General features: G+C 40.6%; 2 protein-coding genes across 4 annotated transcripts; both read right to left on the reverse strand.

Annotated features, from left to right (window-relative positions):
- Positions 1 to 30,743: 30,743 nt before the first annotated feature.
- On the reverse strand, positions 30,744 to 90,025 carry zmp:0000000846 (tenascin). Of its 3 annotated transcripts, XM_040007284.1 has the most exons (30): positions 89,758 to 90,025; positions 65,596 to 65,798; positions 58,666 to 59,229; positions 56,848 to 58,161; positions 56,226 to 56,489; positions 56,019 to 56,134; positions 55,356 to 55,509; positions 53,538 to 53,807; positions 53,156 to 53,341; positions 52,955 to 53,044; positions 52,549 to 52,812; positions 51,657 to 52,055; positions 50,429 to 50,878; positions 48,629 to 48,904; positions 46,340 to 46,612; positions 45,912 to 46,187; positions 45,534 to 45,806; positions 42,375 to 42,683; positions 41,039 to 41,311; positions 40,659 to 40,781; positions 37,992 to 38,135; positions 37,767 to 37,886; positions 37,537 to 37,680; positions 36,188 to 36,318; positions 35,256 to 35,388; positions 34,712 to 34,863; positions 34,420 to 34,516; positions 34,171 to 34,332; positions 31,684 to 31,847; positions 30,744 to 31,487 (listed from the first exon to the last, which is right to left on the reverse strand). In XM_040007284.1, exons 3-30 carry the CDS (start codon positions 59,141 to 59,143, stop codon positions 31,377 to 31,379), a joined length of 7,146 nt encoding a protein of 2,381 aa, XP_039863218.1. In that variant the 5' UTR covers positions 59,144 to 59,229; positions 65,596 to 65,798; positions 89,758 to 90,025; the 3' UTR covers positions 30,744 to 31,376. The 3 variants fall into 3 exon arrangements, with proteins under 3 accessions (XP_039863218.1, XP_039863217.1, XP_039863216.1); XM_040007283.1 differs by lacking the exon at positions 89,758 to 90,025 and having other exon boundaries at positions 58,666 to 59,230; positions 65,599 to 65,977; XM_040007282.1 differs by lacking the exon at positions 89,758 to 90,025 and having other exon boundaries at positions 58,666 to 59,227; positions 65,593 to 65,977.
- A 42,158-nt stretch (positions 90,026 to 132,183) lies between these two features.
- LOC120718685 (TNF receptor-associated factor 2-like) lies at positions 132,184 to 142,499 on the reverse strand. Its single transcript, XM_040007310.1, has 11 exons — positions 142,125 to 142,499; positions 140,357 to 140,566; positions 139,450 to 139,528; positions 138,961 to 139,059; positions 137,867 to 138,028; positions 137,680 to 137,754; positions 137,215 to 137,289; positions 136,280 to 136,855; positions 135,673 to 135,850; positions 135,302 to 135,450; positions 132,184 to 135,137 (listed from the first exon to the last, which is right to left on the reverse strand). The coding sequence occupies exons 2-11, from the start codon at positions 140,542 to 140,544 to the stop codon at positions 134,919 to 134,921; spliced, it is 1,800 nt and encodes a 599-aa protein (XP_039863244.1). The 5' UTR covers positions 140,545 to 140,566; positions 142,125 to 142,499; the 3' UTR covers positions 132,184 to 134,918.
- Positions 142,500 to 144,179: the final 1,680 nt, after the last annotated feature.

Consider the following 144,179-nt stretch of genomic DNA (forward strand, 5'->3'; position numbering starts at 1 on the left):
AACCACCTGGCAAACACAAAGACAATCCAGTTATTATAAAGGACACTTTACTTATTTGATAAGTGGTCATAAATGTATTTCTCTACATTACTGCTGGGACTTGGGGGGTGAAAGCCAGTTTCTTGTAATGTAGGCAGTTTGAGCAGTAGCAAGCTTTAGGCAGGTCACAAAGCAGTCATCGGTAACTGTGCTTTTACAGATTTCTGTGAGAGAAAGCAGACATATAAATAGGTTCATCTGTAAAGGGCTGCCAAGTTCAGTGCAATCTTGGTTAAGTTACTTCTGTTCCAGCAGTAGATTCCACAGCTCTCAAATCCAGCCAAAGTGTTGCCCTGGATTTGAGCTTAATGTCACTTTGAAGAGTAAGAATCTCATTCTCAGCAGCAGAGCTATCCAGGTGGAACATTAAAACTACTGAAGCGGTGCAATCCACATCGATACTTTCACCAAATTGAAAACACAGATAGGCAACACAAGGCTCAGTGAAGCACTTCTCAGATACTGACAAGATGTTCTGAATTTGATCCTCACGCTGTGTACTTTTAGGCTACGCACAGTGCTGCAGTCATGTGAGTAAAGTTACGCAGGTCACAGTGCTGCAGCCTACGTGACAGTTGTTGTAGCTCGCTGTTAAATGTGTTCACTGTTCACTGAACTGATTATGTGGATTACATTATTTATCCTGACCCTGCAGCTCTAAATTAGAGTCATGGAGCAGGTCACTGAGATCTGTCGGGAACACTAAATCCAAAAGCCACTGGTAGCTGTGCACATACTGCACGTTTTGAGAAAATCTTTCAGTTCAGGCAACTCCTCATAAACTCGACTAAGTCATAAAACATCTGTAGCCAGCTGCAGGACTGTGTGCTCTTTGTCAACCACTGGCTTGAAAGCAGTAAAACATACTCGCTGCTAATTTAAACAGTGATAATTCAGGATAATCCAAGAGATTACACTTGCATGATTTACTATTGCTGGAGCACCATGGGTTGTGGTGGAGATGAGCTTTAACAGGGGCAATTTTTGCAAAAAGGTGTGAAAAATGTTTTCACCTTGTGTAAACCTTTAACTGACCCGTAGAACTTCTTTTGTGCTAATTTTTCTAAAAAACATTCTGAAGACATGATGTGACTACCACTCACATAAGCACATTCCTTTCGGTTGCAAACCCCTGGCATTGCCAGTTATTAATATTTGAAAATTACATTTAGCTCATCAACAAAATCTTCTTCAAAAGTTTACTCTCAAAATTCTGACTTTAATGTCAGAATTTTGAAAAGAAGAGGTTCCAAGTTTGTGGCCCCAATCCTCTTCCATACTCACAGTATTCTAATTTGGAAAGCTTTGTAGCTTTTGTGAATCATTGTGCAATGCTGCTTTAAAATGTCCATCTGTATTAAGGCAACACTTGGAGGTAAGAGAAATGCAGTTTAAATGTTGAGAAAACAAAATAACAGTCATTCTTTTTGTTTGAGTAACAGTAAGTTTAGGATTTTGACTTCTGCAGTAGCAACCTAGCTAGCTAAGTGCTGTATTAACTTAGCTGGCTAACTGGCGAATTAGCCAGCTAACTTAGCTAGCTAACTATGATCAATTAGAGCAGGCCACTGATCATAGTTGGCTGTGACTTGCCCTTGCAACAACTTGTCATTATACTGCCTAGCGTGTTAGCTCAAGTATTTCCAAGCATTATTTATAGCACATATGGAAACCACACACTGGAAATTGCTAATACACCTTGCTACTTTACAATTCTGTTACATATTACCTACATTTTAAGGAAATTTTCAACTCTGCGATAAATAAAGGACATCTTATCTTTTCTTATTTTGCCTTATCTTACTTTTTGCAATACATTGGGTGATTCCCACCAGTTGGACACCCTTGTTGTGACTGCTTATGGATCATCACATCTAAAATATAACGTTGATTGTTTCTGTAGCGTTTAAATCTGTACAAGTGAAAGACTTAATTTGGACTTGGTATATTTTTAAAACCATAAACAGTAGTATCACATCCATATGGAGACTTGGAAATCAGTGAAACTACGGAAACTGTAGATTATAAAAGCCGTAGAGTGGTTAGCGCAGGTGCTTGGGTTAAGGTTATGAGTATGAATCTGCAACCTAGAGCCTTTCCATGTGGAGTTTTCCTTTCACATTCTAAAGCCATAAATGTTAGGTTAATTGGTGATTCTGAATTGGCTTTAGGTGTGAACATGAATGGTTGCCTGTCTCTTTTAGTCCTGTGATGGACTGGTGATCTGTACACTGGGTGTACTGTATCTCTTGCCCTAATAGATGGAATAGGCTTCTGCAGCCCCACACTGTATAAGTGGTTAATAAAATGGATGTAGGATGTAGTTTGAAAACTGATTCATTTTTTGCAAGGAGTGCATGAAACAGGAAATATATTTTTATGTTTGTCAAAAAAAGCTGACAGGTGACACAACACCCAATCTGGATGAAGCAGATCCAGAGGCAGTTTTACATAGCACTTAGTTTCTAAATATGATGAATATTTTAAGATTCGAAGCTATGCTTTCAGCAGTGTTTAAACGCAGGGAGGTTGCGGCCCGAGTGCAATGCAAATCCATAATGCTGTCTCCACACTATGTTCAAAGATAATGCTTGGGGCAGTTATCTAATTGCTAATGCAATGTGAGTGTTTCAATAATTAACGAGGCAGGGTTCACCCAGCTGCGATGACATCAGCTCTGATTAGTAAATGTGTGCGGATGGAAGTACTGCTATATCAGAGCAGACAACACCATAAATCACAATTCTATTAGTGCTGAATTTATTCATTTCACAGCAAGTCTGTCATGACAAACTAGAAACAGCAAATGCAACAGAATCACTGATGACTCTGAAGCAGGGAGCATAGACTTGACTTTAGTAGGAGTAACAAGTCTGCCTGAGTCAATGGCATTTTCTATTTACTACTTTGCTGCTGGAGTCATTTCCTCATTCAAAGCTTCATGTAAAGTTATGAAAAGTCAAATATTTTCAGTTTCTGTTGTTATTTATATATGTGTGAGAAGTTGGTAGAAACAGTATGTACTTTCAGATATCACAACACCAATGTTGAGCATCCTTACATGACCACACAAACCCAGCACATATTTCAACATTGCATAACCATTGGCTGGCGGTCTTTTCTCAGCGGCTAGTCATAGTTGAAAACTAGTTTCAAAATTTGATTTAAACCAACGTTAAGGACGATACCATAAAGTCGGTTCACGGTGCTTCTTAAATGTTGCCTGGACTTCCTTTTTAAACTTTCTAAGAAGATAACATTTGTATGAAATAATTTTTATACACTGGTTCCCAAAGTGAGGGCCTGGGCCCCCTGGTGGGAAGTTAGATATTTATTAAAAAAATATATAAAAAGAGAATTCAAATTGGAAATATGAGGTTTATGATATTACTCCTTATTCTGACCTAAATTTACTGCTCTTGCATTGAATTTTGTGTTCCAGTGGTGGGTGGGTCACAAATTGGCCTTAATCCTTTGCATATGACTGGGTTTATATGGCGTTAGCAATTTAAAGACAACAGCCTCTGCTGTTTATGATTTTTGAATAGGAATTTCAAGGAAATAATTATTTTTCTTGTATTGTGATTAGAGTAAATATTTAAGATGTATGGGACCCATGGCATTTTTTGGGCTTTTAAGTGGCAGCAGCAGCCTATCTCTTGACTTTGGGAATTTAAAAACAATTCTTGACAGAAAGAACAGGGGAGAAACTTATCCAGCTAAATAACAGTATGCTTGGGTTTATGATGCTAACATAATGAACAGAGACGGGATAATTCTAAGACTGAGATGCAATAGAATTTATGTGTCCAAACCTGTAAACAGCTTAAAGGCATTGTTATTTAAAATACAAACAAACAAAACAAAACAGGCGCCAGTAGTGCTAAACTATATGTACAGAAGTTATTTGTTCACAGTGATGTACCCACTATATTAGTTGTCAATGTTTGAACAACGACATTTAATCATGCACTTAGTTAATAATTATGTTTTTTTTTCCCCGTCTTTGACTTTCGACATAAATATAATTCCATCTGTAATCCATCTGATTCACTGAGTTTTATACAATATGACCACTAATTTTTTTTATTGAGGTCACATAGCAGGAGTACGGTGTACATTTTAGGACATCGTCAGGTCTCAAGAAAAAAGTTGTCAGGTATCAGACAAAAAATTGTCAGGTTTCAGTTCTCAAGAAAAAAGTTGTCAGGTATCAGAACACAAGGTACCAGAGAGAAAATCTTCCTGCAGGTGGCGGTGTTGTCATGTCCCACCCAGTGTTGCCAACTTAGCAACTTTGTCGCTATATTTAGCGAGTTTTCAGACCACCTTAGCGACTTTTTTTCTTAAACGCGACTAGCGACAAATCTGGCATTATTAGAGACTTATTCATGACGACTTTTTGACGTGAAAGCGCGTATCGCTCTTACTCCCAATAAGCAGCGGGTGCTGCGGTGGGCACCTCGCCCGTGCCAAAGCGCTCACAGGCGGAGGATAGTCCTCCCCCAGCTGCTATCAGGGCAGGGCTCCCGCACTGACTGTAACGCAGTCAGTTCTTCTTTTACTGTTATGTTGTTTTGTGGACCACAAAGTTTAAAACTACACACACACACACACACACACACACAATAACTCCACCAGAGTGCCTGTTTCGGGTCACTTTTGCCGGTCCAAGCCCAGATAAAGGAGCAGGGTTGGAATTGTGACATTAAAAAAACAATAATTGCTAAAAGAAATTTAATTTGTAGTTCTAAATAAACTCTAAATGCATTTAAGACGTTTTTTACTGACTTTATGTCTCTTCCACGATGTTATTTCTCTCTCCAACAGCGTAGGTTACAATTACATTAGCATGACCAATTATGCAAATTAGGCGATGACATCATTTAGCGACTTCTAGCGACTTTTAGGACAACCAATAGCGATTTTCCTTACTGAGGAGTTGGCAACACTGGTCCCACCCGAATTGATTTCCAAATACGTCATCAACGTGTGACAGTGGGAGAGCGTAAGGTCATTGACCTCACTGGAGTTTTACTGTGGTTCAGGCTCCTAAGGACACAAGGGCTGTATCTAGGGGTGCAACGATATTCGTATCGATATTGAACCGTTCGATACAGTGCTTTCGGTTCGGTACGCATATGTATCGAACAATACAAAATTTGTAATTTATTTTATCAACTTTCCTTCTGACGATGCTGTCTGTGTTGAGCGCTCAGTGAATCTGCGTTCGACTACTCCGCCTAGGCTGCACTGTCGAGCGCAGATCCACTGAGCGCTCAACACAGACAGCATCGTCAGAAGGAAGAGAGCAGGGCAAGCTAGCAAGACAGAAGTTAAGCTCTCCTTGCAACATGGACCTCCCCCACCCTCATTCAGATCTGGTGTTTGGAATTATTTTGGTTGACTGCACATTTACGCCGACATCATCCTAGTGCAAAGACAAGTGGAAGCAGACAAAAACAAGCAAGCATGCTACTAACTTTAGCCGAGTCATTTAGACAGCTGTTTAATATGCTGCTGAGAATATAGCCCAGAAGAAGCGGATAGTATAGCTTTTATTTTGGAAAGAGACATTTCTCTGTAATAAACTCTCTTTTCCAAAGATGAGTGATTCCTCAATCAGATACAGGGCTCGCAATATCGCTAGCCCGACGTACCGGGGCTAGCGATTTTTTCAGTCGGGCTACCAAAATCTATCTCTGCCCTGCCCGTCGGGCTATTGTAGGAAGGAAAAATATATGTCAATGCTTTTGCATTCTTTCAGAAATGTAGCTGGGTAATTATGTCATTGGCATCGGTGAGCCACTGTCAATATGTGACATATTGAAATCGCGTTTGAAATTGCGCTTGTTTTTTTGCTTTCACTTTGCAATCGTGCGAACTGTGTATAGAGAGCGACAGCACTGATCTGTGAGTGATGATAATTTGTGCACCAATTCCTCTGACATCGTCTTATTAATCGTTAGCTTACTATGCAAACATGACAAGTGAAATCTCCCGCAGCAAGCTTAAACATGTGAGAGGTTGATCGCGCAGAGAATCGCTGAGCTTATGTGAGTCCGTGTGTAAAAGCAGCAGGATATATATTTTAGTTCTGCTGAGCCAAATAGGACAGGTCAGGGTGAAGAAGTGACAGCCAAAGAAAAGCTTACCACAAAACGGAGAAGTTATGACAAATCAGACTATAAGGCAAAAAGAAAGTGCAGCTTTATGGTTTCATGGACAAAAGAATTTCTGTGGCTGCAATATGACGAGCTAAATAACCAGGGCTGCACATAAGTGGTCCGCAGGTGCGCATTCGCTGTCAAAATAAAAAACATGCACAAGGGTTAGGGTTAAATTTAAAAACTGTACTTTTGAGTTAAAATATATATTTATAATTTTAATAAATGACAAATTAAAAAGGCATGAACATTTTTTTGTATCGAAAAAATATCGAACCGTGACACCAAAGTATCGAACCGAACCGAACCGTGAATTTTGTGTATCGTTGCACCCCTAGCTGTATCCCAATTCAGGGTCTGCAACCTTAAAGTGCGCAGCCTTAACGGTCCACAAGGGCCGCGTACTTAAAGGCTGGAAGTGAGAGGCTTGTGAAATGGGACAGTCTAGCCTCTGTCGCGCTACCCAGGTTGCCTAGCAACCATGACACTAACAGCTGGAAACGTTTCATACAGCTTTGTTTGACAGAAATGAAGGAGAAAATCTTTTGTTCATTTGTTTGTTTGTTTGTACATGAGCTTTGATTTGATAAGTATCTGAGGCTGACTGTGAAATCATGATTATTGGGCTTCACTTCTGTACTGAACAGTCATTTAAGATTACCTAGTAAATAACAATTAGCTAATGTTGTTCATGACACTAAAGTCATCTCACTTTGGTAATGTACATATAATATGGCCAATATTAAAGTTATAATTTCAATCATTATTAGTTATTACAGCAGTGAATGAACTCTATTTCAAATACTGAGCTTCAGTAAAGATTCAAGCTGCATTTATTTATATTATTTATATTTCCTGTCACCTTAAATCTTCACTCAAAGACAGGTTTCTTTGACACAGTATATATAACTGTGTTATATATATGAGAGACAAATATTGTTCTTTTATTATGTTGGCATTACTAAATTTGTCTCAGTGCTTAATTTAAATATCCATAAAATCATCACATTCTCTGTAAGATTAAGGTCAACTATTGAACGATGTATATTTTAAAGTAAAGGCTTTAAAACCAAGTTAGTACATAACTTTGCCGACATGTGGCCAACAGTAATGTTTTAATGTTCCTCATTATTAAACATTTGCACATAAATAAGTGACATAATATTCAGTACTTACTTTTAAAAGTTTACTCTTCGGCCGCCCCTCTTCCGCCGTTTTTTTTCCCGGCAAAATTATCCACACCCACCGCCGCGCTATGCATTCTGGGATATGTTGGGCCACGAAGTCTACACCGCCACATCCTTAAAATTCAATGAAATGAAGGACGCATTTGAGGACCGCATTTCGAGCAGCCTTTGAATTGGGACAGCCTTCGTCGTGTCGCTGTGACGTAATTGGCCTTAAAATGCGGCCTTTAAAGCTGCAGACGCTGAATTGGGATACAGCCAAGGTAAGTTTAACTTTGGTCGTGTCCAAATTCATGGGCTGCATCCTCCTGAGGCCGCATTTGTAGACCGATTACGTCACAGCGACGCGCCGAAGGCTGTCCAAATTCGTAGACTCCTCCGAATGCAGCCAACAAATGCGGCCTCCTTTTCCCCGAATTTGAAGGATGGGTCGGGTGTGTCCTTCGTGGCCCACCATATCCCAGAATTCATAGCGCGGCCCAGCCAAACTCCAGTTTCCAACAATGGCGGCCACTACTAAGTTTTAAAATTACTCATACTAATCTTTCTGGGTCACAAAATAAACTTTTAACATATTTTCAGGCGAGAAAGTAGCTGTGTAAACATCAAATATCTGCTCGGTTTATCAAGATATCGCATATTTGCAAAAGTGCTTCGACGTTTTCAGAGACGTCTGCTACCCACCAGCTCGATAGCTAGCCGGGAGCTCGAGGGTTACTGATGGGGCCGAGAACGGCACAACTCCCGGCACATCATGTTCAGATCACCGCGGACTTTCCCTGCTTGGGTTAAACGTAATATATAAGTCACTTAGACAACCTAAAAATGTTATTGTTGGGCTTTTTTCAGTGTTTTGTTTGTTCGTGAGTAAATCGGTTTGGCTGAGATTAAAGTTATTAGATTAGATAAAATAAAACTTTATTAATCCCCCGGGTGGGTTCCTCCTTGGTTTTTACACAGCTGACTAAACATCAAACAGAAAACTGATTAAACAGAAGTATGAGACAGTCGAGAATTTACGCCAGTGTCCTGTTATATTTTAGATAGCAAGGAGCAGACGGACGAGTTTATTAAACTCCACTGAGACAGCGGGCCGGGTCCTCAGGAGGATGCAGCCCATGAATTTGGACACGTCAATATGACATGTCCAAATTCATGGGCTGCCACAGTTGTGTTATATTAAGTTGCGGTTATGTTGTGAAAGTTACATATCAGAGAAGGAAAGCTAGTTTTGTACGAAACCAAATCAGTACTATTTTTGTCTGGCTAATTCATTCTAGCTAGCGACAGTGGTGAAATGTGATTTTTTTGTTTTTTATTCGGAGATGTTTCTGTTTTATTAGGAGACTGTCTCACCCCAACATCGTCAGACTCATGGCAGTTGCCCGCACTGAGTCCTTCTTTTTGTTGGCAGCTGAATACATTCATGGTTTATTTGAAGAGTTTCAGTCAGGTTTCAGAGCTCATCACAGCACAGAAACAGCTTTAGTGAAGGTTACAAATGATCTTCTTATGGCCTCTGACAGTGGACTCATCTCTGTGCTTATCCTGCTAGACCTTAGTGCAGCATTCGATACTGTCGACCATAATATCCTATTAGAGCGATTAGAACATGCTGTAGGTATTACAGGTACTGCACTGCAGTGGTTTGTATCATATCTATCTAATAGACTCCAATTTGTGCATGTAAATGGAGAGTCCTCTTCACACACTGAGGTTAATTATGGAGTTCCACAGGGTTCAGTGCTAGGACCAATTCTGTTTACATTATACATGCTTCCCTTAGGCAGTATCATTAGAAGACATAGCATACATTTTCACTGCTATGCAGATGACACCCAGCTCTATCTGTCCATGAAGCCAGATAACACACACCAATTAGTTAAACTGCAGGAATGTCTTAAAGACATAAAGACCTGGATGGCCGCTAACTTTCTGCTTCTTAATTCAGATCAAACTGAGGTTATTGTACTCGGCCCTGAAAAGCTTAGAAATATGGTATCTAACCAGATTCTTACTCTGGATGGCATTACCTTGGCCTCCAGTAACGCTGTGAGGAACCTTGGAGTCATTTTTGACCAGGACATGTCCTTCAATGCACATATTAAACAAATATGTAAGACTGCGTTCTTCCATTTGCGCAATATCTCTAAAATTAGAAATATCCTGTCTCAGAGTGACGCTGAAAAACTAGTTCATGCATTTATTACTTCCAGGCTGGACTACTGTAATTCATTATTATCAGGATGTCCAAAAAACTCCCTGAAAAGCCTTCAGCTAATCCAAAATGCTGCAGCAAGAGTACTGACAGGGACTAGAAAGAGAGAGCATATTTCTCCTGTTTTGGCTTCCCTTCATTGGCTTCCTGTTAAATCCAGAATTGAATTCAAAATCCTGCTCCTCACATACAAGGTCTTAAATAATCAGGCCCCATCTTATCTTAATGACCTTGTAGTACCATATCACCCTATTAGAGCACTTCGCTCTCGCTCTGCAGGCCTACTTGTTGTTCCTAGAGTATTTAAAAGTAGAATGGGAGGGAGAGCCTTCAGTTTTCAGGCCCCTCTTCTGTGGAACCAACTTCCAGTTTGGATTCGGGAGACAGACACTATCTCTACTTTTAAGATTAGGCTTAAAACTTTCCTTTTTGCTAAAGCATATAGTTAGGGCTGGACCGGGTGACCCTGAATCCTCCCTTAGTTATGCTGCAATAGACGTAGGCTGCCGGGGATTCCCATGATGCATTGAGTTTTTCCTTTCCAGTCACCTTTCTCACTCACTATGTGTTAATAGACCTCTCTGCATTGAATCATATCTGTTATTAATCTCTGTCTCTCTTCCACAGCATGTCTTTTATCCTGTCTTCCTTCTCTCACCCCAACCGGTCGCAGCAGATGGCCGCCCCTCCCTGAGCCTGGTTCTGCCGGAGGTTTCTTCCTGTTAAAAGGGAGTTTTTCCTTCCCACTGTTGCCAAAGTGCTTGCTCATAGGGGGTCATATGATTGTTGGGTTTTTCTCTGTATCTATGAAGCGCCTTGAGGCGACTTGTGTTGTGATTTGGCGCTATATAAATAAAATTGAATTGAATTGAATTGAATTGAATTGGCGCAACCCTGCAGCAAGTGCTTCACACAGACAGCTGCTACTCTAATAGTCTGTGTTATTGAAGGATTCGGCACTTCTTTTGGTTTTTTTTATCCATTTTTAGACAGCGATGAGATCGGCTACACACTCCACAGAAGCCCAGAGTTACTGTTAATATCAAAAATATAATGCTGTCCTTTGAGATTTTAACATTTAAGACTGTGAGTGTAATGGATCTAAAACTGTTTAAATCTCTACAGCCTGGTAACATGGAAACTTTAAAAACAGCAGCAGAAGGTTTCAGTAGTGTAGTCTAATTTGTTCTTTTCATTTAATAATAATCCATATCATGTATAACAGCTACATTCACCCTGGAGAGAAACTAGTGAGGGAGACCATCAGGACCAAGCTGGGTTTCCTGGGTCCAGAGGTTTGGAGAAACTTCTTCCCTTTCTTTCATCACAGCTGTCCTGTGCCAGAAGTTCTGTTGACCCACTGAAAGAGGCATCATTTAAGAAACACCAGGAACACTGAAGCTCATCGCATTGATCAAGCAGGACTCATGATCTTCGCCAGCAGCTCCCTCACAGGGAAATCTTCAGAGCTCCTCCGTAGGCCCGCCCCAGGAGATGGATAAACCCAGCATTTCATCAACACTGTGATGGAGACCTTTGGTTTGTGTAATGTTATAAATACTCGGATACTCCCCAGAGGCTCCGGACTTTTACATAAAGATATTATATTCAGTCCTGTAGAAAGTTATATATTTAAAAATATATGATCCTCTCTGGTTACTCTGGTATAAATAACTCTGAATCACTTTATGGTAAATAACACACCAGCTGCAAAAAACTGTGAAAACTGTGACCTTTGACCTTCATCAGGTTTTATTTAACCCTTTAAGACCTACCATAGAACCAAGTCCGCCAGAGCTTATAGTATATTTTTACATGCTGTGGAGCCATTTTTTGGAGCATTTCAAGTTGCTATACATCAATACAACCATTATAGCCCAAATTTTAATAATATGTCTGCATTAAGTGCATAGTAATTACATAAATTGCAAAAAAGTGCAATAAACTACAAAAAAATTGAAAATCGTTTTCGTTTTTTTAACATATATTTCTAGTTAGAGAAATTTAAGAGGCTTATCCCTCAAAACTGTAAATACAAAAAAGTTGCACAAACTAGTTTCCCACCACAGGAAATTTATTTTAAGTGTCTTCATAGTTTTATTTTTGAGATACACCAATTTTCATATACTGCAGGAAAAACGAAAAAATATATTATAGTGCAAATTTGCAAAATAACAGCATATGCATCAAAATAAAATATTTCCAGCAGTGCAATATGAGTCCTCAGCATCCCAGAAACAACACAGAAAGTCATAAAGTCAAACATAACTTTTAAAAACACAAGTATAGGCTCATAAGGCCACGATGGTAAAAAAAAAACTACATTTCCACAAAATGACGTCACTTCCGGTTTCGGGCAGGTCATGCGGTCATGTGATAGTTCACGCTGATGGACGTAGGAAGTGTTACAAACAGCTGATCGGATCGGCAAAGCGTGTTTCTGGAATATTATGTTTTTGTTGCTGCAAGTGCTTTTTATGCAGTTTTTGCAAAGCTATATGTGGAAGGAAACTGTGACCTAGGACAAGCTGGTGGCATAAGATGTAAGTACAACTCCTCCGGTTTCATATGCAAAAAAAATTATTGCGCTAGCTTACGTGGTTGCAGTGCTACCGGGATTTAAAAATAGTTACGCAAAATGGAGCGTGTCCGCTCCGACCGGCTTTAAAGGGTTAATTGTGTTAGAGAAACTCATTTATCATTGAAGTGTCTTGCAACAGGGCTGGTTAAATCATTCCTCTTGATTGAACTTCTGTGTTCATTAATTCGATCTTTAAGAGGGCGAGATGTTTCTCCTATATATATTTTATTGCATGGGCACTGTATCATGTAGATTACATTTTTAGTTCTGCATGTAATAAAGCCCTTTATGGCAATGGTTTTGTCACCTATAGGGTCTTCGAATGATTTAACATTTTTGGTATATTGACAATTAATGCATGCCCCACACTTGAAATTACCATGTAGGTTATGAGTTATCAGGGTTTTATCTGGAGTGATAGGGTCCTGGCAGGGTCTAACAAGCCTATCTACCTATTAAGACGCACTTAAAGAAATACGAAAGCACAAAAAGGAAGCTAAAGAGCTCCTCAAACACAAAGTGAAACTGGCCAAACAGCAGCTGAAAGAAAAATTTAAAGATGCCGAGGAGCAGCTCAACAAAACCTTAAAAGAACTGAAGGCAAAAGAAAAGCAAGCCGAGGACAGGAGGGGATTCTGGAGCAGACTGCTGAGAAAGAACTGACCCAGCAGCATCGAGTTTGAGGACATCAATAGTTTCTTCCCCCTCTCTCCACCTTTCTTTCACCCCATCCTTCTTCTTGGGACGTTTGTTTGTTTTTTTAAAACTCTAATCTAAATACATGTACTGAAATATACAAATAAAATTGCCATAACTTGACCTCATGTTGCCTGCTTCTTTTCTTGTGTGTCTGTGGATGTAAAACAGTAACACACCTCCTGCTCTGTGTGTCTTTAATTGTAAGTAAATGCAATATGTTTTCATTTTAAAATGCAGTGCAAAAAACTTCTGCTCTAAATCTTTTTTTTTTAGCAAAAAGCTTTTTTTTGCCTGTTGTGGAAGTTTTCCATTTAAATAAAGCCTGCAGACGAGCGGTGAGCGGTAGCTAACATTCTTTAATCAAACACACAAAGAACAGACAACCAAGCTTGATGAAGTCCCTGCATGACCGCGGGACAGACGGTCAGCAGAGTCTCCCTGAGCCTAGCATGGCTCTCAGTTAAATACCTTCTCCAGGAACAAAAGGCAGTACACAGCTGTTTCACACCTTAACACTAGAATCACTGAGCCTTTTTTTCCCTAGTGCGAGTCCCTACTACTAGATTTACTAGCCCTGCGCAAATTTGCATAAATTCCACTGGCACTGCGTTGTCTTTACAGTCCCTGGCACAGCAGCTGCAGCAGCTTCAGCAGCCTGCGTCTGTGTTAATATTTCCTTGTGCTACATGAATCGGCAACGAAGTTCCTGAGCTAGAAGACTCAGAAACAATCTTATTTTGCCTGTCCACCCTGTACATGCCTTGTACAAAATGTAGGCATTCACCGCCGCCAGGTCCATCATATTGTAGAAAACCGCTACTGACCACCTGTGTGTTGCTGCTCTTACGGAATACATCCGCGCAAGTTGAGGAAGTTCACGCCAGACTTTATTCACCGTGCCCCGTAACGGCGTTTTGCGCTGCAGCAGTCTGTGCGACAGTGACAGTGAAGTAAAGAAATTGTCTGTTGTGACGTTTCTCCCATCATCCAAAAACGGCTCCATCAGTTTCATGACCACGTTCTCTGCCAGCCTCTCTCCCTTCTGACGACTGGGGTCTTTTCCCAAGTAAGGAGATGCACTGCAGACATATTTGGTGTCCAAGTCCGTGGCCATCCAGAACTTGATCCCAAATTTGTCTGGCTTGGTTGCGATATACTGTGTGAATGGACAACGAACCTTGGTAGGGAACAGCTGTTCATCTATGGTCATGTGTTCTCCTGGAGTGAAACTCTTAGCACAGTTCTTGTTGAAGCGTGTCCAGATGTCGGAGATCACTGCAAATTTATCTGTTTTCACCTGTTCTGCCTGCGTGTCCTTGTCATCAAATCGAAGGTGTTGCATAATTGAAATGAATCTATCTCGGGGCATTGTCTCTTTGATTACTGGCACCAGAAATCTTTCTGACCAGCAATCCACAATGGCACCAACAGGACACATGATTGCTCTCACAAACAGGATTGAAATGAATGCCATCAGTTCATGAACTGACAAATTCCAGTCCGGCTCTATTCTGTGGGCTTGATGGACCGTACACTCCCTGATGGTCTGCAGCATTCCCACGTCTAACAGGCAAAGGAAGCGTTGGAGCACACTTGTAATCTTACGCTGTCAGAAGATAAACAAATAGAGAATGGTAAATTTACATGGACCTCACTCTAAATGGGTTTATATAAATATCATATGTAATGTGGCAGTGACAAACCTTAGCAGACTCTGTGGGTCCAGCTTGTGCAGTGAAGCACGAGCGATTTGCTACTGCACTGGGCATTCCAATGTCCAATGTTTTTTCTTGAGAACTGAGACCTGACAATTTTTTGTCTGATACCTGACAACTTTTTTCCTGACAACTGATACCTGACAAATTTTTTCTTGAGACCTGACGATGTCCTAAAATGTACACCGTACAGGAGAGTCAAGGACTGTTTTCACACAGACCTCATTAGAAGTAAAAGTTGTATTTTAATCATAAGAGTCGCCCTCTGCAGGCCATTAGAAAGAATGCACGTTTACACGGATTACGTTTTTCAAACCTGCAAGCTACATACATCTTATAAACGATATTCCAAATTGTCTGTGAAGGTTCTCAGTCATCCAGGTCATCGTAGTCAAAGGAGCTTGCAAAGAAAAGCATCTGGACTTCTTTAAGTTACTTGAAGACGTTTCACCTCTCATCCGAGAAGCTTCTTCAGTTCTAAGGTCAAATGGTGGAGAGTCCCAGATATAAACCTAGTGGGAGTATCCCCTCACAGAGGGACAAAAGGACCCCCTGATGATCCTCTAATCGCCTGAGCCAAGGTGTGAAACTGGGTGTGGGTCCCAATCAGCCAGAGTTTCGGGTGAGTTCATTGTGAAACCTGGCCCCACCTTATCATGCGAATTCCTGAAATCAGATGGCCCAGGATGTGAGTGGGCGTTAAGGCGTCTGGGAAGGGATCTCAAAACTGGATTATAGATGGCAGAGAGTTGGTGTCGTAAACCACCGCCTCTGTTCAAAGATGGTCGCTCACAGTGGACATAGATGGCTTCTTTCACTCCTCTTTCAAACCATCTGTCCTCTCTGTCCAAAATGTGAATTTCCTTGATTCCCTTTCATACTCCCTCACCAGTTGAAGGGTGTTCCTCCCAAAATGTACGGCAATATGTCTGTGAAGGTTCTCAGTCATCCAGGTCATTGATATTCCAAATTATTATACAAATGATATTTGTCGCTGACTTTCCTACATAGTCCATGCGAATGAAAGTTAATATACTTTTCAAGTCATCAACTGTTAGAGCACAACTAAAACGTTATTGAACAAACCTCCCAATGTTTTTGCAAAAATAAAAAAAATGAAAATGCATTGTACCAAATTAACATTTTATTGGTTGTAAAGAACTGAAAATGGTCATTTGTTGGATTTGGAGCATTAGCAGGTCACAAGCCAAGTTATAGGTTAACATTGGATCCCTTCTTTGATATAACCTTTACAATTCTTCCATCCATTGAACTTGTGAGTTTTTGGAGAGTTTCTGGTTGAATGCCTTTAGAAGATGTCAGAATAGCCTTCCACAGCTGCTGTTTTGATGTAAACTGCCTCCCACCCTCATAGATCGTTTGCTTGAGGACGCTCCAAAGGTTCTCAATAGGGTTGAAGTCAGGGGTGGATAGGATGAGTTTCTCTCCTTTTATGCCCATAGCAGTCAATGCCACAGAGGTGTTCCTTTCAGCATGAGATGCATTGTATGACATAACTGAAAGAGGTCAACTACTCCACTACTGTTACCACTCAAAATCAAAGTTATAGTTTTCTTAAACTCTCAAAAGATATTCTATAGTGCAACGATGCATAAAACTTGCTCATAGTGCAGCAGCAAATTCCTCTATATGTGCCATACAGCCCAAGGCCCAGGAAGAGAAAAAATACAAAAGAAAAAAACCCAAACCCGGGTTATTTAAAAAAGTGGAAACTCTCCCTCTGCTTACATGCCTATACCAACATACCCACTTCATTGAGTTTAACAGTGGGCGATTTTAACACTCAACCCAGTAACCAGGTTAGGCTATGAGTAAGCTGGTTGCACACTTGACAGCTCTGGAAGTGTTTGAGCCAAATGTCAGACCGCACACCCCACCAAAGTTTAAATAAAACAAACTAACAAAAACAAAACAGATGGAGACTCCACAGAAACCAAGACTTACCACACTAGAGAACCATGTAGTCACAGCTAACAGCTCATGTCTGTCCAGGTGTCACCACACACCAGCTGCAGGTTCAAACTGAGACAAACGATTCAAATTAACCGAGCAAATTCAAATGACTTAATTCCAGCTTCTCCTAGAAAAAGGATGCAGCAAACAGAATTGAATCCTGCCAACACGCCACAACAAAACGGTCACAAACTAATCAAATTTAGATGGATGAGCCCCCAGTCTTCACAGACAGAGCTGCAGGGCCATGACAAAAAGAGATGCACACAGGGAAAGAACTTAATTTCAGTGGTGTAAAGCCATCCAGTGCATGGATGAAGAAATGGCACAAAAAATATTGTTTAGTACGGAAGCCAAAATCCAAGAGGTATCTTGGGGAGAAGACCCTGAGATAAATAACTTTTATAGCGCACTAGCACACTGGGCCAAGGGATTGCAATGTCACTGATGGGAAACAAACCACCCCACCTCTCTAATACCTGCAGATGAGACCTGCCACATAAACAGGCCAAAAGGAAAGCAGGGTGAAGTGAGTTGTTACAGGTACTATACTGAAACAAATTGCAAATGACTCGAGGGCTTGCATGCAGTACATGTTAGGTAATAACCAATTGTCTCACCTGCACTCCATCTTTGTTTGAAGAGCTTCACGTCTTTGAGTGCAACAGTCCTCACTCTTGGCAAACAGAATGATGCATTTCTTTAATGAGAGCAAGGCGATAGAAATTGTGTTGTAACCTTGCTGATAATCTGACCTGGGGTGGAATGAGAACTGCTCCTCTGAGGCCAGCATTAGAGAGACAGTGTTTCCTGTAGCTTCGGAGCAAGAATATGTGAAAATAGGAGCAGATGCTGAAAGATAGAAAGCTTCTCTGCCAACAATAACGCTTCCCTTTTTTTCCTCAAGATTTATCACGTTCAGTTTATTATTATGAGTCACATTAACAAGTATTTGTTTGCCATGTCTACTTTTACAAAGCAAACGCTCTCCAGTGTTAAACATGACATACATGGTGGCTCTATCACATGCACATCAGTAATTACAGATTGCAAATCTTTCAATCGGCTTAGCAAATACCGGATGGATTAACATGGAACGGTGTACAAACATTCATGATTCCCAGAGGGTGAATCTTACTAACTACTATGATCTCTGCTCCTAGCAGATCAAAATATGCAGTGATGCATCCCAAGACCTATGCTATTTAAAGTTTTGCACATTCACATTACCCAGAAGATTCATCGTAGCATTATTCTTCCGACTTCTGACTTTGGCATAGATGTCGGAAACGGCTATAATAAACTATTCAACTACTTAGAGAGCCGCCAGTGTGGCTGCAGACTTCAGAGGTAAAAGGTCATCACCACCCAGAACAATACATATAAAAACGACTGCATGGACCAATAGCTGCTTTACATTAAAGCTTTGTCATGGAGAAAATATGCTGGCAAATAAAAAGCTGTCAGCACTGCCGCAACTCTAAAAAAGACGAGCACTTATCAAAAATGGGCTCCTCGCTGGAATGACAGCTGATCAAATCTATGTTTAACTATCACAACACAGATGGGGATTTACAAGCATTTCAAATGTCAAAGGCCACGAAGGAGCCGGCCTCTGAGTTTGAATGCTTGTAGATTCATTGTGATGCTAATCCTGTTTTATCCAGTCAGACCCTAAAATAAACCGAGCGCTCTAAAGAATGAGCCGTAATCCCCATCACCGAGCTCTGTGCGCTCCCGTTCTTAGCCGGGATGTTATGTCACTGCAGTCAGAGCCGCAGAGTTAAAACCTTCATCAAATGAGCGCAACGGAGGGGAATACGAGCAGGTAAAGCAAATATCATCCCTGGGATTTTCAGAGATGATTTGAAAAGTATAAATGAAACAAAGTCAAGGCGTGGATTTAGGACCGTACACTGGTACACAATCGCACAAGCAGGAGATTTATTATAAGGTACAAAATAATGTAGAGGATCGACTTCTTTCAATGTATTTTTTATCATGCATTAAGTTGTTCACATTTATACGTTTAGCTGTGGTTGACATTATGTCTTTTGTTGCTCTCTTATTTTAGGGCAGGACTTCCGTTGGGTGCTACTAGTTTAGCTGGTTAGTACAGACTAGAATTTGACCTTTCACTGGACTGTCGAGCAGTAAAATAAATTGGTTTTCATTTATTTTATTTATTTATTGTTTTTTGATCATGTTAAAGTACCCTGTAAAGTATCCTGTATGGAGAAAATATGTTAGATTTACACCCTGTGTTAGATTTGTGTTCTCATGAGTAAATATATTGATTTATTTTATGTTGGGAGAGACGTTTTTCTGATTGTCGTTTTCTGATTGTCATTTTATTTTGAAAGAGATTTTACTTTGGTGATTGTTTTTCATTTCCTCTTCCTGTTCTGGGTGTGTGTTCAGTTGGCGCGAACTGCAGCAATGATTTATCTCATTCCCTTCCTGTGTTGCTAACAATAAAAGAAACGGGCAAAGTAATCAACCAAGTGTGTGCATTATTAAGAGAACATGGCCGAAGAAGAAGAAAACTCTTCAAGCTCAACAGGTTATGGGCCCAGGCGTGACACAACAGGAGGAAGATGGCAGAGGTTAGTGTTCAACGGAGACGAAAACAGTTACGAACTTTGGGAGGCGAAGTTTCTCGGCCACATGCGGATCATTGGCCTAAAGGACACTATATTATCAGTCACTAACCCAGATGCAGAGAAGAATGCTGAATGCTACGCTGAACTGATACAGTTTCTCGATGATAAAAGTCTGTCACTGGTAATGAGAGATGCGGCTGACGACGGAAGAAAAGCTTTAAAAATACTACGTGACCACTACGATAGTAAAGGCAAGCCCAGAATCATCGCACTGTACACAGAGCTGACGTCTTTACAGAAGAAACCAGATGAGACAGTGACAGATTATATTATCCGAGCTGAAAAAGCAGTGACCTCTCTAAGAAATGCAAAAGAAGTCATCAGTGATGGACTTATTATCACAATGATCTTAAAGGGGCTTCCTGAAACTTACAAGCCATTTGCTATCCACACAACTCAAAGCAGTGAAGATTTAACATTCACACAGTTCAAAAGCAACCTACGAAGTTACGAGGAAACAGAAAAATTTGACAACAAAGTAAAAGTGGATAATGTGATGAAGGTTGATTTAACATCAATCACCTGTCATGGATGTGGAAACAAAGGACATTTTGTAAAAGATTGTCGCCAAAAGGGAACACCTAAGTGGTGTAGCTACCATAGAAGCTCGACACACAGTGATGAGACATGTAGAAGAAAAACCAAGTACAGAGATGACGCAAAACTAACTGTAGTAAAACTAGAGGGCAAGAAAGAAGAGCAGACTTTTGTATTTAAGGGAAAAAGGCATAAAGCATGAAACATCTGCACCATATTCTCCTCATCAAAATGGCACAGCTGAGAAGCAATGGAGAACTCTCTTTGAAATGGGGAGGTGTCTCTTACTAGAAAAAGAGCTGCCAAAAGAATTATGGCCTTACGCCATTCAAAATGCAGCTCACACCCGCAACAGATGCTACAGTAACAGGACTAAAAGTACACCATATCAAATGTTAACAGGGAAAAGACGAGATCTCTCAAAACTGTGGATATTTGGATCAGACTGTTATGCATACACACATAACCACAAGAAACTTGATCCCAGATGTGAAAAAGGAATATTTGTGGGTTATAGTAAAAATAGCCCAGCATACCTGGTCTATAACCCTCGCACAGGAACAGTGTCAAAACACAGGCTTGTGAGATTTATCAAGAAGAACACTGTTGAACAACAAACACAGACTGATGAATATGACTCAGAAATTCAGACTTATGAGTATGTAGTACCCTCAAAAGAAAGTACAGGACAACAAAACGAAAATGCAACAGAGAACAGACCCCCTAGAGATGAGGAAACCACCACAAACGAACCAAACCCTGACATAGAAAGACATGAGGATGATGAGCAAAAACAAACTGAGCGCTATCCTAACAGAGAAAGGAAACCTCCAAAATATCTAGAGGATTACACATCTAACTGCAAAGATTTAACAAATGTAACCTCTGTGAGTGTTGATTACTGTTACAGAGCAACCTGTGGAATCCCCCAAACCTATAAAGAGGCGCTGAAATCACCAGAAGCACCAAGGAGGAAACAGGCAATGACAGAAGAAATCAACCCTCTGAAAGAGAATGACACATTCGAACTGACTACTTTACCTACCGGTAGAAATACCATTGGAGGAAAATGGGTCTACGCCCTCAAAGAAAATGAACAAGGACAAATATTCAAAACCAGGTTTGTAGCAAAAGGTTACAACCAGACACAAGGGATAGACTACCAAGAGACATTTGCACCAACAGCAAACATGACATCTGAATGCAAACCCAGATCCACACCGTATGAACTAAAAACGGATACTACCACATGTGGAGAAAATGATGGAAATGAGACTGTTAACTCAAGAGAGTACAGAGAAATAGTGAGCAGTTTGATATATGCCATGACGTGTACGAGACCAGATATAAGCTGGGTTGTTAGCAGACAATCTCAAACACTAGCTCAACCCATGAGAGAGGACCTAGTAACGGCAAAACAAGTCCTCAGGTATCTGAAAGGTACAAATGACTTTGAACTGATCTTTAAGAAAAGCAGTGAGGATCTAGATCTAATTGCTTACAGTGACTCTGACTGGGCATCCTCTGTAAAAGACAGACGCAGTACAACAGGCTACTGTTTTGCACTTACTAAAGAGGGACCAGTAATATTTTTGGAAAACAAAGAAACAGCCTACAGTGGCACTCTCAACATGTGAAGCTGAATACATTGGTCTTGCAACCACTACTCAGGAGAGCATGTATTTAACCCAACTGTTAAACGGCATGGACAAGAAAAGATACACATGCACGAAACTGTTTGGGGACAACCAAGGGGCCATCGCTTTGAGTAAAAACCCTGTGAAGAGACAGAGGTCCAAACACATTGATGTGAAATATCACTTCATTCATGAGGCGGTAAATGAAGGGAAAATCTGTATTGAATACTGTCCATCAGAAGAAATGACTGCAGACATACTAACAAAACCAGTCACAAGAGTGAGACTCAGAAAGTTTCAAAAATGGTTCTTTGGAAATGCATAAGATGCTATGGGTTGATAGCATGAGAACAAGGGGGGGTGTTAGATTTGTGTTCTCATGAGTAAATATATTGATTTATTTTATGTTGGGAGAGACGTTTTTCTGATTGTCGTTTTCTGATTGTCATTTTATTTTGAAAGAGATTTTACTTTGGTGATTGTTTTTCATTTCCTCTTCCTGTTCTGTGTGTGTGTTCAGTTGGCGCGAACTGCAGCAATGATTTATCTCATTCCCTTCCTGTGTTGCTAACAATAAAAGAAACGGGCAAAGTAATCAACCAAGTGTGTGCATTATTAAGAGAACATGGCCGAAGAAGAAGAAAACTCTTCAAGCTCAACACCCTGGTTCTTCATAACATGTTTCCATCTTCATAACAACCATCTAACTTATCTGTTTAATTTTGGGGGGGAATTTAAAATTTACTGTGGTAACCCCTCGCAGTCTCCTAGGCTGGACCTCTCAAAATATTTATGGTTTTGTAACTTTGGAGCATTTTCAATGCAATTATCTGACAATAACTAATTAGTTAGCAGTCCACCTTCTCATCAAATTACGGAGCCCCGCAGGGGACATGGGAGAAAAAAAAAATTAAAACGGACTTTTGCGAGATCTCGCAAAACTAACTCGGGATCTCGCAAAAGTTTTGCGAGATCTCGCAAAACAAACTCGGGATCTCGCAAAAGTTTTGCGAGATCTCGCAAAACAAACTCGGGATCTCGCAAAAGTTTTGCGAGATCTCGCAAAAGTTTTGCGAGATCTCGCAAAACTTTTAGCCGCATTCTTCGGACGCCGGCTCGAAGCCGACCGGGAGGTCGAGGCACGATGTGCCGGGAAAGCGGTGTTCCTCCCGGCTGTAGTAGGTCTCGAGCTAACGGGAAGAATGCGGCTAAAACTTTTGCGAGATCTCGCAAAACTTTTGCGAGATCCCGAGTTTGTTTTGCGAGATCTCGCAAAAGTTTTGCGAGATCCCGAGATAGTTCTGCGAGATCTCGCAAAAGTCCGTCTTAATTTTTTTTTCTCCCATGTCCCCTGCGGGGCTCCGTATCAAATATAGAAACTTCAGGCATAAAACAAGTAAGGTGGTGATGGCAGCCATAAAGCTGTCCACAAATCAGTAAGTAAAAAATCATCTTTTACAGTCTTTGCAACCAACCATTATTCCAGTTTTAGGTTTATATATTAAAAAAACAACAAAAAAGCCAATATTTAGGTTTATGTAGTGGTTAGCACTGTTGCCTCACAGCAAAAAGGTCCTGAGTTCAAATCCACCATCAGGTGGAACATAAGGAGTTTGCATGTTCTCCCTGTGCTTGCGTGGGTTCTCTCTGGGTACTATGGTTTCCTCCCCCAGTCCAAAAGCATGCATTTAGTGGGGATAGGTTAATTGGTAACCCTAAATTGCCCGTAGGTGTGAATGTGAGTGTGAATAGTTGTCTGTGTCTATCTGTTAGCCCTGTGACAGACTGGCGACCTGTTCAGGGTCCAGGGCACCCTGCCTCTTGCCCTAAGACAGCTGGGATAGGCTCCAGCCCACCCGTGACGTTGAAAAGGATAAGCGGGAGAGAATGGATGGATGGTTTATGTATTACGATGCAGCTCACATACATCAGTAAGTACATTTTGTTAACTTTGCACAAACATGTTCTAGAGTGATACCCCTGCTTTCAGTCTCTGTGTATGTAAAGTGCATACTAACTGGCTGTAGTGTTCAGCAATACTATAGATAAAAGCAGCAATTAATTACTTTCATCTATCTCTTTGTAAGGATGGAAACAATCAGGTTTGTTTTTATGCTTATTACATTTTTTGACTCCTTCGAGGTTGTGTTTAAGGTGCAAAAACACAAACATAATTTTTCTCATATTCTACATGCCTCATGTTGCAGCACCTTTAGACCCTTGGTCTAAAAAAAAAATCCACGCAGCAAGCAGGTCCAGGATTCAAATCACTTTTAAAAAGTTTGCATCCTTGCCTTGGGTTTCAGTGGGTTCTCTCAGTCGTCCAGAATCCTCCCCAAATCCCAGTGCCACCAGATTTGGTTAACTGGTGGATCTAATTTGGCCATAGAATGTGAGTGTGAATGGCTGTCTGTCTGTGTGTTAGCCATATAACAGGTTGGTAGCATGATATAAACATTTCACTTATATGTATATGCCACCATTATATGTAAGTACAGTAAAGTAAAACATCTCTTTGGCCTTTTAAATCAGGTTTATAGCTTCTATTAAAATTCTGTGTGCATACATGACACATACTTTATATTTCACCAGTGCATTTGTTGCCTAAAAGTCCAGATGGCAACTTGATGAGGTAAAGCAGCACTATATGGGACTGCATTGAAACCACTTGAGTAGGTTATATGTGCGGTTCAATATGCACGGCTAAAATCCTCTTAGGCTCAGGTCCAAGTTGACATACATCTGGAGCAATCTAATGAAATGTGTTTCGTCTTTAATGCTCTCATTGTAAAATGAAGGAGGGATGACTTTGCACTAGCATCCATACTAACAAGGATTAACAGATCCCTTAATTTGGAGCAAGAAAGAAATGAAGGAAGGAAATGAAAGCCACTGTCTACAGGACGGAAGAGACTAAAACTAAAATGACTGCATCCGTGCAGTCAAATAATTCAGTTTAATGTAACTGTCAGCTCTGATTTCTTGGCTTTTAATCAGAGGTCAGACATCTGGCCTCGAGGCTTTCATGTAATTACTCTGCTTATGTAAAATGGACAATAGCATCAAATCTATAAATTTGATCAAATCCACAGTGATTAACTAAACAGGCTCTGTTGTTAATCTGTGAAACAGGGATCCATTCGAGCAGATCATGCTCCACGTTGATAGGCAGAAACCCCCCCGAAGCATGATCTCATGTACATCGGAGGTCATTCAGCCAGCCACGGCGTATTAAGCTCTGTCTTATTTTCTACATTCTAATTTGAGTAACGCATCAGATGGTTGTGTGCGCTGTTGTGCCAACAGACATCAGGGTATAGTCAGAATGATTAATGACTATAATGTCATTATTTTTCCACAATGTTATGTATTGCTTGGATTATCCTGCACATAAATAGCTGTGAATTAATTCATCTCAATTCGCACCATTATTCTCAAAGCACTTTAATGAATGAGACTTAGATGGATTTGTTCCATGTTCCATGGAATGATATTGAAAGAACAATAACAATAATAATACCACTACCACTACTACTGCTATTAATAATAATAATTATAGTAATAACAGTATCTGGCATATGCCTTTCTGGCAGACAGATATATTGTATTATATATGAATGCATTGCTGGTTAAGTTTAAAGGGATATGCAGCTCAACAGAGCTCTCACTCTTTGTCAGCCTGACGACAGTGCAGAAAAAAAACCTGGGCTTTGTTTCTTTTTATCAATCAGTGATGAATAGTAAGATGTCCTAGCTTTATGGAGGAATTAAAAAAATAAAAAATAAATAAATAAATTGAACTGAATTGAAATTCGCTCATGCTAAAAGGCAGTAGGTTTCAAAAGACTCAATTCAATTCAGTTCAATTCAATTTTATTTATATAAATCACAACAACAGTTGTCTCAAGGCACTTTATATTATAAGGTAGACCCTACAATACTACATACAGAGAAAAACCCAACAATCATATGAACCCCTATGAGCAAGCACTTTGGCGACAGTGGGAAGGAAAAACTCCCTTTTAACAGGAAGAAACCTCCGGCAGAACCAGGCTCAGGGAGGGGCGGGGCCATCTGCTGCGACCGGTTGGGGTGAGGGAAGGAAGACAGGATAAAAGACATGCTGTGGACGAGAGCCACAGATTAATAAGTAGTGTGATTCAGCATTAAAAACCCCAAGAGCGACGGCTCGTTTTCCACATGCCTCAGTTAGTGTGTTAAATGTTAAACGTCATGACAGTACAAGCAGAAAAAAGACTAAAACACTTGTTTGAAAGAGTTGGTGAAAGACTCTTCTCTCTAAAAAGAACACGTCAGCAGGTTTGCAAAGTTGCATCTGAACAAATTGTAATCGTCGTTCTGGAACAATGTTCTTTGGACAGGCAAGACCAAAATGCAGTGATGAATTGGACATCTTGCAGTCACTGAGTCGACCATGAACCAAATCAATCCCAAAGTATTCTAGAGTATTCTAGACTGCTGAGGCTCGGCTGAAATAGTGTGTTGCAACAAGACAGCACAGCAGCAAATCTACAACAGAATGGCTGAAAGAAAAGAAGCAAGATGTTGCAATGGTCCAGTCAAAGTCCAGACCTCCACCTGATTGAAACGGCATGACCTTAACAGAGCTGTCAATGAATGTCCACAAACCTCAATGAACTGAAGCAATGTTGTAAATAAGAGGAGGCCAAACTTCCTTCACAACAGTGTAGGAGACTTGTAAAGTTTTTGCTGTTAAATGTGCTTCTACAAGCTACAGAGTCATGGGGTGTACTGAGCTTTTCACACACTGCGTCTGCCTTTTGGCTTCATTTTTATGTTGTTGTTCATCTCAAGTTGCACTTACCTAATTTGAAAACCTTGTAAGGACAGATGCTTTACTTTTTACCCGATCTGTGCATTTCCTTGTTATTTATCATCATTTGATAAACTAAAATTTCTGTTAGGTTTGAAGTTTATTGATCAATGTTAGCACTCTTACATTTCAGGTAAATAGTATAACTCATAAAACTGTCAAAACACATTTCATAAACCTTTTAAATTAGGTCAGTAACAAACCAGCACACTACCATTATTGAGACAATAGTCTAAAGGCTCTGCAGTGTTGCTGTGTCGTGCTGCTTGAATTCAGCAACACGGCATTAATCACTGTCCAGTAATGTTTGCCCTGTAGTGTGCAGGAATGTGTGAATTGTCTCCTGTGTAAAATTTGTTTGTGGACACCTCCAGGTGCAGTCTGTCATGTCCATTTGCTCTACAATGAGCTTTAGGTCAAACTTCCTGTGTATGCGCTTTCTTATTTTTAGTGCTGTGCCACCATCATCTTTAGCTTTAGGAGTTCCATCAGCATGTAGAAGAATCAGACAGAGCATAAAATTACCTATTTTTCAATTACATATGTCCAGAGAAGGAGTGGAAAGTAGTGCGTTGAGCACTGAAAGGACTGTGGCCGATGATTTAGATACATGTTCGCACAGTGCCAGGGACTCTGCACTGAAAGCAGAGCCAATTCAAATATAGCACACACTCTTGGGGAAAAGTTTCCTTGAAAAACTTGATTTATGACAGTCCAGAGTGATTCAGTGAGGCCGCATGGCGTGATTAATGCAAACAGATTTTCTTAGGCAACACAGTAACCTTTGCTCAGTTGGCACATGCAGAAATCCTTTTTTTTTTTTTTTTTTTTTTTAAATTTTGGCTCCCATTTGACCTCATGAAGTAAAAGCTCTGTCTTCATGTTGCTTGCAGAAAATATTTCACATAGGGCACACTATGAAAATAGAATCAAATTATACAGTCAACATTACATAAAACAGAACATCATGTGCTCATTTCTGTTTACTGAATAGAAACCAGTTATTTTTTAGGTCATTGCATCAGCAGGAGAGAGCTGGCTGTGTAAATCTGAGACAGCTCTTTGAACAAACAGTGATATAACACTGTTCAAATACTGAGAGTATCACAATGTGCTACAACTGCATGACAGTTCTGAGAACTCTTGGCTAATTTTGGTTCACATGTACTGAGGCAAGTCTCTGTTGAAGGGGTGTATGCATTACCCTGTGGGATGTGGAGTCATGTGAAAAAGAAAGTTTTTACAGGAATCTGTGCAGTCCTGTGAAAAATGCCCCACCATTTAGCAGCAATAACTTGAATTTATCATTAGTTCATTTTCTCACTTTATCAGTCTTGTCACTTTGTGGAATTTTGGCATGCTTTTGTTTGCAGCGTTGCTTCATTTCAGAGGTTTGAGAACAGCTCTCTTAAAGTTACACGGCAGCATTTCAATCAGGTTGAGGTCTGAACTCTAACTGGCCTGTTGCAATATCGGGTTTCTTTTCTTTTTCAGCCATTCTTTTGTAGTTGTCCTGCTGTGCTGGGAATTGTTGTCCTGTTGCATAACTCAATTTGAGCCAAACTTTAGCTCTCATACATTTGACTGTAGAATATTTTGGTATACAGAGGAGTTCATGCTTAACTAAATGAATGCAAGGTGCCAAGATCGTCACCCGTATGATGTGTTTGTGCTGATATGCTGTGTTTGGTTTTCACCAACAATGCTCAGCAGTGTTGGTTTTCACATAGTTACAGTTATCTTGTGGTTTGCACAGATGCAACTTTGCAAAGCTAAGACATGCTGACCTGTTCTTTTTAAGAAGATGAAGGTTTCTGCAGGCAACACTTCCAAACAAGGGTTAGGAAAGGTTGCCTTCCAAACTCTTACACCCAGTACAATTAGAAAGACTGACCTGGTCATACTATTGTCTGATCAAGGGATGAATTTGTTGTAATGTACACTCCTAAGTGTACATTAGTGTCCTTAGACTTCTTTAGACAAACATGAAAAAGAGGCCTCAGATGAAATCCTCAGTGGAGGAACCAGGCCGCATTCTGATACTGATATGCTGGAAGCTAAAGAGACCCTTACAGGTAACAAAAGCTTTCCTAGAAATACTCTTATTGGCATGAAGTACTATGGATATAGTGGGTTGAGCCCCCATTTTGCTCTTAGATCTGCTTTAATTCTTCATGGCATAGACTCAATAAAGTGAAACGTTCTTTAGAGAGCATGGTCCATATCGCCACGATAGTATCATGCAGTTGTTGCAGACTTGTTGACTGCATTTCCCAAAGATGCTGGGTCTTTTGGATTGAAATCTGGTGACTGGGACTGCAGGTGCTATTTGAGTAAAGTGAACTACGGATACTGGATGCCTGTGCTGGCATTTCTCCTGCGGTGTTGCTACCAGTGTGTGAAGAGTGGGAGAAGAGGGTTGCATTGACAATCCAACACAATGGGCAGCACATTGAACACATTTTATAAGTGTTCAGAAACTTGTAAATAACTCATGAAAGAATAAAGTTACGTTGAAGCCAAGCACACCATTGTTTTTCTTGTGACATTACCAATAAGTTTGATGTGTCACATGGCCCTCTTCCTATTGAAAAAACAAAAGTTGTATCCAAGATGGCCGACTTCTAAATGGCCACCATGGTCACCACCCATCTTGAGTAGTTTGCCCCCTCACATATACTAATGTGCCACAAACAGGACTTTAATATCACCAACCATGTTATTACGGTGTATCCATATAAATGGCCCACCCTGTATTATTTAATTAGTTCAGTCTTATTACCTTATTGTCTTGGAGCAACTGTAACCCACATAATTTCCTTAGGGATTATTAAAGTATTCTGATTCTGAATAATGTTATTTATCTTCCTGGGACCACAAATTTCAAACCAATCCATCTTCTGACTGTCTCAAGTATCTCAGTCTGGAACAAAGTGGCGAACTTCCTGCCATCTCTTTCGTCAGAGCCTGAAGAACTCAGAACATCAGTAGAAAGCTAAACCTGTTCTGGGATAGCTTTCTATAAAATCTGACAGATTTCAGGCAGAGATGTAAACACTTAAACTATCTGAGAAAATATCTGCATTATTGTGTCTGCAATCAGCCCTTCTGCCATGGGAAATGTTAGCCTGTTATTGACAAACACAAGTTCCTAAAGAGTGAAGACTAGGATCCCTGGAAAGGTTTTACTTGAGCACTGTAGTCTGTCTGGAGATAGATTACAAGGACGTCCAACTTGTGGAGCCCTTATTTAGAAACACCTCAGGATGAAATGAGATATTAGCAGCATGCATTAGTAGAAATTCAGGTCAGAAGTTATTTCTAAATCTTGAACTTAATATGGAAAACTCCCAGCTCTGTGCCAGCCGACATCTCGTGTCCTGGGGTTTGTATGCTTAATTGTAATATTCAAACATATAGTTCCAACATCCTAAACTTCCAACAACTGAAAGCGTCAGTCTTCAGTGAGCACACACAAAGGCTGACATGGACACCAGTACTCAGAAACTGTTTCTTCGATCATTCCCTTGTAGGATCAGATGCAAGAGGCCAAAATGTCCCCATTCAATTGGACTGCAAAACAAACAAACTGTGCCAGAGGGTGCAGAGAGGACATAGAAGTGGCTGCAGATTGCGAGGAAGGGTCGGATCGTTCGGCCACGTGCTAATGTTGAAAAAAAGATATCTAGCCTTGACAGGAAGTAGAGCATGTGGCTCAATTATCTTTAACTGGATTTTCTCATTAAAGTCAAATCTTTCAACTCCAAAGTCTTTTTTTTTCTTTTTTCTTTTTCTTTTTTAAAGAGGCGATCAAATTTGGATTTGATGACAACTGCAGAAAAGGTATTGACTTTGCAAACCTTGTGTGGCTTGGAGCTGGGGGGGGGGGGGGGTTCCAAAGGCCTTGAATTGCAAAAGAGAAAAGATAAACCACATTTTAAACTTTGGCATGTTGAACAGATGCAGTCACCGAAAGCAAAACGCCCCTTCTGCAAAGATTTAAAAAAGATTTATAACAGCATCAAACAGGTAATAACCTAAAATTAAGATCTTTTAGTAACACATTGAATCAAACTAAGACCACACCCAAGTCATGTCTTTAAACCCCCCCCCCTTTTTTTTATTAACAATGAAACACTTTTTATCAGACCTTCTGAGCTGTGTTTAACAGTAATTGCTACTACACCTGATAAATGAATGTTGCTGTTATTTTCCAAGCTACTCTACCTAAGAATAAATGCAATTTAAGACCTTTAAAATTTGGTGCTTTTTACTGTTTTAAGACCCACGGCCACTGTGAATAATCTTTAACACTTACCATCAGCTGCCTGGTAATATTAGTCCTTCAGCTGCACTTAGCAGCAACACACAGGGCGCTCCTGTGCAGTACTGCACAGAGCAAACACTGCCATCTGCTGGGGTGGACGTGGTTCAGCTGGTCTGCCATAAGAAGAGCCACCACACGCTTGTATCAAACTAACATCTTCTTTTATTTGTATTGAAGGTTACAGAGCATCAGGTCTTTTTTTTTTCCTATCAAAATAAGTAAATCAAAATTCAAGCAAGAGTTCAATAGCTTCTTGGGGGGTGGGATAAGTGGGTTTGTACAGTAAACATATGACAATATTTAAGTTTTTAAGCTTTAAAGTTTTCATGTGATGCATCTAACCTGGTCAGTGTTTCCGTTTGAGATGGATGAGGCGAACGCTCTGATGCATGACTTCAGGGGATGTGCCTTTTGACATGTTACTGATTCAGTGAATCGTTTCAGATCCATTTTTAATTTTTTAAATTAATTTACTTAAATTTTTCTACAGGCTTTTGGTCCCAACAACACACATATGTCCGTTCGTGAATCAAACTTAGCATCTACTCTCTTTGGGAATGCAAAAATATACAATCACACACGGGAGAACTACACAAAAAACAACAAAAAACCCCCAGTTAATGATTCTCCAGGGTCTTTCCCCACATTGAAAACTCAGTCACAGTGTGGTGTGACTGCCTGTATGTGTGTTCGTGTGTTCGAGAGTGTCTTAAAGATGGGGGAGCACAGATGCTGATGCCTGGAGATGAGGTGTGAAGGAGAGAGGGCTTGATGAGTCTATGATCGCTTTTTTCTGCTCTCAAAATTTCTGAAGTTGGCCGGCCTTATCTTCATCTCTGCAAACTGGATCGAGTGTTCGTGGCCCTTCCAGTGGAACCAGTTGATCCCCTGTGGAAAAAACAACAACAACCCCCCCCCAAACAATACAAATCATCAGCTTTTCCTAAACTGCACATCCAGCAGTGAGCAGGGAGCAAGTTTCACTGGGAAAAATCTGATTTTCTCATTAGATAATTCAACTGCTTATGGCTCGTGTTATGGTTTACCACTTCATTTTCTGCGATGCGTGTGAAAGCGTTCGTACCTTACTGTGACTTTTGTCGCCATATTTCCCCATGAGGTTGACACGGTGACAGTTTTTATACCAAAAGGCGCCTTTGTAGGACAAGGCGCAGTTGGTCACAGCGATATCGTTATCATTGTCGTAAGTGGAGAAGGGCCGACCCTGGTGGTAGGTCATGGAGTCACCTGGTGGACAAATGAGTATTATTCAGTTAAGGCAGTCTGATGAGCTTAACTGGATTTGTCAAAGTGACTTTTCTTAGAAATAATTTGACATTCTAGGAAATACGTTCAGTTTATTGCCAAGAGTTTAATGAGAACATTCGTCACTGTCGAAACTGCACGATTTAAAATGCAGGATTAAATTATGTCTTTAAGGAAACAGCTGTGAGCTCGTTTGTACTTCAAAAGTCTGGAAAGATAAACCTAAGGTTTTAAGACAGAAAACTTCTTTTGAAAAAAAAATAATTCCCCCAAAAATTCTTTTGAATTATTTGTTGTTGTTTTCTAATAAACTGTGCAGACAAAATGTGATCAAAACGGGGATAGTGTCACATTTTCTAGTATTTCCAGATTTTGTCTTTTTTCTTCTTCTCCAGTGCATTCAATACCTTTGTACCCACAATCCTGAGGGACAAGCAGGAGTACACAGGTGTCAACCAACACCACGTGGATCCTGGACTACCTGGCAAGGTAGTCCATACTGCCATCAGTATGTAAGGATCCAGAAGTGTGTGTCTGATAGGGTCTTCTACAGGCGCCCCTCGGGGAACAGTTCTATTCTATTCTCCGTATACACCACAAGACTTCACCTGCAGCTCTGATCACTGCTTCCTGCAAAATTTCTTGGATGACTCAGCAGTTGTTGGTCTGATAACAGGGAGTACAGAGAAATTACTTTGTTGACGGGTGCCAGGAGAACCGCCTACAGATCAGGTACAAACATCCTCGACTTACATCCGTGAACATCCAGGTAATGGATGCTGAGCGCATCGACTTATATAAGTACCTAACACCCTAACTAGACTGGATTAACAATACAAAGGCCATCTGCAGGAAAGGACAGAACAGGCTGCATCTGCTATGGAGACTCGGTTCTTTTGGAGAGCAGGGGCATCTCTTGAGGACCTCCTATGACTCTGTGGTTGCATCGACCCTCACTTATGGTTTGCTCTGCAGGGCAGCAGTATCTGCTCTGGAGACAGGAAGAAAATGAACTGGCTGATCAAGAAGGCCAGCTCTGTTCTGGGATGCTAGCGGAGGTGGTGGGTGACAGCAGAATGGTGGCTAAGCTGTCATCCCTGCTAGAGAACACCTCCAACCCCCAGGCAGGTCACCCTGACAGCACCGAGCAGCTCCTTCAGTGACAGGCTGCTGCACCCACGGTGTGCAAAGGAGAAATATCTGAGGTCTTCCTTTCCAGCTGCTGTCAGATTGTACACGTGAAAATGCACCACACACTGTACATATTTCTGAAATGCCAAGTGTATCACTGTATCACATCTACATCTACATATCCATATATATATATACGTAAATAATATTTCTTCTGCCTTGTATAGTTTACATTTTTCTTCCGTTGTTGTTTCATCTATTTATTCCTGGTCTCTTCGTTCTGCTGCTCTAGCAATCTGAATTTCCCAACAATGGGACTAATAAAGCCTCTTATCTTATCTGGTTTTATCTTATCTTTCGTGGTGCCTACGTCTGAATCACTGAGTGTCTCAGGATCATAAGATTTTATGTCCCTATATTCACTTTATTAAACTTTAAAGAGGGCGATATAGCTGCTGAGACAGTTGTGTTCAGTGCAGTGCCCTCGTGTCTTGGCTCAGACTCAGATAACTGATCCGGATCAGTGGATGTGATCCAGACCTCTGTGTGTTCATATTTGAATCAAACTATCAGCCAAACTTTTACAAAGAACTTGTGAGCACCAGTGGTGTTTCTCCATTTCACAGCCAAAAGCTACGTTCACGAGTGTTAATATATGACGAGAATGGAACATTATTTTGACACAGGAGGAGTTACGAGCAGAAGACGCGCTGCGAACAATAAAACCTTTTATGAAGTTTCCATTTGTTTTGACGAGCCAGCTATTTCACGTGGTTATTAAATCCTTTGAAGGTGATCAAAATGCTCTTTTCAGGGATTTCTCCTGTGTCATCAGAACAGATCGACCAACCAACAAAAGTGCTAAACAAAAAGAAAAATTTATATTGTGACACTCAGAGTGAGTGTTTTTTTCCAACATGGATTAGTGTAAACTTTCAAGCAAATACTCTGTAATTAATTGGCTGTGAGTCAAAAAAATATTGACAGTATAAACATAAAATTTGGTTTCATTAAATAAACTAGACAAAAAAAATCTGCTTATTCTGAGAGGTTCAACTGAACTGAGCCTTTATTACACTTACTGGAAGGAAACAAGAGTGAATACCATTCTCTTGTCTAACGTTAAAGTACAAAGTAAATACTTGTCAGGCTATTTCATTAAAGTGATACCAACCTGCTGTTCCACTATATGTTCCTATGTAGATTTTATAGCGTGTCCTTGGCTCTGCAATTGTGAACTTGTCATATTGCGCGTAGGCGGTCTCCCCGTTGTCCCTCAAGTCCACTCGCAGCTCATAATGGCCTGAAGATGTGATTTTATGGAGGTTGGAGAGACCTACAACCCAAGTTTAATATGTGTGAGTAAGGAGGGCAGTGAGCGAGGGAAAGAAAGCAAATACGGCTCCAGAATGAGCGAGCTTACCCAGCCAGAACTCATCGTTCATGTTACCAAAGCCAGCCGTGTAGTTCTTCCAGTTCCTGAAGAATTCCAGGTTTCCATTCTGGCGTCTGAGGAAAACCTGAAGAGTACCGACTCTCATGAGTGTCAAAACAGCTTCACGACAATCATAATAAGCTAGGCTAAGGCCACTGTGGTGCTGTCTATCATTTGTCATCAGAAAAACAGGTGCCACATAAGCAGAATCATCAGGATTCAGCTTGAATAATGGTGTGAAACGGGCTTTATTTGGATTCCAGAAGGCTGATTTCCTCACCAGCCATCCTCCGCCATCTGTGGTCATGTCACAGTAAACCTGGATGGGCTGGCTCTCCTCTCCTCCAATATAGATGGTGTACAGACCAGAGGTCGTCTCTCCGTTCAGTAATATCTGAGCACAGTCCCGTGGGCGTCTGTACAACTGTCCGACTGAAAAGCACATATTAAAAAGGCATCGCGTTAGAGACCCTGAAGGATGCGCTCACTTATTTTTCGTCCCTGTTAAATAAACAAGGCATGAGGCTGTATATAGCATCCTGAGAGAGGACTACGGAACGGGGGAGGGCCAAACAAAGGAGAAAGAAGGTTATTTCATCTGGAGCTCAGACAGAAAGAAAAACAAGCACAGGTGATCTGGCTCCAATATCAGTGCAAATGAAAGGAATGCACATTAGAAGGTCTCTTTCTAATGTGCATCTGGACTGTTGCATAACAGCCAAACCCTTCACTTCTGAGAAAGCAGCGACAAGTCCAGTGCTCCCAATTTTCAGCTATACGTACACATTAATTAAGAAGAGGTTTGTGTGTGTTTTAATGCTTACGGGTAGTGAAGACGGTGGCCACGTGGCGACTCCTCTGGGCTCCAGCAGCAGCCTGCAGTCTCACATTGTACTCCGTGGAGCCAGTGAGCTGCGACATACTGTAAGATGATGCTGTTGGGCTTAGCATCACCTCCTGAATTCATGCAAGACACACACATTATTTACACCAATGGCATTTCTTAACTGATTACTATAGCGGCTCGAAGTGCAGGACACAGAAACATTTCAGAAAACATGACAACACCATGAACTTTGGAATGGATTGAACCCAAGAGCATTATGATGGGTTGATGTCATTTCCTTGTTCTATACTATTCCCTCAAACTGAAAGAAAGAAGACGAGATTGCAATCGTAAGGCAATATTTTAACAAAGAACACTGATAAGCTGGATTTCATAAACTACAGATGGTGAAAAAAAGGAGAAGGAATGCTGCACTGTGTCTGTTTCTGTTTCTGGGCATGCAGCTCTTGGAAATCATCCAGAACTCATCATGATATCATTTCTTATTGTTTGTGTTTTTTTTCTGTTTTCTGAAATGTTGTGCAAAATGCACATTAGGACCTAACAATCTATCAGTGCTCCAGATTTTACTTTTTAAATTTTACAAATAAAGGTTTTCTCAGCAAAGAAGCCTTGCAACAGCGATAAGAAAAAAAAAACCTTTTAACAGGAAGACATTGGCAGACTTTGTCTCAGGCAAGGCAAGGAAACAGGACAAAAATTCACTGTGGAGAAGAGTAACTAAATGCAAAATGGAGAGTGAAAAGAGAAATTCTCAGAGCATTATGGGAAGCCCCCTGCAGCCCAGGCCTATTGCAGCATAACTAAATGATCAGAAATTTGCGCTTTCAACGACAGTTAGAAAAACTGGAGAAACACGGCGAAACATATCTGTTGTCAAACGATGAAATGACACGGGCATGTACGTACCCTGATTGTTCCATCAGCAGAGGAGAAGCTGAGCATGTATCCAGTGACAGCAGCATGAGGTGGTCTCCACTTCAGAGTGGCGCTGTCAGTTTGAATATTCATAGCTATCAGATCGCGAGGAGGGTCCACATCTGCAAATACAGCATCACATTAATCATTCGGTACAGCTGATGTGGTTAAGAAATCAGCGCATGTTGCTTAAGGTTATATTGACGCTGATATACTACATATAAAAGATAGACAGAGACGTGGGAAAACCAGATGTTTCTATGGCAGGATTTTTTCAATCACAGGCAGATTCACCTCGAAGAATAAGCTACTTTTAATCTTTTTTTTACTCTAATGAGGCCCCTAAATTACAAAAACAAGACTTTAAATTAGCAAATGAGACCATAAACACATCAGGAAACTGTTCATAATATGGCTCAGAAATATGGGTGTAATTAAATTGAAGTTTGCTGTATTTTGTTTGAAATTACAATGTAATTATATATACAAATTCTTAAAGCTAGGTACACCAGAATAATGTGGTAACAAGTCAGTCTTTAACAAGAAACAAAGAAATAATTTTAATTTGTGGAAATTGAAGTAATGTGTAAGTAATGTTAAGAACTGCTACAGTTACAGAAAACGACATTGAACAAATTATGGTTTCGGGGCTGGAGTCGGCACCAGTAATGGACAGACAGCCAATTGGATCCTCCGGCTCAGTGCTGGTGAAATTGTTTTGGGTCTTGCACTTGACTTTTTTGTTCCATAATCCTCAGGATCATTTAAGAAATTCCAAATAACTGTCCTACTGTGTCCCACCTCAGCAGTGATGGCGCACTGCGAGAGATCCTGGTTATGCAGTTTAACAACCCAACTATGTCCAAAAAAGGAAAATTTTTTTGTCTTTGCCATGAGAAGGTCATCACAGTGTGACTACCTGCCAGAAAATGACAATGAATCCACATTTTTGCACAGATTTGGCCTTTTAAAGGCGTGTGGTCCTAAACTTTTGATCAGCTGTAAATCAGCCTGCTTCAGTTTAAGTGTTGTTGTCAATAAATTGCATGCTCAAAAACATGTTTTGTCTCACTCCCATTTCTTGTTGTTGCATATTGAAGTTCTTCTTGGAACCTTGTTAAGATCCAACCATGCAAAATAGGATTTTCTGCCATTTTTCCAGTGGTCTTAAACTTTTGACCGGGACTGTATAATTAAATTAGAATTTCAAATAAAATACAGTGAAATTCCATTTAATTCCAGGGAATTACATCTTTAGTAACAGGCCATATTATAGAGTGTTCCCCATCTTTTATATTAAGCAATACTTTTATACAATCTGGACATCTTTCTGTGTTTACCTGTGGTGAATTCGGTAACAGCAGAAGCACTCCTCTGAGCTTCTTTCATAGCATGAACTCCCACGGTGTAGTGGGTTGCTGGAACCAAGGAGTTCATCTCAAACTCCACAATGTTCCCAGAAACGTGCTCCACTGTTGGGGACACTATAGGGCAGGAATTAAATTATGTAATCAATATAAAGTCAGTTAAAATGAACAGAAAGCAAGCTCGTTTAAACTCAGAGACACACCAGAATCAGCACTGTAGGTAATGATGTAGCCATCAACAGTGGCGACAGATGGTTGCCACAGCAACAGGGCCGAAGTGTCCGTGACATTGATAACAGTAAGACCACGAGGTCTGTCCAAACCTGCGGGGCACGAGGAAGATCACAGAGAAAACGTGTGGGGTCAGTACATTTTTAACTGACTCCAGTGTTGCCGGAGTCAAGGCTGCATAAGAGAAAAAAGCCAACCTGTGGTCACAGTGTCTGTGCTGGGGTCACTTTCCTCCAGACCCTTCAGAGCACTGACGGTTACTTGGTACGTCTTTCCGGGAATCATATTGGGAAGCAAAGCCTCGAACATGCTGCCATCTACAGTCAATGTCATTGGGCTTCCTGTGGGGGAGAGAGAACAAACACATGTACTATTGATTCAAAGACAAGCTTGTCAAGAGGTGTCAGATTTTATCTATTGGTGTATTTCCACTGTACTGAACAAGATGTACTAAAGCTCTTCACGTACTTTGTGGTGGGTGGTGATAAATGTTTGAGTACTGGAGATTGAGGCCAAGAGAAGCCTTTGTAAGGCTGAGATAAATGCTTACGTCAACTAAAAAATGACAAACTGATTGCAATCACAGTGCGCCGTATTGCTAATGATAGTGTATTACTTTCATTACTCAAGAGCATGGTCCTATAATTTATGATTTATGATGATGAAGTGAGCTTCCTCAAAACTAGCAGCTAAAAACAAATTTGCTCTTGCTCCAAACTGCATGTCTGTACTCTGTAGATCAGGCGTGCGTAGATTTCCTGTGTTCAGCTTCTCATCCATGCTCATGTACTCACAAATCATCTTTGTGTGCTATGAATCGTGACACAAGAGCTAAATACATACAAACAAAAATATTTTTCTTTTTTCTTCGTTTTGTCATTGTTACACTATGTGTTTTATTCTATTGTTAAGTGTCCTTGGGTGTCTTGAAAGGCGCTCTTAAATAAAATTGATTAATATTATTATTAATAATACCTTGTTTGGCATTTCCTTTCTATCTGTTATTATCTAATAAAAGCAACAATCATTAAAGAGGATTTATTGCATATTTCATTAGTGGGCTCCATTGATGGATATTAAATATGGCTAAAGTTTCTAATAATGTGGTCAGTAGATTTGTAAATGATCCCCGTGAGTCAAAGGCTCAGACTTCAGACTGCACAAAACGCTGTGTGTCTGCTCTTGAGTCTCACTGATTGCATAGCGAGTGGATCGATTAGCAGGTTGTGACAGTTTAAACAGTAACCTTACCCACCTGCTGAAAGAAAGTTGGCTTAAAGGGAAGGGACCTTCTTTCACAGACTGGGTGAACTGAGGGGCTGCATCAAGTAAATAACTATTATATTGAACTGAATCATGCACAACTACTCTGGCAGAGTGGATAAAAAAATATTGAGCTGGAAATTGGTCTTCTTAAAAAAATATTTTTATAAGATGAAAAATCTCCAAGTAGTGCAGTGCCAATAGTATCAAATGATGTTGACAGTGAGACGTTCCCAGTTAGCCTGAGCAGGTATTTTACCTTTAAAAGGGTTTATATTTCCTTTCTTTCTGAACTTTGATATATAGCTCCCTCTTGTACAGATTTTGCATTGACAATAAACATATTGCACCATTTTTAGAATAGCTCGACAACTATGTGACTCTGTCACTGAACTATGGTAAAAGGTTGACCAGTAATTGAACCAAGGACATACTGTTAAAGGCCTTAATTTCATCTGGTGAGCCCACTAACCAATCAGCTGTCAGAAAGAAAGGCAGGATGAAGGGCTATAGCAGAAGCACAGGAACTCTGTACAAGCAGCACATGACAGGCATGTGACTTGAGTGCAGACGTGCAGCTTTGAGCAAGAGCAGAACAAATCTGCATACAGGGAGGGATCATTTCAGTTCTGGGAAGATCATTGAGTAGCTAAAGATGAAAATGAAAGCACACGTTTTCAAACAAAAGAACCATCCTCTTGAATAAAGAAAAAGAATTTTCCTCAAGATATTTACAATGTTTGCAATCTTAGATTAGCATGTTAGAAGTTTTGCTCCTAAGCCTGATGGGGAATGTCACTGACATGGATTTAAAAAAATCATGGAAAATTTAAGTTTTCCAGAGACTAGAAAAGCATCAGTATCACTGATGTCAGAGGAGTTGATACATTTTTTCAGATTTATTGAAAAGTGATATCTATAGACTTTTTGATATTTTATACATTTAAATGTATAAAATTCATTGTTTCCTGGACCAAATGTTTGCCAGTGTGACACCATTAGCATGGTAACACACCAGAAGTACCAACAGAACATCAAAAAGATTTTAATTCACTATTATCTTGAACGGTGCAATAATAAATAAATAAAAAACCTCGACCAAATAAGCATTAATAAATGTCACTGATCTGTACAGAATTCAGAATTCATCACACCTGTGAGTCAATGTGCATTGCACAGCAGTATTTTAACAGAATGTCAGCCATTACTGTAGTTCGAACAGTATGGAAACACGAGAGCAAACAACAAATGACATGCAAATAAAGTCCTCAGCGGTCCGCCTGTTTCCAGTGCTTAGCAGCGTTACACTGAGCCTAGTTTAGCGGGTTTGCCACCTGGAAGAGAGTCGCTCTTCTTCACATTCTGACTGTGTGAGAGCTGCACAGAGAAGTGAACGCTGTTACTGAAAGTCTGTTTCTGAAATTAGAAAGTGAAACTGAACTGATAAGTGGATTATTTTTGATATTATCACATGCATGTTTCTGACATGTCAACATCAGTATATCTGATGAACACGGACACAACAACGAAGCTAAAATTAAAACTGTTTAATTAAATTCAACCTTAAATGTAACTTGTATAAACAATGATTGACCTCTTACCTCCTTCAAATGGCACATAGGTGATGCGGTAGTTATCCACCGGAGAGCGAGGCATGGACCAGTGAACTACGGCTGAAGAGTCAGTCACTTCAGAGAAGTGAAGTCCTCTGGGAGTGCTGAGGCCTAGCAAAAAGCAAATGGATATGCGCAGAGAGCAAAAAAGCAAAGTAAAAACTGTAAGTATTGTAAGTAAGTATGTGAAAACACAGTTTTTCCCAAAAGGACGTTTTTCGACGGACGTGAAGTTTCAAAGAAACCAGAGGAATAAAGATGATTAGTGGGACACTGGGTTGAGTTCTCTGAAGTCGAATGTCGCACTGAAAACTCAGAAAGTTTGGTAGTTAACATGAGACTGCACACTCTACAGTTTTTCAGTATACCTGTCTGAACAACCCCTGTAATAGGTTGGGAGCGTCGATCCAGTGTGGCACCGTAAAGCTCGATTTCATACTCGGAGCCACCCATAAGTCCGGTTATGACCTTGGTTCGTTCATCGCCACGGACGCTGTGCTCTTGAGGATGGGCTAACCTTTTGCTGTCTCTTATTTTGATCACAAATCGGTCAAACAGATCTTCATTGGCAGTCCACGTCAGACGGAAACTGTCAGCTGTGACGTCTGAGACAAAGAGATGCTCCACTTCTGGCTCAGCCTCTGGTTAAACAGGGAAACATTAACGTTGCAGCGCGTCTGGTGATTTCCCAGCAATATTCATCACGTTCTGAGAAACACCCACAGGGATCAGTTTGGAAGAGGTCAGAAATCGGGCAAGACAGGATTAGGTTCCAGCCTGAGGGCCTTCTTGTCCACCGCCACCAATCTGCCATGCTTAGGCATCCATTAGTGTTAATCAGTAAAAAATACAGCGCATGGACTACAGAGGCATACGCTTGAATGAAAAGACAAGATGCTTTTTGTAGATGTCAGTCAACAGAAGGATTCTTTCGGAAGGATTTCAGCATACACTTGTTGAAATGCGTCCTCAAGGCCAGCCTGGATGCATTCAGTGCATTTAAAAGTAATGGCAGGTGACAAACGAGATTAGAAGCTAAATCAACAGACACTTCATGCTCAGAATATCTGCTGATTTATCCGTGTTTTCCTGCATATGAAAATGTCATTTTCGATTGAGTGGTTCATATCCATCCAGGGAGTTTGAACCTGATCTACAAACCAGCCTCACTAGGGAGTAACATGGTGCAATAATTGGATTTTGTCCATAGATATCTGTCTGACTATCAGCGATTAAAAATGCGAAGGAAAACACATTTTAAAATATGAAGACAAACAAATGTGCTTGCTCATATTTTGGAGGTAAGAAGAAACAGACGGGAGCTCAACACCTCTTCCTCTCGGTGACACAGCTGCATACCAAGGAGATGCTTAAAACCAAGGAAAAGTGAGGTCATACTGGAAAAAAAGTTTATCTGAGTTAGGGTTAGGTAAGAGTACTGAACTGAAGTCTCACCATCAAAACGTGGCACTGAGTTAGATGTATCCGTCCTCAGGCTAATTTTGTTACACAATGTCTTTTGTTGCGTGAAATGAATATCAGTGATTAGTAAATATCACAGAACTGCACCAGGTTGTGATAGTGAAACTGCAGAGCTGAAATGGTTATAATAGTTATACACGTATACACCCATGGTAGCTTCAACAAAGTCAGACACTGGACTTTGTAGTAAGACAGGAGGGCTTACAGTGCACTGAGTTGTACCTGTCACAGCCACTGCAGTCAGAGGCCGAGAGAGAAGCCCTGACTCTGACACCCCTGTCAGTCGGACCTCATAGCCTATGCCGGTAATGAGGCCCCCGATGTCCAGGTGACTTTGGTTTCCTGGCACAGTGAACTCCTGAGCCTTCAGCAGCCAGCCAGAGTCTGTCACCACTATGTGGAAATGGCTGAAGCCACCACTAGAGGGGGTTAGATTATCCTGCGGTAGCTGATGCTTCACCCCCCACGACACACGGAAGCCATAGGGGGTTATGTTGGAAATGGTCAAGTTTTCCACTTTAGGCAAAGGAGCTGAGAGGAATGTGGGTTTAATTGAATGGGAGGAAGGAGTGTGTGTGGGGGGAGGGGGAAGGGCAGGAGGGGGACGAGACTTCATTAGGAGGATAACGTGTGCAATGGTTGCAAAAGCAAATACAGACACAGTTCTTTTACAAGGTAATAGTTATAGGCCAAAACACACTAAGGGCAAATCTAGCATGCATCATAATTTAGTACTTTGTCCTCACACTATCTAAAGTGGCAAACACAGAAGTGCTAAAAAATGCAGTTCCTTGAATGGCCACTTAAGTCTGAGTTAGAGCACGAAACAAATGCAATTTTGGTGTTTTTGTGTATTGGTTTTCTTCATGACAATTGCACGTACGTTGCTCACTTTGACTGGCAGATATGCTGACACAGACGGTTGTAGCCAGCAGCCACTTAAGGCCCCAGTAACACAGTCCTAGAGACTTCTACTGGCAACCAATAGTTGCTGAGGAAAAAAATAAGTATTCCAGTGCTGTTGGAAGTTGAAGCCCAAATTACATGGGTCTTAGAGAAAAATGCAAATTACCTAACTGGTTTTCAGTTGGTTGTGGGAGGTGTTATTCCCTATTCCTCAATGCTTAATTGAAAGCCCCCAGTAGCCAAAGCTTCCTTAACTTGACCTGACCCAAACTATAAGGTTTTAAGCCTAATAAAAGTAGAGTAAGTGTCTATATACTGAATCCAAACTGAGAGCTGGTTCCATAGTAAAGTCTGATAGCTGAAGGCTCTGGTTCCGATTTTACTTTTGAAAGCTGTGGGGACAATTTTGAGAGCAAAGTGCTCTGTTAGGGTTAAAATATGTCAGGGCCTGAATATTCATTATTGTTATTTTGCGCATGACGGGAAGGATTTTAAATTCAGCTCTGAACAGACAGCCAACAAAGAGAAGCTATTATGGGAGAAATATCCTCTCTCCTTCTCGTCCTAATGGGTACTCTCACTGCAGTGGTCAACTGAAGGTTTTTGAAGGAGCTTTTAGAGTGACCTGATTATAATGAACTACAAAAGTCCAGCCTGGAAGTAATAAATGCATGAACTAGCTTTATCACTCTGAGACAGGATGATTCAGAATTTAGCAATATTGTGAAAATGAATGTAGGTAGTCCTCTACATTTGTTTAATGTGCATGCTGAAGATGCCTCACAGTGTTACTGGAGGCCAAGGTAACGTCATCTAACGCAAATATCTGTTTTAGGAATGACTACAATAACCTCATTTTTATCTGAATTTAAAAGTAGGAAATTAGAGGTCATCCATACCTTTATGTCTGTAGTTTATATTTAGATAAACCTGGGTGTCATCTGCATAGAAATTAAAATGTATGCAGTGTTTCCTAATAATAGGTATGTAAATGTAATTGGTCCTAGCAAAAAATCCTTTGTGAATAACGTCTTTGTGGGAAGAAGACTAGCCATTTAGTTGAATAAATTGGAGTCTATTTGAGAGATACGAGCTAAATCACTGCAGCATTGTAACTTTAATACCTGCACCATGTTTTAAAATATTGCTGGACTGAGGTCTGACAGGACAAGCACAGAGATGAGCCCACTGTCAAAGGCCATAAAAAGATCATTCAAAACCTTTAGTAGCTCTGTTTCTGTGCTATGATGCACTCTAAATCCTGAATGAAACTCTTGAAATAAACCATTGTTTTGCAAATGACCAGTTAACTGTTTGTCAGCTACTCTTACAAGAACTATTTTGAGGCCAAACAAAGATCTTCTAAATTAGTAAGATAATATTTCCTCTCTAACATTAAAGTGGCGCGTGGGAGGGCTCCACTTTGAGAGAAGCCACTAAAACCTAAAAAAAAAATAATTGAGGCTGTCATTTTGAACAACTACATGGATGTTAAACTTGCCTGAAATAATTGTTTTATCTGAACTGAGAAATAAATCAGATAAAAAGTCAAAGAAATCAACTTCAAATTCTGAGGACAAGCCAGGTGGATGATTATTAACACATAAAAATGGTTTATAACTTCTCCGGTTAGGGTGGAAAAGGTTAAGAGTCGGGTTTCTAAATTCTGTCTAGCTCTTTGGTTGATTAATAAGTTGGAGTGAAAGATGGTTAAAAGGTGCATGTATTACAAGATGTTAGCGTATCCTAAACGATTATCCTTCTTTCTCACTATTTGAATGACCATAATTTTCAAAATGGGCGTAGAATTTTCAGAATGGCTTGAAGCCCAAGAAGTTTTAAGTAAAAAGGTTTATTGCACTCGTACAGGAAGAGGGCATTGTGCCATTTTCCTATTGAGTCTTGAGGCTTTTTGAAACGTGATGGTTTGCCCTCTGGTGGCCATTAAATAGAATGCAGGTTTAAAGCACTTCCATACTGGTTTCTCTAGTCAGGGGTGTTGAACTCCAGGCCACGAGGGCCGGTGTCCTGCAGGTTTTAGATCTCACCCTGGGTCAACACACCTGAATCAAATGAACAGCTCATTACCAGGCCTCTGGAGAACTACAAGACATGTTGAGGAGGTCGTTTGGCATTTAAATCGGCTGTGTTGGATCAAGGACACATCTAAAACCTGCAGGACACCGCCCCTCGAGGCCTGGAGTTCGACACCACATCTGTTTTAAACTGACTATGAATGTTTCAAGCATCAACAAATGCTTGCTGATTATGAGCGTCAGAAAAAAAACAAAAGCTGCTTGTGATGCATGTCAGCTTTGCTCTTAAGGTGTTTCGGGATTTTGACCTGCATATTGAATTCATTTAATTATCCTGCTAAGTTAAACTGATAAAAGGAGCTAAATTCCTTTTTAGTTTTGATGGAAAAAAGTATACTTGAAATATTAGAATAAAAGATATGAGTAAAATACGTAGTACCTGTGACAGCGTGGGCTAACACTGTGGGGGTGTGACGCCCATGAGAAATACCGTATAGTTCAATATCATAGCCTGTAGCATCCATCAGGTTAGTGACTGTAATGTTACGGACATCACCAGGCAATCTGAACTCCAGTGTCTCAGACTGCTGCTCAGAATCACTGACTCGGATAACAAAGCCATCAAAATGACCTGACACAGTGCTCCAGGACAAGCTGAGGTTATGTGGACTCGCAGATGAAGCAGCTATGGGCCCCAACTGTGGGATGTCCTCTGAATAAAAAAAGAACACGGCTTTTCAGTTATGTCGTCCTGCATACATGTACATAACAATGTAGGCGGCATGTCCAGTGTCAGGAAATGTAAGTCATGTGATACCTGTTGAAGCTACAGCAAATAGGGGTTGTGTGTTCTGGCCATCAACACCAGTGGCATACAGCTTTATGTTGTAGCCCGTGCTCGCTTTGAGCCCCGTCATTACTGTGGAGCGCACGTCTCCAGGCAGAGCGCGCCCCATTGCCTGCGAGGGCAAAGCAGACTCTCTGACTTCTACTATAAACTTATCAAAAGCCTTCTCTCTTGTCCGCCAAGACAGAGAGAATCTGTCTGAGGTAATGTTAGAAACAACTAGCTTGGACAAATCAGGCTCTTCAGCTACAGGGGAGAGAAAATATAAAATATATGCATTTATTAAAAAAAAAGGATAACACATGTATTTGTCACTTTAAAACCCAAGTCAACTTTAGAGTGAAGGTAACAACAATTCTCTTGGAGACTAATGATTTGATACACATAAAACCGATTACCTGTCGATGCAACAATACTGACTGCACTCGTTCTGGATCCCTTGTACGTTCCATAGAGGTAGGCTATGTAATCAGTGCTGGGCCTGAGCCCTGTGACATCATAGGACTTTACATCATGGGATATGTTATACTCCTTTGGCTCCATCAGCCAATCAGAATCAATTATCTCCAGGACAAAACCATCAAACTCTCCTTCAGTGCCATTCCAGAGGATTGAAAAGCTCTCTGACGTTAAGTTCATGATATATATTTTGCCAACCACTGGTTGATTCACTAAAGAAAGAAACCATGATTAGATTGTCACCAAGGCATTTATGCAGAAAATGTTATTATTAAATGACAAGTAAATGATTAGAAATTGATCTTTTTCTAGAAAGGAATACGTTTAGCGTTACGGGACGCTCACCACCACCAACAGTAACTGTTGACAGTCTGAGAAGCTGTGATTAAATACATGCATGTATTTTTTTTGCATTAAACGCAAAGCAAAAATCCTGCACCACAGTTATTTAAACACAATTAGATTCAGGATTTTTTAAACAGAAACACAATCTTCACAATTCTAACTGTGGCTGCCACCGCAATAGGTTTGCAATACACAACCATGAGGCAACTGAAGCACAGACTTTTCAAATTTAATTCAAGGGGAACAAGAATGATGAGGTAAATATTAAAAATCCGCCCGTATCCTGGATTCCAAAAAAAGCTGGACCACTTCTAAAACTGAAAGCGTATGGAGATACCCGATGATTTCAAACATATAGAAACACCGTAAAACACAGTGAAGAGAGTATGTACAGCCATGCATGGTTTCTAAAGCTACCAGGCCAGACGTGTTTATTGCTAATGTGACCGAACACAGAAGCAGCTGGACAATTTCTGAAGTATGCAGAGCTTTATTGTCTCTGGTGATTCAGCCAAATGCAGCAAAGCTGATTGGATAGCATTTTACGGAGAATACTATGAAAGCAATTCAACTCAACATTTAAAAAGCACTGCGCATTAAAATGGCTGTGATTTCTCAGCTGTGGCAATGCAGCATTCTTGTTTCACCTTGTAAATTAAAGTTGAAAGTCTGTGTTTGAATTGTATCTCAGTGTGTCCCTTAATATTGCTTGTAGAGCCGTGTTCAAAATTAAGAGAATTGTGTCACTGTAAAAATATTGGAAACCAAATATACTCTTTTCTTTACCTTGAATATAAGCAACATGTAAAGCCAAGGAGAGGAACTCAAAAGGCCTTCAAAATTACCTGCAAGTTTGAGTTGTTAATCACTGACTTAAATTTCAAAATGTGATTAAGCAGATTTCATGCACATGTAGCATGGTTTGGGCATGTTAATGCTGATCAATTCAATGCATAATGCTGCATCAAAGCAATTCAAAGCAGATGAGTTAGAGAGCTAGTTAAACTTCATTTACATGTTGCAGGAAATATAGTCCTTACATGCAAGCATGCACTAAAAACAAAATTCAGATGTAAATCGAGGTGATGCTACTGTTAGCTTCGTTTTATGTTATTAGCTTTTTACCTTGATAGTAACAAGAAGATTTAATCATTTGCCACCTAGCAGTCCAAAAGGAAATGACCTGTGTTTACTTTGACGTTCCGTGAAAATAAACTTCATCAGAATCCACAAAACCACCCCAGCGTCATTCACACAAACTGAAAGATGACATGGATACTCACGCATACTGTGAGCGCTTGCACATCGACGGGGAAATGATGGGTCATGGTTAATCAATTATACGCTGAATGAGGGCTGATGAGATGAAATGAGATTATCGCACTGTTGCTGTAGGACTGGCGGGGGAGGCTGAGAGTTATTGGTTTGCTTTTGCAATCATTGCAGCACATCAGCGCCAGACCGGACCACGATGCAGGGATGGCGGGGGGGGGGCTTCATGCACTTTGGGATAAGGGGAGCAGTCGGAGGTAAGTCAAGGGGTTTGGGTCAGTGATGAGGCACATGTACGCATCACCCTGCCCTCTCTCAGCTAGACAGAATCAGTGGCTGGAGGGTGAGGAATGGTAAACGGCATGTTGGTTAAGATGAAGCAGTAAAGTGCACTGTGTCCAGGGTGTTGGACATTGAGGCCATAAACAACAATTGGGTTATTATCATGATGTTCTTGTTTCATGCTGCGAGGTGAAGATGCTCCACTGAGAGTGAGACAACAGAGCTATTTATGTGTATGCTTCACAGATGTTGACTTTAGTAGAAATTATTCATGGAAAAGAAGGACAGTTTAGAGGACAAAAGGCTGCAACGCTGCAAGTTGCAGGTACCTGTGGTGGCTTCACTGTACACAGGTTCAAGGAAGGAGCCCTGATACATCCCATACAGGCCAACCATGTAGCTGGTGTTGGGATTCAGCCCAGAGATACCCAGGCTCAAAGCGTCTCCGGACAGAGTGAGGTTCTGGCTCTCTGCAAAATTCTCCAGGTTTGTTACCTCAATCACAAAGCTGTCAAAGTCCCCACTCGTGGGGCTCCAGGACGCAGTGAAGCCATCCCATGTTATGTCAGAGATGGTGAGGTTCACCACCATTGGCGTCAGCATCTCTGGTAGATAGACATATCAGACTGGGGTCAGCTGGACAGGAAGATGGATTATGCATTTCATTTTAAGGCGAAAAAAAAAAAAAGGACATCAGGAGTATGAGGAGCACAGTGGGGGAAAAATCTCAGATTTTGAGATAAAATTGCAAACACTTGAACACATAAAAGTGATGATCACCTCTTTCATTGAATTTTGAGTGTTTTAATCATCCTTGTTACATCTGTGGTGTTAGCGGTCAAGAGTGACCGCCGTAGCAAATGAATGGGAATCCACTCAACCTCTCCCCCATTGGCTGAATGACCTACTGAACAACCCACTGAACGGCCCACTCAACTGAATTTCGTGGTGAAAAATGTTTGTGTTAATTTAAAACAGACCGCTCAATTTTGACCAGGAACACTAAAGTAAGGGGGGTGGGGTGCACAAAACTGGAGGGTTAAATTCTCCCCATCTTTTTGTCCCACCGAAGGGCAGAAAATGTGTAATTGGTTCTGTTTGCTTGTCTTTTGTCTGTCTGCCTGTTTGTTAGTTAGCAGTCTAACATCAACAGTTATCAAGATATTATTTTGAAATTTTGTCAAATGGTGGATACCAATAATAGCTTAAGCACATTTTTGGTGAAGGTCAAGGTCATGCCAAATATAAAAAAATCAGTAAAAACTTAATATTATGCAGAATTTTTTAAGGATTGACTTAAAACTAGTACCTAGATTGGCTAAGCATTTGACCTTGACCTTTACTATTAGCGCCCAAGGACAAAGTTAAAATATTTCAAGAAGCCATATCAAGTGATATATCATATGAACATCACAGGCTGACATCATCATGTTGTAATAAAAACATAATAAAGCATCAAACGTTTAGTATCGTAAGAGTCCTTTGAGGGACTTGTGAAATAAAATAAAAAAATAAAATAAAATTCCTAAATATTGAACAATATTAAACTCTAATCATTTTAATCACAAAATAATTTTTCAAAAAAGTTTTACACTCTTAATTAAAATGTTTGATATTAAAGTATTGAATGTTGTATATTTGATATATTGCAGTATATTGTATATTTACAATATATTTGACATTAGAGTCAAAATTGAATACTAATATTTAATTTTGAGTTCATTATCAGAATTAAATAATATATTCTTAATATAATTTGAAGTATTCTAACTTTTAACAAATTCTACCAACAACAGGTTAGAACTTTCCTTCATTTGACATCACTTTTATATTGTTCGTTTAAGTTCAACTACAAACAACTTTCAAAATTAGAAGTCTCTTTGTTAAATGCACATTAAATCTCAAAATCTCAGATTTTTTGTGGACCTAATACTTTGTTGTGAGGATTTAAAAGTTCAGCAAAAGACAAGATTAGATCAATGAGGATTATCTTTTACAATAAAACATGAAGTATCTGTGGAAAAAGAAATGATTGAACCATTCTGAAATGTTCAGACATAGGAGATAAAAGATATGATGATGATGGATTGAGATGAAGGGCTACAATAAGAAATATTTGTTCCATGTACCTGTAGTAGCAAAAACTCTGAGAGGTAAAGATCGCTCCCCTTCCACCAGCCCTTGCAATGTAATATCATAGTGTGTAGCAGGGGACAACCCTTCTATTTCAGCCTTCCTCATATTTCCTGGTACCGTGGTCACACGAGGTTGCGTTGTTGCTGACGGAGCAGTAAGCTCCACCAAAAAGCTATCGAACGCCTCATCGGGCGCGGACCATGCCAGCTTTACACTAGTGGCGGTAACACTGACTGTGAGATCCCCGAGTAGGTCCAAGCCTGAGCTGTCAGGCTCGGCACCGGAGCTTATCCCGCCAGAATCAGAAGTGGAAGTTACTTCATTATTTAGAGTATCGAGGATGTCTGGGTTTTGAACAGCTTCATTATCCGGAACAGACTGTGGGAGCGTTGAGGCATCTTTGATACTCAGCGTAAGCACATCTGGAGATGTGGGCTTGGGTGCTAAGTGAATAAAAGAAGGTTAAAGAATGAATTTCTTATTGGCTCTGCTGGAAACTGTAAAAAGATCATGTGAAGAAAAACAATGGGTTAACATAAAAATATAATAATTCTGCTCAAAATGCTGTCCTTATTCTACCTGAATCATGGATATATTATGACGGCTAAATCATCAAGCCATTGCTAAGGCATTAATGACACCTGAAGCAGGGTCATTAACTTTCTGAAGACTCTGCATAGTCCACTGGTGTGAAAGTATACAGTTGTCTTCAAATTAAGTTGAAGCCATGCACAGCCACGTTCTTTCGGCTTTTGTAAAACACAACTGAGGAGTCTTAGTCATGAGACATGCAGGCGACCTGGTTTAATTTGCTATTAGAGAATCACTCATCTCTCTAAACGGGGTTAATGATGGGACAAGGCTTTAATTTAAAAGCTCAGGTACAAGAAGAAACTGGGACAACCAGCTCAGTAGAAAACCAGTGTGCTTGATAGCTTTAATAATCCAGGCTAGACACTGATGCCACTGTGGATTTCTTCTTGCATTTGAACTTTGGGAACCAAAGAATCAAACGAGATGGGTTTTTGTAAAAACAGAGACATTTGTTAGGTTCAAATGGACTCATGCCAAAGGTTATGCAGATGATGGTTTCAGTGAAAAAAAAAGTCTTGTGAAATCTGGGAAGAAAGAATCCAGCATGCAAGCCATATCAGTCTGGCCTCTAATCAAAAGCTTCCACTGAAGGGAGAAGCTGAAAAACCCTAAGAGAGAGACTTATACCTGTGATTGCAACAGCTTCAAGTAGCGCAGCTCGTTGGCTACCTGTTATTCCATAAAGTTTTATTAGATATTCTGTCGATGCCGTCAGGCCATGGATTCTAGAGCCATGGGCATCTCCAGGAAGTTGAACCTCTCTCATGTCCCACAATCGCTGAGTGTCTTTATATTCTAGTGCAAAACTATCATAGACACCACGAGCCTTTAGTTTCCATGACAGATCAAATCCATCAGACGTGACACTTGAGACAGTCAGCACTCCAGGCTCATCCTCAGGCTCGGTCCCAGAAAACTGGGACTCGGAGGGGTCTAGATACACAAAGCTAATGACATTGTCCTCCAAGCCTGTAGGAGTCGCTAGCTCACGGTCATCTGAGTCAGCTAAATAAAATGTGAAAGAGGCTACAAGGAAAACAAGAAAATCAAGAAAGCATCGTTTAGTAACAGATGAAATAATAGTTTCTTGGTGCTGGTCGGCAGCAGATTTATTTCCAGCCAGCAAATCTCTACTTGTATTTCTAAACATGTACACAAATGATCATTTTCAAGCTTTCAGTCCTGGTTGCCTTGGTCACAAAGCTGCGATTAGCATTATATATGCAAAAAACGCAGCTGTTACTATAAACCAATCTTAATTAATTTAAAAAAAAGAATAGGAGATGGATCTTTTTACAGTGGAGGGCAACAATCTCAGGTTGTCCGATGAACAGTAAGATAAAAGAGAATTAATGATGCTGACACCCCTGAACTCCAACAGCTGAACCTGTCTGTAGATCCTTTTAACTTTAGCTCCTCGAAGAAATCCTGAAGAACGTAACAGAGCCTTTAACTAAAAATGCATGCGTTCTTATTCATTCTATTCATTTAAACTGTGGAAAAATGGTTCCCTACCCACCTGTGGATGTAGACAGGGAGACGGGTGTGCTCCTTTTGTGCCCCCTCTCTGCAGTCAAGGTAAGGGTGTAGCTCATCCCAGGAGTCAGATTGGGCAAATGATAGGTAGTCGTTGCAGCTGGGAACCCCACCTCCCCAACCTGACCGTCTCTGGAGATGTACACCAGTCTGTATCCACTGATTTTGGCCTGAGGTTTCTGCCACTTGACGCTGAGAGACGTCTCTGTGGATTCAATTTCCTCAAAATCTCTGGGAGGATCGAGGTCTGACAGAAAAATGAGGTAGATAAACAGCTCATTAGTGTCATTTCACCACTCAATTTGTATCAACACATCCTATCTGTCTGTGTGTTTATGAAGCGGTGTGAAGGAGGAGTGTTTGGACAGCTGTTCAGCAGTGTCTCTCACCAGTTGCTGCGTTTGTGGTAGCTGGGAGGCTTTCTCTCTCATTCTTCACAGCAGTCACTCCAATCCCGTACTCTGTACCTGGCTTTAGCCCTGCGGTGCAGAAAGACGGAAGCTAAATATCCATGTTGGGTGACAAATGCAATTCTGGATATTGCATGTGTGTGGTCAAGCTTAATTTGTATTAATCCATGTGATACTTACTGGTGATGGTAGCCTGTGTGCTATCGCCTGGTCCTCGCTTGAACACTTCCTCACCATGAATTTCCCCAGAGATGGGACTGTATTTTACCCGATAGCTGCTAATATCAGCTTCACTGTTGGTCCACTCCAGGGTGATGCTGTTGTCTGTCTGGGACACAGTCTGAAGGTTCGTGGGGGCATCCAGTGCTTACATAAACAGAGTTTCTTTCATTAATTATGTAATGACTTGACACTTGTTGACCTACAATCATACAATAAGCTTAAATACATACGAATACAACATTAGACTGCTCTAGTTTGTAGTGTACAAATGCATAGAAGTCTCAAAATATAACAATACAGTGAACCAAAACAGAAAATACAGTTATTATCACAAGACAACCTGTAGTGAATGTGGCAGTGACAGGGTCACTGGTGATGTCTCCACTCCTGGAAACGAGCGACACTGTGTACTCGGTGTCTGGCCTCAGACCATCAATGCTATACTGCTTGTCTGGGGGGGATATATCCACACGATTTTCATCTGAAGGGTCAGAGCTGGGCATGTAAAACATGGTGATTCCATCCATGGGAGCCACTGGCTGAGACCAGCTGATCAGAGCCGAGGAGTCCGTAATATCCTTCACCTCCACCTGCTGAGGGCTATCAATCTCTAGATTGGGTAATTTGGTAAGAGAAGGAAAGTTGGATGAGATATAGAGGGAAGAAAAGATGCATGAAGAAACATGATGTCATCTAACCACAACAGAGGTACTGATTCACTGAAAGACAAAAAATGTGAAGAGTGGTAATTGTCCTAGAAACTGATGCATCCAGGGGTTATTTTTTTCTAGCTTAATATTCAAACATAATAACTTATTTGTAATCAATGTAAGCTGTATATTTGGCTCTATTTAGCTAATTTTGCTAATCATGCTAACCTAAGACGTTGAGTATGGTGAACACTTTTGCTAAAAATCAGCAAGTTAGCACTGTCAGTGCAAAAATATTAAGTATCACTGCTGGTTTCCACTTTGGTTATCCTGAAGATTAAAGGTATTTCGGCATCATAAAGTAGTAGAAGATGCTAATACATGTAGCTTGCTAACCAAGCAACTGCTTAGGGTTTCAAATATGTTCATGTTTGGCTAAAAAAACAGCACCAAAACAGTAACATCAAAACCAATTCATGGCACCGCAAGCTATGTCCATCTCTTCTAGTGTCATCTTGCAAGCTAAAAAGTACCTTTCCAAAAAACTATGTCTACCTTTGGTGTCAATAAGAAGAGAAATGTCTCTAACAAAGATTTAATCAGTCTCTGTATGTGTAATTCATTATCTAAAAATACAGAATTCACAATACAAATTCACAAAGAAAACCTGGATAAAGAGATGTTAATCGTTGTTTTGTTTGTACGTGTTTAAACATAAAATACATCTTGCATAACTCAACTTGGATACCACCACCACAACAGGAAAAGTCATTATGAAACATAATGTGATTCCCTTTAAGTCTGACGTCATGTCACTACCTGACAAATCTCCTGTGTTAACATGTGGAGGAGACATTTTTCCTCCATATTTTGGATCCATGCTAAAAAAGAACCACTGGGGGTACAAGGGTATGAAAAGTTTAACCTCGCTTCTATCATTTCTCTGTGTCGACTTTCAGCCTATACAAATAAATGACATCAGAAACAAAACGGTGTGATACCCAGAGAGTCCATCAACACAGTCCTGTTAACTAAATGATTTTTCCATGCTCAAAGGAAGTTGTCTGGCTTGACGTGCCATATTGATGGCGTAAGGAACTGGAACCATTTCATAACTTAATGTATGGAGTAACTCGGCAATAAAAGTTTCAACGAGACAAGGACGAGAGCTAAGAGCAAAAGATTTATTGGAAGAGGAGAAAAAAAACAACTATGACATGGATATGCTATGCTTAGCTTCAATTAGTTTGAGTTATTACTCTTTACCCTGAATCTGTTAGGTGGAACTATGGAGAGCCACCTGGGATTTCTTCTTGTAGTTCTTCTTTTCTTTCTTCACTCTAGCTCACATTGCAGACACAGTCAAAGTGCAAAAGTACTAATAGCTGCCACATAGTGCAGGAAAATTAAAATCTTCTCTGACTCTAATGTGATGATTATGGTCGAGAGTTGATGATAGGCAGCCATAAACTGCATGACTGTAAATATTCTGTGTGCAGGAAACTCACTGGTAGTGAATGTTTGGGTTGTTTGGGGTCCTCTGGTGTTGTTCTTGATGATGTTGATGGAGACTTCATACTCCTGTCCTGGTCCAAGCCCTGATTGGAAGAATTGGTTCTGAGAGGGTGGAAGGGTGCTTGAAACTTTTCCATTTTCTTCTTTCTGTAAAAGTTACATAATATGCAAATCAAGTTAAAGTAGAAAATTTACATTAAACTTGACTGCTGTGAGAAAATCAGCTTTTGGCATTAAAACATGGTGTCTCTGCTTTAGCATTTTCATTACCGTTTAGGTTATGCTATGTTTAGTGTACCGCAGGCAGTATATTTCTTCATGCAAGGCACAAAAAGGCAGGAGCGGGAACTTGAAGGTCAGAAAAGGACAACACATTTTAAGGCTACGGAATATTAAAAGGACTTATCAGCTGGCACATTCATTCCTTTTCGAAGAGTTGGTTGGATTTTGCCTTGGTATCTCAGCAGCAGTTTTAGCCACAGTTCTATAACATCCCTCACTTTTCCATATGTCAAAGCAAATTTAATGGTTACCACTAAAATAAATCCTTGTATTGCTGAGACTTTCAATAAGCTGTCATAGCTTATCACCTCTGACCTTTCCCCTGATGGTTAATAAAATGCAGGCAAGTCCTCAGCAGAGATGGGGAGACTCACCATGTTGCGGAAATAGATCTCCCAGCCATCAAAGGGGATGTCCAGCTCGTCCCAAATGACCTCGACTGAGGTCTCTCTTACTGATTTGAATCTTAGCCCTTCTGGCTGTGGAAGGTCTAGGGGGGACAGAGAGAGAATTAATAAATGTCTAGTATCTTTTTCTAACCATATTCACAGCAAATGAACACAGAAACAAATATGGCATACCTGTGGCCACCCGTGCACTCACAGGGATGCTCCTTTTGTTACTCAGAACAGCGTAGACATTAATCAGATACTCAAGACCAGGCTCAAGCTCTTTAACAGTTGCAGCAGTTTTGTCTCCAGACACAGTGAACTCTTGGAGAAGACCGCCAGGAATTGTGGGGACATATGTGACGAGGTACTCTGTGACCAGCATCTCATTGTTCCAGGACAGGCCGACAGTCTCACTGGTGACCTCCCCAACAGTTAGGTCCTTTGGAGGAGATACTGGAAAAAATCAAGAAAAAAACCAGCTGAGGGTGTTGTATTAGACATTTTCTCAGGCCCTCAAGTCAGTGAATATCAACCACGTAGAGCTAATGCAAACTCCAGACACACATCTGGTTGTGGTGTGAAGAACTGCCAAAAAAGCACAAACCGAGTACAGACAAGGGCAGCACAAAAACCGAAACCCTCTTTTATATTCACCAGAATAGTTTCTTTCAAGAAGAGTGGTGAGTGAATTTTGAGAACAGAAGGAAATTACATCACTCTGCATTTGCTTTTATGGTGCACTTAGTTAACACATGGAAACTTTCTAAAATTGTGAACTGTCAAATCCTTTTTTTTGTTTAGAGACTCTTACCTTGTGAGCAGTCTTCTCCGATGTATCCCTCATCGCAGACACACTGACCGTTCACGCAGTGCCCTTTGTCCTGGCAGTTGTTGATGCAGCTCATCATTGCACAGCTTTCTCCTTCATATCCGATCTCACACATGCATCTTCCGTCGACACAACGCCCCCTGTTGTTGCAGTTATCTGGACAGGTGAGCACGGAGCAATCGTCTCCCGAATAGCCTTCATGACAAATGCACTCTCCGTCAACACAGTAACCGCGGGTCAGGCAGTCGTTGGGACAAGCTTTCTGACTGCAGTCTTCTCCTGCAAACCCTTCGTCACAGACACACTGACCATTGATGCACCGGCCATGGTTCCTACAGTTGTTGGGGCAGCTCAATTCACTGCAGTCCTCACCAGTGAAGCCTGCGTGGCATAAACAACGCCCCTCGGAGCACTCTCCACGGCCATAGCAGTTTGAAGGGCATGTGCGGATGCTGCAGTCCTCACCAGCGAAGCCTTCCTCGCATACGCATTGACCATTGAGACAGCGCCCCCTGTGCAAGCAGCTGTTTGGACAGGACAGCTCGGAGCAATCGTCTCCCTGGAAGCCAACATCACACGCACACTGTCCATTTATGCACTGGCCTCTGTTGTTACAGTTGTTCAGACATGCCAACTGGCTACAATCTTCACCCTGATACCCTGTGTCACAGATGCACATCCCACTGAAGCAGGTTCCTCTACCGTTACAGTCATTCAGGCAGGTGAGCTGACTGCAGTCTTCTCCACTGTAGCCAGCTGTGCAGACGCACTGGCCATCGACACAGAAACCATTACCACGGCAGTTGTTGGGACAGATGCGCTCTCCACAGTCTTCCCCGGCGAATCCTTCATCGCAGTAGCAAGTTCCATTCAGACAGCGTCCACGGTCGTAGCAGTCTTTGGGGCAGATAAGCTCAGAGCAGTCAAAGCCAGTCCACGGTTCATCACACACACAGTCTCCGTCATCACAGCGCCCACGGCCTAGGCAGTTATTGAGGCACTTGCTCTGAGAACAATCTTCGCCAAAGAAACCATCCGTACAGACGCAAACGCCACCCACGCACTGGCCGTGCACGCTGCAGTCCACAGAGCAGGCCTCAAATGAGCAGTCTTCTCCAGCGAAGCCTTTAAAGCACTTGCACTTTCCATCCACACAGTGGCCTCGGTCCCGGCAATTCTTTGGGCACTCGGGTTCGGTGCAGTTGGGTCCCTTCCAGCCAGGCTCACATATGCAGCCACAGGTTTCAGCGCTGAAGTTTCCATGACCATTACAGTAAGGTTTTGTTCCCACTTCACCTTTTAAAAAAAATGCAGCATAACAATGACAAATGCAGTCAGCTTGACATTTGGAGAAAGCATGCTTTTTTGACTTTCTTGTTGAGAGTTGGCAGTGAAGAAAGACTTTTCTGTATGCTATGAAGAGCCAACAGATGCATAAGCGAATGTGTATTTCCTAAAATGCCAAACTATTCCGGCTTATTTTAGCAGCTACTGTTTTCTTGCTTTCATTGGTACTGACAAAACTTTATGTAATCCCTTACTGATCCAAAAAATAACAAAAAAACATGCAAAGTTAATAGATGAGCTGGTGTCCTCTACTGTACAGCTAAAATTACACCCCCACGTTAAATTCTAAAGAACTCTCAGCAGATGAAGGGAACAGATGTGACTCATGAACGAGCCTTGTGGGGTTACAAACCACTTTTTATTGCAGGGTCTGATAAATAAAGGATTGTTTTACTTTGCTGGCTCTAACAGGCAAATGTGACTGACACAGCGTGATGGAAAAATTACACCTACCTTTGACCTGAGCACTGCAGCAGGCCCCTTCACTGTGGCACTGATCCCTCAAAGCTGAAACTTCTCCCTCAAGCATCTCAAGCCGGCTCATGAGGGCTTTTAGACCGGGCAAGTGGTCGGTGCAACCGCAGGCCTGCCGAGGTATGTTGATGCGGTGAGTGAAGACAATCTGGTTCTCCCCGTCGAGCGTGTGCTCGGTCATGTGATGGCCTGAGGAGACTGGTGCATCTTTGGGATGAAGGTGCGTACTTTCTGTAGCGTCTAGGTCCACTGAGCACAAGGAACTTCCAGGAACATTAATGTTATAGACGTGGTTGAAAACCAAAGGATGATCTGCTCTCGGGAGGGTTATGTTTTGATCTTCAGGGGATGCCAAAGTCTGTCGTCGATGCCGTAGGATTTTTTTCACAAGCCCAGCATTTGATAAGGTGAGGCAAGTGATTAGGAGAACGCAGCCCAGAAGGCCTTGTGTACCCATGTTAGATGTGTAGCGCTTTATTAGTGAAATAAATATCCGTGCAAACCTCAGACAAAAGCTCAATCCTGGTTAACGGTGAATGTTCTGGAAAGACAGACAGATACATTGTTACAGCAATTTAGTATTTAATGCTTTGTAGCACAATTAATAAATATATGAGAAAACATCTGAAGAACTGTGTTATACCTGCTCTAATTACAACAAACCAGCAATTGAGATGAAATGTTAACGAATTGAAAGCCATCCACAACATTCAATGCCTCACAAAGTCTTTTAAAACAGTTTTTCATAATGCCTGTCTTTCAGAACTATCAACTGTACATGCGAATAGGGTTTGGTGATTTGGTGTAAGTTCACTACATGTGACTAGTTTTGTCTTGTTTAGAGAAAGACAGAAGCTTGAGAGATGGAAATCAGTGCAACATGAACATTTAGGATATGACACAGTTATTTTTTGGACTGTTTTTTCATCGTTTTTGCTTTGCTGGTGTTAAACAGTCAAAATAAATATCCAATAAATGTAGTTTTTGATCATTTTTGATAATCTTGTACATAGTTTGCATAATATTTTATTAAAGCTCTGCTTTTAAAAAAAACCTATTATCAAATAATCCGCAGGTGTCCTGGTAAATCAACTTGCTTCACGGTGTTTGTGTAAATGTAAAAAATCTGCTGTTTTACTCAAAAAATTATAATCCGAATTCTCTAGTGTCCACATAAAATTAGGTAAAAATGTGTGAAAACTCCTTGCCCAACTTCATTATCTGGACACCAACAGCACTATAATTTATGGGAGTAAAATGACAAGCTTCTTCCTCAGCGTGGGAAAGCCCTCTTGGATTACTCAGTGATGAGTTTCCAAATGATCTAAGTTCGCACGAGATACTGAAAATCAATAGTAAGGCCCACAGTGGCCGACTCTTCCTCATTACTGGAAAAAATTCTTCCTTGATGGAGTTTTATGATATATCAAAGCTGTGTTATTGTTGCTTAACTGCATTTGCAGGCTTTAGATTTTAAATTCCTTCACTCATCAGTCAATAATCACTGCATCCACAAATAGCCAGCAAATCAAGTCATCCAGATAGGCCCTCAGGTTCACACGCTTGTCTGCTGGCACACCTGGGAGGCAGCAAACAATACCTCTATAAAGAAGCTGCATTTCTGGCAGCACAGGAGGATTTTGTCCAGACTCTTTCATTGGTAGCAAACCTGCACATGCAAACCAGTGAAAAATTACTTCCAAAAATGCAGTTATGGACTTAAAAAGACATGTGGTGCACCTGGATTTATGTTCTCCCGAGAGTTTCTGGAAACTGTTTATTGACACAATGATCAGCTATCGCATAACGGAAAGTATCTTCAGAAAAGCTTCAGCTGAGCTTTTGCTGGATCTCAGGGTTGCCATGACTGCACATTCATATATTTATGACCAAGAAGTATTTTATCCTCTGAGACACAAAATCAAAACACCTGTGGCTGATCCTCATCCTCTTAAAGCAACACAAGAAAGCCTAGATATACATAAAACTACTTGCAGTAACACACACAAAAAAAAATAGTGAGACCTATACCAAGAACAAAATCTGCCTCACAATTTTGTAGAAAAATCTAAAGGTGGGTAACAGTAAAATATATAACCACCGGATTACCTTGACTCAAGATGTCATCTGAGCTCAGAAAAATTATAGTTCCTTGTTATTGCACATCAAGCGGTTCACTGTTAATGTGCGTGTTAACTTTGAGAGTAAAATATGAATATATTTCTTTTAAAATATGATGGACTCTCTACAGGTTGTGCTGAACCTTCCTGTGAGGAAGCACAAAGATTTTATATTTGGGAAGAACCAATAAAATAGAATAAGCTGGTAAAGGAATCAAGAGTTGTTGGCTTTCGTCAAGGACTTTTTGAAACAGTGAAAACAGTTTGAAAAAGTTTGCAGTGATAGCTGAATGTTTCCCTTGTTTTTTATTGTTATACTTAGATGACAGGCAGCATGGCTATCTTTAAATCGCAATGGTCGCTCGCAATACAAAGGCTGTAAAAATGTTGCTACTTCAGAGATATAGGTTTGAAGGTAGGGCTTTTTCATCGGTCCTCTTTCCTTTCCTTTATCATGACCACCTTTGACCTGACCTGGCTTCTGTCCCACACCCCCTGCCAGCATTTTCACTGTTCTTCATCTTACCTGTTTAAACGCCCATATAAAATCCCAGCTTAAGTTTCACGAGGCTCTCACACATCTGGTGAGCGGCAGGATAAAGGTAGGTTACGATTAAGGTTGTAAATCTGAACTCTTGGTCTTACAATGTGTTTGTGATCTACTTCTTGAAACCTTTACAACACATATCACTTGTAATTTACAGTCAGTCTGGCAAAAAAAAAAAAAAAATCTTCTTGATAATGCCCACAGGTAGCTCACTGTCACTAACATAACTGTACAATATGGACTTTTTGAAATAATAAGCAGAGGAATTCAACATATTTTTAAGAAACTACTGGCTGGTAACCCTTTTTCATTGTAAGACTAATTGAAGTTAATTAGTAATTAAGTGAATTAATAAATTGTTTTGATTAATTTCTTCTAACTGGGTGCACTTTTCCATGTTGCACAGAGCAGAAAAAACATTCTTAAAATAAGAGGTTCAAGCAAGGCACGCAGTGCTTGCGTAGCGAGATCTCAAAACAGACATCAATTAAAATGTCAAAGTTAAAGTGATCCTTCTCCTTTCATCTCATACAACATTCTGTCGTTAAAGCTTCTGGCCTGTTTGCATTCATCCATCATATAGCTACAGTTGGCAATAGTCTCTGGAAGCAGGATTAACTCCGCTTGTGTCCAATTCCACAGGAATCTGTAGTGCACCTCAGTTTTTGCAAAGGTCTTCTTTCCATTATCAATCGCTTGAGCTTGTCAAGTTGGGAAATAACACCTTTTTCTGGTTGATGTGCGTTCATAGTCCTCCATCTGTCTCTAATGGGAGATTGATGGGAGCATAGTAGACAAGCTCTGAGATCAGCTAGCATCAGTGGGTTATGCGGTAATAGAAGTAGCATTAGAAATGACTTAGTGACTGCTTGGCCAATATGTATATATAATATATAGAAGAGTTAGAATACAGTGTGAAAATGTTTTTAATAACTCCATCAACACGTTAACAAGAAACGCCTTGTTTTTGCTCCACTAGCATTTTAAAATTAGCATCTATGAGAAAAGTTTAACGAACAGTGTTCCTCATACACCACCTTTATTTTTCATTAATATTCTCAATTATTAATTAAATTAATTAAAATAATTGTTAATTGTTAATTAATTTTGACCAACCTGTTTGTTTGTTTCTTTTTACATTAAAAAAAAAATTTTTTTAATATACTTTTTTCAAAATCAAGCTGTAAATCTGTGTTTGAGCTCATTAGCAGGTGTTTATTTACAAATACATGATCCTCCCAGGATCCTTTTGATTGCTGATTAAACAAAATATAAATTATTAACATAAGCTCAACCTAAAGCTTCTAAAGCAGTTACATTAATCCATATAACATTGCTAAAAAAACCACAATTTTCTGCAAAGTATTTTATTTTTAAAAAATATATGTACCGTTTTCCACTAATAGAGTTTTACATGTTGTGAGGTGTTTTCATTGTGTTTTATTGTTACTTGTACTGAAGGAATGGTTCTAAAAAATTCTACTGCACTAATAGTAAATAGTTCTTTAGCCAGGAAGGATTGCAGAAAACGTGCAGCAAGCTGCATGAGGCAGCTGTGAAAGTGCAAAAGGCTCTGAAATGTCACTCATATATCAGTAATTGTAAATTATGTACACATTACACATCACACTAACTTAAATTTTACATTTTAAATTTCAGACTTGAAATAACTTCAAAGGCTTTTTAAAAAGATAACTGCCAGCACATTTTTTCTTTTTGTAACTTTTCAAAACCAGCGGAAACTTTGTTTATATAAATGTGACCTGATGTTTTTGTTAAACTACTGAGAACGGTAGTGCTTACAGTACAAAGCCAAGAACACATCATTCAGAGAAGCCTTGGGGTTGACCAAGGACATCTCCTTTGACTATGGGACATGGGAAGACAATTTAGAGAGAAAATTGAAATAAATATAACCTGTTCACTAAGCTATAATCCAGTTCCCGTAGCTTTAGTATCCTTTCCCCATGCTGGCAGCTAAAAGGGAACTTTCCCACGTGGAAAAGAGAAACTGGGAATGTTGGCCCTGGGCTGATCACATCTGTTTTGCCTAGTCAAACTGAAATAAAGGCACTGAGGTTCTCGTCTTATGTCCATATAATAGCTCAACCTTTGGCGAGCCAAAAGTGCTACTGCATGCAGATTTAATGCTAAACACAAGCAACCATTAACAGATTGTATGTGTAGCAAGTCTGGACACAGTCCGTATGGAAAACATTTGTGGCTGACAGCTTTGTGTCAGGATTCAGTCAGTGGTCAACAAGAAACGAGTGCATCCAGTTGTTCATCTGTGATATATTAACATTTCTATTTTTTCCATACATTACAAAGTACAAAGCCCGATTCTCGACAGCATCAGAAACAGCTGGAAATCATCTCAGGAAAGGTAATTAGAGTAGTTAATGTAGCTGATACAGTAAGAGAAATAGCAGCACCTCATTAGCAGATTACAAAGTTTCCCACTGCAGCATGGCAGATATTATCCTGTGGGACCAAAAAGCAGTTTCACTGTGTCTGCAGGTGAGCCTGACTAGAATGCAGACTTTCAGCAATTTCAGTAGCAGTTACTCTGTCTCTGCAAAAATAAACATTTTTTAAAAAGTAATTTTTTTGATTTTGCATGCTCTTAAATGCAGATATGTGCTATGTTATATATGTTAATAAATGGAGGAAATACTATGCAAGTGTCTAAATGTGTCATTTTAAATTAGTTAATCTGCTGTGAGTGAGTGAAGCGTGGGCATTTTACTGTTGTGCATGTTACCAGCAGATATTTCCTCCATGAACAGGCACGAACAGAAACAACCATCTGTGTCGGTCCCGCTTATTAGCAACATACCTGATTTTAGACAGTGTGGGAGATTTACAGTGTTAAAGTCTCACACTCTGACACAGTCACAGGCCTGAAACAGAGCCTGCAGTTATGTGATAGAAAACATAGATTTATTGATGTGTTGTATAAATTAACTTGTTGACTTTTAACCTAAAAGAAGGAAAGACTTTCATTAAACCCAGTTCACTACTCTAGCTAACCTTCAGCTGCTCGAATGAATCCTGAAACTTGAAAAAGAAAGAAAGAAAAAGAAACGGGAACCAAAATATAATTTACATAAACTAAAGAGGCATGAGTTATGACCCCTGACTCTGTGTGTCAAGGTCATGTAGAGGGAAACAGTGTCGTATGAGCCCTCTGGGAGCTCCGGCTATTAAACCAGCTGTCCCTTTGACACGGACACCTTTCTCACTCGGCTGCACACAATCATCCCAGGACACACGGCACATAGCAGAGAAAATACAAAAAAATACTCTCCTAAATAGCTATAGCTGTATATGATGGAAAACAATGTGCCTTCTAGGTATGAGCTGAAGTAGCGTGGGTGAGGGGGATAAAACTGCACATCAGAGGAACTGAATGATTATAATCTCATTCAGCTGAAATATTCCTTTCTGCTGAATGTGGACTGGAACTGGTGATTCAAACCACACAAAGGATGAAACAGAAGTTAAAACCACTGACTTTGACTTAAATTTCAATTAAGCATAGCTAATGGACTGAGTGGTTGAAGGATGTAATTTTTTGATTTCTCTTTACCCATGCTGGCAACGTCACTAGCATCGCCTATTTTTCCTTTCATTTAATCTCAGTGGTGGAAAAATGATGCACGATGAAGTCTGAACTGCATTGCCCAGAGTAATATGATGAATCATCAGGCTGCAAACCTCACCAGACACAGGGATATTTGTGCATTTTTTTGGCCCCGTGCAGAAACACACACACACACACACACACACACACACACACACACACACACACACACACACACACACACACACACACACACACACACACAGATGGACAGCTGTTATTTTTATATTTTCTCCCAGTACTGATCTACAACCTGACAACATTTTTTGCAAGGGTCTCTTTTTGGCATAAAGTGCGCTGGCCATTCTACGGAGGCGATCAAAGCCTGGGATAACTCTTCCACATGTTCACTCCCACAGCAGTCAGTCATCACCGCTGCTCCCAGCACTGGCTGCTGTGTGAGTCTGACAGAGGAAGAAGTTGCAGTATACACCAAGAATGCACTTCCAATAAATAATAATTGTGCCTTTTGGTTCTGTAGTATGCGTCACTCGTGCAAGTTGACTACTTTCACTTAAAAACAAAAGGAAATGAGAAAACTGACCTTTCAAATAACTGTTTACTCAGAGAAATTCATAAATAGATCTTCTTACCTGGTTTTTTTTTTTTGTCACAAGCCCCCACAGGTAGCATGAGGTGCTCCTCCGGGTCTTCACAAATTTTGTGAAGCCAAGAAAAAAGATGATGCTTCGCTCTGTTGTGTCACTGCTCCGTCATACAGCCTCTCCAGCAAGGTGGCAGCTCTGTCAGTCCAGCTCTTTATCCTCCCTCACAGTTCACAGCTCAGGCTGGGGTTCAGCTGAAAGAGGGAGTAAGTGAAAAGCGGGAGACAGGGAGTGAGAAAGAGAGAGAGAGAGAGAGAGAGAGAGAGAAAGAGTGGGAGGAAATGTCTTTTAAAGTGTGAGGAGTGTTTAGGTCAGACTCCCATTGCTTTAAACCCGAGCCCTTAAATAGTCGTTTTCTCCCTCCCTTCACAGCCCCGTCTTCCCTCCCTCTGCTGTAACTGATGGATACAAGGGCTGGTCTGCTTCCTTTAAATGAGATGCCACTGTAGCCGGGAGTCATGACAGAGTGAGCGGTGCTTGTGGTTGTGTAGGGAAATTAGAGGGGAAAGCCAGGCAATAAGAAGAAAGTGAAGGAAGACCGTAGACAGCAGACAGACAGTAGCTTTCAACTAGACTCACTTTGCAATAATGATTTATGATTTTCTCATACATCATTAAGGCTGCAAAAATAAATCCCAATCTTTGCTCAGCATGCTCAAACTGTCATTTCATGTTACCCCTCCATCGTCAGTCTCCACTTATTTCCATGCTTCACTCTAATCCTCCTTGAAATACAAGTCTTTCTCCAGCTCTGTTAGAGTATTAAACCAAAGATGAGAAAAATCAACAAAATACATGATTTCTGATTAAATACTTTCGGTATCTATCCAATTATATAATAAAGGTGATGGATAAAAGTCAAAATGAAACAGTGGAGGAAATCTCTTAAAGGAAATGTTTTGCTACCATACACATATATTTCATATGAAGTCATTCATTTAACACATTTAACTGAATAGGTGAGAAACAAACATGTGTTAATGGAATTCATCTTGTATCTTGCAGTCACCACAGACAGGAATGCAATAACTGCAAGACTATAAATATATAAATATAATATAAACTATATAAAGACTAAATAACTGAAGCCCAGGGAGAGAAAAAGCAATGTGCCAGCATATGGAAGCAGCTTCCACAGTTTAATCTTAATATGATTAGATGAGGATAAGGGAAGAATCAGCTTAAATCTTTTAAGTGAGTCCGTGGGACTGTTAAGATATACAGTTTGCAGTCTGTTGTGAGTGGAACCTTTGAATGATAATTTTCTGAGTTTCTACTTGGACACATTCTGTGAAGACATGACAGAAATGGGTTACATCATACAAAGACTAAATTATTTAAAGGTTTTATTAGCAGCATGGCTGTAGGGATAGCTCACTGATACATTAGTCATGTCAGTCCAAAACAAAATATTGTATCTCAGTGATTATTGCTACTGCTGTTATTCCGACTCTAAACACCTCCACTATTGAGATTGGAGATTCTTTGACTTTCTATCAAACAGTTATGCTTTGGCAGCATCATTGTTTCACTATATGCCTAAATACGAACCCGTACCAGTCCATGAGTCGTTTGGTAACGGGCTGTGAGAGTTGAGGCACGGGTGTGAAATTTGTATGTTTTTAATGATTTGTATCATTTTAAAAAAAAAATCATTTTTCATTTACTCGGTTTCCCTGGGTTTCCCCCCTGTGTTATGTATAAATCTTCTTTTTTTTTGGGTACTGGTACTGGTTTTATTTTGTTGTATTTATCTGCGACACTTTAAAGGCCAGAGAATATTGTCGGACAGAAACCAGTCCGTGGCGCAAAAAAGTTTGGTGACCGCTGGTCTACACAACACTAAGCAGCACTTGAGGTCAGTGAGCTTTGAAATATATCTGTGCACAGTCAAGATCACACATCTTTTAAATCCTACAAAGTGTATAAGAAAATGGTACTTAGGCTTGACTTTTGTAAACACTTTCCTAATGTCTTCACTCAGTAGCACCCATTATAGAATTTCTTTTTATGTTTCATTCTGAGTTTCAGAAAGACGTATCCGTAGGCTGCACAATTCATTTAAAATTTTAGCCACAATCACAGTTTTGCATTCCCACAATGAAAAGGCGATTTCCAAACAATATCTGAAATAGCCAGTGCAATCATATTCCACTTGTCCAGTAAACACAGTGAGTGATAAGTACTCACTGGCAAAGCCTGTGCTGTAGGAAACACATTGCGGCGCAAATAAAGAGGCATCTCACAGGTGTTGAGTGCTTTGCTACGATTTTTTATTCACATCCATCATATAGGCACAATTAATAGAGTGAAAGACTCTATTTTCCTGTAAGAAGACACACTTAAACTAGGTGAATGAACATGAAGACTCCTTTACAGGGACGTAGCACACTATAAAAATGAAAGCACTGTTTTCATGAGAACATGCAAAACTGTCAGAATCACCACAAAGACAGTGTCGTCTGCATATTTGAGAAGTGTCATGTTCTCCATGTTACAGGTTATATCGTTTGTGTTAATTGAGAATTTTAAAAAAAACACAAAACAGTTAGTGTGGATGAATGATAAATGGACTGATTCTTATGTAGCTCTTTCTACTCTCCCAGAGTACTCAAAGCACTCTATACAACATGTCACATTCACCCAATCACACAAGCACTTTCTTCTAAGATTTCTAACATTCATACACAGATGGATGCATCAGAGAGCAACTTAGGGTTAGTACCATGCCCAAGGGTACTTGGCATGCAGACTGGAGGAGCCAGGATCAAACCACAAACCTTCCGATCAGTAAATGACCTGCTCCACCGCCTGAGCTACAGCCAAGGAAGTAAATGGTTGATTGAGGCTCAATATCTGAGCAGTGGAGATTAACATCACTGTCTGCTACCTTTTTTCCTTCTTTTGTTTTTGTCTCTTGCCTGTCTTGACATAGACATTGTCATACTATTTCACATATAATGCAATAGCTGAAGTAACACAAAAAGAAAGGAATAAATAAACATAGTAAAGAGTCCCAAGAACAAGAGGAGCCTGTAGAGATTCTATGCAGGAGTTCTTGTGAAAGCAAAATGTGTTTGGCACCACCGTGCATTCAGATCGCAATTCTGATTGCAAACCTGCCAGACGGCACGGGATTCAAAAAAGGGGAAGAAAGGAAAAACACTTTCTGTCTGCTCATAGGATACCAGTTCTTTGCGAGTCTCTGCATGCTAGCAAGAAGCTAGTCATTAATAACTGAGAGTTGTGTTAAAGCCGAGTGTCTGCCAATCCCAGACCAGCAGTCAGTGTGATATTCAACGGGTAGCAAATGAGTTTGAAGGTTTGAAGCATTGTAGCCTCAATTTTACCCACAATTCAGTCCCCAAAGTCATCTTTGAGTCATAGAGTCACCTCAAGACGTTTTACTGTGTAAGTTAAATATCCTACAAATAAAAAAATGAAAAATCTAAATTTTGCAGATAAATTTTATATAAATTATATTTAAAAAATATGAAGGATGTTAGAGTCTGAGGCTTTTTTTGCTTTTCTTACAACAGTGCAATACTATTACAGCTCCATATGGTGTTTACATTTCTGAACAAAATGTTAAATGTGATTTGAAACAGACATCTGCATTCTCCAAGCAAAACAAAACAAAATCCAGTCGATAAAGGTAGGTCTGGCTTTGTTGCTGAGAAGAAAAGGGAACCTCAGAGGGTTCAGTTAATGGACTAAAACCATAAACCCGGATTATTACAATGGCACAAAGTAGATTTGTCACTTTTCATTGCAGGACAGTCTGACAAGGAACAAAAAAACATGTCTGGACTTCAAGATCCTGTGATGCAAGGAAATATTTACATGTTCAACAGGAAGTTTAAATATATGCTGAAGAGAGTCCACTCACAGCCTGAGGAGAAACTCAATAAATCTATCAGCATTCATAAAATTAAATCTTCTCCCAAGCATAAGAAGGCCCCAGGGATTTGGTCTGAAGGGGAACCGTGCAGATGGACAAAATGTCTGTGGAATGAAGTAAATAGTTGACACTGTGGTCCCCTTTAATTTAAGACTGCACATGTGTTTCACATGTTCTACACACTGCAATATGGCTCATTTGGATCTGGCACAAACCATTTAACGTTTGGTAGCCGCTGCTACGGAAACTATAAACAAATGTCCATTGTGATTGCAACTGAAGAATGTCTGCCACCAATGGATCAAAACAGTTAAACAACCATGTCTCCGACTTCCAAGACGCCAACACAGCAGCTCTGTGAGGCTGTACTTAGGACCAGCTGTGCTTTGACTTAATGTTAATGTCAGCAGGCCAACACGTAATAACAATAATGCTCGTAATAACAATGCAAGGATGCTAATGTTTAGCAGGCACATAAAGTTCATCATTTCAGGTTATCATGTTAACAGTTGCTTACTCAAAGCATATTTGGCTTCTTTTTACTAGCTTAGCCTAAATCAATTAAAAATAAGCCAAGAGATCATCAAATGAATTTGTCCTCACAGTAACAATTATGGTTTATCAGTACCAAATTTCATATTTGTTCTCCCAGAACCACAAATGGGAATCTCATGGTGGCACAAAGAGAAAGGTCAGGAACCACAGTCACTAAATCACCCACTGAGGTCCAACCACAGCTGTTTATTGCAGTGCTTCCAAAGGTTTTTCAGTCTGGACTAACCAACTGACGGACAAGAGAACTGTCACCACAACAGCCACACCTACACAGCTTTAAATTATGCACGGCCATAACAACTCACAACATCATCACTTTGGTCAAATTATAGTATAGACGACACTAAGAACATGCTCTGAGCTTTAAGTAAATGTTCAGAATTCAGCTTAAAATTAAGGTTAAAAAAACAAATGAACAGCAGCTTACATGCACAGAAAGCATCCTGTGATTACTGGCTGAAGTACATAAAAACACTGGTTCCATGACAGAACAATAATCTGGTGTGATTTTGATTAATGATATCATTTCTTTATTCAAAAAAGCCAAAACTATACAAGCTTCAGCTTCTCGGTTCAACTCATAAGATTAAATAAGTTTTGTTTTGGCATTGGTGGATTTTTACATTTTTATGAGCTCTTCTGATTAACAAAAGCCGTCAGTCCTTAAGTGCCACATTTGCTGTGTGACAATAACATATTATCATTGTGTGCTTTGTGTGTGGCCTCCGACAAAACACACATCTAACTTTCTTTAGTATTATCAGCCGAAGAGTTAATTATAAAGATAATATTAACAATTACTATCTGGCTTTAGCTCATTAAATTTATGGTTCCTTTATTTCTCCTAGCATTACAAGATATGACTGGATGGGAGTTTTTTTTTTTATGTATTATTATCTCTTCTTCAAATGACATGTTCTTTTCCTGCTTTAAGAAGTCACCAAAGACTGAACATTCATACTGACACGCTGCTCGGTCCAGTTCTCTATAATCTAAACAATGAAACTGGCATAAAGAGAAGCAAAATGTTTCCTGTCCCACCTTAAGACAGCGATGTAATCATGGAGCTCCGTCTTACCTAAAAGGAATCAGTTCATAAGTCTTAACTTGGAAACTGTAAAGATAAAACTACCATTAGCATTAAATTGGATCATATCGTAAAACGAACAACAAAGCAAATAAATGGTTACAGAGTCACAATTTAAAACTGAAAGTGGACTACAGTGTGTCAAAAATAATGCCATGATTAATTAAGTACTTTTTATTTATGCAGTTATGCAGTGCAGTCGAAGAGCAGCATTTTCCTGATTTTACTAGCTAGCCTTAAACTCAGGCCAGTCACGCTACCAGTAAAGTTCAGCCTGAACCCCTACAGTCAGGGTCTGATTCACCACTGACTAAGATTAATGAGCTGTCCTCATTAGTGGTTCTTTCTAATTGCCTTGTTCCACTTTTGGAATATAGTTTATGCTGGATACCTTTGCTAATAAGGACACTATAATTTCAAAGTATAGACCAACCAAGAACAGACTTAGTCTGTTGACCTGACAAAGCCCCACATGTATATTTACACCTCACATGAATCCCTAAGTTTAATAGAAGTTGAAAAAACACCAAAAATAGATTCAACTATTCCAGAATTATTGCACTCAACATTTAAAGCCCTCTATCACTTTGTATCTATTCTAAACATTCTTATCAAAAAATTCTCTGATTCACTGAGACAAAAAACTAAACAAAACAATGTAACACGTTTTTAGTAATGGTTTGTGAGATGATTGAGAGGCTATAAAATGTTGAAATTGAGATACTGTGGGCCTACAAGTGGAATAATAAACAGCAAACACTGAAATAGTGCAATAAACAGCTCAGGCTGACACTGACTCTGAGCATCCCGTGGCTCTGTGGGCTGGAGATGTCTGTGGTCTCATCTTTTGGTCTTCCACAGTCTTGTTTTTTTTTTTCTATTTTAGCTGCGATGTTAGGAAGTCTTCTTGTTTAAGGCCTCTTTACGGAACAAAATAATCTAGAACATTTTATACTCTTTGTGATTCAGATTGTTGCCAGTTTCAGTGTTTATGCTCTGTTACCAAGTTAAAGTCTAATATTCTGCTGAGCTGTATCTGTTTATCTAGACATCGAATTGTAAGGTTTTTTTCCAGAGGGGGTTTCCCGGATTTATAATCAACAAACTGTCAGTAACTTGTAAACATAGTGACATAGGGAAGCTTACTCTTTGATGACCTCATTAGTTTTATGATCCGTTATAACTCTTGCAGCCCAGTGACATTTGCAGGAAACGTTTAATAAGCTCCATCTGCCATCAATTTATTTCATGACAACAGCTGGTTCATTCATGGCTAATATCGGAAGAATGATTTGGGAATTTCTAAGGTGAAATAATTGCAGTTAGGTGCTTGTAACAGCAGATGAACTGCAGGAAAAGGTAAATGCTGTTGGTTTGCAGCTCTAAAATTAAGCATCTAAAGACATAAAAACACTGTTTAATATTGTATCCTGTATTTATTATTATTATTATTATTATTATTATTATTATTATTATTATTATTATTATTATTATTATTATTATTAACACTGATGACAAGAGTGACAAGCCTCTATAAAAGATCCGTCCTCATGTGGCCACTGGATTCTCTACCGGCCATGTGCAGACAGTAAGCAGACCAGAGGTGTCAAAGCTCACATAAACATGAACTAATATGGCTCTGAAGGCATTACTAACCTCTTTTAGGTCACTCCTGAGGCTTGCCACAACATCTGCTGAGAGCAGCTTTAACTGACACTAAACTGACAGGCTGGATGGAGATCACCTCCCTTTGTTGTCTCATTGTAATAGCTCTAATGAGCTTCTGCTCCTCACAGATTAGAGGATCTGCAGGCCCAGACATTAGCGTAGTTGAAGGATTAATGACACAAGTCATTGATATGTACTGAATGTACCAGCTGTGTTTGTCTGTGTGGAGCTGGTGCTTAATCAACCTCAGGGTCTGAAAGGCTTACTGAGATCGGTGACCAGTCAGTCATCACTGCCGTTGTTGCAGTTATGATGAAAAGGGATTGATTAGTAATTTCATCATAAGCAGTATTATTAAGTCAGATCACAGTGATACACAGTATCGATCCTCGGGCTGAGCTACAGGAGACTACAAGAAAAAATGAATTTCATAAAACAGTGAATACATATGTACATGTATGTAGCATTTGTTACACTGTCAAAAGAAATTAACTGTCAGCATCCCATATATTGTTATGTACAAAGATTATATTACACCACATCACACATAATTAGATCGCCTGGCAACTGCTTAGCAACCCAAAAATTATCATCTTCTTTTAATATTTACTACTTTGATGGCTGACATGGTTTTTGTTGGGTTTTGTTGGCTATCTTAACTTAATCATTATTCTTTCTTGTGGTTTTCATGTTCATATTTTCCTTGATACTACATCTCTCCTTCATTTACGACAGGGTAGATGTTGCTCAGCAGGTAGCGCATGTCATCTCCTCATTGGAAGGTTGGTGGTTTGAGTCCTGGCATGCCAACTAACTCTTGGGCAAGATACCAAACCCCGAAGTGCTTATTGAAGTGAAACAAAGTGCTCTGAATGAATCAAGTAGTGCTTCCCACTTTTCTTTGTCTCCGTGCTGTGATTAAGGTTTCGGTCTTTCTCGTCCCTCTGATTCCATAATTGTTTCCACTGGTGTCTGTTTTCTGTCCCTTTCTGACTGTTTGATCTGCCCTGTGTTTGATTGTACTTACCGAAGGCCCCTAAAACCCGGTCCCCGTGTGTGTGTGTCTGTGTGTGTGTTTATAAGTTTGTGTGTGGTCTTGTCCCTTATCAGTTGTCAGATTAGCTGTTTGTTCTCCGTGTGTCTACCTCTCATGCCTCTTTGTTTACTTTGTGGATTCCATTATCAGTCAATAATTGATCACTTTTTGTTGTTTAACCTGCCTCTACATCCTGCACTTGGGTCCACTAACAAGATGTTTCAGCCCAAGTAAATGTAAATATACTTATGTGTGCTTAGATGTATGTACTGTATTTATTCTTACTGTCTAAAAATAGTAGCACATAATAGCACGTGTGGTGCATATGTTCTCTGGTTGCTGCTGTAAAAATGGCATCCATGTAGTGCCCAAAATGTCTCACCAGCTGTCTGCACTTGTTCTCTATTAAGCCCACTGTGAAGATCACAAGCGAACAGGTCCAAACACAGCCTAAGAGTCCAGCCCGGTGTGCTGAGCTAAACCGCAGCATGCCATCATGTTCACAATGCTACAAAACTACTCTGACTTTAGGAATAGCATGCTTAGCAGCTACATGTCTGAACAAAATTTCATGGCAATCCATCCAATAGCTCACAGTCCCAGGAGTCATGGCATGACTAATAAAACACGTCTAATCATACCAAATAATAAGTCTCAATTCAAATAGTCTCTTATGACATCTACTCCAATAAAACTACAGAGAAATACACATCTGCCGTTGTAGTCGACATCACCCGATTTCACTTCACTTTCATGTTTTGATCAGTTTAGCTTCCTGAGTTAATGGTTTTACTGAGTTATCGTTATTAAGGGAAAGAAAATATCTGCCAATTAAAACAGACAAAGAAGTACATGACATGCACCGACTGCATTAGGAATGTCTATTGTCACTGCTGCATGCCTCAGTGATCTCGGTGCTGTAAAGTTGAGATGTTCGGGGTTTATTAACCACAAAAAGAGATTTCTGAAAGCCACGGAGAAAATTGAGCAGCAGATATCATCAACCTCTGAGAAATTTAAAATGAAGTCATTACCGTAGGCTGCGGCTGCCATGATTGCTTTACTATAAATAACTTAATAATTCAAACAGTGACAAAGCACTGAATATCATTGCTTCTCTTTGATGTATTTTTCTGAAAATCACGAGCATGGATTATTCCAAACATTTGCACAGCATTATTGTCATATTAACAGCAAAGCCTGCCAACTCCAGAAGACAGTGGAAATGTGATTTTTCTTTCCATTAATAAATCTTCTTCGGATTTGAGAACAAGCAATACACATTGTCCCAAAACATCAGCCAAAGTCCCAGCTGACAAATATCATCCAGAATGAAGCTGTAAATGTGTGAACTCTGATATCATGTTACGCACTTATGCCAAGACTGTTGGCATAATCTATTGGTGTTTATGTTAGTGTACTAAACTGTAATCCTCTCCAGAGTGTCGATGACATTCATGCCAGCTGCAGTCCTGCTAAGACTCTGTTTTCTGTTTAAAATACTTGTTTGGCACAGCAGAGCTTCCAACTTTTAAACAACCTACTGGACCAAAGTAATGTCCGCTTGCCCCCCCTTATCACAGCCTTTATTTATCTTTGAGTTGGAGGAGGTAAATTAATTTGAAAAGCTTATCAGGACGAGCTGTGCAGATGTTTTCTTTAACACTTACCTTTTCCTAATTTGTCTAAAGCTCATACTTTCTGAAACCATCTTTCTACCACTGCTTTAAAATAAGTGAACTACAGCCAGCTGCTCCTGAATTCATAGGGGTTTTCCACAGTGCGTAGTTCTGCATGTTTGACATATCACTTTTTTTTTTTAACGTCGGATGCAACCGAATTCCTAATGCAACCCCAAAGACATTTGCGTGTAAAATCAGATATTCACTTTATCTTAAAGAGAACAGAAGCATGGAGACTCCACAGGCCATGCCAAAAAATGTTCAGATAGGATGCTTAGACACAACGTTTGTGATTTCTTATTCATACAATATTATATCTCCAAAAAAAAAAAAAAAAAAAAATACAGATGCAGTAACTTGTGTAAGGCAAAGAGAAACTTTCAAGGCAAAAAAAGTGAAGAATTAAGAAAGAATTGTTTAGCTAAAGTTTCTAAGGATTCTGAACTAAGACACTTAATGTGTTTATTACAATTTGAAATATTAATTACTGTCATTGTATTTTTGTGGGGAAAGGTAACAAACAAAACCACCTAGGTAACCACCTAAGTTTTTTAGATATATATGGTGTAGACTGAGACAAAACGGGGAGAAAGAGGAAGACATGCAGCAAAGGGCCACGGGTCAGACTCAAAGACTGGTCGCCTGCTCATCAAACTTGCCTTTTTTTCCTCCCTGCTTTAGGTCTTTGCTGATCAAGAGTGCTGATCAAGCAACACCACAAATTCAAACCAAATATTTTGAAAAATGAAACCAATATGAAGTGGCAGCAACTGCAGTTCCTCTAATAGCCACTTAAAGTTGGCTCCAAAACCATGGACAGTGTAAAAGATGGATGTAGCTATCATGACATCACCCACTGGTTTACAAAGTCCCTTTTTGCCTGCAGAAAATAGTGGTTGGGGATATTGCTGTGAAGCTTCTTGCTCAACAGCTTGTGACTGACCAGTCATTATCCAAAGAGCATAGATAATCCTCCATAGCATGACCAAGATTTGCAACCCGGTATCACCATATGATCTTCAGATAGAATTCAGGTTTAAGACACTTCCACATTGGCTTCATTTTTCTGACCTGGAAGATATAAGCACGTGTTATATGCTGTATGTGCTCCACATACAAGTCACATCCGTAGCCTGTCATGGTATAATGTCCAAATCTGCAGAATTAAGGAAAATGTCCACACTTGAGAGACAGGTGGCTCCCATTTCAGCTTCAGTGTTCATTGCACAAAAAAATCCTAAATAAATGATCCAGTAGTCTTTTTAGACATATGAATCAACCATTTAGGGTTTTTTTTGTTTGTTTTAGCTCATATTTGAAACATAAAAACAACCACAAACAGATGGGTGATATCAAACTGGTTATGTCTATCTGAAATAATGATCTAAGGTATCAGGGAGCGATCAGTGTCTTAGTGAAAAATGAAAATTATAGTGCTTTTGATACCTAAAAGGAAATATAGTTCCCCTTCTTTCTAATGTCTCCACAGAAAAAAACTGGAATCACATTTGCCTAAAAAAATTGCTCAACACATATTTGTCAAGTTTGAACAAAGGACGTTCAAATTTAAATCTTAGAATGCTTAATTTCAGTCACTTATTAATGACCTGTAGAGTTAATATTATAGTTCAGAAGAAGCTATGGGCCTATTGTGTATAGAAGTTACAGCACACAGCTGAAAACAGGCCTGGATGAGTTATAGCACTGGTAGTCTCTTCTGAACCAGCAGGGCCTCCCTGGTTTGCAGGCCTGCCTCATTCCTTTTAGCTGACATCTCCCCACTGTGGGAGATGGCTGGTCTTCACAGAGGCTATTCAGTCTGGCCTTAGTTAGCAGCTACTCAGCTCTTTTATGCACACAGCTGCAGGAACTCTGCGGTCTCCACTTGGACAGGGACATACGGAAAATGTGTGGGAGCACGAATTTGATTGTTCTCACTCCCGTGACGTCTTCTACAGCTCAGGCTGCAGTTGTTACAATTCTTTAAATTGTTATTATTATATGAGAAGTAGTCTAATAAAAATTAATGAGCTAAGTCTACGAGAAATTTTCTAAACTTTGAAAATGCTTCAATATGAAGATTAATGACACCAAATATGATTCTAGCAGGGACATATAAACAGTAACTAAATCTTCTAACCCTGGATATGATTTAAGATCCTTTGTTCAAACAATAAATTTACCCGGTCAGGATAAAATACTGGAGCACTAACATGACAGCCACCCCACAGTCAGTCTGCCTGTTGTTATAATGATGTGCTGATGAGCCAGCTAGCCATCACTTGCTGTCAACAGTGGCTCTGCTGTACAGATGCCTTAAAGTATACAGCCAGGTTAAAGTAAATACATCATGTAGATACAGTGGGCTACATTTCAAACTTGCTCTCACGCCATATTGAGGCAGCACAGCACCCCATTTGTCTCTGCATTGGACAGGAAGGACAGATATGTCTGGGCATAACCCTTACAGGATCATTTTATGCCTGGTAAACAGCATGAAGGTCAACATAAAGGAGATATTCTGTTAGCTTAGAAAATAAAAATCATGCCTGTTGTTGAGTCATGTTGTAGTTTCTTTCAGACCGCACTTTGCTGTTTTGTATAATACTGTGGGTACAGATTGTTTTAAGGGTTTATGACTCTTTAAGTCTTTTTACTGTGTCCAGGAGGCAGTCTCCAACATGTTCTGTATATTTCCAGCTGTGAGCTGTTAGCATTCATCCTTTTCATTTATGTGCTAGTTTGTTATGAAGTGTGATGTTGTCCTGCAGGGTTGACAAAGTACCCACAAAACACCCATTACACTGATCCCACTCACTGTGGTTGCAGTTGGAGATCCTACCTATGTAAATTTATGAAGAAAACCCCCCCAAAACAAACAAAACTGGTGATTACGAATACATTTTAGGAGGTATTTGTGCTAAACACAGGTAAGAAGTAGGAGGCACCACTTTGTGCAACATTTACAAATCAATTATTTATTAAGTCTGATTTTTAAGGAGGCAGATCACTGATGCAGTGTCAGCACAGTTTGAGAGACACAAAATAGCATTGTTGAACCTGCCTTTGATTTCCAAATAGCTATTAGATGAAAACTTGTCATATCTCTGTATGGTGTGCAGGGTGCCTGCAGATCACACAGAAAGGATTCCAGTAAAGACCTAAGACAGGAAACAGATAAGACATGCAACTGGCCCAGTTGATTCATCTACTGTTTGCCGAGGCCTCAACAGAAAAGGTCTCAGTGGAAAGGTGGCTGTCAAGAAGCCCTTAATGAGGAAGTGAAACAGAGATAAAAGGCAGAGGTACGCCAAGTTACACAGGAACTGGACTGAAAAGCATTTCAGTCTTATGAAGTGATGAATATAAATTTGAAATATTTTGTTCAGAATCAGCATCAGTATGTACAGAAAAGGTCAGGAGAGAGGCAACATGGAGAGTCTGCAGCCATCTATAACATACAGTGAAGGCTGTGCTGTGGTTTGGAGCTGCATATCAACCAGTGACGTTGGGGATTTTCTCCAAATTGATGGAATTATGAACACAGGTTTTGATTCACCATGCAATAAATCTTTCAGATTGGCAGTGGTTTCAAACTGATCTCAGTTTGTGCAGTAGACGCATTACTGAAGCAGTGTGGGATCGTGTTGACAGCGAAGGGAACAAAAGGAGCCAATATCCCAAAAAAGAGCTTTGAATGTTCTTCATGATAATCAAGGTAAAAGTAATACAAGTAATAAATACTTTCCCAATCAGTGTTTGGTGGTAAATCTCACAGGTACGTGCATCATTGTCTAAGTATAAAAAGGAAAAAAAATGTCAGCTGTCAATCCAAACAGGCCCAGAAGTGATGAAATAGCTACCAGAGGCAGAATCACTGAAGGTATCATAGTCATTAGTTTATAAATGTACACATGCCACACTGACACCCACCCAGGAAAGATAAAAAACCCTGAAAATCTTTAGACTTGACTGACCAAAGCTGATTATCTGGCAGGGCCACTTATCCAGGGCAGACTAGCAGCCTAAGCAAAGAAGGAGATCCAAATGCTAACCTCTACTCTGAGTCTCTCGAATGACTCAACTCCTCGTTTCCACCATATCCCCAGCTGGCCAATTAGATCCTTTAAGTATAATTTCTATTTTTCTACACAAGGTATGTCTGCCTAAATAAATCAAAGGTACTGCAGGAAGCAACTTCAGCACAGTAGTTCCTTGAAAAGTTATTTACTTTTTGGCTCCTGATTCTATTTGTATAAAGTGTTGCCAGAAATGCTGCATGAGCTCCTGCACAAGGACAACTTCATGCAGCTGCTGCACGTGCAGCTCCACGTGTTGTGTTTTCAGCAAACATTTGCAATCAAACTGAGGTCAAGAGGAAGGAGTATTTACACATCACACACAAATATTAAGCTCACAGTTTATAAACAATATTTTTCATCTGTCATAGTCACACTAAATATGGGACACGAGTCAAAACACTTCAGTGTTATTGTTACAAACAGCTTAGAAGTGTCAGTTTGTTGATATTTTTCTCTTTTGCAGTAGAGATATTTCTAATGTGGAGCTGTTTCATTAGCATAGCGTATAAAACATGAGATACCGTCATCTCGTCCTGTTTCCAGTGGAAAGTCATCATTTCTGGGAAATACGAATTGAGATAAAGTCATTTAGTCTTAGAGTGATAATGACAGATAATAAAAGATATGCAACATTGTGGGAGGACTATCAGCACAAAGAGATTCCATGAAAAACATAATGAAATTAAAATTAATAGCTTTAAACTTTACAAGATACAGATGTAAAGATGTAAAGTAACTAAAACTGGAAACACTGAGAAAGCCTGCTTATAAAAATACAGATAAAATAATAAAATAATGAGTTTGCCAATGTGTTCTCCTCAGGTTGTTCCAGAGAGTAGGTGCTCTAACATAAAAGACCTGGGCATCCTTTCTCATCAGCTGGGATTGTGGGATGGCAAGCACATCCTTGGCTGAATACCTCATGTTATGACCTGGCACATATGAGGAATATTTACAAGAGGGATAATCGTAGTAATCGATAATTGTTTTGAAATGAGAGCGAGTATATATTTAAGGATGAAGGCCTTGAAGTTTCAGTTAATATATTTCTTAGTGACATATCAAGCACTACTTCTAGGAAAGCAGCAAGAAAGATGAGAAAGACTCAGCCATTATTCCTACCAAAAATAAAGTTTCTCTAATGTAAAGGCATGTGCTTAGTTAAAATTGCTACATATTAATGACTGGCTTTGATAAAGCATGCTGAAATCCATCATCATAGACCAAGATGCTCCAGGAAGTCAGGAAGCCGTACACATGAACTAGCAAAAAACAAGGTTTTTGAGCTGTTTGAGAAGACTTTCACCCACATCAGGTCAGCGAGAGAGTCCTAAATCCTATACAAGACAAATTTCTGATGACACAGTTTCCCTCATCGAAAGCCCCACCGCAACCAACCAAAACAATCTGCTGTTACCACGACAACTGCACGATTTGCCTTCAGATGTGGGTGACAGTAGGAGTGGGAACATTTCCGTAGAGGTTACTCATACAGGAAGTTAATGTGGGACACATGGCAAACCCTGCATAGGTTTACACAGGCGCCCACTCTGACATGCTTTTTGGTCTTCGGTGTCTTTTTCCCCCTAAATGCCCAAACTCTCAATTCAGCCTCTCAAGATAAGAATTTGCCAACATGTCACCATTTTACATTTTTGTACACTGAAAGCAGTGAGTGACTCATAGGTCACTCACTGTTATTTTGTGAGTTAAATCATGCCATTAATCTGTCGTGTCTGTCACATCCTGTTTCTTTCTTGGTCAACTTCTTGCTTTGTTTCTGTTTTGTCTGCTCCTTTGCCTGCATCAACTTCTCATTGCCCTTGTTATTGTGCCCTGTCTTATTTTGGTAATTGGCTTTCCTCACACAGCCTTTGTTGTTTTACTTCCTGTCCGTGCCTGTTTTTCTGCTCCTTATGATCGCCTGCTCCGAACTGATTGTTTTCACCCATATTCATTAGTTCCACCTGTTCACAATTAGTTCCCTGTGTATTTATAGCTCTCTTTTATTTTTTATGAATTGTTAAGACTGTCTGGGTTCTCCTTCACTCCTGTCTTGATTTGAATCACTCCTCTGGTCTCCTGGGTTGTAAACTGTGTTAGCAACCAATGGCTTCCTTGCCAGTTTTATTCCTGCCTTCTCTTGTCTGCATTTGGGTCCTCTTTTTGAATAAAACATAATGCTTAAAGAGAAGATGGTGCCTTGAGCTAAAATTATGCTGAAAACTAGTCTAAAAATGTTACTTTAAGGCTGGACTATTTTTATTCCTCTTGTTTTAAAAACTCCCTGGAAAAGCTTTCACTTGATCCAAAATGCTACAGTGAGAGTACAAATGGGGTTGTTACGGCTGTGGCCATAAGAACACTGTGTGGGCTGTTTTGTTCTGTGTCTCTTTACTATGTTTAAGACTCTTTACAGGTCCCTCCCCTAATGAAGAGTAGTGAGCAGCTGACTGGACCATGGAACAGGTGACCACGTTCAAAAAGCCGCTCTGACAGCTCCCGAGAGAGAGAGAGAGAGAGAGAGTGGGGCGAGCCAGCCGGCCGGCGAGCCGGCAGGCAGGCAGGCAAGCAGGCAGGCAGGCAAGCAGGCAAGCAAGCAAGCAAGCAGGCAAGCAGGCAGGCAGCTTGACAGCCGACGCGGTCCTGACCCTGGTTTTCCCAGCCTATACTTTTACTGTGTATTTGTGTGAGCGTGATCTGTGAGAGCCGCTCTTGGTGCATTAACTTAGTGCTTAGGCACTCTTAGGCTGAAGCGGAAGGGGTGAGCCGCCTTTTTCTTTGGAACAGTTTTCTCCTGTTTTCCGGGTTAGGGAGCGAGGGTTAGTATTGTCATTTGTTTGTTCTGTTTCTTTCTTAGGGTTTAGTTAGTTTTCTCTGGTGGGACTTAGTTGGTTTTGTTTATTATTTTGGCCTGGGTTCACCCTGCAGCTATGCTTCATTACCTTCAATAAAATCACCTTTTTTTAACTCACAACTGGTTTTGGATGTCTGGCTTGGGAACCAGGGCGGGGATTTGTCTCTCTCTCCTCCAACCTTATGTGCGTCTCTACACGCCTAGACTAGGGGCGTAACATAAATGGGGGCTCGTCCCTTTTCGTGTGATTGGTTCGTTTACTTTTTGCGTTTGCGGTGGGGGGGAAACGGCGGAGAGTTTCGTTTGTCTGTGCGGTAGGCGCGAGTTTTGTGGCTCTGGAGTGCGCGGATGCGGTTGGTTGTCTGCAGAGTTGTGTTTTTCTTTGTTGCTTTGCTCGTGATGTCGTTTGACATGGATGATTTTGCGCAACAGCCCTCCATTGAGAAGTTAGAGCGGTGCACAAAAGCAGATTTGTTGGTAGTGGCTAATTTATTCAATGTGGATGTTCCGTTGCATTCTAAGAAGGCGGAAATTAAACAGTGTTTGGTAGAGAAACTGGTGGACAGGGGAGTGTTTGGGAGGCAGAAAACCTCGCCGAGTGGGTCTGGGAGTTTGGAGACGGCAGTGGGGGCGGAAGCTGCTGGGGCCGTCTCGAAACCTTCCAAGGGGCGGATGACGTCGGGGCGGAAGCTCCTGTCGCCGTTCAATCTCCTAAATTTGACCCGACTGGCCAGGTTGCGGCGGGTTTGGTGACGGAAGATCTCAAGCTTGCCCTTCGCTTGAAGGAGGTGGAGCTGGCGGCTAAGGCTAAGGAAGTCGAGCTCATGTATCTCCGCATACGTGCTATGGAGCTGGATCATTCTCGAGCGAAAGACGCTGCTCCCGTCCCTGTAAGTGCACTTCCCCGACACTCCCACCGTAGACCAGTTTAACGCTAGCAAGCAGATTGTTTTGGTACCTCCTTTTAGGGAGGGAGAGGTTGATTCATATTTCACTGCTTTTGAGCGCATCGCAACCACTTTAAAATGGCCAAAGGATGTCTGGAGTCTGTTGTTGCAATGCAAATTAGTAGGAAGAGCGCAGGAGGTTTGTGCGAGTCTTTCCATTGCTGACAGTTTAGATTATGAGATTGTCAAATCCACTATTTTGCGGGCTTATGAATTAGTCCCGGAGGCGTATCGGCAGAAGTTTCGTGCCTGTCGCAAGTCCGACAGTCAAACGTTTGTGGAGTTTGCACGTGAGAAAACTGTCTTATTTGACAAGTGGTTGGCTGCCAGTAACGCGGAGAACTTTACTCAGCTGCAAGAGTTGATCCTGCTGGAGGAGTTTAAGACATGTCTCCCTGAAAATATTGTGGTGTACCTTAATGAACAGAAGGTGGGGTTATTGTCTAAAGCCGCTGTCCTTGCCGATGAATTTGTGTTAACTCATCGTGCTGCACTTTCGACAGCGCGCCGTGAGTACACTTCCGCAACTCATCCTGCCAAAAGTTATAGGGTTTCCCCTAAGCGCCAGACACGTTCTGCTGCTATTCCTGTGTCAGATCGCAAATGTTTTTATTGTCATGAAATCGGGCACCTTGTTGCTGTTTGCCCATCACTACAGCGCAGGGAGCAGGCCAACACAGTGAGGAAGCCGAAAAGTGTGGGTTTCGTTCGCTCTATGTCTGCTTCCACTTCACCTAGCAATGGAGTGGGAAGTGAAAGCTTTGATGACAGCTACCGTCCCTTTGTGTCGGAAGGATTTGTTTCTTTGAACGAAAAAGAGGCGGATCGGGTGCCGATCACGATTTTGCGTGACACTGGAGCCGTGCAGAGACTCATTTTGAGGGGTATTCTACCTTTTTCTGATGACTCTTTTTGTGGTTCGGATGCTCTTGTCTGGGGAGTAAAAATGGGTGTGCTGCGAGTACCACTGCACAATGTTTCTTCAACGCCGCTCGTTTCGGGTTCGGTACCGGTTGGAGTGCGCGATCAGTTGCCAGTGCCCAGAGTTGCGATGATTCTGGGGAATGATTTAGCGAACGGGAAAGTGTTTTCTACCCCAAGAGTGGTTGAGAATCCTGTGCCTGATACTTTTGTTATCTGACCCTGCCGTGAGCGCTCCCCCTCTGTTTTTCCTGCCTGCGCTGTAACTCACGCGCATAAGCGCAAGTATGGTGATGTTGATTTGTCTGATTCTTTTCTCTGCGCTGGTGGTGAGCCGGAGTCTGAATCTAAAACCTGTGACCCACTGATGGGCGACCCTGAGGCGATGCTGTCTATTAGCCCATCAGTGACACCTCAACTGCCTTTGGGAGTTAACAAAAAGGATTTTGTTTTGGCACAACACAGTGACCCGACTCTTGTGGGTTGTTTTTCAGCTGCCAACTCTAGTGACCAGTATCCTCGTGTTTATAGTGTTGAGGATGATGTGTTGATGCGTACCTGGTATCCGCCTACAGCTGGTGATTTGGGCTGGAATGTGTTTAAGCAGGTTCTGGTGCCTCAACAGTACCGACACAAAGTTCTTAGTCTTGCCCATGACAGCTTTTCTGGACATTTAGGTATTAGAAAAACCTACCACCGCATTCTGCGTCATTTCTTTTGGCCAGGATTGAAGAATGACGTTGCTAAGTATTGTCGTTCTTGTCACACCTGTCAGATTAGTGGTAAGCCTAACCAAGTCATTCCACCCGCTCCATTACACCCTATTCCAGTTTTAGGGGAACCTTTTGAACACATACTCATCGACTGCGTTGGTCCACTTCCTAAAACAAAATCGGGCCACCAGTACCTCTTGACTTTGATGTGCGTTGCTACACGTTTTCCCGAGGCAATTCCATTGCGCACCCTTAAGGTTAAACCAGTTGTTAAGGCGTTGGTGAACTTCTTTTCTACTTTCGGGTTACCAAAAGCTGTCCAAACCGACCAAGGCTCTAATTTCATGTCTAAGATTTTTGCTCAAGTTTTGCAATCACTTGGCATTAAACATCAGAAATCTAGTGCCTATCATCCGGAGTCGCAAGGTGCGCTCGAGCGGTTTCATCAGACATTGAAATCTATGATGCGGAAATTTTGCCTTGAGTCTGAAAAGGAGTGGGATGAGGGGTTGCCGCTGCTCCTTTTAGCAGTGAGGGAAAACGTGCAGGAGTCGCTAGGATTTAGCCCTGCTGAGCTGGTGTTCGGTCACACAGTGCGTGGCCCGTTGCGACTGCTCAAGGAGAACTTCCTGTCCGACACAGATGCTCCTAAGGAAAATGTGTTAGATTATGTGAGTTCTTTTAGAGAGCGTTTGCATAAAGCATGTGCAATCGCACGCGATGCTCTCGTTGCAGCGCAGGGTAAGATGAAGAGGAAGTTTGATGTGAAAGCTGTGCAGAGGAAATTTGAGGTTGGTGATAAAGTTTTAACACTTCTACCGGTCCCTGGATCTTCCCTCCAGGCAAAGTTCAGTGGTCCGTATACGGTGCAGGCGAAATTGAGTGACACGGATTATGTCATCGACACCCCAGAGCGAAGGAAAAAGTGTCGTGTGTGTCATATTAATATGATGAAGCCCTACTTTGCTGGTGGTGTGTCAACAGTTGCGACTGTGGGGGTGCCAGGTTCCGAAACCCGGTATGACCCAGTAGGTGATGATTTGGTTTTCGGTTGTGCTGTGGGCTGCGCACGACTTAGGAATTCTGAAATCCTACATGATTTAAGGTCACATTTAACTGAGGTAGATGATGATGTTCGAAATGACGTGTGTCGGTTGATTGAGAATCATCCTAATCTTTTCTCGGACACTCCATCCTGTACCACCGTGCTGGAGCATGATATCGATGTGGGGGACCATCCTCCAATCAAACAGCATGCCTACCGGGTGAATCCCACTAAACGTGCTCTTTTCCAGACAGAAGTCTCTTATCTGTTGGAAAATTGTCTTGCTGTCCCTAGCTCTAGTGCGTGGAGTTCCCCGTGTCTCCTAGTGCCTAAAGCGGATAAGACCCCACGGTTTTGTACAGATTTTCGGAAGGTGAACAGCGTGACCAAACCTGACTCCTATCCTCTTCCCAGAATGGAGGATTGTGTCGATAGGGTCGGTTCTGCGACGTTTGTTACTAAGCTGGACTTGTTAAAGGGCTATTGGCAAGTTCCTCTAACATCACGTGTGGCCGAAATCTCTGCCTTTGTTACTCCTGACCATTTTCTCCAGTACACTGTCATGCCTTTCAGGTTGCGCAACGCTCCCGCCACATTCCAACGGCTCATGAATATCGTGCTGGGCGGCGTCTGCAAGTGTGAAGTGTATTTAGATGATATTGTCGTCTATTCAGACACCTGGTCAGAGCATATGGAGACACTCACTGATGTGTTCCATCGCTTGGAAAGGGCATCCCTCACCCTCAACCTCGCCAAGTGTGATTTTGGTAAAGCCATGGTGACGTACTTAGGAAAACAGGTGGGTCAGGGGCAAGTGCGCCCTATCTTGGCCAAAATCCAGGCCATACTGGACTTTCCTGCCCCTCGGACTAGGCGTGAGCTCCGTCGTTTCCTCGGCATGGTGAGCTACTACCGGGGTTTCTGTCAAAACTTCGCGGAAGTGGTCGCACCCCTCACTAGCCTCACTAGTGTGTTGAAACCTTTTGTGTGGTCCTCTGCGTGTCAGAGTGCGTTCCTGGCTGTTAAGACTCTCCTGTGCAGTGCGCCAGTGCTGGCTGCCCCTGATTTTGCACGCCCTTTTAAATTAGAGGTTGATGCCAGTGCAAACGGGGCAGGTGCCATATTGCTACAGGAAGACCATCATGGTGTGGATCACCCAATTGGCTATTTCTCAAAGAAATTCAATGTCCATCAGCGAGGGTACAGCACGATTGAGAAAGAGGCCCTCTCTCTGCTGTTTGCATTGCAACATTTCGAGGTGTATGTCGGTTGCAGCCCCTCGCCTGTGATCATTTATACCGACCACAATCCCCTGGTATTCCTAATGCGAATGCAGAACTCGAACCAAAGGCTGATGAGGTGGTCTCTCTTGGTGCAGGATTTCAACTTGGAAATCCGCCATAAAAAGGGCACAGAGAATGTGTTAGCGGATGCCCTATCCCGTGTTTTCCCTTAAACATAACTGTCCAAAACATCTACAAAGGAGATGTCTTTGATTTTGGGAAGGGGGGTGTTACGGCTGTGGCCATAAGAACACTGTGTGGGCTGTTTTGTTCTGTGTCTCTTTACTGTGTTTAAGACTCTTTACAGGTCCCTCCCCTAATGAAGAGTAGTGAGCAGCTGATTGGACCATGGAACAGGTGACCACGTTCAAAAAGCCGCTCTGACAGCTCCCGAGAGAGAGAGAGAGTGGGGCGAGCGAGCAGCTTGACAGCCGACGCGGTCCTGACCCTGGTTTTCCCAGCCTATACTTTTACTGTGTATTTGTGTGAGCGTGATCTGTGAGAGCCGCTCTCGGTGCATTAACTTAGTGCTTAGGCACTCTTAGGCTGAAGCGGAAGGGGTGAGCCGCCTTTTTCTTTGGAACAGTTTTCTCCTGTTTTCCGGGTTAGGGAGCGAGGGTTAGTATTGTCATTTGTTTGTTCTGTTTCTTTCTTAGGGTTTAGTTAGTTTTCTCTGGTGGGACTTAGTTGGTTTTGTTTATTATTTTGGCCTGGGTTCACCCTGGAGCTATGCTTCATTACCTTCAATAAAATCACCTTTTTTTACTCACAACTGGTTTTGGATGTCTGGCTTGGGAACCAGGGCGGGGATTTGTCTCTCTCTCCTCCAACCTTATGTGCGTCTCTACACGCCTAGACTAGGGGCGTAACAGGGGTCTACAAACAGAGATTTATGGCTTCTCTTTACTTGCTCCCTGTGAATTGAATTTAAAATCCTTACAGTGTATCCTTACAGTCCTGAATGATCAGGTGCCATCATATCTTGAGGGCCTCATACCAGAGCAAAGACTGATGTTCAAGTCTCTCCAACTGCAGGTTTACTTTTTTCTTGAGTTTCTAAAAGTAGAATGGGAGGCAGACCCGTCTATCAGGCCTATCTGATCAGGTGACTCTGGCCCATCTCTTAGTTATGCTAATATATGCTTTGACTTTTGGGGGGATAGAAATGGTGTCTGTTTTCTGAATCTAAACTGGGTTCTGGTTCCACAGAAGCGAGGCCTCCAAATTCAAGGCTATCTTTCCCACTCTACCTTTAAATACCCTAGGAATCACAAATAAACCAGCACTCTGAGAGCAAAGTGCTCTGATGGGGCGATATGGTACTATAAGGTTTTTAAGTTATGATAGGGCCTGATTATTCAAGAACTGTGAGAAGGTTTTAAATTGGAGCCTGGATTTAACAGGGAGCCAGTGAAGAGAAGCCAATATGAGAAAAAGAGCTCTCTCTTTCTAGTCCCTAAAGTACTCTGGCTGCAGCATCTTTGATCAACTGAAGGCTTTTCAGTGAGATTTTAGGACAAAATCATGCTAATTAACTACAATAATCCATTCCAGAAGTAGTAAATGCATAAGACAAAGCATTTATTAACATAATCAAAATACTGTTATGAAACAAAAAGCAGTGAAATCTATCTATTACTTTTAAAACTGGAATCTATCTTTAATTTTTGCCTACAAACCAGTCTGCATAAGAATCACCATGACAAACTGTCTGTTTTCTTTGTTGACGTTTGTCCCCTGGCGATATTAAAATTTGAAACCCTGACAGTGTTTCCAGGTTGTATCAAACATCAGTTTCTGTTCTGCCTCAAACTGCGCTCCACCTCACGGAGAACATGATTCAGAAACCATGGTGAGGAAATCACAAACATCTCAAATAGACCGATCGGGGAAAAGATGTTGCTTTCAACCAGCTGTTGAGATAAATCACGATCAGACAACTGCAATTCTCAGATACTCCAAAACAAAGCTGAGGGTTACGCAACATTTATGATTTTTTCTATAATACTAACCCTAAACACACAAGTGTTTTTCAATGTTTCTAACAGCTACATGGATACTAAAAACCGTGTGTGTGTATGAACGAAAAAAACTGCAAATAAGGAGCCACGGTATTTAATACTCAGTTAATGACGTCACTCTAAAATATCATGCATATTACAATGTCACTGGATATCAGATGTCCTTCAAATCAATCAGGCTGGCCATAAAGCTTTCATACTTCACTAAAATTGAAAACAGTATAGAAAGCATTACAGCAGGGACATGAAAAGTGTTTTCAGTTAGATGCTTTGTACATATGACACAGTATTGACCAAACTTATCCTCGATTTGTCTGAAATTCACTAAAATGAGTGGAAAAGTCTCAGTACTTACAACACACAATGTGTCGGCCACTTTGGCTCATGCAGCAGATGCAACTGAGTCCTCTGTGAGAAGCTTCCATCAATGAAGTGACTGCAGGGGGGAAAAACAGCATGCAAGGCTGTAACACATGATCCAGTATAACAGGAGACACTTAATCCAGATCCAGTCTTCAGTGGAGTACTCCCCCTTTTGTCTTTGAAATCAAAGCAAAAAACAGCAAAATTGACATCAATAAATTGGGAATTTATCTTGAGCAAGAAACACTGGTAAAGTTTGTTGGTGCTCTCGGTGGCCAACAGTAGCTGATATGTGCACGGGTCATCTGGCTCTCTGCAGGAGGTCTGTAAAGTAAAGAAGCCAAAATCAATACAGCTAATAAGCCATCAACTGAACAAAAGAGGTCAGTGCTCCCAGACAGAGAGAGATTAGAGCTGGCAGGCTGGTCTGGATACAGTGACATGAACGCCATTCATCTACATTTATTGGATTTACTGTAAAATCTTTTGTCTCCCTGACAAAAGGCAGAGATGACAGAGTTGACAGTTAAGATTTTATTAACCTGATTGCTTTTGCAGGTTTTTGAATCCCTCTTGACTTTACTGTTTTGCAAATATGGGTTACTTTATTTCTTTAAAAAAAAACTATTGCAACTGATTTTATTAGATCTGGTGTACTGCGTATGCTGCAAAATAAGAAGCAGTCTTGTTTGATGTCAAAATTAGGTTTGCATCACACACAGACATTATATTTGCAACATTACAAACACACATATTGCAACTATGACCTAAAAAGCTTCTTGTTGGGAGCCTTTTCATGCTATAAAAACAAGTGATTTATGAAATTCCAGACTTCTCTTTATTACTAAGTTACTGGATTTTAACAGCCTTTTGGTTATACCTGTACTTCACTTTAATTTCATCCTGTTAAACAAATAAAAAGTTTTATTGGACAGATTTGATGTTTACCTTTAAACTTCACGGTGCCATTAAAAGAACAGGTCTCCGATAATTACCATTGGTAATATAGAATGAACATTGACCTCACTGACTCGGTTTCTTTGCACTTTAACAAGCGTTTTTTTAAATCAGTGGTGGCAATACACTACATGATAAAGTATATCGTATGGATAATAAGAGAGTGGAAAAAAGAACATTCTTGAAAATTTTCCAGTGTCTTATTAATCTAGAAATAAATGCATTGTGGTGTAAATATGGTAAATTAATCACATTTTAAAACATAACTAACTTACAGTATTTATACCACAGCTAGTCATGTTTAGAAACTAAGACCTCCTGCTAATTAAAATATACAAAATAAATCATAAGCATAATAAATTGTCAAATACAGGGCTGAGAATTTGCCCCTTGTATCCAGTGGGGATTGGAAACCACCCAATGACTAAATATGCTGCTAACAATAACAGTAACAGTAGTATCATGATACGATTCCAGGACACTCAATACAGTCAAAACAAAAGTTTTGGCAGTAGCACAGATTTTGTTTCATACTTTAACAGCCTCTCGCCCTAAGACAGCTGGGATAGGCTCCAGTCCCCCCGCAAACCTGAATTGGATATGTGGAAGAGAATAGGTGGATGGATGGACGGACGGACGGTCGGAGGGATGGATGGACGGACGGACGGACGGACGGATGGATGGACAGACAGACGGTTGGATGATGGATGGACGAACAGATGGATGGATGGATGGATGGATGGACGGACGGATGGATGGGTGGGTGGGTGGACTTCAATTGACTTTTATTGGCAAATAAATCAAATTATGAAGAAATCTATTAGGACTAAGAAAACATCTTCCAACAATCGAGCAGCAATTTGGTGGACTCAAGGTGACAGTGATCATTTTGCTGATGCATAACTCAAGTGCACCTGACCTTCAGGACAAATAATGGCCGGAAATTCAGGAGTTTCTTCTAGAGAGATGGTTCCATCAGTTACAGCTAATTGTCCAGATCCTGAAGCAACCCCAAACCATCACACTACCAACACCATGTTGTACTGTAGGTCTGATGTTCTTTTCATGAAATGCTGTTAGCTTATGCCAGATGTAGCAGAACTTTTATCTCATCAATCCACAGAATTTTTTCCCTTTGATGCCATTTTTGCCCAGTCTCTTTCTTTTTGTTTAATGATGAACGCTGATCTTAACTAAGGGAAGTGAGGCTTGCAGTTCTTTAGATGTTGCTCTGGTCCTTCTGTCACCTCCTGGATGAGTCGTCGATGCACTGTCGGAGTAACTTTGGTTGACTGTCCACTCCTGGGAATTTCACCACTATACCAGATTTCTCCATTTATGGATAATGGTTCTTACTGTGATTCACTGGAGTTCCAAAGCCTAAGAAATTACTGTGTAACCCTTTCCAGACTGTTAGATGTTGGTGATTTTGGTTACGTAGTGATGTACTGTATGGATGTGCTGTAATATGTTGTCTTTGGAGATCTTTGAGCCTACATCACTTTCTCAAACAGGTTCTTTTTATATGATTTCTTGATTCAGCAGGTCTGGCAATAATCAGCAGTAATCGTGGTTAGTGAAATTAATCTCAACTTAAAATGTGGTTAAATGTGATAGATTTGGATAGTTTTTATTATTTAAATGCAATCATTATTTAAAAACTGCATTGTTCGATTTACTCAGGTTAGCTTTGTCTAATATTAAAATTATTTTATCAAAAATGTGATTAAATATGCAAATAAAAGACCTTTTATTTAACTTAAAACATGTAACTGATGTGCTCCTGATGTCCTGTGTTAAACATTTCTTCTTTTTTGTTTCTTAGTTGAGTCAAAGGTAAAGCTGGATGTTTAGACTGATTTCTGTTGGTCAGGACAAATAAAGGGCACTGGGAAGTACACCGTACCCTTTTAAAAACAAAAACTTGGGATAATGAACAGGTTCCAGGAGCAAACTAAGAATTTTCCTTTTTCTCTCTACTGTAAATGTGCTTCTCAGGGGTTATCTAAAGCAGATGAATAAATCTTTTTTTTTAATGGGTTTCCTTTTTACATGAAATCCAAAGATGTTGAATTTTACCTCTGAGTGTAATGTTTGACTTCATATTCCTAAAAGGAACAATTGGCCCCTTTTTCAACTTTACTTCCATGCATTAGTCACAGGAATTGCAGTATATCCTGCTGCCATGCTTTCCAACAGCCTCTATCATGGGAGCAACAATGGGAGGGCCAAGGATTGATGCAAAAACTCATCGATTATTCTTATGGTCCCCCCATAGACCTGCCACTTTCTGTCTCTCTCTCTTCCTGTCTCTCCTACATGTGAGTGTATGCTGCCTTTGTGTTTACTCGCCCACCTGATCTCTATCTGCTCATCACCTACCTGCGGTGTAACAGGACCAGCTCTCCACCACGTCCTTCCATCACTCTTCATGGTGGCGTCGTTCAGCTCACTTAGTGATAACAGTTTTCCAGTTGTTTCCAAGTTACCAGGTGCACTCTTGTACTTCAGATTCCTACAACCTCTTAAGTTTAGTCCACAGTTCGCACTGCACATAAACACTTTAAACTGACTTCCTGTGTTTCGTCTTGCTTCAGAGTCTGCCAGTCCTAACACAGAGCAGGGAGGACATTCTAACAGAATTGTTTCCAGTACTTTTATATCAATGCATCACAAAAATGTACCTCTTTGCCACATTTAAGAAATTTCGATCAGTAGAGCTATTAGGGGGAACACGTAACAAACTTGAGTTTTGTTTAAATGCTTGACTGTTTAAATACACACTATGCCCACTTGGATAGAAACTGGCTTCCAAGTTTGGAGTTTTCAGCCCGAGATCTTGATCACTTTTGTCAGCCCTGCAGGCCAGTGGTCAAAGTTCTCGATGTTTGAAGTAGAACATTTTGAACAGTTTAACATGACAGTGGAGCTTGCTCTCCTGCTTACTGCAGAAATATATTGTACAAGATACATGGTAAAGTCTGATTTAGACTTCTGCAGGGAATATTCTCGAGCCTACAATGTAAGTGGCTGATGTCATTACCATCGTTGTGGTTCCAGCTGTTAAAAACAAGTAAAACAAGTGTGTTTCTGTGTGTGTGTTTTCAACTTCTATATACACTCCATCAAGTCCAAGTCATGTTGCTTGTATTATGATGATTCTCTCACTGATAGATTCAAAGACTAGGGTGGAAAAAGTAGCTGGAAATCAACACGAGGCATAGAAAATACTGAACTGGACAGTCACAATAGCTGCATCGGCCCAATGTCACCAAAATTTCTAATGAGCTGCACGTCAGGTTATGCTGTTTTTGGTTTTCTGTTTTCGTTTTGGGTGAAAACAGAACAGAGGTATCGGAGGTACCATTTGTTTTCCAGACACTGTAAAGATAATAGCGCTGTTCATCTGAATTAAACTGACAGCATTTTTATGATTAGGACATAGCACATACTTGTGGTCTTTTTTTTAGGACAAGTCACTTAGATGTCACACTTCTTCCATAATTGAAGACCTATAACGATTATATTATCCCTAAAGGAGGACTTCGCTCTCAGATCGCAGGCTTATTGGTTCCTCTGGTTTCCAGTAGAATAGAAGGCAAGTCCTTTGGTTATCAGGCCCGTCTACTGTGGAACCAGCATCTGTAAGTTATGCTGCTATAGGCTCAGTTACGTGAAAATAAAGCACAAGAAGTCTCTTCTGGAAGACTACCCATAATGCACTGAACACTTCCTGTGCTTTTCTGTGCCATTATTGCATGTCATTAGTTTTTTTTCTATTCTGTCCTGCATTTCTCTTTTTGTCCTGTTTGTTGTCCTTTTCTCTTTTCTTTTTACCATCACCCCCACACATGTCGCATCATATGCCTCATCTCCCTGAGCATCCGTAGAGGTCACTTCCTGTTAAAAGGGAGCTCCTCCTCCCCACAGTCACCAAGTGCTCGCTCATACCAGATGGTCTGACTGTTGGAGTTCTCTTCCTTACAATATAAGCATTTTGGGACAACCGTTGTGATGTTTTGGTATTGAAATAAAATAGAATTGAATTGAACGAAAAATGGGAAAACAAGGAGGAAGGTTTGGCAAAAGTGGTGGACGAATTAAATGCGCAAGAGTGACATTCTTGATATGTGGTGCAAAGAAACGCTGCTGCAGATATTTGCTGGCAGTCTAGTAAGTATGATTAGTGTTGGATAGCAAATAGTTTGCCCATTGTAACTGGGTTTTATTCATTGACAAAGCAGCATGGTACATTAGCTTTCTCAGCAGTGTGAGTTCACCATGACCACACGCCGGGATTCTCCCTGCCTGAGAGAAAAATCATGGAAACGCATAAACAGTTTGTGTTGAGCCAGCTGTCTTTTAACTGATGTTGCCATAAGCTAATCTTGGGAACAACTGGAAACTTTGAATGCTCCATTTGAGATGATGTCCATTGTTAGGTCGTTCCACAAAATAACTTTTAAGCCAGTAAGTTCCCTTGTCTTGTAATATTCAGACAATGATCTGTAGTCAACAGCCCTCAATTCATCAAAATTCCCCAGTGGCTAATGTTTCTATTTTTTGAGGTTGTTTCCATGAAAAACCCTCTGACAAAGCATCATTTGTTTCTAAAAGTTGCAGACAACAGTGCTTTTACTGTGTATTTTTAAATAAGCTGTAAACGGTCTAACCATAGAAGAGCATCCTACTTGGCACCAATCAGATGTTTGACACCGCGCTGAACTATGGTTTATAACGTTTGCAGCAACACCAGGCCTTTACTTTCAGAAGGAATCAACTAGACCAGGCAAAAGGTTGAGCAGGTTTTTAAGAGGAAAACAAGGCTGCCAACAATCTTCTGATAATGATCTGATTATACAGGCAGGATTATACTTGTGCAGAAAGCTGAAACAAAACTAACGCAAATGCAAAGCATGACGTTCTTCTCAGAAGCTTTCTCTTTATTTGCGGATTTTTGTATAAAAGCATGACTTTGGCAGTAATGTTATTGACGTGTCTGCTCATACATATATAGACCCGGGATGTATGATGGAGTCACTGTAGATTAACCTGTTGGCAAGGTGTTTCACAAACTAAATCACATCTTGCTGCAAAGACATCATTTGACTGCCCACCATCTGTTCAGTTGTGATGCTGCTCTGCTACATTTGCAGCAGACAGTGCTGACAGGATTGGAAAACAATGGGTCAGAGATCCTTTGCTCGAAAAAACTGCGTTTCACATTTGAGAATCATTTTCCTGCATAAATACGTACATGTTGTGCTATTGCTGCAAAATGGAGAAAATTCAATTCAATTCAATTTTATTTTATTTATATAGCACCAAATCACAACAACAGTCACCTCAAGGTGCTTTATATTGTAAGGTAGACCTTACAAGAATACATACAGAGAAAAACCCAACAATCATATGATCCCCTATGAGCAAGCACTTTGGCGAGAGAGGGAAAAACTCCCTTTTAACAGGAAGAAACCTCCGACAGAACCAGGCTCAGGGAGGGGCGGGGCCATCTGCTGTGACAGGTTGGGGTGAGAGAAGGAAGACAGGACAAAAAACATGCTGTGGAAGAGAGACACAATGTAGCCATTTGATGCCCAGCACTGTCTGTATCAATTCCAACTGTATTAATTCATGGAAAAATTTGATCACATGCTAAAATGAAACTATTTAAAGTGCTTTGCGGGGTCCCTGGGTTCACTGGGTTCACTGGATTCAGGAAAGAATTCTTACCCCGAAGCACTGTTGCTCATCTTCAAATTTTTGTAGTTTTGTATACACAACCATCAGGGTCATACATCTGGATAAAGTATGGCATACACGTTTCAAAAGCTCCACAGATTGAAATGAATGTTGGACACAATGAGTGTTGGACACAGTTTTAGTAGATATCCTCAAATGGAAATGGGGAAAAACCACAAAAAAATAAATCTAAACAGTCTCAGCTGCTGAAGAACTTTTGGCTTTTTGATTGGGATGATGTAATAATGCTTCTCTAAATTTTGTAAAGTACCCTCTCATCAAACCTCTCTACATTTATTAATTATTTTCTTTATGATTATTGTGAGAGATTATACAAAAGTATTGGGACACCTATACAATACACTTACATGAGCTTTTATCACATCATTCTTAATCCACACATATTAATATGGAGTTGTTCTTGCATTGCATTTTCTTCCATAAGATCCTGGAGTGTGTTGTTGGAATTTTTTTGGGCTCTGTGTGAGCCGGTCAAAACTTATCCAACCATTTTTTTATGGACCTTGCTTTGTGAATTGGAACACATTCATCCTGGGACGGTAAAAGGGTTTTCCCAAAAACTGTTACGGGCAAAGTTGGAAGCATAGAATTGTCTAAAATGTCCTGGGAAGCTGACACATAAGATTTTCCTTTATTACCAACCTCACGGAACAAAAAAAAAAATAATAACAACCCCATAGTGTTATCCCTCCTCCACCAAACTTTATTCTTTGCATGCAGTCAGACAGGTAACATTCTCCTTGTAGATCCAGTCAGTACCAGTGATACCACTTACAGTTGAAAATTGACCTCTAGGAGGCAAGAATTTCACAAACTGACTTTTTCAACCATGGTAAACAGCTTGATACTGTTACAGTATCAAACTTGGATGCAGTGTGCCCAATTCTTTTTATAAATATTTGCAAAAGTAGACTACAGATTGTATAAACATGTGGCAATGTCAATACCCTGTATACCTGAATTCGTTGTTTTCTTACAGGGTGATGAGCGCCACTAGGCGATGTTAAAAATCTTGAAAAGTGCCGTTTTTACAACAGACTCCTTTACGAACAAATCTTATAGCCACCCTGATACAGTTTATTTAATGCAACACCCGAGTAGAAGGTAGACCTCTGTTTACCAATATCTCTCTGTGTGAATGTCCCGTGGCAATCTCATTAATTGCGTAATGGATATAAAAGATCGAACCATAAATGTTCCCTCACTTAATTCCAGGAGTCTTTCCAAAAACAACAAAGCCCCAGGATCCCCCGGATGACCCTCAGAGTCAGGAAATTGTTGAACAACACAACTTGATCCAGCAACACCAATAAATGCAGTCCATTCCTGGAAGCTGCAGGAGCCCTCATGTATCTTAGTGAAGACTGCTATTTTGGAAAGAGCAATATTCTAAACACGATAACATAACTTGTGTTTATGGAGACAAATCTCCATAAACACGAGTTATGTTATCCTGTTGTATTTCTACGTGCAAGAGACTGACTTTCGTGTCTTTTTCTCTTACCCAGCACACAGGCTCCATCTGGTTAAAAAATACTCAGTGTTCAAAGGAAACCATAGACTCGCTGTAAAAGTGGGGGTGTTTTTTTTTAAAGTTATTATGCCACAATGTGCCATTGTTAACCCCGTACTATGCAACAGCAATTCCTGACACAGCCACAGTGGTTCATTGTGCAGAGAGTGCACAAGAAGTGTGACTGTATCCTGTCTTTTTAATTATGTATTGATAAGACCCCAGGGAGTGACCCAATTTCAATCCCAACAGCTTTTAAGTCAGTGTGGGACATGGTAATATGCAAAAACATGTATGTTCCCTTTTCTCAGAATTAAGTGAATTATTAAAGCCAAACAATCTGGATCTTCTGTGTTTGGGTTACTTTAGCTGCAGTCCAGTCCTCGAGAACTCAGTCATCTTGTTTGACAGTGAACACAGAGGAAAGACAGGCTGTGATGTAACACAACTGATTATCCCATACTGAGAGGGGGAGATGGATGGAGTGGGGGGACTGGGGGAGGTGGCTGTTACTACTCCGTGCAGCAGAAGCTCACAATGTTAGAGTCTGTAAATGTTCCTGAAACTAAAATGACCTAACGTGGCAGGATGTTAGAATATCTCAAGAGCATTATAAACAGAACGGCAGAAACTACCTGGGTTTATGGCTTGTTCTGAAGAAGGTGATGGTGACAAAAAGCAAAAAGAACAAAAATAAAATGTAGTTACACAGAAGCCCTGTTATAAAAAGGATTTGTTAGTAATTATCTGGTACCAGCTACCATTTGGCAGGGTTTTTTATTTCCTGAAAAATGTCATTACCACAATGTCATTTTATTGAGAACTTTTCACATTTAGCTGCTAGAATGCTTTACGTTCACCTACCACTGCTTGTTAATCCAAATATCTAATTCATTAAGACATGAAGACGTCATCAAGAAAACCTGCTGATGCTCAAACTGAGCATCAGGATGAGAAGGAAAGGTGATTTACGTGACTTTGAACAGGGTTTGGTGGCTGGGCTGGTCTGGGTAGATCAGTAACTGCTGATCTGCTGGATTTTCCCACATATCTCTAGGTTTGACAGAAAATGGACAGGAAAAAAAAGAGTGACTGTTTTCTGAGTGCCAGAGATCAGAGAACAGTGAAGCAAACTGCTTCAGTACGGCCATTGTGATAGTAATGCAAGAGTAAGTCAAATAACCACTCGATACAACCAAGGAATGTAGAAGACCATCTCTGAGTGCACAACATGTTCAAACCTTGCAACATCCAAGGCGATCTTTCCCACTCTACCTTTAATACCCTAGGATCACAAATAAACCACACACTCTGAGAGCAAAGTGCTCTGATGGGGCGATATGGTACTATAAGGTTTTTAAGTTATGATAGGGCCTGAATTTCAAGAACTGTGAGAAGGTTTTAAATTGGAGCCTGGATTTAACAGGAGCCAGTGAAGAGAAGCCAATATGAGAAAAAGAGCTCTCTCTTTCTAGTCCCTAAAGTACTCTGGCTGCAGCATCTTTGATCAACGGAAGGCTTTTCAGTGAGATTTTAGGACAAAATCAGGCTAATTAACTACAATAATCCATTCCAGAAGTAGTAAATGCATAAGACAAAGCATTTATAACATAATCAAAATACTGTATGAAACAAAAAGCAGTGAAATCTATCTATTACTTTTTAAAAACTGGAATCTATCTTTAATTTTTGCCTACAAACCAGTCCTGCATAAGAACACCATGACAAACTGTCTGTTTTCTTTGTTGACGTTTGTCCCCTGGCGATATTAAAATTTGAAACCCTGACAGTGTTTCCAGGTTGTATCAAACATCAGTTTTGTTCTGCTCTCAAACTGCGCTCCACCTCACGGAGAACATGATTCAGAAACCATGGTGAGGAAATCACAAACTCTCAAATAGACCGATCGGGGAAAAGATGTTGCTTTCAACCAGCTGTTGAGATAAATCAGATCAGACAACTGCAATTCTCAGATACTCCAAAACAAAGCTGAGGGTTACGCAACATTTATGATTTTTCTAAATACTAACCCTAAACACACAAGTGTTTTTCAATGTTTCTAACAGCTACATGGATACTAAAAACCGTGTGTGTGTATGAACGAAAAAAACTGCAAATAAGGAGCCACGGTATTTAATACTCAGTTAATGACGTCACTCTAAAATATCATGCATATTACAATGTCACTGGATATCAGATGTCCTTCAAATCAATCAGGCTGGCCATAAAGCTTTCATACTTCACTAAAATTGAAAACAGTATAGAAAGCATTACAGCAGGGACATGAAAAGTGTTTTTCAGTTAGATGCTTTGTACTATGACACAGTATTGACCAAACTTATCCCGATTTGTCTGAAATTCACTAAAATGAGTGGAAAAGTCTCAGTACTTACAACACACAAGGTGTCGGCCACTTTGGCTCATGCAGAGATGCAACTGAGTCCCTGTGAGAAGCTTCCATCAATGAAGTGACTGCAGGGGGAAAAACAGCATGCAAGGCTGTAACACATGATCCAGTATAACAGGAGACACTAATCCAGATCCAGTCTCAGTGGAGTACTCCCCCTTTTGTCTTTGAAATCAAAGCAAAAAACAGCAAAATGGCATAAAAATTGGGAATTTATCTTGAGCAAGAAACACTGGTAAAGTTTGTTGGTGCTCTCGTGGCCAACAGTAGCTGATATGTGCACGGGTCATCTGGCCTCTCGGGCAGGAGTCTGTAAAGTAAAGAAGCCAAAATCAATACAGCTAATAAGCCATCAACTGAACAAAAGAGGTCAGTGCTCCCAGACAGAGAGAGATTAGAGCTGGCAGCTGGTCTGGATACAGTGACATGAACGCCATTCATCTACATTTATGTGGATTTACTGTAAAATCTGTCTCCCGGACAAAAGGCAGAGATGACAGAGTTGACAGTTAAGATTTATTAACCTGATTGCTTTTGCAGGTTTTTGAATCCCTCTTGACTTTACTGTTTTGCAAATATGGGTTTACTTTATTTCTTTAAAAAAAAACTATGCAACTGATTTTATTAGATCTGGTGTACGGCGTATGCTGCAAAAAAGAAGCAGTCGTGTTTGATGTCAAAATTAGGTTTGCATCACACACAAGACATTATAGTGCAACATAAAAACACACATATTGCAACTATGACCTAAAAAGCGTCTGTTGGGAGCCCTTTTCATGCTATAAAAACAAGTGATTTATGAAATTCGACTTCTCTTTATACAAGTACTGGATTTTAACAGCCTTTTGGTTATACCTGTACTTCACTTTAATTTCATCCTGTTAAACAAATAAAAAGTTTTATGGGACAGATTGATGTTTACCTTTAAACTCACGGGGCCATAATAAAAGAACAGGTCCCGATAATTACCATTGGTAATATGAATGAACATTGACCTCACTGACTCGGTTTCTTTGCACTTTAACAAGCGTTTTTTTTAAATCAGTGGTGGCAATACACTACATGATAAGTATATCGTATGGATAATAAGAAGTGGAAAAAAGAACATTCTTGAAAATTTTCCAGTGTCTTATTAACTAGAAATAAATGCATTGTGGGGTAAAATGGTAAATTAATCACATTTTAAAACATAACTAACTTACAGTATTTATACACAGCTAGCATGTTTAGAAACTAAAGACCTCCGGCTATTAAAATATACAAAATAAATCATAAGCATAATAAATTGTCAAATACAGGGCTGAGAATTTGCCCCTTGTATCCAGTGGGGATTGGAAACCACCCAATGACAAATAGGCTGCTAACATAACAGTAACAGTAGTATCATGATACGATTCCAGGACACTCAACAAGTCAAAACAAAAGTTTTGGCAGTAGACACAGATTTTGTTTCAATTTAACAGCCTCTCGCCCTAAGACGCTGGGATAGGCTCCAGTCCCCCCGCAAACCGGAATTGGATATGTGGAAGAGAATAGGTGGATGGATGGACGGACGGACGGTCGGGAGGGATATGGATGGACGGACGGACGGACGGGACGGAGGAGGATGGAACAGACAGACGGTTGGATGATGGATGGACGAACAGATGGATGGATGGATGGATGGATGGACGGACGGATGGATGGGTGGGTGGGTGGACTTCAATTGACTTTTATTGGCAAATAATCAAATTATGAAGAAATCTATTAGGACTAAGAAAACATCTTCCAACAATCGAGCAGCAATTTGGGTGGACTCAAGGTGAAGTGATCATTTGGCTGATGCATAACTCAAGTGCACCTGACCTTTCAGGACAAATAATGGCCGGAAATTCAGGAGTTTTCTTCTAGAGAGATGGTTCCATCAGTTACAGCTAATTGTCCAGATCCTGAAGCAACCCCAAACCATCACACACCAACACCATGTTGTACTGTAGGTCTGATGTTCTTTTCAGAAAATGCTGTTAGCTTATGCCAGAGTAGCAAAACTTTTATCCATCAACCACAGAATTTTTTCCCTTTGAGGGCCATTTTTGCCCAGCTCTTTCTTTTTGTTTAATGATGAACGCTGATCTTAACTAAGGGAAGTGAGGCTTGCAGTTCTTTAGATGTTGCTCTGGTCCTTCGGTCACCTCCTGGATGAGTCGTCGATGCACTGTCGGAGTAACTTTGGTTGACTGTCCACTCCTGGGAATTTCACCACTATACCAGATTGCCTCCATTTATGGATAATGGTTCTTACTGTGATCACTGGAGTTCCAAAGCCTAAGAAATACTGTGTAACCCTTTCCAGATGTTAGATGTGGTGATTTTGGTTACGTAGTGAGTACTGTAGGATGTGCGGTAATATGTTGTCTTTGGAGATCTTGAGCCTACATCACTTTCTCAAACAGGTTCTTTTAATGATTTCGTGATTCAGCAGGTCTGGCAATAATCAGCAGTAATGCGTGTTAGTGAAATAATCTCAACTTAAAATGTGGTTAAATGTGATAGATTTGGATAGTTTTTATTATTTAAATGCAATCATTATTTAAAAACTGCATTGTTCGATTTACTCAGGTTAGCTTTGTAATAATTAAAATATTTTATCAAAAATGTGATTAAATATGCAAAAAAGACCTTTATTTAACTTAAAACATGTAATGATGTGCTCCTGATGTCCTTGTGAAACATTTCTTTCTTTTTTGTTTTTTAGTTGAGTCAAAGGTAAAGCTGGATGTTTAGACTGATTTTGTGGCAGGACAAATAAAGGGCACGGGGAAGTACACCGTACCCTTTTAAAAACAAAAACTTGGGATAATGAACAGGTTCCAGGAGCAAACTAAGAATTTTCCTTTTTCTCTCTACTGTAAATGTGCTTCTCAGGGGTTATCTAAAGCAGATGAATAAATCTTTTTTTTTTAATGGGTTTCCTTTTTACATGAAATCCAAAGATGTTGAATTTTACCTCTGAGTGTAATGTTTGGACTTCATATTCCTAAAAGGAACAATTGGCCCCTTTTTTCAACTTTACTTCCATGCATTAGTCACAGGAATTGCAGTATATTCCGGCTGCCATGCTCCAACAGCCTCTATCATGGGAGCAACAATGGGAGGGCCAAGGATTGATGCAAAAACTCATCGATGATTCTTATGGTCCCCCCATAGACCTGCCACTTCTGTTCTCTCTCTTCCTGTCTCTCCTACATGTGAGTGTATGCTGGCCTTTTGTGTTTACCTCGCCCACGCTGCTCTATCTAGCGCATCACCTACCGGCGGTGTAACAGGACCAGCTCTCCACCACGTCCTTCCATCACTCTCATGGTGGCGTCGTTCAGCTCACTAGTGATAACAGTTTCCCAGTTGTTTCCAAGTTACCAGGTGCACTCTTGTACTTCAGATTCCTACAAACCTCTTAAGTTTAGTCCACAGTTCGCACTGCACATAAACACTTTAAACTGAACTTCCTGTGTTCGTCTTGCTTCAGAGTCTGGCCAGTCCTAACACAGAGCAGGGAGGACATTCTAACAGAATTGTTTCCAGTACTTTTATATCATGCATCAAAAAAATGTACCTTTGCCACATTAAGAATTTCGATCAGTAGGCTATAGGGGGAACACGTAACAAACTTGAGTTTTGTTTAAATGCTGACTGTTTAAATACACACTATGCCCACTTGGATAGAAACTGGCTTCCAAGTTTGGAGTTTTCACCCGAGATCTTGATCACTTGGTCAGCCCTGCAGGCCAGTGGGTCAAAGTTCTCGATGTTTGAAGTAGAACATTTTGAACAGTTTAACATGACAGTGGAGCTGCTCTCCTGCTTACGCAGAAATATATTGTACAAGATACATGGTAAGTCTGATTTAGACTTCTGCAGGGAATATTCTCGAGCCTACAATGTAAGTGGCTGATGTCATTACCATCGTTGTGGTTCCAGCTGTTAAAAACAAGTAAAACAAGTGTGGTTTCTGTGTGTGTGTTCAACTTCTATAATAACTCCATCAAGTCCAAGTCATGTTGCTTGTATATAGATGATTCTCTCACTGATAGATTCAAAGACAGGGTGGAAAAAGTAGCGGAAATCAACACGAGGCATAGAAAATACTGAACTGGACAGTCACAATAGCTGCATCGGCCCAATGCCACCAAAATTTCTAATGAGCTGCACGTCAGGTTATGCTGTTTTTGGTTTTTCTGTTTTCGTTTTGGGTGAAAAACAGAACAGAGGTATCGGAGGTACCATTTGTTTTCCAGACACTGTAAAGATAATAGCGCTGTTCCATCTGAATTAAACTGACAGCATTTTTATGATTAGAGGACATAGCACATACTTGTGGTCTTTTTTTTAGGACAAGTCACTTAGATGTCCACATTCTTTCCAATATTGAAGACCTATAACGATATATATTACCTAAAGGAGGACTTCGCTCTCAGATCGCAGGCTTATTGGTTCCTCTGGTTCAGTAGAATAGAAGGCAAGTCCTTTGGTTATCAGGCCCGTCTACTGTGGAAAGCATCTGTAAGTATGCTGCTATAGGGCTCAGTTACGTGAAAATAAAGCACAAGAAGTCTCTTCTGGAAGACTACCCATAATGCATGAACACTTCCTGTGCTTTTTCTGTGCCATTTATTGCATGTCATTAGTTTTTTTTTCTATTCTGTCCTGCATTCCTTTTTTGTCCTGTTTGTTGTCCTTTTCTCTTTTCTTTTTACCATCACCCCCACACATGTCGCATCATAGCCCATCATCCCTGAGCATCCGTAGAGGTCACTTCCTGTTAAAAGGGAGCTCCTCCTCCCCACAGTCACCAAGTGCTCGCTCATACCAGATGGTCTAGACTGTTGGAGTTCTCTTCCTTACAATATAAGCATTTTGGGACAACCGTTGTGATGTTTTGGTATGTGAAATAAAATAGAATGAATTGAACGAAAAATGGGGAAAACAAGGAGGAAGGTTTGGCAAAAGTGGTGGACGAATTAAATGCGCAAGAGTGACATTCTTAATATGTGGTGCAAAGAAACGCTGGCTGCAGATATTGTGCTGGCAGTCTAGTAAGTATGATAGTGTGGATAGCAAATAGTTTGCCCATTGAACTGGGTTTATTTCATTGACAAAGCAGCATGTGTACATTAGCTTTCTCAGCATGGTGAGTTCACCATGACCACACGCCGGGATTCTCCCTGCCTGAGAGAAAAATCATGGAAACGCCATAAACAGTTTGTGTGAGCCAGCTGTCTTTTAACTGATGTTGCCATAAGCTAACTTGGGGAACAACTGGAAACTTTGAATGCTCCATTTGAGAATGATGTCAATTGTTAGGGTCGTTCCACAAAATAACTTTTAGAGCCAGTAAGTTCCCTTGTCTTGTAATATTCAGACATGATCTGTAGTCAACAGCCCCAATCATCAAAATCCCCATGGCTAATGTTTCTATTTTTTGAGGTTGTTTCCATGAAAAACCCCTGACAAAGCATCATGTGTTTCTAAAAGTTGCAGACAACATGCTTTTACTGTGTATTTTTAAAATAAGCTGTAAACGGTCTAACCATAGAAGAGCATCCTACTTTGGCACCAATCAGATGTTTGACACCCGCGCTGAACTATGGTTTAATACGTTGCAGCAACACCAGGGCCTTTACTTTCAGAAGGAACAACTAGACCAGGCAAAAGGTTGAGCAGGTTTTTAAGAGGAAAACAAGGCGCCAACAATCTCTGATAATGCTGATTATACAGGCAGGATTATACTTGTGCAGAAAGCTGAAACAAAACTAACGCAAATGCAAAAGCATGACGTTCTTCTCAGAAGCTTCTCTCTTATTGGCGGATTTTTGTAAAAAGCATGACTTTGGCAGTAATGTTATGACGTGTCTGCTCATAAAATATAAGACCCGGGATGATGATGGAGTCACTGTAGATTAACCTGTTGGCAAGGTGTTTCACAAACTAAATCACATCTGCTGCAAGACATCATTTGACTGCCCACCAATCTGTTCAGTTGTGATGCTGCTTGCTACATTTGCAGCAGACAGTGCTGACAGGATTGGAAAACAATGGGTCAGAGATCCTTTGCTCGAAAAAACTGGCGTTCACATGAGAATCATTTTCCTGCAAAATACGTACATGTTGTGCTATGGCTGCAAAATGGAGAAAATTCAATTCAATCAATTTTATTTTATTTATATAGAACCAAATCACAACAACAGTCACCTCAAGGTGCTTTATATTGTAAGGTAGACCTTACAGAGATACATACAAGAGAAAACCAACAATCATATGATCCCCTATGAGGCAAGCACTTTGGCGAGGAGAGGGAAAAACTCCCTTTTAACAGGAGAAACCTCCGACAGAACCAGGCTCAGGGAGGGGCGGGCCATCTGCTGTGACAGGTTGGGGTGAGAGAAGGAGACAGGACAAAAAACATGCTGTGGAAGAGAGACACAATGTAGCCATTTGATGCCCAGCATGTCTGTATCAATTCCAACGTGTATTAATTCATGGAAAAATTTGATCACATGCTAAAATGAAACTATTTAAAGTGCTTTGCGGGGTCCCTGGGTTCACTGGGTTCACTGGATCAGAAAGAATTTTACCCCGAAGCACTGTTGCTCATCTTCAAATTTTTGTAGTTTTGTATACACAACCATCAGGGCATACACTGGATAAAGTATGGCATACACGTTTCAAAAGCTCCACAGATTGAAATGAATGTTGGACACAATGAGTGTTGGACACAGTTTAGTAGATATCCTCAAATGGAAATGGGGAAAAACCACAAAAAAATAAATCTAAACAGTCTAGCTGCTGAAGAACTTTTGGCTTTTGATTGGGATGATGTAATAATGCTTCTCTCTAAATTTTGTAAAGTACCACTCTCAGGTTTTCGGTTGTGCTGTGGGCTGCGCACGACTTAGGAATTCTGAAATCCTACGTGATTTAAGGTCACATTAACTGAGGTAGATGATGATGTTCGAAATGACGTGTGTCGGTTGATTGAGAATCATCCTAATCTTTTCTCGGACACTCCATCCTGTACCACCGTGCTGGAGCATGATATCGATGTGGGGGACCATCCTCCAATCAAACAGCATGCCTACCGGGTGAATCCCACTAAACGTGCTCTTTTCCAGACAGAAGTCTCTTATCTGTTGGAAAATTGTCTTGCTGTCCCTAGCTCTAGTGCGTGGAGTTCCCCGTGTCTCCTAGTGCCTAAAGCGGATAAGACCCCACGGTTTTGTACAGATTTTCGGAAGGTGAACAGCGTGACCAAACCTGACTCCTATCCTCTTCCCAGAATGGAGGATTGTGTCGATAGGGTCGGTTCTGCGACGTTTGTTACTAAGCTGGACTTTTTAAAGGGCTATTAGCAAGTTCCTTTAACATCACGTGTGGCCGAAATCTCTGCCTTTGTTACTCCTGACCATTTTCTCCAGTACACTGTCATGCCTTTCAGGTTGCGCAACGCTCCCGCCACATTCCAACGGCTCATGATATCGTGCTGGGCGGCGTCTGCAAGTGTGAAGTGTATTTAGATGATATTGTCGTCTATTTAGACACCTGGTCAGAGCATATGGAGACACTCACTGATGTGTTCCATCGCTTGGAAAGGGCATCCCTCACCCTCAACCTCGCCAAGTGTGATTTTGGTAAAGCCATGGTGACGTACTTAGGAAAACAGGTGGGTCAGGGGCAAGTGCGCCCTATCTTGGCCAAAATCCAGGCCATACTGGACTTTCCTGCCCCTCGGACTAGGCGTGAGCTCCGTCGTTTCCTCGGCATGGTGAGCTACTACCCGGGGTTTCTGTCAAAACTTCGCGGAAGTGGTCGCACCCCTCACTAGCCTCACTAGTGTGTTGAAACCTTTTGTGTGGTCCTCTGCGTGTCAGAGTGCGTTCCTGGCTGTTAAGACTCTCCTGTGCAGTGCGCCAGTGCTGGCTGCCCCTGATTTTGCACGCCCTTTTAAATTAGAGGTTGATGCCAGTGCAAACGGGGCAGGTGCCATATTGCTACAGGAAGACCATCATGGTGTGGATCACCCAATTGGCTATTTCTCAAAGAAATTCAATGTCCATCAGCGAGGGTACAGCACGATTGAGAAAGAGGCCCTCTCTCTGCTGTTCGCATTGCAACATTTCGAGGTGTATGTCGGTTGCAGCCCCTCGCCTGTGATCATTTATACCGACCACAATCCCCTGGTATTCCTAATGCGAATGCAGAACTCGAACCAAAGGCTGATGAGGTGGTCTCTCTTGGTGCAGGATTTCAACTTGGAAATCCGCCATAAAAAGGGCACAGAGAATGTGTTAGCGGATGCCCTATCCCGTGTTTTCCCTTAAACATAACTGTCCAAAACATCTACAAAGGAGATGTCTTTGATTTTGGGAAGGGGGGTGTTACGGCTGTGGCCATAAGAACACTGTGTGGGCTGTTTTGTTCTGTGTCTCTTTACTGTGTTTAAGACTCTTTACAGGTCCCTCCCCTAATGAAGAGTAGTGAGCAGCTGATTGGACCATGGAACAGGGGACCACGTTCAAAAATCCGCTCTGACAGCTCCCGAGAGAGAGAGAGAGAGAGTGGGGCGAGCGAGCAGCTTGACAGCCGACGCGGTCCTGACCCTGGTTTTCCCAGCCTATACTTTTACTGTGTATTTGTGTGAGCGTGATCTGTGAGAGCCGCTCTTGGTGCATTAACTTAGTGCTTAGGCACTCTTAGGCTGAAGCAGAAGGGGTGAGCCGCCTTTTTCTTTGGAACAGTTTTCTCCTGTTTTCCGGGTTAGGGAGCGAGGGTTAGTATTGTCATTTGTTTGTTCTGTTTCTTTCTTAGGGTTTAGTTAGTTTTCTCTGGTGGGACTTAGTTGGTTTTGTTTATTATTTTGGCCTGGGTTCACCCTGGAGCTATGCTTCATTACCTTCAATAAAATCACCTTTTTTTACTCACAACTGGTTTTGGATGTCTGGCTTGGGAACCAGGGCGGGGATTTGTCTCTCTCTCCTCCAACCTTATGTGCGTCTCTACACGCCTAGACTAGGGGCGTAACAGGGGTCTACAAACAGAGATTTATGGCTTCTCTTTACTTGCTCCCTGTGAATTGAATTTAAAATCCTTACAGTGTATCCTTACAGTCCTGAATGATCAGGTGCCATCATATCTTGAGGGCCTCATACCAGAGCAAAGACTGATGTTCAAGTCTCTCCAACTGCAGGTTTACTTTTTTCTTGAGTTTCTAAAAGTAGAATGGGAGGCAGACCCGTCTATCAGGCCTATCTGATCAGGTGACTCTGGCCCATCTCTTAGTTATGCTAATATATGCTTTGACTTTTGGGGGGATAGAAATGGTGTCTGTTTTCTGAATCTAAACTGGGTTCTGGTTCCACAGAAGCGAGGCCTCCAAATTCAAGGCTATCTTTCCCACTCTACCTTTAAATACCCTAGGAATCACAAATAAACCAGCACTCTGAGAGCAAAGTGCTCTGATGGGGCGATATGGTACTATAAGGTTTTTAAGTTATGATAGGGCCTGATTATTCAAGAACTGTGAGAAGGTTTTAAATTGGAGCCTGGATTTAACAGGGAGCCAGTGAAGAGAAGCCAATATGAGAAAAAGAGCTCTCTCTTTCTAGTCCCTAAAGTACTCTGGCTGCAGCATCTTTGATCAACTGAAGGCTTTTCAGTGAGATTTTAGGACAAAATCATGCTAATTAACTACAATAATCCATTCCAGAAGTAGTAAATGCATAAGACAAAGCATTTATTAACATAATCAAAATACTGTTATGAAACAAAAAGCAGTGAAATCTATCTATTACTTTTAAAACTGGAATCTATCTTTAATTTTTGCCTACAAACCAGTCTGCATAAGAATCACCATGACAAACTGTCTGTTTTCTTTGTTGACGTTTGTCCCCTGGCGATATTAAAATTTGAAACCCTGACAGTGTTTCCAGGTTGTATCAAACATCAGTTTCTGTTCTGCCTCAAACTGCGCTCCACCTCACGGAGAACATGATTCAGAAACCATGGTGAGGAAATCACAAACATCTCAAATAGACCGATCGGGGAAAAGATGTTGCTTTCAACCAGCTGTTGAGATAAATCATGATCAGACAACTGCAATTCTCAGATACTCCAAAACAAAGCTGAGGGTTACGCAACATTTATGATTTTTTCTATAATACTAACCCTAAACACACAAGTGTTTTTCAATGTTTCTAACAGCTACATGGATACTAAAAACCGTGTGTGTGTGTATGAACGAAAAAAAATGCAAATAAGGAGCCACGGTATTTAATACTCAGTTAATGACGTCACTCTAAAATATCATGCATATTACAATGTCACTGGATATCAGATGTCCTTCAAATCAATCAGGCTGGCCATAAAGCTTTCATACTTCACTAAAATTGAAAACAGTATAGAAAGCATTACAGCAGGGACATGAAAAGTGTTTTCAGTTAGATGCTTTGTACATATGACACAGTATTGACCAAGCTTATCCTCGATTTGTCTGAAATTCACTAAAATGAGTGGAAAAGTCTCAGTACTTACAACACACAATGTGTCGGCCACTTTGGCTCATGCAGCAGATGCAACTGAGTCCTCTGTGAGAAGCTTCCATCAATGAAGTGACTGCAGGGGGGAAAAACAGCATGCAAGGCTGTAACACATGATCCAGTATAACAGGAGACACTTAATCCAGATCCAGTCTTCAGTGGAGTACTCCCCCTTTTGTCTTTGAAATCAAAGCAAAAAACAGCAAAATTGACATCAATAAATTGGGAATTTATCTTGAGCAAGAAACACTGGTAAAGTTTGTTGGTGCTCTCGGTGGCCAACAGTAGCTGATATGTGCACGGGTCATCTGGCTCTCTGCAGGAGGTCTGTAAAGTAAAGAAGCCAAAATCAATACAGCTAATAAGCCATCAACTGAACAAAAGAGGTCAGTGCTCCCAGACAGAGAGAGATTAGAGCTGGCAGGCTGGTCTGGATACAGTGACATGAATGCCATTCATCTACATTTATTGGATTTACTGTAAAATCTTTTGTCTCCCTGACAAAAGGCAGAGATGACAGAGTTGACAGTTAAGATTTTATTAACCTGATTGCTTTTGCAGGTTTTTGAATCCCTCTCGACTTTACTGTTTTGCAAATATGGGTTACTTTATTTCTTTAAAAAAAAACTATTGCAACTGATTTTATTAGATCTGGTGTACTGCGTATGCTGCAAAATAAGAAGCAGTCTTGTTTGATGTCAAAATTAGGTTTGCATCACACACAGACATTATATTTGCAACATTACAAACACACATATTGCAACTATGACCTAAAAAGCTTCTTGTTGGGAGCCTTTTCATGCTATAAAAACAAGCGATTTATGAAATTCCTGACTTCTCTTTATTACTAAGTTACTGGATTTTAACAGCCTTTTGGTTATACCTGTACTTCACTTTAATTTCATCCTGTTAAACAAATAAAAAGTTTTATTGGACAGATTTGATGTTTACCTTTAAACTTCACGGTGCCATTAAAAGAACAGGTCTCCGATAATTACCATTGGTAATATAGAATGAACATTGACCTCACTGACTCGGTTTCTTTGCACTTTAACAAGCGTTTTTTTAAATCAGTGGTGGCAATACACTACATGATAAAGTATATCGTATGGATAATAAGAGAGTGGAAAAAAGAACATTTTTGAAAATTTTCCAGTGTCTTATTAATCTAGAAATAAATGCATTGTGGTGTAAATATGGTAAATTAATCACATTTTAAAACATAACTAACTTACAGTATTTATACCACAGCTAGTCATGTTTAGAAACTAAGACCTCCTGCTAATTAAAATATACAAAATAAATCGTAAGCATAATAAATTGTCAAATACAGGGCTGAGAATTTGCCCCTTGTATCCAGTGGGGATTGGAAACCACCCAATGACTAAATATGCTGCTAACAATAACAGTAACAGTAGTATCATGATACGATTCCAGGACACTCAATACAGTCAAAACAAAAGTTTTGGCAGTAGCACAGATTTTGTTTCATACTTTAACAGCCTCTCGCCCTAAGACAGCTGGGATAGGCTCCAGTCCCCCCGCAAACCTGAATTGGATATGTGGAAGAGAATAGGTGGATGGATGGACGGACGGACGGACGGACGGTCGGAGGGATGGATGGACGGACGGACGGACGGATGGATGGATGGACAGACAGACGGTTGGATGATGGATGGACGAACAGATGGATGGATGGATGGATGGATGGACGGACGGATGGATGGGTGGGTGGGTGGACTTCAATTGACTTTTATTGGCAAATAAATCAAATTATGAAGAAATCTATTAGGACTAAGAAAACATCTTCCAACAATCGAGCAGCAATTTGGTGGACTCAAGGTGACAGTGATCATTTTGCTGATGCATAACTCAAGTGCACCTGACCTTCAGGACAAATAATGGCCGGAAATTCAGGAGTTTCTTCTAGAGAGATGGTTCCATCAGTTACAGCTAATTGTCCAGATCCTGAAGCAACCCCAAACCATCACACTACCAACACCATGTTGTACTGTAGGTCTGATGTTCTTTTCATGAAATGCTGTTAGCTTATGCCAGATGTAGCAGAACTTTTATCTCATCAATCCACAGAATTTTTTCCCTTTGATGCCATTTTTGCCCAGTCTCTTTCTTTTTGTTTAATGATGAACGCTGATCTTAACTAAGGGAAGTGAGGCTTGCAGTTCTTTAGATGTTGCTCTGGTCCTTCTGTCACCTCCTGGATGAGTCGTCGATGCACTGTCGGAGTAACTTTGGTTGACTGTCCACTCCTGGGAATTTCACCACTATACCAGATTTCTCCATTTATGGATAATGGTTCTTACTGTGATTCACTGGAGTTCCAAAGCCTAAGAAATTACTGTGTAACCCTTTCCAGACTGTTAGATGTTGGTGATTTTGGTTACGTAGTGATGTACTGTATGGATGTGCTGTAATATGTTGTCTTTGGAGATCTTTGAGCCTACATCACTTTCTCAAACAGGTTCTTTTTATATGATTTCTTGATTCAGCAGGTCTGGCAATAATCAGCAGTAATCGTGGTTAGTGAAATTAATCTCAACTTAAAATGTGGTTAAATGTGATAGATTTGGATAGTTTTTATTATTTAAATGCAATCATTATTTAAAAACTGCATTGTTCGATTTACTCAGGTTAGCTTTGTCTAATATTAAAATTATTTTATCAAAAATGTGATTAAATATGCAAATAAAAGACCTTTTATTTAACTTAAAACATGTAACTGATGTGTTCCTGATGTCCTGCGTTAAACATTTCTTCTTTTTTGTTTCTTAGTTGAGTCAAAGGTAAAGCTGGATGTTTAGACTGATTTCTGTTGGTCAGGACAAATAAAGGGCACTGGGAAGTACACTGTACCCTTTTAAAAACAAAAACTTGGGATAATGAACAGGTTCCAGGAGCAAACTAAGAATTTTCCTTTTTCTCTCTACTGTAAATGTGCTTCTCAGGGGTTATCTAAAGCAGATGAATAAATCTTTTTTTTTAATGGGTTTCCTTTTTACATGAAATCCAAAGATGTTGAATTTTACCTTTGAGTGTAATGTTTGACTTCATATTCCTAAAAGGAACAATTGGCCCCTTTTTCAACTTTACTTCCATGCATTAGTCACATGAATTGCAGTATATCCTGCTGCCATGCTTTCCAACAGCCTCTATCATGGAAGCAACAATGGGAGGGCCAAGGATTGATGCAAAAACTCATCGATTATTCTTATGGTCCCCCCATAGACCTGCCACTTTCTGTCTCTCTCTCTTCCTGTCTCTCCTACATGTGAGTGTATGCTGCCTTTGTGTTTACTCGCCCACCTGATCTCTATCTGCTCATCACCTACCTGCGGTGTAACAGGACCAGCTCTCCGCCACGTCCTTCCATCACTCTTCATGGTGGCGTCGTTCAGCTCACTTAGTGATAACAGTTTTCCAGTTGTTTCCAAGTTACCAGGTGCACTCTTGTACTTCAGATTCCTACAACCTCTTAAGTTTAGTCCACAGTTCGCACTGCACATAAACACTTTAAACTGACTTCCTGTGTTTCGTCTTGCTTCAGAGTCTGCCAGTCCTAACACAGAGCAGGGAGGACATTCTAACAGAATTGTTTCCAGTACTTTTATATCAATGCATCACAAAAATGTACCTCTTTGCCACATTTAAGAAATTTCGATCAGTAGAGCTATTAGGGGGAACACGTAACAAACTTGAGTTTTGTTTAAATGCTTGACTGTTTAAATACACACTATGCCCACTTGGATAGAAACTGGCTTCCAAGTTTGGAGTTTTCAGCCCGAGATCTTGATCACTTTTGTCAGCCCTGCAGGCCAGCGGTCAAAGTTCTCGATGTTTGAAGTAGAACATTTTGAACAGTTTAACATGACAGTGGAGCTTGCTCTCCTGCTTACTGCAGAAATATATTGTACAAGATACATGGTAAAGTCTGATTTAGACTTCTGCAGGGAATATTCTCGAGCCTACAATGTAAGTGGCTGATGTCATTACCATCGTTGTGGTTCCAGCTGTTAAAAACAAGTAAAACAAGTGTGTTTCTGTGTGTGTGTTTCAACTTCTATATACACTCCATCAAGTCCAAGTCATGTTGCTTGTATTATGATGATTCTCTCACTGATAGATTCAAAGACTAGGGTGGAAAAAGTAGCTGGAAATCAACACGAGGCATAGAAAATACTGAACTGGACAGTCACAATAGCTGCATCGGCCCAATGTCACCAAAATTTCTAATGAGCTGCACGTCAGGTTATGCTGTTTTTGGTTTTCTGTTTTCGTTTTGGGTGAAAACAGAACAGAGGTATCGGAGGTACCATTTGTTTTCCAGACACTGTAAAGATAATAGCGCTGTTCATCTGAATTAAACTGACAGCATTTTTATGATTAGGACATAGCACATACTTGTGGTCTTTTTTTTAGGACAAGTCACTTAGATGTCACACTTCTTCCATAATTGAAGACCTATAACGATTATATTATCCCTAAAGGAGGACTTCGCTCTCAGATCGCAGGCTTATTGGTTCCTCTGGTTTCCAGTAGAATAGAAGGCAAGTCCTTTGGTTATCAGGCCTGTCTACTGTGGAACCAGCATCTGTAAGTTATGCTGCTATAGGCTCAGTTACGTGAAAATAAAGCACAAGAAGTCTCTTCTGGAAGACTACCCATAATGCACTGAACACTTCCTGTGCTTTTCTGTGCCATTATTGCATGTCATTAGTTTTTTTTTCTATTCTGTCCTGCATTTCTCTTTTTTGTCCTGTTTGTTGTCCTTTTCTCTTTTCTTTTTACCATCACCCCCACACATGTCGCATCATATGCCTCATCTCCCTGAGCATCCGTAGAGGTCACTTCCTGTTAAAAGGGAGCTCCTCCTCCCCACAGTCACCAAGTGCTCGCTCATACCAGATGGTCTGACTGTTGGAGTTCTCTTCCTTACAATATAAGCATTTTGGGACAACCGTTGTGATGTTTTGGTATTGAAATAAAATAGAATAGAATTGAATGAAAAATGGGAAAACAAGGAGGAAGGTTTGGCAAAAGTGGTGGACGAATTAAATGCGCAAGAGTGACATTCTTGATATGTGGTGCAAAGAAACGCTGCTGCAGATATTTGCTGGCAGTCTAGTAAGTATGATTAGTGTTGGATAGCAAATAGTTTGCCCATTGTAACTGGGTTTTATTCATTGACAAAGCAGCATGGTACATTAGCTTTCTCAGCAGTGTGAGTTCACCATGACCACACGCCGGGATTCTCCCTGCCTGAGAGAAAAATCATGGAAACGCATAAACAGTTTGTGTTGAGCCAGCTGTCTTTTAACTGATGTTGCCATAAGCTAATCTTGGGAACAACTGGAAACTTTGAATGCTCCATTTGAGATGATGTCCATTGTTAGGTCGTTCCACAAAATAACTTTTAAGCCAGTAAGTTCCCTTGTCTTGTAATATTCAGACAATGATCTGTAGTCAACAGCCCTCAATTCATCAAAATTCCCCAGTGGCTAATGTTTCTATTTTTTGAGGTTGTTTCCATGAAAAACCCTCTGACAAAGCATCATTTGTTTCTAAAAGTTGCAGACAACAGTGCTTTTACTGTGTATTTTTAAATAAGCTGTAAACGGTCTAACCATAGAAGAGCATCCTACTTGGCACCAATCAGATGTTTGACACCGCGCTGAACTATGGTTTATAACGTTTGCAGCAACACCAGGCCTTTACTTTCAGAAGGAATCAACTAGACCAGGCAAAAGGTTGAGCAGGTTTTTAAGAGGAAAACAAGGCTGCCAACAATCTTCTGATAATGATCTGATTATACAGGCAGGATTATACTTGTGCAGAAAGCTGAAACAAAACTAACGCAAATGCAAAAGCATGACGTTCTTCTCAGAAGCTTTCTCTTTATTTGCGGATTTTTGTATAAAAGCATGACTTTGGCAGTAATGTTATTGACGTGTCTGCTCATACATATATAGACCCGGGATGTATGATGGAGTCACTGTAGATTAACCTGTTGGCAAGGTGTTTCACAAACTAAATCACATCTTGCTGCAAAGACATCATTTGACTGCCCACCATCTGTTCAGTTGTGATGCTGCTCTGCTACATTTGCAGCAGACAGTGCTGACAGGATTGGAAAACAATGGGTCAGAGATCCTTTGCTCGAAAAACTGCGTTTCACATTTGAGAATCATTTTCCTGCATAAATACGTACATGTTGTGCTATTGCTGCAAAATGGAGAAAATTCAATTCAATTCAATTTTATTTTATTTATATAGCACCAAATCACAACAACAGTCACCTCAAGGTGCTTTATATTGTAAGGTAGACCTTACAAGAATACATACAGAGAAAAACCCAACAATCATATGATCCCCTATGAGCAAGCACTTTGGCGAGAGAGGGAAAAACTCCCTTTTAACAGGAAGAAACCTCCGACAGAACCAGGCTCAGGGAGGGGCGGGGCCATCTGCTGTGACAGGTTGGGGTGAGAGAAGGAAGACAGGACAAAAAACATGCTGTGGAAGGGAGACACAATGTAGCCATTTGATGCCCAGCACTGTCTGTATCAATTCCAACTGTATTAATTCATGGAAAAATTTGATCACATGCTAAAATGAAACTATTTAAAGTGCTTTGCGGGGTCCCTGGGTTCACTGGGTTCACTGGATTCAGGAAAGAATTCTTACCCCGAAGCACTGTTGCTCATCTTCAAACTTTTGTAGTTTTGTATACACAACCATCAGGGTCATACATCTGGATAAAGTATGGCATACACGTTTCAAAAGCTCCACAGATTGAAATGAATGTTGGACACAATGAGTGTTGGACACAGTTTTAGTAGATATCCTCAAATGGAAATGGGGAAAAACCACAAAAAAATAAATCTAAACAGTCTCAGCTACTGAAGAACTTTTGGCTTTTTGATTGGGATGATGTAATAATGCTTCTCTAAATTTTGTAAAGTACCCTCTCATCAAACCTCTCTACATTTATTAATTATTTTCTTTATGATTATTGTGAGAGATTATACAAAAGTATTGGGACACCTATACAATACACTTACATGAGCTTTTATCACATCATTCTTAATCCACACATATTAATATGGAGTTGTTCTTGCATTGCATTTTCTTCCATAAGATCCTGGAGTGTGTTGTTTTTTTGGGCTCTGTGTGAGCCGGTCAAAACTTATCCAACCATTTTTTTATGGATCTTGATTTGTGAATTGGAACACATTCATCCTGGGACGGTAAAAGGGTTTTCCCAAAAACTGTTACGGCAAAGTTGGAAGCATAGAATTGTCTAAAATGTCCTGGGAAGCTGACACATAAGATTTTCCTTTATTACCAACCTCACGGAACAAAAAAAATAAATAAATAACAACCCCATAGTGTTATCCCTCCTCCACCAAACTTTATTCTTTGCATGCAGTCAGACAGGTAACATTCTCCTTGCAGATCCAGTCAGTACCAGTGATACCACTTACAGTTGAAAATTGACCTCTAGGAGGCAAGAATTTCACAAACTGACTTTTTCAACCATGGTGAACAGCTTGATACTGTTACAGTATCAAACTTGGATGCAGTGTGCCCAATTCTTTTTATAAATATTTGCAAAAGTAGACTACAGATTGTATAAACATGTGGCAATGTCAATACCCTGTATACCTGAATTCGTTGTTTTCTTACAGGGTGATGAGCGCCACTAGGCGATGTTAAAAATCTTGAAAAGTGCCGTTTTTACAACAGACTCCTTTACGAACAAATCTTATAGCCACCCTGATACAGTTTATTTAATGCAACACCCGAGTAGAAGGTAGACCTCTGTTTACCAATATCTCTCTGTGTGAATGTCCCGTGGCAATCTCATTAATTGCGTAATGGATATAAAAGATCGAACCATAAATGTTCCCTCACTTAATTCCAGGAGTCTTTCCAAAAACAACAAAGCCCCAGGATCCCCCGGATGACCCTCAGAGTCAGGAAATTGTTGAACAACACAACTTGATCCAGCAACACCAATAAATGCAGTCCATTCCTGGAAGCTGCAGGAGCCCTCATGTATCTTAGTGAAAGACTGCTATTTTGGAAAGAGCAATATTCTAAACACGATAACATAACTCGTGTTTATGGAGACAAATCTCCATAAACACGAGTTATGTTATCCTGTTGTATTTCTACGTGCAAGAGACTGACTTTCGTGTCTTTTTCTCTTACCCAGCACACAGGCTCCATCTGGTTAAAAAATACTCAGTGTTCAAAGGAAACCATAGACTCGCTGTAAAAGTGGGGTGTTTTTTTTTAAAAGTTATTATGCCACAATGTGCCATTGTTAACCCAGTACTATGCAACAGCAATTCCTGACACACCACAGTGGTTCATTGTGCAGAGAGTGCACAAGAAGTGTGACTGTATCCTGTCTTTTTAATTATGTATTGATAAGACCCCAGGGAGTGACCCAATTTCAATCCCAACAAGCTTTTAGTCAGTGTGGGACATGGTAATATGCAAAAACATGTATGTTCCCTTTTCTCAGAATTAAGTGAATTATTAAAGCCAAACAATCTGGATCTTCTGTGTTTGGGTTACTTTAGCTGCAGTCCAGTCCTCGAAGAACTCAGTCATCTTGTTTGACAGTGAACACAGAGGAAAGACAGGCTGTGATTTAACACAACTGATTATCCCATACTGAGAGGGGGAGATGGATGGAGTGGGGTGGACTGGGGGAGGTGGCTGTTACTACTCCGTGCAGCAGAAGCTCACAATGTTAGAGTCTGTAAATGTTCCTGAAACTAAAATGACCTAACGTGGCAGGATTGTTAGAATATCTCAAGAGCATTATAAACAGAACGGCAGAAACTACCTGGGTTTATGGCTTGTTCTGAAGAAGGTGATGGTGACAAAAAGCAAAAAAGAACAAAAATAAAATGTAGTTACACAGAAGCCCTGTTATAAAAAGGATTTGTTAGTAATTATCTGGTACCAGCTACCATTTGGCAGGGTTTTTTATTTCCTGAAAAATGTCATTACCACAATGTCATTTTATTGAGAACTTTTCACATTTAGCTGCTAGAATGCTTTACGTTCACCTACCACTTCTTGTTAATCCAAATATCTAATTCATTAAGACATGAAGACGTCATCAAGAAAACCTGCTGATGCTCAAACTGAGCATCAGGATGAGAAGGAAAGGTGATTTACGTGACTTTGAACAGGGTTTGGTGGCTGGGCTGGTCTGGGTAGATCAGTAACTGCTGATCTGCTGGATTTTCCCACATATCTCTAGGTTTGACAGAAAATGGACAGGAAAAAAAGAAGAGTGACTGTTTTCTGAGTGCCAGAGATCAGAGAACAGTGAAGCAAACTGCTTCAGTACGGCCATTGTGATAGTAATGCAAGAGTAAGTCAAATAACCACTCGATACAACCAAGGAATGTAGAAGACCATCTCTGAGTGCACAACATGTTCAAACCTTGCAACAGACCACACTGGGTATCACTCCTGTTTGCTAAGAAAAGGAAACAGACTACTCAGGCTTACCAAAGTTAGACAATGGAAGACTGTAAACTCTTAACCTGGTCTGATGAGTCTCAATTTCTTCTGCGACATTCAGATGGTAGAATAACAAACAGCATGCTACCTGCCTTGTATCGATGGTTTGGGTATGGGAGATGTTTTCTTGGCACACTTTGAACATCATGTCAATGCCACAGACTACCTGAGTCTGAGTAGTAAACATGTCCATCCCTTCATGACCATAGTGTACACATCTACCGATGGCTGCTTGCTGCATGGTAACACACCATGTCACAAAACTTCACAAAAAGTCTTTGGAAGAGGAGGTGAAGAGGAGATTCACGTCATGGATGTGCATCCTAAAAATCTGCAGCAACTGCAGAAAGTGTGTTTTACTGTCATGTCAGTATCGATCAAAACATCTTCAATGTTTCCAGCACCTTACTAAATTGATGCCATGGAAAATTAAGGTGTACCTAATGAAGCGTCCATTGAATTTATGTGTAGATTCTTTTTCTTAATGATCTTTAAATCCACAGATCATCTTCACAAAGAACATACAATGTGCTGTGTACAAGGTTTCTATTTTTTTATTTTTTATTTTGCAACCAATTAAAGGTGATTTCCTACAGGGCAGAGATGTCTTGATTTCTCATTTTACATTGTGGGCCACATACAGCACACTTTGATTTTGAGTGGGCTCGACCAGTGAAACCGGTCAGACTGAAACAACTGCTTCAGCAAACATTTGTGAAAGAGTGGGTCACTCTCAGGAGCTCAGGGAATTCCAGCGTAGTACCATGATAGGAAGGCATCTGTGGAGTAAGTCTCTTTGTGAAATTTCCTCATTACTAAATATTATTTAGTGTTTCAGGAGATGGATTCTGCCCCTTAGTAAAAAAGAACAAAGTAAAAGGAGACATTTTGGACAATGTCACGCTCCTACCTTTGTCTGAACAGCTTGGGGATGGGCCCCTTCCTGTTCCAACATGACTGCGAACCAGTGTACAAGGCAAGGTCCATAAAAGCATGTATGAGTGAGTTTGGTGTGGAAAAACTGGACTGGCCTGCGCATAGGCCTGACCTCAGCCCAACAGAACGCTTTTTGGATGAATCAGAGGAGCTTTCTTTTCCAACATCACTGTCTGACCTCACGAATGTGCTTTTTTGAATGCTCAAAAATTCCCACAAACTCACTAAACCTTGTGGAAAGTCTTCCAAGAAGAGTTGAAGCTGTTAGAGCTGCAAAGGCTGGGCCGACGTCTTATTAAGCCCCATGGATTAAGTATGTGTTGTCACTCAAGTTCATATGCTTGTGAAGGCAGATGAAGGAATACTTTTGGCAATATAGTGAATGAGAATGAAGAAATGTGTCAGCTTGACTGTTTTGGGCTTAAATATGCAATAAGTGTTTAAAACTACATAGAAAATTCTGGAAGCTCATTACTCAGAGTGTGTGTAATTATAAAATAGAAATATAGTTCATCATAGACTTAACTTGTTCATGGTTTTTAACAGTAGAACTGCTGAAAAAATGATATGGCTATCTGTTACTGTACTACTTTGTTGTAGTAGTTAAACTGTTTTTTTAATGAACAAATAATAAACAACAAACAGTTAAAAGTCAAAATGTCCTCATGCCCTTTGTCACATTATGCAAAGCTGTTCGGACGGCCAGATTGGCGTTTTTGCTGGGCCAATTTTGGCCCCCAGGCCTTATATTTGACACCCCTGATGTTTTTTTGTCTTGCTTATGTTGCTGATCATATTGCACACACATTACCATTTGACTTGGTTTGTGTCTGACTTGCTGGATGTCTCCAGCACATTAATGTGAGGACAATAATAGCACTTTTAGCCCATTCCAGTCTATTTTCAGTTGAACGCAGTTGTTCCTGGCAGCTCCACTGTGTCCTTTGCTCTAACCGCATTGCTTTGAAATATGTCTTTCAAAAGTATGAATGCTAAATAAACAGAAGAACTGCAGGTGTTTCTTATAATCCCCATTAGACCGACTGCCAACAGACATCAGAGTCCAGGCATACCTATATGATGACTATTACGGAAATGTGTCTTCTTCTCAGTGACGCAATGACTTCAACCATGACAGTTCAAGTAAATGTTCAAATTTTAAAGGGCAAACAATACAGGTCAAAAGGAATAGACTATTTTTTCCCCATAGGTTTGTCACTATTAGTTTCAGAAGAGGAATCCACAAGGGCGGCATATAAATTGCTACTAGTGCAAATGGTTGTCTGTCTCTCTGTGTTAGCGCTGTAACTGGGACTATTGAGGCTTTGTTGTTATTTGCACTGTTGGCCTTATATTACAAAGGCAAAGAGGGTGACGTATATGACACAAAGCTTACCTTCTTTGCATCATCGAGGGAAATGTTGGGATCCACTTCCACATAAAACCAACCATACTACCAAACAAGCTGCCGAAGCTCAAATAAACAAAGGAGTGCCAAGTATTGCACATGATGTCAACTGAGCAGCTTTTTACATTCAATAGTTTCATTAATTATTTAACCCTTGAAAGCCGCCTAGGAGTAACTTTTGAAGCTCTTTTCTAAACTGAGCGCTTTGTGCCATATTTCAGGTCTGCTTATGGAACAAAATAACTTTTTTAATGGTTGCCAAACCACATATTTCCTGATATGTATTGAAGTGTAAAAACTCGTCATTAACACACAGGCAAGGGCATTAAATGTTGTGCTTATCGTAGAAAGGTTAAGGTCATCAGAAAGCCGCTATGATAGCTTCCATTTCAAGCATTCATTTTAAAAGCACTACATTAAAATTATATTTGTAGAACTGATGCATTTTTTTAAATTTAAAAATGTGAAAAAATGTCTCAAATGATCAAAACAACATGTTTTCTGAGTGTTTCTTGGCTAAAAGTAACACAGTCCACTGAATGCATTGTTTTTAAAGTTAAAACAAATGAAATAAGTAATTATATAATTGCTTATTAGGAATTCAAATAAACTTTTGTATTGAATATATTGAATTTAAGAAGAATAGATTCTCTGCAAAGACTCACCTCTTAGACTCCACCTGTCATAGTCTTGAATTGTTATTCAGCAAGGGAGAACTGCTGTTAGTGGCAGCTCAAGTCAATCAAACTTTATTTATATAGTACCAAATCACAACGACAATCACCTCAAAGCACTTTGTGAATCCAAACTGGGAGCTGGCTCAACAGAAATGGGGCCTGAAACCTGAAGGCTCTGCCTCCAGTAGTAGCCTTAGTAATAATAGAAGTACTAGTAGTTATAAAGTAGAAAACACTAGGAACCACAAGTAAGCAGTCTGAGAGCACAGTGCTCCATTTGGGTCATATGGTACTATGAGGTCTTTAAAATAAGAATGGGCCTGATTATTTAACATGATCATGCATTTAACATGAAGCCAATGAAAACAAGCCAATGTGGGGGAAACATTACACTTTCCTACTGGACTCACTAACTCCATAATTTAAACCAGAGATGCATCAGAAAATGGCTAGATTAACAGGTACATCAACTTATGCCTCAATGTGGCTCCAAAATGAGTCTTTTGCATGCAGATCATTTAAATAACTCAAATCAGAGGCAATATTTCAACTTCATTTGTATTTTGCGGTAACACCGAGTACTGCAACTGATCTTTTCATCTGAGTCATTTTGGTTCCTCCCTAACTATAGTTCACACTTAGCACAGTAGACTCAAGGAGAGCATGAGCGCTGTGGAATCCACCCTTTGCTGCATGTCTCCATCAATTACAGGCAAAAGCACAAAACACCTAACCGTATGTTTAGGCAAGAGAGAGAGAGAGCGCAGAATGATCAAAGGGACAAACATCAGTTCAGGCAAAGTAGTTAATTATATACCTTTTGGCTCATTTAAGTACTTCAGCTTAGCGTCACACTTTAATTTAGGCTAATATTTGCTGACATTTTTTCCCGCTGTTTGCCTGATTAAGTTACCATTACATAACTGGGTGGCCTGGCTACTCACTTTGCAAGGCATTTTAGTGAGGCTGGAGTCCAGCTTCTTTTAGGATGCAGTGGAAACTGATGGCAAAATTTGTCGCCTAAAGTATAGTCCTTGAAGAACGGACCTCTTGCAGACAAAAAGGGGTCTCTGATTCACTTAAATTTACTTTCAAAAGCAAGATTTTCTCACAGCTTCTACAGTGCAAACTTTTCAAACCAAAACCTAAGAGCTCATCTTTTAGATCAGGCCTCAAAACGAATATGAGAAATATGGTGCTCTCTACCCAACTTTTTTATATTTTCATGGACTTCTGTTGTACTTTCCTGCACTTGACCTGTAGTATCTTTTGATAATTTCCTTCCAGTTTTATTAATGTTCTTTTTTTTTGTTTTGCTTACTTCAGTTCCTGCATTTGGGTCCTCATTTGAATTAAATATAACACAGAGTCCTCCATGCCCCCACCATTTTTCTGACTACTCTCTGTACCACTCTGTCACAGGCTGAAATACCAAAAACCTTTATTTTTTCAAGAGCTTTTTGTTTCAAAGATGAATTAATTCCAGTTTTGTTTGGAATTAACTGAGTTTCTTTGTCTCAGACAGTCTTTAATTAGCTTTCATGTTATAGATCAAGTGTGTGACCAGTTATTTTATCCAGTCAACATCCATGAAAATGACTGATGGAACATACAAAGAGAAGAAATGTGGACAATGCAAGTCAATAAAACTCTATACACAAAGTTTAATACCAACAGTCATTCCAACAATCGAGCCTGTGACCCCTCACAGGGGATCAGTGCATTCCATGAAACCAAATAACATATTTGTTACTCTGATTGTTTAGTCTGAAGCATGCTGCTGGCATCAGTGTTTAATGTCTGACCAAAGAAGCGTTCCAAAGTGGTGAGGTGTTTGAGCTTTTAATGTACTGCTTGATCTTGTGTTGTCTGGCTTACGCACATTTACCTTTAAACTGGATGATCTGTCTTGTCTGTTTTATTCAAGCCAAGTCTGAAACAGAACATGCGGATATCCATGTTTTAATTTAGGATAGTGTTGTTATTTTAAAGATACAGGGTAGGTTCAGGTTCATCCCCATTTCTTTTTGACTTATGATGGTTTGTGAATTTCTGGGGAATTAAACTGCTGTAAACTAACTGGAGCAAGCTACAGCTGCTTTCGTTTAGCTTAGAAACACCTGTCGGTTAAAGGTCTCTGTTGCAACACTGCACTTATAAGCTAGGTTATTTTCACTCATCATAAATTTCTGCGCCATAAATTTCTGCACAAATCTAGATGGACACTTACCCATGTGACTTTTTCATGGTATTCGGCAACAGCATGAACAGCTGACATACTTTTTTAAAAAACGCCGCATCTCTGTGACCCCAAAACATGTTACAACAAAAATTTCAGCCCGATCGTGTCACCCACCAGTAACAGAGCAATACAGTGTACGTATCTCAGTGCAAAGAGGATTTCTGTGACTTATACATCAGGGAAACCAAACCAAACTCTTGGTAAGAGAATGGCACAACACAGAAGAGCTACTTCAGGCCAGTACTCCACCATCTATTTACATCTACAAACCAGTGGCCACTCCTTCAGTGATGAGGATGTGCACATCCAGGACAGGAAGGACTGCTGGTTTACAAAAACCTAATTTCCAGCCTGTAACTGAGCACTGAAGATGGCTAACCTCTTAGACCTCAGACAGTCTCATCACACCAGGATTTCCAGGAACAGACCATGCTGTCCTCAAAGCTTAAAGACCTGAAATAAATTGCTAAAATTTGGTTTGGGTGCAGAGATTAAGATGCCAGATAGATAATCTGTGAGTATGGGAAATGAGTTTGGTAAAGGAAAACCCCAATGAAGAGGTAGGTTTCATATATCCAAATGTGGTTTATTTGAAGGAAAAATATAAGGCCATAAAATAAAAGATAAAAGCCGAGGAAAAATAATGAGAAGAAAAGATTTTACTAAAATGGAAAATCACCTGAAGACATTGTATGTGTAGAAATATGACACAACGCAGGGACAGAAAGAAATCTAAAGAAAAGGCTCAGAAGGACGAAGCAGATAAATCTTCTCAGAGAAACAATTGTCTGCGTCCTTCTTTAGAGCCTCAGTGTGTCACCACCGCCATCACCATCATACAATAAAGATGGTGGCGCCACCAGACTCTTCCAGTGACTCATTAATGACCGCAGTCCACCATGGCCACCTCCACCATTTCTCCACTAGCCCACCACAACAGACAGCGACACGAAGAGCCTCCAACTACCCGTGGTTGAAATGGAGGGCGCCCAGAGACAGCCCCCATTCATCTTTCAAACCTGATCAGAAGGAAGCAGTGACTCATTTGGCACACCCGAGAGAAGTTTGCAGGAGAGTTGGAGGTTTTCTGCTAAAAAATTTAGCCCCACTATGGGAGAATTACAACACCTGCTCATGCACTAATTAGGAGCTGGCAAATGAGCAAAAATATCATACACGAGACATCTGCAGACATCATCATCCTGTACAAAAAGCCATACAGGATACCTGACAATTCTGAACAGGCCAATCACAATAGGAGACTGCTCTCAGGCTGTCTGTACAGTTGCTTGACCTCTTTTCAAGGGTAAATAAAAATCACAAAGACAACCTGGTTGTGTCCACCTCGATTTAATGCAGATTCCTACGACACCTTACCGGCAGGGTATGTGTTTATTTCAAATTCAGGTATCTGTATTTAATTCAAACTGAATAGAAGTGGATAAATACATCTTTAATTTAAAATGCCAAACCATTTCTGTTAGGAAAAACACTACTCTTATTACTAAAGCTAGTGTCCATTCTTACAGTTTCACCTTAGAGTAGAAGGAGAAGCGGGAAGAAAAGCAGATTTTATATGTCAACAATTCCTTGATTTTCCATCTGTGTTCCTGTCACCCACTGAGAAGTAAGGACAACTTATATCACAGGTTCACATACTGAGGAGATATTTCCACACTGTGTTATGTTAGCAGTCCCAACTTTACATGTGGCTACATCCTGGTTGTTTCACCATCAGAATGCCTGTGCAACTACACAACCACAAAATGTAATTACATTTAAAATAAAGGTGCAAACTGTTGAAACTTTTGGCAGCACGGTGGCACGGTGGTCACAGCAAGAAGGTCCTGAGTTCAATTCCACCATCAGGCCGGGGTCTTTCTGTGTGGAGTTTGCATGTTCTCCCCGTGTTTGCATGGGTTCCCTCCGGGTACTCTGGCTTCCTCCCACCGTCCAAAGACATGCAGCTTGTGGGGATAGGTTAATTGGATAATCCAAATTGCCACTAGGTGTGAATGTGCGAGTGAAAGTGAGTGCGAATGGTTGTCTGTCTCTGTGTGTTGGCCCTGCGACAGAATGGCGATCTGTCCAGGGTGTACCCCGCCTCTCGCCCTATGACAGCTAGGATAGGCTCCAGCGCCCCCCGCGACCCTGAAAAGGATAAACGGAAGCGAATGGATGGGAAAACCAGGAAATTAAATTATTCATGAGAGCAGTAATAGTTTCAATCAGACGTCAGATTTAAATGAACCAGCAATATGTTGTCAAAACTCCTGAACTCCACAAACGCTTTTTGTGGGACCATCATTGCTGTCTCACCATAAACTGTATATAAAAGATGGACGTGGCAAATGCGAACTCATCTGATTGTGAATTCCTTTTCTGAAACCTCAGCTTCAGGATTTTGGTTATCACCATCTTTGTGGTTTAAAACTAGACCAGACATGAGGAGCTGTCATTGCTGAGAAAAAACAATAATACTGTGGCTCATATTTGACAATTAACAACGCCTTAAAGGATACAATCATTAAATTATTGTCATGTTTTTCCTCAGAAAAAAACACTTGAAATACATAGACTTGTGCAAAAAGTCATAAACATATGAAGAATACAAACACAGTTTTGTAACTCTCCATGTTGTAGCTATTTATCGTCACCAGGGGTTAAATATATGTGGTACAACCTGTCTTTGGGCTACTCTAGTTTGTGCTGTTGTTCTGCTGCAAATACAAAGTGAGTTTTTAAAAATGATGGTTTTGGAGCCCTTCACACTGAAGAGTTGTGTAAGCAACCAATCAATGCAGAGTATCACTGCAAAGTCAAAATAAATGAACACACAACAGATAAAAACAGGTTGGATAGTAGCAGTCAAAGAAACAACAACTTTTACAGGCCCTAAATCTGCCTATATATAGTAGTAGGAGGATATTTATACAAACAGAAAACAGATGACTTAGATTGACAAGGTGAACCAATAGGAATTGAGGATTCCATCAAATCTAAAAGGGACAAAACTGAGACATTTATATTACAGTGCAGGTGGCAGAAGCTAATTTTGCTAATTACTGCTGCTTCTAATGACTATACTAATGTCCTACGCTAATGGCCTACCCCCAAACTCACAGAGCATCGCAACACTGGAACTGCTGCACAAAAACATGAATGATTGTTCTTTAAATTTCTGGCCATATTGCACAGTGAGCACAAACACCTCATATCTACTGTCAAGCATGTTGGAGGAGGGATGAAGCCATGGGCTTGTTTTAGGATACTTTGTAGTTACTGAGCAGGCCATGAACGTTTTTAACAGGCTTCTTTGCCATCCAAATAAAAACTAATTCCATATCACAGATGAAAATCCTAAACATAGCTAATTTGTTTTGTGGGAAAAACAAACCGACCGCTTTATATATATCACATAATGAATTATAATCACAGATTTATGTATGTGTTAAAATAAACAGATCTATATGCAGTGGGTTAAATTGCATTGGAGTTTGTAATATGATTTTAAAAAGACTGCAGAAAGTTTTTTTTCCTTTCTGTGCTGAAGGTGTGAAGAAATAACTGAATGACTGTCCCCATCTTCACACACAGCCACATCCTGTCAAAGTAACCACTCTGCGTCAATTTACTTCCTTGACACCGTGTGACTCAGAGCTCATCAACCGCTTCAGATCACATTGATGACATAAGTAATACAACAAAAATAGATTTGTTCTCTTTTGCACGAAAGGTTACGCAAAAGGCACTCAGCTTTGCACAATGTACCATGTGGGTCAAACTGTCCTGTGTACATAATTTACACCTAATGAAAATGTCCCAGGTGTTTACCTAAAGCAATGAAAGGCTTTATTCAAAGATAAGAGTCAGATCTAAATTACCCTGCCTGTTATAGTGCAATGATTGCTGCTAAGACTCTTATTCTTAAGGAGAGTGAAGAGCTCACATAGAGAAATTAACTGAAAGTCATATACTGCCCTCTAGTGAGCAGAGATCCACGTAACTTCTAGTACATTCAGGAACTTGCTTTTGGAGCAAGACATGATGTGTTTGCATTTAGGAAAACAATAATAATAAAAATTATTTTAAGATTAATTTAATAAATAATAATAAAAAATGATTCTGTTATTTCTGAGTGTGAATGAGGTTCTAGTTCTAGATGCATTGAGTTTTTCCTTTCCACTCACCTTTCTCACTCACTATGTGTTAACAGACCTCTCTGCATTGAATTATATCTGTTATTAACCTCTGTCTCTCCTCCACAGCATGTCTTTATCCTGTCTTCCTTCTCTCACCCCAACCGGTTGCAGCAGATGTCTCCGCCCCTCCCTGAGCCTGGTTGTGCCGGAGGTTTCTTCCTGTTAAAAGGGAGTTTTTCCTTCCCACTGATGATTGTTGAGTTTTTCTCTGTATCTATGAAGTGCCTTGAGGCGACTTTTGTTGTGATTTGGCGCTATATAAATAAAATTGAATTGAACTGAATTGAATAGTGAACCACTATAACTTTACTTTATACTGGTATCTCATCTGTTCACTCAGTAACAATGTTATCTGCTTATTTACTCTCAGGGATGAAGGAACTATTTCAGTACATGAAAGGTATGATTATCAGTATTTATTTAAATAGACGTATTTGATCTTAAATTTCATTTAAAACTAAGTCTGTTTGATCATCTACTATAGCTTACATTGCATTACCATCCTTTGCAAGTTATGCACCACACTTTCCATACTGTTATACTGTTAAATACTTTTAAAGATACAGTAAAGATACAGTTAGTTGGCTGTCTAACAGAACACTTCTTCTGAGCTGAAAAATGAAGCCAGTGTTCCTCTAGTGGCCACTTGAGGCTGGCTCCCAAAGGGATCTGACTCATTTAACTTAAATAGTTGTTATAAAATCTGTTATGCTGCTGAGTCGTTGGCCCAGGGTTTTGTGTTTGTCATTATGTTTATTATTATTATCTGATTTGATATTAATTTCTTCATGTATGTAGGTTTCATTCTCAGGGTCTCCAGTCCTAAGGTTTATTTCCTGTGTCGTCCCCGGTGATTTGTTCATGTCCCTGAGTTTGTGTTATGGATTTCCTGTTTTACTTTGAAGGTCTGTGTCTGTTATCACTGTGTTCAGCTTGTGAATTAGGATCAGTTGTGCTTCCCTCCTGTGTGTCATTGCCTGATTACCTTGTGTGTGTGTGTGTGTGTGTGTGTGTGTGTGTGTGTGTGTGTGTGTGTGTGTGTGTATAGTGGGTTTTATTATGATTTCAGGTTTGCGCTTTAGTTTTCCCAGTTTAGGTTTCTTCAGTAGCTTCTCATGTCTCATTGCCTGTTTTTTGTCACTCTGCCACTTGTAAATAAACTCTCACTCATATCATTAGTCGTTGCCTGCATTTTGGGTCCTTTTCCTCCGACACCACATGCATCGCCCCGGCAGCCTTGACAAAATCATTCCAAAATGCAACAACAACGTGCAAAATCCAATTTAAAAAATAATGAACAAATATTCTGATAGAGTAGATTCTAAATATCAGCCTAAGAAAGTCTGCATAGCTCTCCACAGGGAATAAAGGAACCAGCTTCCTTTAGTTGGAGACTTTAGAATAAACATGCGAAAGTGACTCAGCTCATCATGTAGCACAGGTTGTAACAACATAGTGAATGAAAGTCTGTTTAGGATTAATATGTTCACACGGAAGTGTGACTGTCCCTCTCTATCCAACTTGCAAAGCCAAACCGTTATCACAACATTTCTTCAGAAAACCCTTTATAGCAAGTCTTTCTGTTGCAGATGGAAGCCCCAGTGCTTAACTGTAATTCAACAAGATAAAAATAAGCTGAAGAGAATTCTGATGAGAGTTTCTCTTTTTCGAAATCATTTCTCTTTTATTAAGTTAACAGTAGTTTTCAGCTTGAAACAGCAGTGCTTAGTGGCATCAGACAACCACTCCACACAGTGTGATCTCTACTGACGTGCAAATCCCCCTCCAGCGAGTCATAGGTGCTGTGTCTTTTACAGCTACTTGGTGTCCACTAGGCCTCACCTCTGTTAATTGTAGTCAATGAGCTCTCCTCTGTGTTTGTGCTGTCGGTGCCTTTTGGAGCATTGCGATCGGATTATCTAATGTAATGGGCTGCAGTGTTATAAGGACTTTCCAGTAGATTGTGCTTTAGTTCTGGTGTGTGAAAAGCTAGCATTTGATTAGCCTGTTACTTCTCACTAACAAGGTGAGTCTCAGTGCTCCACCCATAGCACTTTATCTAGAATATCTATCCCTAAAAAATGGCAAGGCTGATTATCAAAATGCTAACTGAAGATTCAAAATGCTCTTTTTTCTATACTTTCTATTAAAGATGCACTTTAAAAAATCAACACAGGCTGAAACCACCACACTTTATTACATACTGCATGTCCTTTTTTCAGCATAATACATCAATTATCAACATCAGAATATATATGGCTCTGATTTCAAGGTACATAAATCGCTCAACAAAATACCCTGTCTGGACAAACAAACGATAGAAAGTGCACAAAAAAAGTTGGTTCAAGTCAACTGCATCACAAGACAGAACGGCTGTTGTGTGTTTTTTGAAAAGGAAAACCAACTTAATTAAAGCTTACATTCAGAAACCTCATCTGAGGACATTTTAAATGGGACAGTATTAATCAGCTCCTCTGGTGCTTACATAAGTAATGACGCCTCATATTAAAATCTCACACACGCATCTTCATAGAAAAATTAAATAGAAACATATTTGGCACCATATTTTAGCATAGAACATAAAATTCAACTTGCAGTACAACAGTGTTCATACATGGAGGTAATATTTGAGTTTGGCACATTACGAGAACACTTTAAAAAGTCCATGTAATCCTATTTTATTACATGCTCAGCCTTCACTGAAAGGTTTCTAAGACAAGAGTATAAACTCACTGTATGGAACAAGAATTCCTCAGCAATAAAATGATCTTTCTTAAAGCCCACAGAGCCAGTAATCCTCACGGATAGCTACTGACTTGTGATTTTCATGTTACTGATAAAATAGCATATGATTTATGACAAGGAAAGCACCATATTTCCTCGGAGAATTGGGTTGCGGTTCTTCGGCGCCAGAATGGGTAATGTAAACAAATGAGTCGAGCGTGACCTCTGTATAGCCTAACAGACATGATCATATATTGCACTCTAGAAAGAATCACAAGTCACAAAGGGGTTGTCCTGGCCTGTTCAAACCATCAAACAAAAAGTTGGTATATAGATATAGAATTAATAAGGTATTCAGTAATACTATGTTTATTATAACCTCTTGTGTATATTAACATTGATATATAGATTATTTCAACATTATGATATGAAAGATACATATTTATACATTGCTATGAATATAGGCAGCTGCTTCTGTTGAACGGAAGCGGCGCCAGATATAACATAATAACTATTCTACGTATTTTCATCCAAACAAATACAAATAAATGCATTCACACGTGGCCCACGAGGAAAGCCGCTGTGAAACTCCATAGTGAGTATGAATCGAAGCCTCCCATGCACAGAGAGGTTTCAATACAGGTCGAGACTGGTTTCCAAACAGGCCAGCGTGAACCTTAAAACCTCAGGATGCGTGCCGAAAAAGTGCATCCCAGTTTAACCAGAGTTTTTGTTCGATGTGTGGTGCTGTGGGGAAAATCGGTGAAAGAGCACGAAAAGGGAAAACGAAAAATTCGGGGGCTGCGCTGAACATCAATCTGCAACAATACAACAATACAATCTCTTGTCTCCATCCTCTCTACCTCCACACACATAGCTCATTTATATTTGCAGCGATATATATATATATATATATATATATATATATATATATATATATATTCACATGAGTATTCTATCATATAGCAGCAGAAACACATACGCACTGTATACTGTAAGGACAGAAAACAAGGAACATACTATTCCTTCATTTCGTGGAATCTGCGTTGACCTCAGTCTGTGGTGGGGCACGGTACTATGTGTTGAGATGTGAGCTAGTGAGCATATCCTTGGGAAAAACTCCAGCGATGTATGTTTGTCAGAGACAAAACCACATGTAAGTTTTACACCTCAGGCTTGACTGGCAAGCTGCCCTGACTCCTTGGTAACTCCACTGTATCTTCCACAGATGTACCAAACCACCAATCAGAACCACGACCCCCTTATTAGGAACAAATACGCAACACTGACTTTACATGTAAATAGCCTGGCTTCATAGACATGCAGGCAATGTCCACCATCACAGATGGATAAATCACTAACAAGTTTAATATCAAATGATGAAACTTTGTGAAGCTCAGTTGAAGAAAAAACCAAAACAACCCCCCCCTCCCAAAAAAAGAGCATTTTTATACTTTATACTTAAAACTCCAGCAGCATGCATTTTGTTTAAAAGAAATGAAGAAATAAAAAGAAATGCCTGTAATCTTATTCATAACATAACTCCACGTTTGTCTATGCAAATTTACTCCACACTGGAACTGAGACGCTCACAATATCCACAATCTTTAAGAGGAAGCAAAATCTGCATCAAGCCACGCTCTAACTCTATTATAATTCTACTGCCAGCTTTACCAGAGTGATCACATAAAACACATCTACAGCCCTGCTCTAACACACTCTGCATGTTCTGCAACATCCCCCAGCCTTCGAAAGCAGGGGACGAAAAACAAAGACGCCGTTCTACCTTTTCACTCCCCTCTGCTTCTGCTCAACACCGCTGTGACTACATCACACTGCTGCCTGCTTCCTCTAACTGAAAACTCGCCTGCAGAACTGAAACGGCACTTTATCACCGTGGATGGTGATGCTGTGATGTCAAGAAAGTAAGTTTTGCACCCAAATGTACAGCAATGACGGAGGGGAGGGTTCTCACACAGAGACCACCAAGGTATAAGAATGCCTGCATCGTCTGGTCTGAGCAGCTACATGCAGCAGACTGTCGCAAGCATGTCTGTCTCCCCAAAGCTGCGGGGGACAGCAAGGTGCCCAAATGGCGCCCTGAAAGGGACCGCGACTGAGCCAAAATGAAGCCTTTAATGGTCAAAGAGCTGCCTGGTTGCCAAACTGTAACACCCAATGGAGGTCGTCTAGAGGCCGGTGAGGTCCACAATCGCCTTGATGAAGATGGTGTCGTCACGAATGTAAGTGTTCTTGCCATCGAGCTTAGAGAGCGGGCAGAAGAGTGGACAGCCGCTGGCGATGTTCATCTCGCTCACGGGTCTCTGGAAGGAGGAGGAAGTGACATCAGGTCGAAAGGCATCGATGATGTGCTCTCTGTTGCTCTGGTCCAGCAGCATCAGCGTAACCTGGAAGTCAAATAAGTAAGAGATTACTGTTGGGATAAAATAGGCAAGTTTCAGCAGAACAAACCTCACTGTGGTCCTTAAAGAAATAAGAACAACAAAAACAGTAGACTGGTCAACAACCAGAAGGGGATACTTGAATGCCTGCTTGTTTCTTAATCTTTTACCTTCTGGTTGAAGGGCCATTTAAGCAGGGCATCACTCAGCCCCCTCATCACCACAAAGAACAAGGACAAGTGGCTGCCACGCCCTGTCCCATCTCCATTAAGATAGATCCGTAGGCACATCTTATAGCCGTACTTGCTGGTATAGAAGGCTGGAAGAGAATGGGAAAGAGAATAATTATTCGCACAAGACATCTAAACAGGTTCTAGTAATTTAGTAATAACTTTTTCAACGATTTTAATTTTGCAGGACAAAATCACGGCTGTGACAAATGGCATCTATTGCTGCTCTTCTCAAACCAGTTCACTGATCATGCTCCTGGTATTCTAGGCTGATGATTTTGGATCAACACCGTGATAATGCGCAGTGTTACCGGGCGAGAACATGGCAGGGGCTCGGCCTGCGATGGCATCTTGTCTCTTTTTGGCAAAATCTGAAATCCTCCAGATAAAGACGCCATCAAAGGTGGTGGCGGACATTTCTCTCAGCCGTCCCTCCATCTCTGCGACCGTCAGGTCCTTCAGCCCCACAGTCCGCTCTAGCTGTCGCACCTGGAAAACAAACACATATTCATTAAATTGGATATTTTCTAGCAGTGACTGAACTGCGGCTGAGAGAATAACCAACTAAAAGTGCAGTAGTTTTGGTTGGTTTCACAAACATGCTCAGACATTACAAATGACTAATTCAAAGTAGCAGCCTTTACACACCGGAAGTGTAAAATCTGTGCAGGTATTTTGTGTGTGCTAAAAGTATTTTTTAGACTCGCCTATCCTTAAATCAGCCATTCACACCTTTTTTTGTATGCAAATAAATAGATTCAACCACAACCTAAGATCTCTCCAGGATTCTGGATTACAACGATACGGAAGAAAAAGTAATGGTGAATCTAAAAATGAACGGTCCATTGTTGTGTGTTCAGATTTGACTGAGTTAAAACTCAGAGAACAAGGAATGCTGCAGTCATGGCTCGAGCTTACCTTGTTGCTCAGAGCCTCGATCTTATCCTGGTCCAGTTTATGCTGACGGTTGCTGGCTTCCATGGTGGTGGCGAACCTCTCCACCTCTCTGTTCAGGACGCACACCACATTTTCAAACGTGCCAGCTTTGACTTCCAGTTCCGTGCACCTGCGGCCGAGCTCGGCCACCTTGGTTTTCTCGCTGTGAAGCTGGAGCTCCAGCGCTGCGCCCACGGAGCTGGGCAGAGGCGTGAAGGATGTGGACACAGAGAGAGTGGGAGGCAGAGTGGGAGGTGGAGGTAGAGGAACTGAAGCAGGTGGACCAGGAGGTCCAGAGCTGGAAGATGATGAGGATGCGGCGGCGGCGGCGGCTCCCTGCACGGGAGGCCCAGAGGAGGTGGTGCTGAGCTGGGAGACTCTGGCCTCGAGTTCCTTGAGGGATTGTTGGAGTTCCACCAGTTTGTGTCCGGCTACTTCTAGTCCCTGGGGCTGTAGGCCCTCCATGCTAACTTTCATGCCCATAATGTAATGCAGCAGAAGATTGAGGTGCTCATAGGCATATGCGCGCTCATGGTCATGAATCTTTTCCTTCTCCACCTGCAAAAGTGCAACAGAAACCAGAAACAATATATGAATGCACAGAGTAATTACTGAAGTAAAGGAGAACATTACAATGAATAACACTGCTAACCAAACTGGCTAACTAGAACTTGTGTTTTTAAAGAACTAAGCAGGACGGTCATCCTTAATGCTCAAAGTTTCTAAACAATAGTCTACAAACCAAGTTGTGACATCACAGTGGCTCTGTTCATCTTTCATATACAGTCACTGGAAAAAAGATACCTCCTCACTCCTCCTCGTCTTGGTTCAGATGATGTTTTCTCACCTATAGTCTCGTAGCTGACTGTGTGCTCAAATACTGAATTCGTTATTGAGAAAACAATCGGGCTACTTACAGACATATCGCATCCCACCACATGAAATCGACATGGAGTTCTGAATTTGCTGCAGAATTTGATATGGTCCACGTACTGGGAAACAAAAGAAATAAAATAGTCAATTTCTAACAATCGATATAAATGATTTTCCATCTGCTGTGTATTAACAGCGAGTGATGAATCAGTTGTGTCTTTTTCTTCTTATATTTGTTACTTTGTATCTTGTGACATTTTACATATTGCATCTTCAAATTTGTTTGATCATTCTAGTCTAAATATCTACAGTTTCTTTTTTATTAAACATAAGTAAACATGACAAAGTACATTCATTATTTTCAGAAGCTCAGTTGCATACTCTCTGCCATCACATTTGATTAATGAAAAAGAGAGTGTACAGCAGCTACATGGCCTATGGTCAGTTTTACAACATAAAAGTTTTACAACCTTTTTACAACCTTTTCTGCACGTTGGTCTCAGATTTACCTTTTCTCTGGGTATTTTCTTCTTGGCACAGCCTTCACAGATCATCGGGTACTTGGGGCAGATCTCATCATGAGCCTGAAAAAAACGAAAAGGCAGCAGCGTTTCTTTTAATGCCACACAAATAGCTGCTCTAATCTGCCGCACAGGCCCCGACGAGCATCTTTGGTCTAAATAAATCATTTCCAACCTTGATATTCTTAAAGTGGAACGGCTCCTTGCAGTACTTGCAGTTGAGCGTCCTCTCAGGGCACTCTCGCTCATTATGGCGCTCCTGTTCATTGAAGCGGATTCGTTCTTTGCAGGAGGGGCAGGGGATGATCATGAACTCGCACTTCCCCTCGTGGTTCATCTGTGGAAAGTGGGAGCTTATGCTGAGGTGCTGTGGCAGAATGGTAACCTCTGTACTGCGCTGGGAGGCTTATTTGTCTACATACAGAACAGCACTGCAGCTTTAACAATGTTAGATGTTTAGAGTCTTGTCCTTCACGCAACACTACCATTCTGTAACAGGACGATGAGTCCAAAGGTAAAAACCACAGCTATAAAGAACCATCTTCAGCCACAAGAAGGAGAACAACAGCTGCAGATGTTACGGCCCCCAGAGACCAAAGAAAAACATGCAAACACAATTTCCCACAAAGAAAATGGTAGATATAAAGACAGGAAGTGTGGCAGCGATATGTTTACCTAATGTATCCATTTGTCTAAAGGCAGCTGCTGGACATGTGATACGGAGGAGACTGGATTTAAGTTGTTTAACTTGATTGTGCTGTTTTTCAAATCTAAACAACAAGCTGTACAAGTTTTATTTGCACCGTGGCCATTATTCCCATTGAACTTCATCCACAGCTGCAAGGTAGTCTACTGGAACCTGCCTGCAACACCCAAACAAACCAGAAATTTGGTGTCCCTGTATTGATGCAATGTCACAATTTGTGATACTATGCTTTATCGATTTTTCCTCCCACTTCTTGAAAGCAGTAGAAATATCTGCTCTGTTTGCACATTCCCACATTATCCAAATGCCTCCTTTACACCGTTTCATAAATGCACCAGCCTCATTTCCACCTCCCACAGGCTGCCGTAGAAACTCTGTTAAACATCTGTTTGCAATCCAGATTATGGTTGCTCAAGAAGAGCGCCAAGGCTGGAAAGGCTTTGTCTCATGCACACAGTACTCTCCATGCAAGGCGGGGCTAGCGAGCGTTTCAAAGTGACAAAGACAAAACATTAGGCTACCTGTTAACTGAAAAACAAGTGAAGAAAAAAAAGTCGCCTCACCTCGTACTCCTTTATACTTCCTTTCCAAGTGCAGCTTTCATTGATACAAACAGCTGGCAGATTTTCAACTTCCCTTCGAACCGCATTGTCTGGAAAAGCCTGAAAAAAACGAGAGAAAATAAAAAGGGATCTGCTGTTGAGCTGCATCTGTGAAACGCATGTCCAGCTGCTGTGTTCATCAGTGTCAGAAAAGCTGCACATTCAACACATGCACGCAGTTACTTTACTGTAAGTTTACATATGATTTGATTTGGTGACGATTATATTATCTAAGCAGTAGCTGAAACTCATAATCACCAGCATCACCACGCTGCTGTTACTACTGCACAGACTGCACATGATGTAAACGGGGCAACACGCAGAGCTCACGTCAGACATATTTTAACTGCAGAAGCTTGTTTTCTGCTCTTTTTCTTTTAATCTTTCACCGATTCAAATCAAGGTGATTCGTTTAATTTTTTAAAAAGTAATCGAAAAAAGAGTACTCACACATCCTTGTTTTAAAATCGAGGTAGGGTCCTCAAAAATATCCTCTTTGATGCAAGCATTGCATTTCTGAGGTCCATTACTGCAATTAAACAACAACATAGCCTATAATTTATGCTACTGACATATGCTATGACAACTTAAATTATGAGTTAAAGATTTAGCTGCTGATTTACACACACTTTAAAGATATTAATAATATTTGCAGCTCCCGATCATGTTTGTGCTTTTGGTGCATTTTTTAATGTACTTTATCAGAACAGTAATAGAGTCAGTTCATGGTTATTTATGCTAACATTCTGTCCACTGGGCTCATGAGTAAAAATCTAGCATTTTATGCCATGTTAGGCAGGATTCGGTCCTATAGCCGACCCATCCAGTCTATGGAAGAACACAGCAAATCAAGCTCGTTAGCTCCAGCTGATTACTTTCAGCTCCACGCCCTCATCCAAATATGATCAAGTCTCTGTCATCGAAGATATTTTACAGAGATGCATCAATGGTGTCAAAGCAAAGAGATCCACTCAAAAAATACTGAACCGCTGACAATGTGGTTTTACAGCTTTTGACAAAGAATAAGCAACACACAAAGAATCAGTGACACATCAGTCTCCCACTTCAGTGGGACACTAATAACACTAATCCAGTGTAAGCACTAATTTATTACCAGTTGAGCGCTAATTACTGCTGGAATTAAATAGTGCTGGATTAGAATCATTTAAGTAGTAATTAACTTTTTCATTTCTCTTAGCCCGATAGAAGCTCTAAAAGCAGCTCCCTGAAACTGAACAAAGGAGAATGAGCAACATTACTATATATTAAATGATTAAAGTTTTTTTTTTTTTTAATCTAAATATTTACAATCACTTCCAAAGCACTTATTTTAGCCTTTGGCCATTCCACTCCTCACCTCACAGTCCTGTTAAAGCAGTAGGAACAGAAGCGATGTCCACACTGGGCTTGGAAAGGCCGTCTGAGGATATTGTGGCAGCAGTTGCACAGGTGTTTGTCCTCCAGCTTGTTGCCCAGGATCTTCTTGGGGAAGCCGGGTTTATTGCTCTCCATGGATGAAGGAGGGGACGGTTCCTGTGTGGCCATGGTGTCTGTTCACACGTCACACCTAGGAAACAAGCGAAATGTCAAGCCTGGGAGGTGCAACAGTTTCACTTTGAGAGTCCATTTGGATTGTCATTGTTTTTTTTAATCACACCCAAAAGGGAACCAATACTCTACATCTTAAAAACCAAGTTTCAATATTCATATGGCCATTAAAAGTCCAGGATTGCAGTTTCTGGTTGGTATTTAACCCATGCCTTCATATTCACATTCATTATCCTTTTGATTAGCCACAAATTTAAAACCACCTGACAGGCCAAGTGACTAATAGAAGTTTTCTCATTGGAATACAATGGCATTTACATGGATGTTACTTTGTTACCTTTATGCTGTGGGTGCTGTTGTTACTTTTAAGTAATAAAAGTGTCTTTCAGGGTGGCACAGTGGTTAGCACCATCACCTCATAAGGTCCTCTCTCTGTGTGGGTTCAGTGTGTTCAGTCAGTGGTGTACTGCCACAGTCCAAATACAGGGTTAACCGGTGATCCTAAATCAGCAGTAAATGTAAGTGATTGTCTGCGTTCCCCCTGTGACAGACGGGCAACCTGTCCAGGGTGTATCCTACTTCTTGCTATATGATGGCTGAGGTAGACTTAAGCCCAACCAATCCAGCGGATGGATAAATAGGGGAATGAACAGGTGGACGGATGGAAACATTGTTTTATTTTTATTCCAAGCACAATAAGATATATATAAAATCTTAGGATTTTAACTCATTGACCTAAACGTTTGGTGGACACATGGACAAGAATTACTGTAACCAAAAAATCTGAAGAGTTTTATGATGTGAGTGTATTTCAGTGGCTTTGCTATTAAACAATACAAATATAACTTTAATGTTGTACTTTTGAATTCAGATAAACTAATTAATACAGTGTTAATTATGGCTTACTGATGTTTGCATGGCTATTAAAGCTATTTAAAATGATGGAAGCATTGCTGTTTGATCTATAAAATGTCAAAAATAGTGAAAATCGTTTTAGACTGTCCTGAAGTCCAAGGCAATGAAATTTAAAATAGCTTGCTCAACAATAGAAAAGCAATCCAGCACGGCAAATAAAAGCTGGCAGCTTGAAAACTATTGCAGAGACCCAGTATAATGTTTGGGACCCCTGGGTTTCTGGGGCTCTGGAGCAGCTGTGATCCAGAGCTGGCTGGCCTTCTTCTTGACATGACTACATGATGCTCATGTGTGTGGCAGAGCATCACAGGCCAGCTGGAAGGCCCACACCCTTTGTTTACATTTCCACTCTGCATCCACGGCTCCTTGCTGCTCACTTGGAACAAAGTGGTGAGGATCGTGTCTCTCTCTCTAGTCCAGCAAACACGCGCTCAGCTGAGCCTGCCCAGTAACGATGCTGACAAATGGCACATCCATTGTCTCTGCTCTCCTTCCCCGTCGCTGTTGCTAAGCTATCAGCATCCGTTAGTCAGAAGTAGTACCCAGCATACCGCCACGCCCCTTTGAAATCTCAGGCTTGCTGCCTGCAAGAGACCATTTACTGGAAAAGCCTTTTTTCCCCTTTGGCGAATGCTGTTGCAATCAGCAGAGTTTGGACTCACCAGCGATTTATTCTAAGCTGTCATCGCGTGCAGAGGCTGGGAGATCACCTTTCCTGGTCGCAGGTTGACGCTCGCGCTCTGTGCCGATATTATATGTGGTTTTGCAGCCGGCTGGAGGTGTTTTCTTGAACCTTAGCCACATAATATAGATGTGGACCCCAAGCGCGATGGCTGTTATTGTCCAATATCGCCATTGCACTTTCAGATTGGGCGTTACGTCATGCGAGGGGCTGAACGCGGGTTGAGAGGCAGACGAGATGTAGAGGCGTCCGAGTCATTGGTCCACAATCCAGAGGAGGCGGGCTGCTCTGCTGCCGGAGACTGTAATGTAATGGGCCCGTTTACACTGGCCGCAAACAGTGACGTCGGTACCATTTATTCCAGAGCTGAGGGCGCGAGTACTCCCTGCAGTATTCTCCCGAACGGCAGGTGTCGCTGTTTAGACACAACCGCCACAACAGCGCTGGTGTGCGTGTTTGCTCATATGATTGTTGTGTTTTTTCTCTTTATGTATTATTGTAGTCTACCTTATATAAAGCGCGTTGAGGCGCCTGTTGTCGTGATTTGACGCTGTATAAATAAAATTCAATTGAAATAGGAGGTGAAATCCGGAAGCAAAGAAATCGCGAATTTTATAAGACAGTTTTTTTTCCTGACAACCAATTTTTTTCAGTCTGTTTCAACATATGTATTTCTATCATTTGTAAATTTCTGAGCATCTGTACTGATATATCATTAAATGTACTTTAAAAACCATTCACTGGTGTCGGCTGCGCTTTTCATGGCCTCATATTGGGCCCAATATGTAGTACAGTACAGTACAGTAGTTGAATGACTAAGTACATGTATTAGTGTGATTAGCATGTTGAGCTGCTCAAGGTTTTTTTTTCTTTCTACAAAGTACAATGCAAAGTAGGGAATGAAGTACAAATACTGAAAGTCACCCATTTTGTAACTGAATACTGCACTGTAAATACTCTTTTTAAAGTAATGTTTTGTTCATTTACATGATGACTTTTTCACATTTTACTTAACTGCAACTACACCCTCCATGTATTTATACACCGCTTTGCATTTAATCATTAGTTATTAATATAACTCTGGCTCTCATCCAGAGAGCCCTCACACCCAACCAGTCACGACAGATGGTAGCCACCTCTGAGCCCGAGGTTTCTTCCTTTGAAATGGGAGTTTTCCCTTCCCACTGTTGCCAAGTGCTCACAGAGGGTCATCTGATTCTTGGGGTTTTATCTCTATTGTTGTAGGGTCTTTACCTTATAATATACCATGTCATGAGGTCACTGTTGTTGGGATTCGGTGCTATATAAATAAAACTGAATGGAACTGAATTTGTACTTTATTGTTGTAACTGAGTAAACTTACCTTAAGGACAATTTTAATTTCAATCACACAATAAAGATCCCTTAAATGTCACACATTTTAAAGAGGCATACAATAGGCCTATATATATAATTTTTGGTGAATTTGACCACATGTCCACTCTTACCTGTTTCTTTTTGCTCTCTCTTTGCTGTGTTCATCCTACTCTCCCCCTCTCTATCCTCCTCTCTCAGTCTTTGTGCCGTCACCCAAAACTTAAACATAACAGTGAATAAAAGGCATACACTGATCCATTTCAGTATATAGCAATATTAAAGCTTAATGCAGGCTGCTGCTGGACAGGTTCACAAATGCAAGATAACATTCAATGCAAAGATTAAAAAAACAAGATCAATATGTTTTCTGAGGCTGAGCTTGTTTAAGATGGGAATTTTGGAGTAACACGTTGCCATCCAGATGACGTCTTTTTCAGGCAAGGTGTGGCTTATGTCAAGAAGCCAGTTCCAAATCACTTTCTCCATGTATTACTCCATGCCAAACTGGTCTACCTTTACCTGTCACCCAATAAAAACACTGTAGGGGAAAAATTACAACAAAAACAAACTCCCACTGCAGAATTTTAAAAAGCGCACACATTAGTCTTTTATTTGTGGTAAAGTGTTATTGTACACTGTAGTAAAGAGAGTTCTTCTTTCACTGCTGTGAGCAGGCCAG

Source organism: Simochromis diagramma, unplaced genomic scaffold (genome assembly GCF_900408965.1).
Source record: "Simochromis diagramma unplaced genomic scaffold, fSimDia1.1 OVJJ01000682.1, whole genome shotgun sequence".
Classification (NCBI taxonomy): Eukaryota; Metazoa; Chordata; class Actinopteri; order Cichliformes; family Cichlidae; genus Simochromis; species Simochromis diagramma.

What these genes read in the sequence shown, in the direction of transcription:
- zmp:0000000846 (XM_040007284.1), bottom strand. Translation starts at nt 59,143, where the DNA reads ATGGGTACACAAGGCCTTCTGGGCTGCGTTCTCCTAATCACTTGCCTC. An exon ending in AACCCAAACATTCACTACCA is followed by an intron (nt 53,808 to 55,355) that starts GTGAGTTTCCTG and finishes TACCCAATCTAG; the next exon opens with AGATTGATAGCCCTCAGCAG. An exon ending in CTATGTGCCATTTGAAGGAG is followed by an intron (nt 38,136 to 40,658) that starts GTAAGAGGTCAA and finishes TCTCCCCCACAG; the next exon opens with GAAGCCCAATGACATTGACT.
- LOC120718685 (XM_040007310.1), bottom strand. Translation starts at nt 140,544, where the DNA reads ATGGCCACACAGGAACCGTCCCCTCCTTCATCCATGGAGAGCAATAAA. An exon ending in CGATTTTAAAACAAGGATGT is followed by an intron (nt 139,060 to 139,449) that starts GTGAGTACTCTT and finishes CGTTTTTTTCAG; the next exon opens with GCTTTTCCAGACAATGCGGT. An exon ending in TCGAGGCTCTGAGCAACAAG is followed by an intron (nt 135,851 to 136,279) that starts GTAAGCTCGAGC and finishes TTTGTTTTCCAG; the next exon opens with GTGCGACAGCTAGAGCGGAC.